Source organism: Mesoplodon mirus, assembly GCF_964341445.2.
Source record: "Mesoplodon mirus genome assembly, chromosome: 2".
NCBI lineage: Eukaryota > Metazoa > Chordata > Mammalia > Artiodactyla > Ziphiidae > Mesoplodon > Mesoplodon mirus.
The window spans coordinates 229,214-373,392 of NC_138977.1; the positions used below are offsets into that span (position 1 = coordinate 229,214).

The 144,179-nt window shown below is 38.0% G+C and overlaps 1 protein-coding gene across 3 annotated transcripts; it reads left to right on the plus strand.

Annotated features, from left to right (window-relative positions):
- The first annotated feature begins 30,662 nt into the window (after positions 1–30,662).
- Positions 30,663–68,806, plus strand: MAP9 (microtubule associated protein 9). 3 transcript variants are annotated; one of them, XM_082638062.1, is made up of 14 exons: positions 30,663–30,770; positions 32,371–32,518; positions 33,266–33,350; positions 34,652–34,969; positions 41,023–41,252; positions 48,518–48,611; positions 50,341–50,576; positions 52,385–52,455; positions 53,473–53,641; positions 54,390–54,479; positions 55,983–56,144; positions 56,265–56,410; positions 56,589–56,721; positions 63,358–68,806. In XM_082638062.1, exons 2-14 carry the CDS (start codon positions 32,444–32,446, stop codon positions 63,478–63,480), a joined length of 1,932 nt encoding a protein of 643 aa, XP_082494188.1. In that variant the 5' UTR covers positions 30,663–30,770; positions 32,371–32,443; the 3' UTR covers positions 63,481–68,806. The 3 variants fall into 3 exon arrangements, with proteins under 3 accessions (XP_082494188.1, XP_082494189.1, XP_082494190.1); XM_082638063.1 differs by having other exon boundaries at positions 50,416–50,576; XM_082638064.1 differs by lacking the exon at positions 63,358–68,806 and adding an exon at positions 59,466–59,511.
- Positions 68,807–144,179: the final 75,373 nt, after the last annotated feature.

The following is a 144,179-nucleotide window of genomic DNA, read 5'->3' on the forward strand; positions in this document are numbered from 1 at the left end:
GATGAGTTGGGAGATTGGGATTGACCTGTATACATGTATATGCATAAAATACATAACTAACAATAACCTGCTGTATAAAAAAATAAATAAAATTAAATTTCAAAATTTTAAAAAAAATTTAAAAATAAAACAGAAAAATGTTCTTCCGGTCACACAGATGTATTTATAGGAATGAATTATGTCCATGCTTATATCTATAAATGCCTGAAAGAGGAATAAAATCTAACTTGAACCATAAAAGAAAAAAAAAAACCTGAACCCACGAGTTATACAAAGGAAAACCCTATCAGGGCACTTGCTCCAGCGGTAAACTCTTCTGAAATTGGTCAGAGGTGGGGAAACATCTCCCGTACAGCCAGCAACCCACCCCCCACGCAAGGAGCGTCCTCATTGCAAAGCTGGGGGACCGTCCCGAGGCATCTGTGAGTAAACGTGAGCTGAGCCCCAGGCCAGCTGCTGCTTAACTCTTCCCACCCTTCCCAGGTAAAACACCTGAATATGTACAAGGGCTTGAAAACCTAGAGGAAGGGCCGTGGAGCCACAGCAGCGACAGCACGCAGGCCAACTTGGTGCCTGCAGGCCAGCCAGTGTGGTCCTCGCCCCGGGCACACTTCCGGAAGCTTTCCATTGGCCTGCCTGAGATACCCCTCTTGTCCCGGCCCCCACTGCTTTTTTCCTTCCTCACCTCTGTCCGGAGAGAAATTCCAGCGGAAGGTATGGGTGACACATCCTCTTCTTTACAGGTGGCAGCCTGGCAACTTCTGCAGAAAGGCCAGCAGAGCCCCACTCACACCGGGCCACCCACAAAGCTGTGGCCCCTCACTCCCTCCCACCAGCACAGCCCCGAGACTGCTGACGGGGCAGAGAAGATGGAGTCAGGCACAGCTTCAGGGGCTATTGCTGCCTGGAGCACTGTTTATATTGACCTCAACGAGGCACACCTGTGGAGGGCCGGCCGGCAGGGTTAGGCTGCCCAGGTCAGCTAATCCACAACCCTCAGGGAATCACATTGTTGAAAATGGACCTCGCTAAGGCAGAATAGAAGCCAAGGAAAAAAAGGACACAATGCCATTTGCAGCACCGTAGATGAGTCTAGATGTAATCACGTGACTTGTAGTAAGTCAGAAAGTGAAAGGCACATATCATATCATATCACTTATAGGTGTTACCTAAAAATGGATACCAGGGCAGATATTTCCACGGAGAAGGGCAATCACAGATTCATTAAAAAACCTTATGGTTCACCAATGGAAAGGTGTGAGGATTGGTTTCATTACGATATCGGGGTTAACAGACATATACAAACACAGGTGACATATATAATCACCAAAGACCTACAGAATACCAAGAGAGGATTACTCAACATTCTGTCATAACGTACATGGGAAAAGGATCCCAGGAAGAACAGACATCTGTATATGTGTCAAAGAACCACATCTTCCACACCTACAACAAACCAAACAATGTAATCAATCTTGCTGTAATAAAAAATAAAAAAATTAAATTAAAAACACGAACAAGAAGTAGTGAGAGAAACTTGAGGGGCTTTCTCCTGGCACATTCCATTCTAAATTCCAATATAGAACAGGACTTCCACTGAGGCTCTGTTGCCCTAGTAACCAGATTTCGTAAGGGAGAACTGCTGCCACCTTGTGGCCGTTTCACACAACAGCAGCTTTAATCCCAGCGCTAATGGTCAGTTGATATTCAAAATCATTGCAGGCCTGTAAATGACACCTGCCCTGAAAACAAATCCTGGGGTCACATATCGACCAAAAAATTCAAAGGACGTCCATATTTCAAAACGACCATTTCCAAAGGCATATTTTACGCACATTAGTGTTCTGCTTCTTTTTCTTTCTTTCCTTTTTTGTTAAAAAAACGGGAATGGAAAAAGGCATCCCTCAGAATGGGCGAAAATCGTTGCAAACGAATCAATGGACAAAGGTTTAATCTCCAATATATATAAACAGCTCATGCAGCTTAATATTTAAAAAAAACAAACAACCCAATACAAAAATGGGCAGAAGATCTAAAGAGACGTTTCTTCAAAGAAGACACAGAGATGGCCAAGACGCACATGAAAAGCTGCTCAACAGCACTAATTATTAGAGAAATGCAAATCAAAACTACAATGAGGTATCACCTCACACCTGTTAGAATCGGCATCATCAGAAAATCTACAAACAACCAATTCTGGGGAGGGTGTGGACAAAAGGAGCCCTCTTCCACTATTGGTGGGAATGTAAATTGATACAGTCACTATGGAGAACAGTATGGAGTTTCCTTAAAAAAAACTAGAAATAGAATTACCATCTGATCCAGCAATCCCACTTCTGGGCATATACCCAGAGAAAACCATAAATCAAAAAGGCACATTCACCACAATGGTCATTGCAGCACTATTTACAAGAGCCAGGTAATGGAAGCAACCTAAATGCCCAAGGACAGATGAATGGATAAAGATGTGGTACATATATAAAATGGAATATTACTCGGCCATAAAAAGGAATGAAACTGGGTCATCTGTAGAGACATCAATGGATCTAGAGACTGTCCTACAGAATGAAGTAAGTCAGAAAGAGGAAACCAAATATTTTATATTAATGCATATATGTGGAACCTAAAAAATGGTACAGATGAACTGGTTTGCAGGGAAGAAATAGAGACACAGAGGTAGAGAACAAAAGTATGGACACCAAGTGTGGGAAGCCATGGGGTGGTGGTGGTGGGATGAGTTGGGAGATTGGGATTGACCTGTATACATGTATATGCATAAAATACATAACTAACAATAACCTGCTGTATAAAAAAATAAATAAAATTAAATTTCAAAACTTTAAAAAAGAAAATTTAAAAATAAAACAGAAAAAAGTTCTTCCCATCACACAGATGTATTTATAGGAATGAATTATTTCCATGCTTATATCTATAAATACCTAAAAGAGGAATAAAATCTAACTTGAACCATAAAAGAAAAAAAAAAACCTGAACCCACGAGTTATACAGAGGAAAACCCTATCAGGGCACTTGCTCCAGCGGTAAACAATTCTGAAATTGGTCAGAGGTGGGGAACCATCTCCCATACAGCCAGCAACCCACCCCCCACGCAAGGAGCGTCCTCATTGCAAAGCTGGGGGACCGTCCCGAGGCATCTGTGAGTAAACGTGAGCTGAGCCCCAGGCCAGCTGCTGCTGAACTCTTCCCACCCTTCCCAGGTAAAACACCTGAATATGTACAAGGGCTTGAAAACCTAGAAGAAGGGCCGTGGAGCCACAGCAGCGACAGCACGCAGGCCAACTTGGTGCCTGCAGGCCAGCCAGGGTGGTCCTGGCCCCGGGCACTCTTCCGGAAGCTTTCCATTGGCCTGCCTGAGATACCCCTCCTGTCCCGGCCCCCACTGCTTTTTTCCTTCCTCACCTCTGTCCGGAGAGAAATTCCAGCGGAAGGTATGGGTGACACATCCTCTTCTTTACAGGTGGCAGCCTGGCAACTTCTGCAGAAAGGCCAGCAGAGCCCCGCTCAAACCGGGCCACCCACAAAGCTGTGGCCCCTCACTCCCTCCCACCAGCACAGCCCCGAGACTGCTGACGGGGCAGAGAAGATGGTGTCAGGCACAGCTTCAGGGGCTATTGCTGCCTGGAGCGCTGTTTATATTGACCTCAACGAGGCACACCTGTGGAGGGCCGGCCGGCAGGGTTAGGCTGCCCAGGTCAGCTAATCCACAACCCTCAGGGAATCACATTGTTGAAAATGGACCTCTCTAAGGCAGAATAGAAGCCAAGGAAAAAAAGGACACAATGCCATTTGCAGCACCGTAGATGAGTCTAGATGTAATCACGTGACTTGTAGTAAGTCAGAAAGTGAAAGGCACATATCATATCATATCACTTATAGGTGTTACCTAAAAATGGATACCAGGGCAGATATTTCCACGGAGAAGGGCAATCACAGATTCATTAAACAAACTTGTGGTTCACCAATGGAAAGGTGTGAGGATTGGTTTCATTACGATATCGGGGTTAACAGACATATACAAACACAGGTGACATATTTAATCACCAATGACCTACAGAATACCAAGAGAGGATTACTCAACATTCTGTCATAACGTACATGGGAAAAGGATCCCAGGAAGAACAGACATCTGTATATGTGTCAAAGAACCACATCTTCCACACCTACAACAAGCCAAACATTGTAATCAATCTTGCTGTAATAAAAAATAAAAAAAATAAATTAAAAACACGAACAAGAAGTAGTGAGACAAACTTGAGGGGCTTTCTCCTGGCACATTCCATTCTAAATTCCAATCTAGAACAGGACTTCCACTGAGGCTCTGTTGCCCTAGTTACCAGATTTCGTAAGGGAGAACTGCTGCCACCTTGTGGCCGTTTCACACAACAGCAGCTTTAATCCCAGCGCTAATGGTCAGTTGATATTCAAAATCATTGCAGGCCTGTAAATGACACCTGCCCTGAAAACAAATCCTGGGGTCACATATCGACCAAAAAATTCAAAGGACGTCCATATTTCAAAACGACCATGTCCAAAGGCATATTTTACGCACATTAGTGTTCTGCTTCTTTTTCTTTCTTTCCTTTTTTGTTAAAAAAACGGGAATGGGAAAAGGCATCCCTCAGAATGGGCGAAAATCGTTGCAAACGAATCAATGGACAAAGGTTTAATCTCCAATATATATAAACAGCTCATGCAGCTTAATATTTAAAAAAAACAAACAACCCAATACAAAAATGGGCAGAAGATCTAAAGAGACGTTTCTTCAAAGAAGACACAGAGATGGCCAAGACGCACTTGAAAAGCTGCTCAACAGCACTAATTATTAGAGAAATGCAAATCAAAACTACAATGAGGTATCACCTCACACCTGTTAGAATCGGCATCATCAGAAAATCTACAAACAACAAATTCTGGGGAGGGTGTAGACAAAAGGAGCCCTCTTCCCCTATTGGTGGGAATGTAAATTGATACAGTCACTATGGAGAACAGTATGGAGTTTCCTTAAAAAAAACTAGAAATAGAATTACCATCTGATCCAGCAATCCCACTTCTGGGCATATACCCAGAGAAAACCATAAATCAAAAAGGCACATTCACCACAATGGTCATTGCAGCACTATTTACAAGAGCCAGGTAATGGAAGTAACCTAAATGCCCACAGACAGATGAATGGATAAAGATGTGGTACATATATAAAATGGAATATTACTCGGCCATAAAGAGGAATGAAACTGGGTCATCTGTAGAGACATCGATGGATCTAGAGACTGTCCTACAGAATGAAGTAAGTCAGAAAGAGGAAACCAAATATTGTATATTAATGCATATATGTGGAACCTAAAAATGGTACAGATGAAATGGTTTGCAGGGAAGAAATAGAGACACAGATGTAGAGAACAAAAGTATGGACACCAAGTGTGGGAAGCCATGGGGTGGTGGTGGTGGGATGAGTTGGGAGATTGGGATTGACCTGTATACATGTATATGCATAAAATACATAACTAACAATAACCTGCTGTATAAAAAAATAAATAAAATTAAATTTCAAATCTTTAAAAAATAAAATTTAAAAATAAAACAGAAAAAAGTTCTTCCCGTCACACAGATGTATTTATAGGAATGAATTATTTCCATGCTTATATCTATAAATGCCTAAAAGAGGAATAAAATCTAACTTGAACCATAAAAGAAAAAAAAAGTCCTGAACCCACGAGTTATACAGAGGAAAACCCTATCAGGGCACTTGCTCCAGCGATAAACATTTCTGAAATTGATCAGAGGTGGGGAACCTTCTCCCATACAGCCGGCAACCCACCCCCCACGCAAGGAGCGTCCTCATTGCAAAGCTGGGGGACCGTCCCAAGGCATCTGGGAGTAAACGTGAGCTGAGCCCCAGGCCAGCTGCTGCTGAACTGTTCCCACCCTTCCCAGGTAAAACACCTGAATATGTACAAGGGCTTGAAAACCTAGAGGAAGGGCCGTGGAGCCACAGCAGCGACAGCACGCAGGCCAACTTGGTGCCTGCAGGCCAGCCAGGGTGGTCCTGGCCTCGGGCACACTTCCGGAAGTTTTCCATTGGCCTGCCTGAGATACCCCTCCTGTCCCGGCCCCCACTGCTTTTTTCCTTCCTCACCTCTGTCCGGAGAGAAATTCAGGCGGAAGGTATGGGTGACACATCCTCTTCTTTACAGGTGGCAGCCTGGCAACTTCTGCAGAAAGGCCAGCAGATCCCCACACACACCGGGCCACCCACAAAGCTGTGGCCCCTCACTCCCTCCCACCAGCACGGCCCCAAGACTGCTGACGGGGCAGAGAATATGGAGTCAGGCACAGCTTCAGGGGCTATTGCTGCCTGGAGCGCTGTTTATATTGACCTCAACGAGGCACACCTGTGGAGGGCCGGCCGGCAGGGTTAGGCTGCCCAGGTCAGCTAATCCACAACCCTCAGGGAATCACATTGTTGAAAATGGACCTCTCTAAGGCAGAATAGAAGCCAAGGAAAAAAAGGACACAATGCCATTTGCAGCACCGTAGATGAGTCTAGATGTAATCACGTGACTTGTAGTAAGTCAGAAAGTGAAAGGCACATATCATATCATATCACTTATAGGTGTTACCTAAAAATGGATACCAGGGCAGATATTTCCACGGAGAAGTGCAATCACAGATTCATTAAACAAACTTATGGTTCACCAATGGAAAGGTGTGAGGATTGGTTTCATTACGATATCGGGGTTAACAGACATATACAAACACAGGTGACATATATAATCACCAAAGACCTACAGAATACCAAGAGAGGATTACTCAACATTCTGTCATAACGTACATGGGAAAAGGATCCCAGGAAGAACAGACATCTGTATATGTGTCAAAGAACCACATCTTCCACACCTACAACAAGCCAAACATTGTAATCAATCTTGCTGTAATAAAAAATAAAAAAATTAAATTAAAAACACGAACAAGAAGTAGTGAGACAAACTTGAGGGGCTTTCTCCTGGCACATTCCATTCTAAATTCCAATCTAGAACAGGACTTCCACTGAGGCTCTGTTGCCCTAGTAACCAGATTTGGTAAGGGAGAACTGCTGCCACCTTGTGGCCGTTTCACACAACAGCAGCTTTAATCCCAGCGCTAATGGTCAGTTGATATTCAAAATCATTGCAGGCCTGTAAATGACACCTGCCCTGAAAACAAATCCTGGGGTCACATATCGACCAAAAAATTCAAAGGACGTCCATATTTCAAAACGACCATGTCCAAAGGCATATTTTACGCACATTAGTGTTCTGCTTCTTTTTCTTTCTTTCCTTTTTTGTTAAAAAAACGGGAATGGAAAAAGGCATCCCTCAGAATGGGCGAAAATCGTTGCAAACGAATAAATGGACAAAGGTTTAATCTCCAATATATATAAACAGCTCATGCAGCTTAATATTTAAAAAAAACAAACAACCCAATACAAAAATGGGCAGAAGATCTAAAGAGACATTTCTTCAAAGAAGACACAGAGATGGCCAAGACGCACTTGAAAAGCTGCTCAACAGCACTAATTATTAGAGAAATGCAAATCAAAACTACAATGAGGTATCACCTCACACCTGTTAGAATCGGCATCATCAGAAAATCTACAAACAACAAATTCTGGGGAGGGTGTGGACAAAAGGAGCCCTCTTCCACTATTGGTGGGAATGTAAATTGATACAGTCACTATGGAGAACAGAATGGAGTTTCCTTAAAAAAAACTAGAAATAGAATTACCATCTGATCCAGCAATCCCACTTCTGGGCATATACCCAGAGAAAACCATAAATCAAAAAGGCACATTCACCACAATGGTCATTGCAGCACTATTTACAAGAGCCAGGTAATGGAAGCAACCTAAATGCCCACAGACAGATGAATGGATAAAGATGTGGTACATATATAAAATGGAATATTACTCGGCCATAAAAAGGAATGAAACCGGGTCATCTGTAGAGACATCGATGGATCTAGAGACTGTCCTACAGAATGAAGTAAGTCAGAAAGAGGAAACCAAATATTGTATATTAATGCATATATGTGGAACCTAAAAAATGGTACAGATGAACTGGTTTGCAGGGAAGAAATAGAGACACAGGCGTAGAGAACAAAAGTATGGACACCAAGTGTGGGAAGCCATGGGGTGGTGGTGGTGGGATGAGTTGGGAGATTGGGATTGACCTGTATACATGTATATGCATAAAATACATAACTAACAACCTGCTGTATAAAAAAATAAATAAAATTAAATTTCAAAACTTTAAAAAAGAAAATTTAAAAATAAAACAGAAAAAAGTTCTTCCCATCACACAGATGTATTTATAGGAATGAATTATTTCCATGCTTATATCTATAAATACCTAAAAGAGGAATAAAATCTAACTTGAACCATAAAAGAAAAAAAAACCTGAACCCACGAGTTATACAGAGGAAAACCCTATCAGGGCACTTGCTCCAGCGGTAAACAATTCTGAAATTGGTCAGAGGTGGGGAACCATCTCCCATACAGCCAGCAACCCACCCCCCACGCAATGAGCGTCCTCATTGCAAAGCTGGGGGACCATCCCGAGGCATCTGTGAGTAAACGTGAGCTGAGCCCCAGGCCAGCTGCTGCTGAACTGTTCCCACCCTTCCCAGGTAAAACACCTGAATATGTACAAGGGCTTGAAAACCTAGAGGAAGGGCCGTGGAGCCACAGCAGCGACAGCACGCAGGCCAACTTGGTGCCTGCAGGCCAGCCAGGGTGGTCCTGGCCCCGGGCACTCTTCCGGAAGCTTTCCATTGGCCTGCCTGAGATACCCCTCCTGTCCCGGCCCCCACTGCTTTTTTCCTTCCTCACCTCTATCCGGAGAGAAATTCCAGCGGAAGGTATGGGTGACACATCCTCTTCTTTACAGGTGGCAGCCTGGCAACTTCTGCAGAAAGGCCAGCAGAGCCCCGCTCAAACCGGGCCACCCACAAAGCTGTGGCCCCTCACTCCCTCCCACTAGCACAGCCCCGAGACTGCTGACGGGGCAGAGAAGATGGAGTCAGGCACAGCTTCAGGGGCTATTGCTGCCTGGAGCGCTGTTTATATTGACCTCAACGAGGCACACCTGTGGAGGGCCGGCCGGCAGGGTTAGGCTGCCCAGGTCAGCTAATCCACAACCCTCAGGGAATCACATTGTTGAAAATGGACCTCTCTAAGGCAGAATAGAAGCCAAGGAAAAAAAGGACACAATGCCATTTGCAGCACCGTAGATGAGTCTAGATGTAATCACGTGACTTGTAGTAAGTCAGAAAGTGAAAGGCACATATCATATCATATCACTTATAGGTGTTACCTAAAAATGGATACCAGGGCAGATATTTCCACGGAGAAGGGCAATCACAGATTCATTAAACAAACTTATGGTTCACCAATGGAAAGGTGTGAGGATTGGTTTCATTACGATATCGGGGTTAACAGACATATACAAACACAGGTGACATATATAATCACCAAAGACCTACAGAATACCAAGAGAGGATTACTCAACATTCTGTCATAACGTACATGGGAAAAGGATCCCAGGAAGAACAGACATCTGTATATGTGTCAAAGAACCACATCTTCCACACCTACAACAAGCCAAACATTGTAATCAATCTTGCTGTAATAAAAAATAAAAAAATTAAATTAAAAACACGAACAAGAAGTAGTGAGACAAACTTGAGGGGCTTTCTCCTGGCACATTCCATTCTAAATTCCAATCTAGAACAGGACTTCCACTGAGGCTCTGTTGCCCTAGTAACCAGATTTGGTAAGGGAGAACTGCTGCCACCTTGTGGCCGTTTCACACAACAGCAGCTTTAATCCCAGCGCTAATGGTCAGTTGATATTCAAAATCATTGCAGGCCTGTAAATGACACCTGCCCTGAAAACAAATCCTGGGGTCACATATCGACCAAAAAATTCAAAGGACGTCCATATTTCAAAACGACCATGTCCAAAGGCATATTTTACGCACATTAGTGTTCTGCTTCTTTTTCTTTCTTTCCTTTTTTGTTAAAAAAACGGGAATGGAAAAAGGCATCCCTCAGAATGGGCGAAAATCGTTGCAAACGAATCAATGGACAAAGGTTTAATCTCCAATATATATAAACAGCTCATGCAGCTTAATATTTAAAAAAAACAAACAACCCAATACAAAAATGGGCAGAAGATCTAAAGAGACGTTTCTTCAAAGAAGACACAGAGATGGCCAAGACACACTTGAAAAGCTGCTCAACAGCACTAATTATTAGAGAAATGCAAATCAAAACTACAATGAGGTATCACCTCACACCTGTTAGAATCGGCATCATCAGAAAATCTACAAACAACAAATTCTGGGGAGGGTGTGGACAAAAGGAGCCCTCTTCCCCTATTGGTGGGAATGTAAATTGATACAGTCACTATGGAGAACAGTATGGAGTTTCCTTAAAAAAAACTAGAAATAGAATTACCATCTGATCCAGCAATCCCACTTCTGGGCATATACCCAGAGAAAACCATAAATCAAAAAGGCACATTCACCACAATGGTCATTGCAGCACTATTTACAAGAGCCAGGTAATGGAAGCAACCTAAATGCCCACAGACAGATGAATGGATAAAGATGTGGTACATATATAAAATGGAATATTACTCGGCCATAAAGAGGAATGAAACTGGGTCATCTGTAGAGACATCGATGGATCTAGAGACTGTCCTACAGAATGAAGTAAGTCAGAAAGAGGAAACCAAATATTGTATATTAATGCATATATGTGGAACCTAAAAAATGGTACAGATGAACTGGTTTGCAGGGAAGAAATAGAGAAACAGACGTAGAGAACAAAGTATGGACACCAAGTGTGGGAAGCCATGGGGTGGTGGTGGTGGGATGAGTTGGGAGATTGGGATTGACCTTTATACATGTATATGCATAAAATACATAAGTAACAATAACCTGCTGTATAAAAAAATAAATAAAATTAAATTTCAAAACTTTAAAAAGTAAAATTTAAAAATAAAACAGAAAAAAGTTCTTCCCGTCACACAGATGTATTTATAGGAATGAATTATTTCCATGCTTATATCTATAAGTACCTAAAAGAGGAATAAAATCTAACTTGAACCATAAAAGAAAAAAAAAACTGAACCCACGAGTTATACAGAGGAAAACCCTATCAGGGCACTTGCTCCAGCGGTAAACAATTCTGAAATTGGTCAGAGGTGGGGAACCATCTCCCATACAGCCAGCAACCCACCCCCCACGCAAGGAGCGTCCTCATTGCAAAGCTGGGGGACCATCCCGAGGCATCTGTGAGTAAATGTGAGCTGAGCCCCAGGCCAGCTGCTGCTGAACTGTTCCCACCCTTCCCAGGTAAAACACCTGAATATGTACAAGGGCTTGAAAACCTAGAGGAAGGGCCGTGGAGCCACAGCAGCGACAGCACGCAGGCCAAGTTGGTGCCTGCAGGCCAGCCAGGGTGGTCCTGGCCCCGGGCACTCTTCCGGAAGCTTTCCATTGGCCTGCCTGAGATACCCCTCCTGTCCCGGCCCCCACTGCTTTTTTCCTTCCTCACCTCTGTCCGGAGAGAAATTCCAGCGGAAGGTATGGGTGACACATCCTCTTCTTTACAGGTGGCAGCCTGGCAACTTCTGCAGAAAGGCCAGCAGAGCCCCGCTCAAACCGGGCCACCCACAAAGCTGTGGCCCCTCAATCCCTCCCACCAGCACAGCCCCGAGACTGCTGACGGGGCAGAGAAGATGGAGTCAGGCACAGCTTCAGGGGCTATTGCTGCCTGGAGCGCTGTTTATATTGACCTCAACGAGACACACCTGTGGAGGGCCGGCCGGCAGGGTTAGGCTTCCCAGGTCAGCTAATCCACAACCCTCAGGGAATCACATTGTTGAAAATGGACCTCTCTAAGGCAGAATAGAAGCCAAGGAAAAAAAGGACACAATGCCATTTGCAGCACCGTAGATGAGTCTAGATGTAATCACGTGACTTGTAGTAAGTCAGAAAGTGAAAGGCACATATCATATCATATCACTTATAGGTGTTACCTAAAAATGGATACCAGGGCAGATATTTCCACGGAGAAGGGCAATCACAGATTCATTAAACAAACTTATGGTTCACCAATGGAAAGGTGTGAGGATTGGTTTCATTACGATATCGGGGTTAACAGACATATACAAACACAGGTGACATATATAATCACCAAAGACCTACAGAATACCAAGAGAGGATTACTCAACATTCTGTCATAACGTACATGGGAAAAGGATCCCAGGAAGAACAGACATCTGTATATGTGTCAAAGAACCACATCTTCCACACCTACAACAAGCCAAACATTGTAATCAATCTTGCTGTAATAAAAAATAAAAAAATTAAATTAAAAACACGAACAAGAAGTAGTGAGACAAACTTGAGGGGCTTTCTCCTGGCACATTCCATTCTAAATTCCAATCTAGAACAGGACTTCCTTTGAGGCTCTGTTGCCCTAGTAACCAGATTTCGTAAGGGAGAACTGCTGCCACCTTGTGGCCGTTTCACACAACAGCAGCTTTAATCCCAGCGCTAATGGTCAGTTGATATTCAAAATCATTGCAGGCCTGTAAATGACACCTGCCCTGAAAACAAATCCTGGGGTCACATATCGACCAAAAAATTCAAAGGACGTCCATATTTCAAAACGACCATGTCCAAAGGCATATTTTATGCACATTAGTGTTCTGCTTCTTTTTCTTTCTTTCCTTTTTTGTTAAAAAAACGGGAATGGAAAAAGGCATCCCTCAGAATGGGCGAAAATCGTTGCAAACGAATCAATGGACAAAGGTTTAATCTCCAATATATATAAACAGCTCATGCAGCTTAATATAAAAAAAAAACAAACAACCCAATACAAAAATGGGCAGAAGATCTAAAGAGACGTTTCTTCAAAGAAGACACAGAGATGGCCAAGACACACATGAAAAGCTGCTCAACAGCACTAATTATTAGAGAAATGCAAATCAAAACTACAATGAGGTATCACCTCACACCTGTTAGAATCGGCATCATCAGAAAATCTAGAAACAACAAAATCTGGGGAGGGTGTGGACAAAAGGGGCCCTCTTCCACTATTGGTGGGAATGTAAATTGATACAGTCACTATGGAGAACAGTATGGAGTTTCCTTAAAAAAACTAGAAATAGAATTACCATCTGATCCAGCAATCCCACTTCTGGGCATATACCCACAGAAAACCAAAAATCAAAAACGCACATTCACCACAATGTTCATTGCAGCACTATTTACAAGAGCCAGGTAATGGAAGCAACCTAAATACCCAAAGATAGATGAATGGATAAAGATGTGGTACATATATAGAATGGAATATTACTCGCCATAAAAAGGAATGAAACTGGGTCATTTGTAGAGACATCGATGGATCTAGAGACTGTCCTACAGAATGATGTAAGTTAGAAAGAGGAAAACAAATATTGTATATTAATGCCTATATGTGGAACCTAAAAAATGGTACAGATGAACTGGTTTGCAGGGAAGAAATAGAGACACAGAGGTAGAGAACAAACGTATGGACACCAAGTGTGTGAAGCCATGGTGTGGTGGTGGTGGAATGAGTTGGGAGATTGGGATTGACCTGTATACATGTATATGCATAAAATACATAACTAATAATAACCTGCTGTATAAAACATAAATAAAATTAAATTTCAAAATTTAAAAAAAAAACAGAAAAAAGTTCTTCCCGTCACACTGATGTATTTATAGGAATGAATAATTTCCATGCTTATATCTATAAATACATAAAAGAGGAATAAAATCTAACATGAACAATAAAAGAAAAAAAAAAACCTGAACCCACGAGTTATACAGAGGAAAACCCTATCAGGGCACTTGCTCCAGCGGTAAACAATTCTGAAATTGGTCAGAGGTGGGTAATCATCTCCCATACAGCCAGCAGCCCACCCCCCATGCAAGGAGCGTCCTCATTGCAAAGCTGGGGTCCGTGCCGAGGCATCTGTGAGTAAACGTGAGCTGAGCCCCAGGCCAGCTGCTGCTGAACTGTTCCCACCTTTCCCAGGTAAAACACCTGAATATGTACAAGGGCTTGAAAGCCTAGAGGAAGGGCCGTGGTGCCACACCAGCGACAGCACGCAGGCCAACTTGGTGCCTGCAGGCCAGCCAGGGTGGTCTTGGCCCTGGGCACTCTTCTGGAAGCTTTCCATTGCCCTGCCTCTGATACCCCTCCTGTCCAGGCCCCCACTGCTTTTTTCCTTCCTCACCTCTGTCCGGAGAGAAATTCCAGCGGAAGGTATGGGTGACACATCCTCTTCTTTACAGGTGGCAGCCTGGCAACTCCTGCAGGAAATCCAGCAGAGCCCCACTCACACTGGGCCACCCACAAAGCCGTGGCCCCTCACTCCCTCCCACCAGCACAGCCCCGAGACTGCTGATGGGGCAGAGAATATGGCATCAGGCATAGCTGCAGTGGCTCTTAATTCCTGGAGCAGTGTTTATATTGCCCTCAAACCAGGCACACCTGGGGAGGTCTGGCAGGCAGTGTCACCTGCCAGTTCAGCCAATCCTCCCCCCTCAGGAGCTCACATTGCAGAAAATGGACCTTGCTTAATGTGCCAGGTCCAAGCAACAGATGTGGGCTCCTGAGAGTAAGCATAGACAAGGGGCTGCAGCTGCCGCTTGTTTTCTAATCATTTTATCTGGCCCATGAGTGGGAGACAATTTCAAGAAGACCCTCTCCTAATGAGAGGTACCCAGGAGTCAGGGAGAGGAGGGGTGATGGGTGGAGACAGAGGCCTGGTGCCCCGGCTGCAGTGGATGTGTCTGGAAGACAAAGCAGAGAGAGGCCACACAGAGTGATACCCACGGTCAAAGACCTGTCAGAGCTGCTGTTTCTTAGTTCAAGTCCTGCTCTGAGGTGCTTTGTGTCAGCTGTGAGCGACAGGTGAGCTGGGGGTTCTCTGCAAGGTGGGCTATATGCACTGTTCCTGTGTGCCCAGCCCTGCTGGGGTACCTGCCTAGGGTAGCTCCATATCCTGGGAAGGGCCTGACTATGAGAGCCCCATGGGCTGCTGGGTAGTTGCCCAGGTGAGCTCCATAACCTGGGAGTGGCCTGACCATGAAAGCCCTGTTGGCTGCTGGAGACCTGTCCAGGTGAGCTCCATATCCTGGGTTTGCCCTGACCGTGAGAGCCCCGTGGGCTGCTGGGGACCTTGTAAAGAATGTCAGGACAGTCAGTGAAGCCACCGAAGGTATACATCCAGTAGTTCCTAATTCCTACACCCTGTTGGTCATTCTACCATCCACCAGGACACGGTACTCTGTATTAGACTTCAATAATGCCTTCTTCTGTATTCCATTAGTCCAAGAGTCACAAGAAATTTTGGCTTGTGAGTGGCAGGACTCAACATATAACAAAAACAATAGTGCTGGGCCGTCCTGCCCCAAGGGTTCAAAAATTCCCACACCACCTTTGGGGAAACGTTAGCTAAAGACCTAAAATTTCTATCTCTGTAAAAGGGAACACTCCTTCAATATGCAGATGACATTCTGATCGCCAGCCCTACTAAGGACGCCTCTGAGCTACCTAGCCAAGAAAGGATAGAAGGTGTCCAATATGAAGGCTCAAAGATCCCAGGCTAAGGTGACCTGCCTGGTCTTCATTCTCACAGATGTTCGGAGAAGCCCATCCCGGGAAAGGGAAGAAGCCATTTGCAGCCTTACCTCTTCTAAAACTAGAAGACAGCTTAGGGGTTCCTGGGGAGGCCGAGGTTTGCTACATCTGGATCCCTAACTACAGTCTAATAGCTGGGCCTCTATATGAAACACTGACATGAAAAGATGATGATCCTTTTGAATAGAATCCAGAAGCAGCCTTTCAAGAATGGAAAGAGCAGTTAATTCAGACCCTTGCCCTGGAACTCCCTAATTTAGCTAAGCCCTTTGACCTTTACATTCCCAGTCAAAGGTGAATCGCCCTTGGAGCCTTAGTGCAAAAACTGGGACCACTTGAAATGGAGCAATACAAGAATGTCCTTCAGGTAGTATAAACTATGGTCACCAAGGGCTTTGCCCACCACCCCATCAGGCCAGGATACTGGGGGTATCTAAAAACCTGGAAATCAGCAGCCCTCAAGGCCAGTTCCCTCCTAAGGGAAAAGGACCCCAACGTGGTGATCCTAACCACCCATCATGCCCTGAAGTTGCAGGGGTCGCTCCGTAGACACACTGACCTCGAGTGAGGAGGCCCTCCAACTCCAACCTCCTGAGAGACAAACGGGGGCAATGGGCCCCCATGACGACTTGTGTGACCATCACTTGACCTGGAGTTTCTCTCAGAAAACAACAAGAGTGTGCCCCGAAAGAGCAGACTACTACTTGCAGGACTTACTGCACCCAGAGGGGAGCTAATAAGCTTGGCGGGGGAACGGTATATCAGGCTTTCACCAGAGAAAAGCCTACAGACACCGTGGTGACGGTGGCCAATAAGACCAGCTGGACTCCTGTCTACTTCAAAAGGCCGTTGACTCAGTGGCCGTCATGGTCCTGGATCACCACCGATGCTGGACTGTCTGGGAGTTGAGCAGGCAGGACTCTGACACCTGTTGTTCTTTGTACATTAATTCAGGGGCCTAATTGAAGAAAGCACAGACTACTGGTCAGATCATCTAGGCTGGCAGAAACCGTCAGCCTAAGGTGGCCGAAAAAATATAGGGCGGGGTAAAACCTGCCCCCCCAGCGTCTTTGCGCATCTCTTTCCTAGACCCTTAAAGGTCATTAGAATCTATAACACTTCCAATGCTGGTGCTCAGGTGGACGAGCAGTGAGGCAGGAGGCCTGGGGACAATCAACGCCACCTGGAGGCTTCTGGGGAGAAGTTCTGCCCCTCCCCCCCACGTATGAGGACTCCCAACTCAGCATGAAGCAGTTACAGAAGAGGGGTCTGCACCCTCAGCACCCCAAGAATGAGGAATGGGACAAAAAGAAGAGGAGGTGTTTGTCTCCGGCAAAGCCCATTAAAAATTCCTGGGAGATAAAAATAGAATCTGGACAATAAAATAAAGTCTAACCATTTTTTCGTTTGTGCTTTGTCTAATTTCACGTGCTCCTAGGGTTCCACATGCAGAGGTCCCACACCCAGCACTTCAGACCCGATTTCCTAGTGCAAAATGGCTGGGTTGACACCTCAGCTCGTGAGGCCCCATGCAGACTCCGCGACATAGAGCCTGAGCTGCAGCCAACCCGGCCCTCGAGAGCTCCGTCCCCTCCCTCCCGCTGACGCTGCTGGGATCCCTACACAGCAGCCCAGCCCACAGCCCGTGGGGGAGTGCATGCTCTCACCTCTCCATTCTCTTTGCAAAATATAAAGTTTCCTTTGCTTCTGAACCAAACTCAGTCTTGATCTGTTGGCTCCAATGACACTGGGCAGGGGGACCCTTGCTGGGGCCCACTCTGGAGGATCAGTAACAGAAATTGAGAACATTGTAACTTCAATGAACAGATGTGTGAGCCAAACTGTAATTAACATAGAACAGTGTATAAGGCTCGGGTAACATAAGATGTTTCTAAGACTTCCATTTGATATTTCCATCACTTTATTATAAGCAAGTTCAGTGAAGACGTTTGTCTTATTTGTCAGGTCAACATTAGAGAAATGAAGTGATTTCTTTCCAAGGGTGTACATCTAATACACTTGGCTGAAACTTCAGTCTTGTTTTGAATGCTTTTCCATTGAGAATTATAACTCTCTTTCAGCTCCCCCATTTCTGAGAAGTATAAAATCTTATAATTTATTATTACCAAAGGGGAAAGATGGGAGGAGGGATAAATTAACAGTTTGGGATTAACACATACACACTGCTATGTATAAAATAGATCATCAACAAGGAACTACTGTATAGCACAGGAAACTATGCTCAATATTTCACAATAACCTATAAGGGGAAATAATCTGAAAAAGAATAGATATTTTTTATCGACATCATCTATCAATGACAGCTAAAATGTAACCTAAGGGAAGCCGATGGTGAGCGCTTCTGACCCTGAAGACTTCAGTCATCTAAAGTTCGGACTCTGTCTACTTCCCAAGGCCCTTAATGAACACACGTGTAGCTGTAGCTTAAAAATTCCCCAGTTTGGGGTTCGGGGAGGCACTGATTTGGAAAAATCCCTGGTGTTCTCCTTACATGCACGGGACCCTTCCTACTGCTAAAACATGCCTGTCACATACAGAGGATGGTACACCGTTTGATCAGGAAGAGTTTGGAAAAGGCACCTCATCTCCTGGTGCTCGGGTTCACCCCTCCAGCATCTTTCCTAACAATCTCCTCACTTGGGGATGTCAGCACCATCAACATCCTGTTGCACACAGTTTGGGATTTGTCCAGAGGATGAAGCGGAAGGATGAGAAACAATGAGAGACAAGTCCTAGGTGCTTGGACAGGCACATGTCACTCTAATTTCCAATCAGGAAGACGAATTCACCAAAGGCTAGGATTGCCCATGGAAACAGAATAGGGCTAGAGGAAATCCCACTGTTTTGTGGCCAGTTTCCAAAAACACTAGTTGAAAAAATTGAACTCAGGGGCACGAAAATTCATGAAACTGCAGAGTTGTAAATATCTATCGTCAAAAAATGTCTTGAGGTAAGTCACACAAAAGGACTTGTAAGCAAGGGAGAATGGAAGGAAACGGATTTGAAGAGGTAGAAACGACTCGCCATTAAAGCACAAGCAAAGGGGTTGAACATTGCCAACGATGCAGCTGGCCAAAGAGGGCGTATGCATTTTTTCTGAATATATTCAAGGAAAGGGCATACACCCTTTTTAGCCAACCAAACAGGTGGGCACTGGAAATCAATATTACGAAATGTATCACTTCCCATTAATCAGAAGAGCCATCGTCATAAAGTGTAGACACCAGAAATTCAGGACAGGGCGAGGAGAAAAGGGAGCCCTGTGAGGCTGATAGTGGAAATGTAAATGGCCAATGGCCACTCTGGAGAAGTGTATTGTGTTTACTAAAACATCTGAAAAATGAGCTACAGAGCATAGGGCACTTGCACTCATGGGCGTATATCTTGGGAAAAACAAAAATCGACAGGACACAGGCACACCAACGTTTACCACCTCTCTGTTACAAAGAGCCTCCACTTGGATATAACCTAAATGTCCCTGGAAGGATAAAATGGATAAAAAAGATGTGGTACTTATGTAGAGTGGAATATTACTCAGCCGGAAATCAATGAAATAAGGCCATTTGCAACAACTCCGGAGGAGTTATGTACGATCATTCTAAGTGACATATGTCAGAAAGAAAAAGACACATTTCATAAGATGTCACTTAAAGGTGGAATCAAAAATGGCTACACATGAAATAAATTACAAAACAGAAACAGAGTAAAATATGTAGAAAACACACATAAGGCTGTTAAAGGGGAAAGGTGGGGAGGGGTGAGGCATTATCCAGGAGGTTGAAATTAGCAAAGATACCATTCCAAGTACCAAATTGGTAATCGACAAGGTCTACACGTACCTCAAAGAACTGCACTCAGCACACTCAAGTCACCGGAAAATACTATATACGACTGGTAAGAATCTGAAAAAGAACTTATTGATGTCTCTCAGTATGTGAATCAAGTGGATGTACAGCAGCAAAAAACAGAGCTTTGAAAATCAGCTGTAACCAGTATAATAATAAATTTTAAAAAAAGACAGACAGAAAAATTCTTACAAATTTTGCTCAAGGGCTATGATGCAACATGGATTGAACACATCTAGACCCACAGCAGGATGAGATATAAGGCTGGAAACTATTCACGCTAAGAGATATTAGTGAGGTTGGGTGAGGAAATGCAGACCTTTTCAAGTAATACTGCCTGGTACCCAATCCATGGGTCCCAAATCTGTAGGCTCAAGGGAATCTTCCTACAGAGAAAACATGCATGGGAAACCCAGAGGACTGTACACTGTGTGATCGGGAAAGGTGTGTAAAATGCACCTCATTTTTGATCTCCTGGTGCTTGGGTTCGCCATTCCAGCCACGTTACTAAAAATCTCCCAACTTGGAGAATCAGCGCCTTTAACCTCCTGTTTCACACAGTTTGCAATTTGTGTGGAGGATGAAAGGGAAGAGGGGGAACCATTGAGAGACTAGCTGTAGGAGTTTTGACAGGCACATGTCACTCTAATTTCCCATCAGGAAGAAAAATTAACCAAAGGCTCAGCCTGCCCCCCCCGGAACCAGAATAGGGCCTGAAGCAATCGTGCAAGTTTGCAGCCAGCTCACAAAAAAGAGAGTTGATAAATGGAGCTCAGGGGCAGTGCAATTCACAAACTTGAAGAGTTATAAATGATAACTAACGTCCAAAAATATGTTGAGGTAAGGCAACAAAGAGGATCTGAATACAAGGCAGAATTGCAGGAAACAGATTTCAAGAAGTAGATTGCAATTGCCTTTAAAGCACATGAAAAGCAGAAGAACTTCGACAATGATGCACTTGGACAAAAAGGGCGTATGCGTTTTTTCCTGAATATATTCAGGAAAAAACGCATATGCACTTTTTGGCCAACCAAGCAAGCGGGTAATGCAAATCCGCAGAACAAAGAAGTCTCACTTCCCACTGGTCAAAAGGGCCATCTGAAAAAATTGTAAAAACAAGAAATGCAGGACAGGCCATGGAGAACAGGGAGCATTGTTATGCTGATGGGCAGGGTATAAATTTCCAAGAGCCACTCTGGAGAAGTGTATGCTGTTTCCTAAAACATCTAAAAAACAGAGCTACAGAACATAGGGCGCTTCCACTCACGGGCATATAACTTGTGAAGACTAAAAATAAAAAAGAAACAGGCACCCCAAAGTTTAGGGCTGCTCTGTTTACAAGAACCTCGACTTCGGTACACTTTAAATATCCCAGGAAAGAAAAAAAAAGGATAAAGAAGTTGTGGTACTTATGTAGAATGTAATGTCACTCAGCCATAAAATCAATGTCATAAGGCCAGTAGCAGCATAATGAGTGGATTTTGGTATGAAGTTTCTAAGTGAAATATGTCACACAGAAAAAGAAACGTATTGTAAGATATCACTTATAGAGGGAATATAAACATGGCTACACATGAACTGAATTACAAAAGAGAAAAGAGTTACACATTTAGGAAACATACTTATGCCTGCTTAAGGGGAAAGGTGATGTAGGGTGATGCGTAAAACCAGAGTTTGAAATTAGCACAGAAACCATTCCAAAGACCAAATATGTAATAGACAAGACCTACTCCTTGCTCAATGAACTGGACACAACACCACCTATTCACCGAAGACGAATATATCTGACAAGTAAGAATCTTAAAACCTATGTATTTATATGTCTCCATAAAGGAATCAAGTGTATGTAGAGCAGCATAAACACAGCAGTGAAAACCAGTGAAATTCTATTATAAAAATAAATTTCAAAAACAAAACACAAAGACAGTGAAAGAGTGAGAATTTCTTACAAAATTCGTTCAGGGGCTGTGATGCAACCTGGATTGACAACATCTACACCCAGAGCTGGATGAGACATAAGGCTGGACACTTGGGGCTGAGAGGATTGGTGAGGTTGGGAGAGCAAATGCAGACCATTTAAAGCAATATTGCGTGATATCCGTTCCAGGGGTCCCAACTCTCCAGGTTTAAGGGAATCTTCGTACAGCTAAAAAATGAACAGGTAAACGAGAGGATGGTACACCATGTGGTCGGAAAAGCTTTCTAAAGTGCACCTCGATTTTCCACTTCTGCTGTTCGTGTTGGCCATTCCAGCCGCTTTACTAACAATCCTAACCCATACACTAACACATAGCCTAACACGTACACTTACACTAACCCGTTGTCATAGTGTAACCTGTACCCTAAATCGAACCCCCCTAACCCTAACTCTAACCCTAACCCTAAACCCTAACCCTAACCCTAGGACTATTCCTAACCCTAACCTTAACCCTAACACTAACCCTAAACCTAGACCCTAACCCTAATCCTAACCCTAACACTAACCCTATACTTAACCCTAAATCCTGACCCTAAGCCTAACCCTAAACCCTAACCCTATCCCTAACCCAAACCCTACGCCTTACCCTGAACCGCACCCTAATCCTAACACGTACACTAACACCAACCCGTGCCCTAACACGTACCCTGACCCTAACACGCTATTGTACCCTCACCTGTACGCTAAAACTTACCTGTTCGCTAAACCTAACCCTAACCCTAATGCTACATCTTACTCTAACCCTAAACCTAACCTTAAACCTAACCCTAACCCTAACCCTACTCCTTACCCTAACACATACACTAATCCTAAAGCGTACACTAACACTAACCCCTACCCTAACACGTACCCTGACACTAGCATGTTTCCATAGCCTCACCAGTACCCTAAACCTTACCATTCGCTAACCATAACCTTAACCCTAAACTTAACCCTAACCCTAACCCTACACCTTACCCTAACCCGTACCCTAATCCTAACCCGTACACTAAGACTAACCCGTGACCTAACACGTACCCTGACCCTAACACATTTCTGTACCCTCACCTGTACCCTAAACCTTACCCTTTAGCTAACACTAACCCTAACCCTAAACCTAATCCTAAACCTAACCCTACACCTTACCGTAACCTGTACCCTAATCCTAACCCATACACTAACACTAACCTGTGCCGTAACACATACCCTGACCCTAACAGTTTTCCGTACCCTCACCTGTACCATAAACCTGAGGAAACCGTGGTAATGAAGCATTGCCAGTGGAATTTTTGCCTTATTCAAAGTGACCGAAGAGTTTCCAAAGTGGATTCAACCCAATGTGTGAAGATTCTGAGATGTAGCATACATCAGGCTCCCCCATGGCCTTCAGAGAGCAGCTCGTAGGATACACATTTTACACATCCTTCACTGTAGGCCATGCTACCGTGCTCACTGTGGTGAGTGCTGGTTTCAAGTGCCTCTTGTTAATATGCCTTTTTGTGCCCTTAAGGGCACCCCCACGTACTTGACTTCCATTAGATCATCCACCTAAGGAGAGGGCTCGGCACGTAGAATTCCCTGCAGTTCCCAGAAAGCAAGCCCTACTCTCTGTGTAAGAGACAGGTCTCCCCAAGTAACACTAAAGACTCGGCCTTTCAAATGATTCCAGCAGTGGTCAACATTCCCAATGAAAGCTGCCCTCGGCAAAACTCCTTTGAGCAATGCCAGGGCTCCACACAGAGTGGGAATTTCTCCTTCTCTAACATTACCTTTTTCTCACCTGCCAGGAAGCAAGTCCCATCAGATGGCATTTCAAAAAGGCTTTCTGCCTCACGAATAAAAGTCCTTCCCCTTGGCAGTTGGAATGCTTTTTCCTGTCATTCTCAGTTAAATTCCACAGGGAGGAGGGTGTTCAGCTTAAGCTATAAAATCAGCAGAGACCAAAGCCCTATACATAAAGCTCTTTCTTGAGCCAAGCACAAAGTCCCTCTCCACTGAGATCGTTGTCTTCTCAACCATCCTCCTTCAGTCTAGGAAATCTCACACATATTTTACCAGTTGGATACCAGCCTTTCATGCAAACTAAAGGAATTTACCTCTACTCACCCTAGGAAAGTAAACTGAGTGCTTCTCATCTTTAGGCTGAAGACGAAGTGTATTTCAGAGCTCTGCAACATTTCACCCACCCATCCTGCTTCCTCTGGTGGGGACTCCATGACAGAGACAGTACACCGTGAGTGAAATCCCGTTTGTCTCCTTGTGACAGGACAACAAAATTTACTGTTCCGGAAAGGTGCCTTTTTACATAGAGGAAACACTGTGTAGCCAACACAGGCTTGCACCTCCTACCTGAAGGCAGCTTTGAACTAAGGAGAGGAGACCATTGTAGTGCCGGCTTGCCGGGCGAATAGTAGCCTGTTCCATTGTGACTGAGGAGTTTCACATTCCGAATCAATACAGTGTGTGAAATTTCTAAAATCGAGAGTGCCTCTGAATCACCCATGACCTAAGGAGAGCAGCTCGCAGGATACACATTTCACAGAGTGTTTGCTTCTACCGGGTACATGAAGATAAATGCATTTTTCAAGTGGCTCTTCACATCTTGCTTGGACTGTCGATTTAACAGAGCTCTCCAGGTACTTGACCTCTACATGGTCATCCCCCAAAAGATAGAGTGCTGATCCTAGACTTTCTCTGCAATAGAGTGTATGCAAGCCGGAATTCTAGCATTATTCCAAAGTGCCCAAAATATTTCAATGGCTGAAATGATACAATGTGTGAAATTTCTGAAATCTCGTTTGCATCAGACTCCCACTTGGCCTTCGGAGTGCAGCTCGTAGGATACTCATTTCACACAGTCATCACTCTAGAGGATTCTACCTTTTATGCTGAGATGAGTGCTTCTTCTTATTTTCCAGGTTTTCCCTTTAACAGTGGTCCCCATGCACTTGCCTTACATTTGATCCTCCACCTAAGGCGATAGCTCTGCACCTAGACTTTCCCTGCAGTATCCAGTAAGCAAGTCCTAGCCTCCATGTACGAGAGACAGGTCTAACCAGGCAAGATTAAACTTGTCCTTGCAAATGCTTCCACCAAACGGTCAACGTTCACAATGAAAGCTACCCTCGGCAAAACTCCTCTGAGAATCCCCAGGATTCCACGAACAGTGCGAATTTCTCCTTTTGTAATATTATCTTTTTCTCAGCCATCTGGAAGAGAAGGCCCTTCATATAGCATTGAAGAAAGATTTTCTCCTTCTGAAAGGAAGGTACTTCTTTGTGGCAGTTTGAAGTTTTTTCCCTACCATTCTAAGTTAAATACCACCGGGAGGAGGGTGTTCAGGTTAGGCCCTAGAAGCAGCAGCGACCAAAGCCCTATGCCTACAGCTCTCCTAGCGTGATCCAAGCATGATAGTCCATCTCCACAGAGGTTGGTGTCTTCTCAACCATCCTTCTTTTGGCTTGAAAACTCACATATATTTTACCAGTAGGACACCAGCCTTTCAAACAAAGTAAAATGCATTTTTCTGTAGTTACCCTAGGAAAATAAGCTGAGTGCTTTTTGTCATTCGGCTGAAATGAAGAGTGTTGTAGAACTCTACAGCCATTCTCACACACTGCTCCCTCTGTGGATGACTCTTTGACAGAGACTCTCTGACAGAGACAGTACACAGTGCCTGTATTTCCCTTCTTCTCAATTTGAAAAGACAAAAAATATTTTCTGGTCGAAATACAGATCTTTTAAGGCAGTGGAAGCACTTTCTAGCTGACTCACCCTTGCTCCTCTTACAGATATAAACTAACGTGGGGAAACCGTCATTGTGTAGGTCTGCCAGAGGAATTGTAGCCTTATTCCAAAGTAAGCAAAGAGTTTCAAAAGGTGAATGAATACAATGTGTGAAGTTTCTGAGATCTAGCATGCATCAGACTTACCCATGGCCTTTGGAGAACAGCTCATAGGATACACATTTCACACAGCCTTCACTCTAGATGATTCTATCATGTACGCTGAGATGAGTGCATTTTTAAAGTGCCTCTTCATAATTTGCCAGGTTGTCCCTTTAACAGGGCTCCCCATGCACTTGACTTTCATTTCATCATCCACCTAAGGAGAGGTATCTGCACCTAGTCTTTCCCTGCAGTACCTAGTAAGCAAGCCCTTCTCTCCGTGTAAGAGAGACAGGTCTAACCAGGTAACACTAAGGATTCGGCCTTTCAAATACTTCCACTAAACTGTCAACGTTCGCAATGAAAGCTGCCATTGGTAAAACTCCCCTGGGCACTGCCTGGTCTCCACGCACACTGCGAATTTTTCCTTCTGTAACATTACCTTTTTCTCACCCACCTGGAACACAAGGCCCTTCACATAGCATTGCAGAAAGGCTTTCTGCTTCAGAAAGGAAACTACTTCTCTTTGGCTGGTTGTACGCTTTTCCCTCTCATTCTCAGTTAAACACCACAGGGAGGAGGGTGTTCATTTTAGGTCATAGAAGCAGCAGATATATAAGTCTTACACCCACAGCTCTTCTCTCATTATCCAAGTGTGAAAGTGCGTCTCCACAGAGGTCAATGTCTTCTCAACCATCCTCTTTGTGGCTAGGTATACTCACATATGTTTTACCAGTAGGACACCAGCCTTTCATACACACTTAAAGGCATTCGTCTCTAGACACACTAGGAAACCAAGCTGAGCCCTTCTCGTCATTCGGCTGAAGACGAAGAGTATTTCAGAGCTCTGCAAACATTCTCACACTCTGCTTCCTCTGGTGGGGACTCTTTGACAGAGACTGTACACTGTGAATGAAATTCCTTTTGTCTCAGTTGGAGATGACAAAAATATTTACTGGTTGGAATATGGGCCTTTTAATAGTGGAAACACTTCCTAGGCAATTCAGGCTTGCACTTCTTACTTGAAGGCAACTATAAACTAAGCTGAGGAAACCATTGTAGTGCAGGCTGTCAGACGAATAGTAACCTGTTTCCAGTGTGACTGAAGAGTTTCACGTGGTGAATCAATACAATGTATGAAATTTCTGATATCTAGCATGCATCTGAATACCCATGGCCTAAAGAGAGCAGCTCGCAGGATACAGATTTCACACAGTAATTGCATGTACCAGCTACCCTAAGATGAGTGCATTTTTCAAGTGACTCCTCTTATCTTGCTTGGCTATCCCTTTAACAGGGCTCCCCATGCACTTGATTTCCATTTGATCATCCACCTAAGGAAAGGTCTCTGCACCTAGACCTTCTCTGCTATATACAGTAAGTACGCCCTACTCTCCGTGGAGGAGAAACAGGTCTAACTCGGTAACACAAAGCCTCTTCCTACGAATTGTTTTCACAAACGGTTTCACTTGCCATTTCATACCGCCCTTGGCAACGCTCAGCTGAAGATCACCAGACCTCTAATTGCAGTGGGTATTCCATCCTTCCTAATATTACTCTTCACTGAAACGTCCGTGCCTGGCCTTGGTACACATGGATGTGAAGAAAGGCCTTGTACATAGGAAAGGAATTGTTTCTGCTAGGAGGGGTGAAAACTTGTGTCTTAACCATTCTTGGTCAAACACCTTATGGAGAAGCATTTCAACTGTAGCCCATATAAGTCTCGAAAAGACCAGTCCTTCCCCAATGCTTTCATCTCTCGGTCACTGGCCTAAGGTCAGTCTCCCAGTCTTTGGTATGTTCTCCCATTCCTCCTAGTAGCTTGCAAAAATCCGTATGTTTTACCCAGTAGGATGCAAGCCTTGCAACAGTCTTAAAGACATTGACTTCTAGTTACCCTAGGGAATTAACCTAAGTCTGTCTCTTCATTTAGCTGAAGATGCAAGAATATTGCCGAGCTCAGGAACAATTCACGAAGTCCTACTTCCTTTGGGGATGATTTTTTTGTTTTGTTTTGTTTTGTTTTTTTACAGAGAAAGTACATCATGCCTGAAATTCCTTTCCTCTCACTTTCAGAAGACACATAGGATTACTGCACAGAACACAAGCCTTTTCAGGCAGTGGAAGTGCTTTCTCTCCCAGTCACATTTGCATCTCTTAGCTGGATGCAGTTGTAAACTAACATGGGGGAAAAAAATCACACTGTAGGTACTTGTTTGAATTACAACTTCTGATTTTGAATTATGAGGAATCATGCTTCTCTTGCTGTATTCATGTATGTCTGCTTAACAGCCCAAAAGAATACATACTGCTATATTTGACTAAAGATGGCCAGTGTAGTTCATCATGTTTGTCTTTCTTCAAGATTCTGATATTCACCTTCTATAAGCTTCTTGCTGTTCTTCTCCCACAAATCGGCCCTGGTATTGATTGGTAAGTGCACTTGAATCTGGGCTCTTTCTCCTATCCTCTGACAACATAGGTATTCAATGTTTAATGCAAGTATAATCTTTATCAATTGACACCCAGAGGGATTTGCTTTTGTAGCATACTTCTCAAGATGTTAGACACGTGCTGTATGTTTTCAACCTGCCTGTGAGTTCAAGATCAATTTTCTCTAACTGCCAGTCAAAAGACATTAACAATTTGCCTGTTCTTGTGAAGGCAGGGAAATTTTGAAGAGTCACTTTTCATTTCCTTCTTGATCTGGAAGTGGAGCTTCTCACTCCCCTCCTTGCCTCTCAGATAGAACAGTGTTAGCCTCCATATTCATAGACCATTTCCTCTGCTTAAAATTCTTTCTTATCTTCTAAATCCATTAATCAACTTGAATTCACTTTCTCTGTGAAAACTCTTTAGAACCTCCAGGAAGAATTTTTCTCTCTTGAGAGCTTCTTACTTTGTATTCCTATAGAGAAATTCTCACAGTGTACAGTCATTATGTGTTTACTCAGCCTTCTAGCTCTCTCTAGTCTACAGGATCCCCAGGCAGGGACGTAGTCTTCTTTACCTTGGAACTCACCAAATCTGACCCAAAATGTTATGGGTATACTTACTTATTGAATGAATGAATGAAGGCAAAGTTTGGAAATGAAAAGAGTAGTAAACTCAAAAAAGGTTGCTAGGCAAATACTTCTGTGATCAAATACATATTAGAAAAGTGAAATATAGAGAAAATGTTACATAGGCTACTGAAATTTTGTCTGTTGGAGTGTTTTCATTTTCTTAGGTGAATATCCATGAGCTTTTATAGGAATGTTTCAAAAATTATTTTTCAGCTTTAAATGCTATTTGTTTATTCTTGATTTCATTCATTCATTCAACAGTTATTTATTGCAAACTATACATCAGAAAACATCATGTTATTAATTCAGGTTTATATAATGTCATTATTAACATATTATTATACTGAAGCTACCTGAAAATATTAATAAAGTGCATGATATTCTGCGGCTTAACATAATAGTGGAAAGACATTGTGCTTTAGGGCTTGTAAGAAATTAACTAGTTCAGGTTAACTGTCTTATTTACTACAGCTATGTATGATATAGCTTTTATATCCTGTATTAATTATTTTGAATGAAGTTAAAAATATAAATCTAGTGGGTTCTGTAAAAAAAGATAGACTCTTTCCTTAAAGGCTCTTTTTATTAATATCTTTTTGAATTTTATTTTCTTAAGCCATATCTAAGTGAAAACTATATTAGCCAAATGGATGAAAAGAATGAACAGAGCATTTTGAATGAATATAAATATTTCAACATAAGCAAATTAGTACTCCACATATAAGGAAAATGTGGACATTGTCCTTTCTTTGTAGACACAGGTACTATGATGGAATCATATTTGTTGATTAATAACTTATATGGGTCAGAAAGTTAACAGTAAGTGGTGAATGAAAAATCTTTGATGCAGACATCCAAAAATGTTTGAAAACATCAAAGTTAAGCAAATGTTGATCAAAATGAGTTTTTCAAACAAGGACAAGTTGAGCATAAACTGAACATGGTATTTAAAAAATTGCACTGCACATATTGTTAAAAGCATAGGTTGTTTTTTACACTAAATTTCGTATTTCTTGTTATGCACATTTGGTTTCTCAACACATTGATTTATTAAACTTATATCTCAATGTGATTTGTTTATGAATAATTGTTGAACAAGTGAAAATAAATTTCAGAGTCAGGGGAAAAATACCGGCAACAAGTTTAATTACTTGTCAATGAATAATAACTGCATTCAGACAATTTAGGATTGAGCTTCTTCTAAATTAAAAAAAAAAAGTAGAAATCCTTGCTATTTTAAAGTCTTTAAAGAAAAGTCTTTGTTTATTTGTTTAAGGATTACCTATGCTAATTAAGTGATGTTGATTTTGGTTACCTTATCAGCACACAGTCCTCTGCCTATTAGATCATTTTGTGGACTGGTTTGATTTTAGCCAGATTATCCACTGAGTACATATACAAAGCGGGGAACTTTACATTAAAGAAACACTCGGAATGGGTTTTCAGCTGTGTCGACAAGGGGTGACTTCTATCCAGGCCCTTTGTGGCTGAGTTGCACAAAGAGAGTATCTAACATTGACAGAATGCAATCCCAGGCACTCTTCCAAATATTCCATCTGCATGATTTCATTCAATACTGACAGCAACGCTCTTAAGTTGGCTATTAATATTATTATCTTTATTTATTTATTTTACAAAAGAGGAAACTGGGGTGTCCAGACGTTAACTTGCAGGACGTCACATGGACAGAGGGAGGTGCACCAGGATTCAAACGCGCAGTTGGACTCCTGAGCCTGCAAACGTCTCTATCTTGCTATTCTGACCCGTCTGTCAGTGCACTAGTCCGTTAGTGCACTACCTCGATTCACAGAACTTCATGTCTCTAACAACTGTGGCAAAACGATGGATGTGCTTTGTGCGGCTGAAGATCTTAACGCCACTGACAAGCGCCAGCTCTCAGCGCGCAGGTGGGAGCTGGACAGGTCCTGTCTCCTAGGTAATGACTGAAGCACAGGCGGCCGATAAAGCGCCCTTCTCCCCAGACCCAGAAGGCTGATGTCATTTCCTTCGTCTGGGCGGTTGCACCAGTGACACGGAGGGCTGTAGGGCGGTGTTAGGTACCCGAGAGACCTGCGGCGCCGTATGTCACTTCCTCCCGGAGACGCTGTTTCCTAGCAACTGCTTCCCACCTCCGTTCTTAGTACCGCCTCCTCGCTCACTGCAGAGTTGGTCTCTGAGAGCAGCCAGGCGCAGGCCCAGGAGACGGGCCAACAGCTGGTTCCTCCGGTCGCGGGGAGACATCCGCAGGAATGCAGTGAGTACAGAACGCGGGACTTGCGGGTTGTGGAGAATCGGGGCGGAGGCGGCGCTCGGCTGTGCACCGACCTGGCTGGTGGCGGGTGCTTGGTCGGCCACGCGGGGCAGAGCGGGCAGGGACAGGGCGCCACCTGGCCGGGTCGGAGCAGTCCCCCGCCCCGCGCTGCTGAGGGCGGCGGGGAGAGTGAGCAGCCTCCTCCTGGAGCACTGGAAACGTCCACAGGACCATTTAACAGAGATTTTAATGCAGTCCATCGCAGAAGCTTCTTTTTGTTTTATCTAATAGTATTTCAACACTTGTGAGAGGGAAGAGTGGCTGGAAAAATATCACTATTTACGATCTTTTTCTTTCCCAGCACTGTATGTAAACTTAAAAAAAAAAAAGGTTATGTTCTTAGTTATGTACACTAAGTCCCCTACCTATGAACCTTCAAGTTGCGAACTTTAAAAGATGCGAACCTGCATCCTCATGTCCAATCACGTACGTTAGTTCATGTGTCTGGTGTACACTGTCACGTGTGTGCGTCCTCTACAAGTGGTTGTGCTTTTGTGTACTTTACAGTACTTTATAGGGCACAGTAGTTCGGTATCTTTATTTCAAGCCCAGGATCCCCGGAAGCAAGAGGGTAGATAGAATTGAAGGCAGCCAGGAAGGAGAACATGTGCCATCAAAGTCAGGCGTGAGTGAAATTGCAGCTCGCCCTCCGTCTCCTATTGCTGACAATCCTTCAGCTCTACCGTCTCCCTCCTCCTCTCCCTCGTCCAGTCAGTAACTCTTCTTGCCTGTTCACTTGATGCCGGCCCCTGTATGCCAGCTGTTGTACTGTACTACTGTTGGGTACCTAGGCTAAATTTCTTGGACTTACGAACAAATTGGACTTACAAACACAATCTTAGAATGGAACTCACTGGTATGTGGGGGACTTCTGTACTTCAGAGGCCCCCAACCCCAGGCCGCAGACCCCTGTTAGGAATGAGGAACTGGACCGCACAGCAGTGGGTGAACGGCGGGCGAGTGAGCGAAGCTTCATCTGCCGACCCCTATCGCTCCCCATCGCTTGCATTACCGCCCGAACAATTCCCCCCCACCCACCATCTGTGGAAAAATTTTCTTCCACGAAACTGGTCCCTGGTGCCAAAAAGGTTGGGGAACGTTGCTGTACTTTATGCTGACAATCGTCTTCTTTGTAGCCTTTTAAATAAGTATGGCTGTTTTGTAGGCTATATTATACTTTTTGAATGGAAGAGAGGTGAAAAAGTTTCTATTTCAATTGGCAACAACCTATTGCACTCATTATTTAAATGAGTGCAATAATTGTAAAACTTATTTAGGATAATAAAATAGTTGTAGAAATATTTTTGGATAACTTCAGTTTGAAGTTTATTTTTCTGAAAACAAGTTTGTTGGTAGAATTTGCTTTTTCTTTACAAGAACTCTGTTTATTACTCTGCTACTTAAAAGTGAAGATATAACTCAATGTTCATATGATGCTTTTCTGGTTTTAGTTTGGCTTTGGGGTCAGGGAGGGAGTACTAAGTGTAGTAATGGAAATTCTCAAGCATGAAAAAAAGTCTGATTTGTTTTTTATATATTTCAGCCACCATCAGAGGTTGAATTATCCCTATCATTTGTTAGCCATTTTATAAAATTAGAGAATTAAAATAAACACTATGTCTGATGAAGTTTTTAGCACAACTTTGGCATATACAAAGAGTCCAAAAGTCACCAAAAGAACTACTTTCCAGGTAAAGTATTTTTATTTTGAATGATTTTACCAGGTAAACACTGTATTAGGAATATTGGACTTGAAAGTGCTTCCATTCAATACAACAGTCCTATGTAAAGCTGGAGTAAATCTATGTTTCTTTTGAAATTTTGTAGATGATTGTATTTGGGCTCCAGTATTACCAACTCTTCTGTGTGGCTTTAAGACTACCAGACTAAACTCAATACTAGGTTCTTACTATATTAAAAAGTTAAATTAGCTTTTATAAGTTGAATAGCAGCTTCTAATTGCCATTTTCATATAAAAATTGTTTTTTCCCCCCCTGGTGTAACATTATAACATTTAGGCTTTCTCTGTCCAGTCACTACAATTTTGAACTCAGCCTCTAAATTTGCAGTATTGATTACATCTGTTAACAGCAATATGCTGAAAAAAAAAGATCATAAAGAATACCAGTTTCTTCCATAATGCCAAATTATAATGAACCCTGTCTAAATTGAGTCCTTCAATTAATTTGCTTGGTGTTGTCTGTCTTCTTTAATTTAACCCAAAGCTCCATGAGGAAAGGAATTGTCTGTGATGTTCTGCATTGAGTCTTAGGGGTTGGGTGCATGGCATAAGGTAGGCTTTCAGTGAATATCTGTTAAATGAATGAAACTTAAGTTTTAAGGCAGTTATTAATCAAGCATTATTTGTTTAAAGAATGAATTCAATATATGAGACCTCCACATTTGGGTAGAAATTGATTTTAATTATTTCATTTCAGGATGAACTAATAAAAGCAATTACAGCTCGCTCAGCCAGACAAAGAAGTTCTGAATACTCAGATGACTTTGACAGTGATGAGATTGGTATGTGTGAACATGGGAAAGTAAACCACTTCTTTTCTTTTTGCTTCTTTAGTTAGGTTTAGCCTAACTCTGCAAAAAAATCACTATGTTGAAATAATACTTATGAACTCACAGGTTTTAGATCTCCAACTTTTCTTTTTTCTTTTTTTTTTTTTTTTTTTTTGCGGTACGTGGGCATTTCACTGTTGTGGCCTCTCTTGTTGTGGAGCACAGGCTCTGGATGCGCGCGCTCAGTGATCATAGCTCACGGACCCAGCTGCTCTGCAGCTGGTGGGATCTTCCCAGACCGGGGCACGAACCCGTGTCCTCTGCATCAGCAGGCGAACTCTCAAACACTGTGGCAGGAGGGAAGCCCTCCAACTTTTTAATGAGTAATTTAATTTTAAAGAAGTTGTATGATTGTCCTTGGTTTTCTTCTGAATGTGTGTATGAAAATAAAATTTAACTGACAGCAGATTTGCTTGTTAGTGGTAAACCACATTGGAGATAACAAGTTCATCTTTAAGGTCAACCCTATAAGGTAATAACTAGGGCCCATAGAACTAAACTTTGTGCACGTTAGGATCACTTTTATAATGCTTTTTTATAAATCAAGGGTTTTTTGGCTGTGAAAGGGAATCAGTTTAAAAAACCCAGTATATCAGTACTGTATGGTTAATTTGGTTTCTTTTGATTATGTAAAATATTAATATTTTACATTTCAGGATAAACATACAAAATTCTAAACTTGAAATTCAGTGTTTTATACTTTCAGTGAATAACTCTCAATGTTCTCTGTAAAAGTAATCAGAACAATAGTTAAATCATTGCTTTATAGTTCAGTTAGCATTCTTTATTATTCTTCTCATAGTAAAATCTAATACTGTGGTATGGATGGAATTGCAGTTCCAAAATTTTTATGAAAAACCATTATTAGCAAATTCTTCCATTTACAAATATTATTGATTTTATGAAGTTTTTGAAAAAAATAGAAAAGATTTAGAGTCCAAAATCTAATTTAAATGTCCATGGCTGATTATTACTTTGAAGAACTTTTGAAGGACTTTTCTCAGGGCAAGCACAGTGCTTGGCTTGACAAACTATTCATACTCAATAAGTAAGTTTTGAATAAATTAATGAAACTGAAATTTTTATTTTACAAATGCCAGTAAAACCTGCCAAAGTTAGCTGTTTTGTAGGGCTGCAAATCTATTCACAGTTGTAAATTCATTTCCAGTCTTTAAGGTAATCTTTTTGATTGATGTAATCTTCAAAACTTTAAAATATACTATTGAAAATATTTTTTCTCTTCTATTTTTCAGTTTCCTTAGGTGAATTTTCTGACACCTCAGTAGATGAAAATTCAGTTAAGAAAAGGATTAATGATTTTCATATATCAGATGATGAAGAAAAGAATTCTCCAAAACTGTCTTTTTTGAAAACCAAGAAATCAATGAATGATGTGAGGAAAGATGAGCCAGTCGTCTCTATCAAAAACGATGAGATGGCACCTGATGGTGGTAAAGGCATGATTGTAAATCCCTTATCTGAATCTCAAAATAAACAACAAGAAACTGAAAAAGAGAAAATTAAAATGGCAACAAAACCTAAAATTCTTCCAATCAAAAGCGCATCTTCAGGTAATTTGTTAGGTTACTGTAATTACATTTCTTGAAAATTTATTTTAAGATAATCAGTCACAAAATACTTTTATATGGTAGCTAAGAGATTCTTTTAAATTTTTATTTATTTATTTATTATTTATATTTGGCTGCGTTGGGTCTTCGTTGCCGCTCACTGGCTTTATCTAGTTGTGGAGAGCGGGGGTTACTCTTCATTGCAGTGCACGGGCTTCTCATTGTGGTGGCTTCTCTTGTTGTGGAGCATGCGGGCTTTAGTAGTTGTGCTGCATGGGTTCAGTAGCTGTGGCTCACGGGTTCTAGAGCACAGGCTCAGTAGTTGTGGTGCATGTGATTAGTTGCTCCGTGGCATGTGGGATCTTCCCAGACCAGGGAACGAACCTGTGTCCCCCACAGTGGCAGGTGGATTCTTAACCACTGCTTATGGTGGCTAGTAGATATTTAAGAAAAAAAATCAGACTTAACTTTTCAATTTTACAGATATAAATAAAAATAATAGAACCATAGAGAAAAACCATAATTCTGATGTCCAGGTGTACATTCAGTATTGTATCTCTGCTACTGCCTGATAGCTGGCCAAAGTACCTTCAGTCATCCACAGCTGTGGCTCCAAAGCTCCTGGGTTCAGCCTTGCTTAGGCCTGTGAGCTCCAATTTTGTTTTTAGCAGTGGAACTACAATGGAATCCTTTCTAATCCATCTCACACTCCACACAGCAGGGTTATAGCAGCATTGGAGCTAGTCCTTAAAACAATCATTTCCATACAGCCATTTGCCAGAATATTTTTGCATTTGTATATTTGAAGGGGGTAGTGGGGGGAGGTGTTGTTGCTGTCATTGTTTAAGTCTCCAGACTTTCCTTAAGAAAAGAGAATCTCCATTTGGTTTCTCTGTTCCCCAGGAAAATCCACTAAAACTCAATTTTCTGTGAGGATGTTCCTGGTGTGATTACAGTAGTTTCTCCACAGTTCTACTGAGCTCTGTGCATAGTGCAGCAGAGATGGAGTGAAGCAGGCACCAACTGCTGTGACATCCCCTGGGCTGTCATGCAGAAACAAGGGCATAGAAGTTTAAGGATTTGGAGTCTTCCAGTCTTTTTCTGTTCTATAGAAAAAAAAAATAGTAGTTGATGCTAACCTTCACAAAAACCTCTTTCCTCCATATCGTCATTAAATATGGTGCTGGTAAGTATTTCATACTTTATGTAACAGCACTGGTAACCTTAGGCAGAGCTATAGTTCAGACACTCCTTTTTCCACCCCCAAAATTCCATCCACTTTCAAATGAGGAGAAGATATGAGCAAGTAGGGATACTAGGGGAAAAGCTACTGCAAGTTAATTATGTGTGACCTCAGCCGTAGGGTAAGCCTCACTGTCTTCATGGGGGGGTATGGGGAGGAAACCTGCTCTCCTTTCCTACAGAATTGTTTTAAGAATCTACTGAAGTATGTCTCAAACTATAAACTTCTACAAAAGTGTAAGCACAAGGCCTAATGAAACAGAATTAACTTGCTAAAATGTACCTTCCCAGTGTACTGAGTAAAATCAAAAATGGGGAGAAGGGAAATGTAATCAAACAGTGAATAATCTATTACATCACCATTTCCCAAAGTATGTTCCACAGTTTGTTCATTGGTGTTGAGGGGAAAACATAGAGTTATAGGAATTTTAAACCAATTTCTTTATGAACTTCTTGGAAGTGTTACTAAAGACATATGCACGGTGAATCTTCAAGAAAGAGTATGCAGTGTTTCCTAGTCTTAGTTGAGTTTAAAAACCTATTTTTATGGATTACGTTTATTCTATTTGTCCTGATTCTAAAAAGCTTTTCATTAGGTTAATAAGAAAATGTGAGCATATTATAGAAGCTAAAAATTAGTCTGATATAGATAGAAGTATATAATTAGAACTTTATGGTAGATAATCAGCAATAATCCACCCATTTAATACCTTTTTTAAAACCTGTGAGAAATTAAAATGAATGGAGATATACTGTATTTTGACCACAAGATAGCTCAGGATTCTAAATGTGCAATACTGTATTTTTAAACAATCATTAACCATTTGCAATTCAGTATATGTACGATAAAAAAAAATTACCAAAACAAGTAATCATTTACATTTGATTGTAAAAGAAAACATTTTGATAATGTATAGATGTATTTTTTTTTTCTGAAAACTTGATGATGCTTCTGGAAGTGGAATTTTGGTATAAAATATATTAAAATCATTATTCCTAGGTTATTCAAGTTGAAGAAAAAAGTTGAGGTTGCTGGTTAGTGCCTGGCATGTAGAATTCATTAAATATTTGAATGTATAAATGAATAAATGAATAATTCATTCATTAAAGAAGGAAAGTGGTTAATGAACTTGGCTTTATCCTCTAAATTTTTAGACTTTTTTTTTCTTACAGAGTTTAGAACTTAATATTTTTAATGTGATGAGATATTGCTGAGTATCACTTAATCCTTTATAAAAATATTAGAACCTGAAATTTTCCTTTGTTCCTGCTTGTCTTCTGTAACTAGTACAATAATCAAACTCTTTCACTTTTATCAGGTAATGGTCACATTGGTAGTGATTGTAGAAAGTAATTTTTACAGGTTATGCTGTTTTTATTTTAACTTTAAAGCAGGAGAACCTTGATTCCATTAGCATTGGAGTCTGGGTGCTCCTGCTTTAATCCCACAAACTAGAGTTTATGACTATGGGCACATGGCCTCTTTGTTCCTCATTTTATTTATCTGTAAAATGGAGACAATAGTTGAACCACCACTAGGGGTTTGAGGCAATTAAATTGAGTTCATGTATTTGAAGTGCTTAGAGCAATCTTGGCATAAATTAAGTACTCTATAAATGCTTTTACTATTCATTTTATTATTCAGCATTTGTTCATAAGCAGATCATTTTATTTATCCCACATATTTATTGTGGGTACGATATGTTTCACTGTTACAAGCACTGTGATAGTAGCTATCACTGCGGCATTACAAAGACCTAGTACCAACCCTCCAATACTGTCTTAGTCCGTTCGGTCTGCTGTAACTGAATACCACAGACTGGGTAGATTATAACCAACAGAAACCTGTTTCTTACAGTTCTGGAGGCTGGAAGTCTGAAATCACAGGGCTCACATGGTTGGATAGGGCCCTCTTCCGGGTTTCAGGCTTCTCATTGTATCTTTTTGTGGTGGAAAGGGCAAAGGAGCTTTGTAGAGCATTGTTTTAAGGGAATTAATCCCATTCATGAAGATTCTACCCTCATGACTTAATCACCTCCCAAAGGCCTCACTTCCTAACACGTCACTTTTGGGGTTAAGATTTCAACATAAGAATTGGGTGGGGACACAAACATTCAGACCATAGCAAAGACTTTACAATTTGGTGGGAAGGTGTATAAAAGGTATAGTAAGAACACAGGAAAGTGGGCATTTAAATTTACCTGAGGGCATTAGGGAAGGCTTCCTAGAGGAGCTGGTGTTAATAGATATAACTGACAAATAATAGTACCTGTAGTCAGGACTGTCAGATACAAATGACCCAATTCAAACATCAGTGGAAAGAGTTTATATCTATGTTGAGCATGGATGTCAGAAGTCCTTGCTTTAGGTGTGATTAAGTGTAGAGAATCGGTATTTCTATATCATCAGGATTCTCTCTTTTTACTTTTGTCCTCCCTCCCTGACCCTCTCATTCTCTCCTCCTGCACTGTCACTGCCCCATTTACTCCATCCCCTGGTCCATTTTTCTGTCATTTGGTTTCTTTGTCTCAGACAGCCCTTCACTTGGCAGCAGAGAATGCCACTAGCGGTCTCTAGATCACATCCTTCTAGGTCCATGGCCTTAAAGGCACATCCACCAACTCCAAGTAGAAAAATCCTTACCTCCTGACTGCCTGCTGTGGTCAGGGGAAATGGAGTTTCTGTGATAAGCTGCACAGGAAGGAGGGGGCTGCATCACGTGCCCATCATTCTCACTGAGGTATGGAGGAGATATTTATTAACCCACCAGAATCACATGGATAGAAAGGAGGAGAGGATACCCAAAAAGAAAACAGGAGTGTTGGACAAACCAGAACAGGAAATGTCTATATAATCATTGATATTCATTGAGCACTTCCCATGTGTCAGACACTGTGTTGTGTGCTTTGTATGTATTATCTTACTCAAGTCCCATGAGCACTTTAGGAAATCTCAGCTAATTCTACCTATAGGAAAACTGGAGTGTGTGACAGTTATCTGATTCGTGTAAGTTTACAATGCTAATAAGTGTCAGAGCAGGATTCAAATATGAAATATCAGAAATAGGCAACCCATACAGAGAGTGGGTAGAATGGTGGTTATGAGGGGCTGGAGGGAGAGAGAAATGGGAGTTGCTAGTCAACAGATGTAAAGTTTCAGTTATGCAAGATGAATAAATTCTAGAGCTCTGCTTTATGGCATTGTGTCTTTAGCTAAAAACACTGTAATGTGCACTTGAAAATTTGTTAAGAGGGTGGACCTCCTATTAAGTGTTCTTACAATAAAAAATGACTCAAAACCAGGCATTACACAATATTCTGCTAAAACTGAGGTTCCAAAGACAGGCAAACATTTGTCAGGAGGAGAAAGAGGAAGTGGACATCCTAGGCAGAGGGAGAGCTTGGCTGGCAAGCTCTGGTGGCAGGAGGGATGTGGCACAGCTGCAGAAGGACAGTGAGCCCAGCATTTCAGGACAGATTACTAAGAGGGTGTGTCAGTGATAAGGCAGCACAGGTAGCCAGGGACAAAACCATGAAACATTTTATATTGTTCAGAGGCAATGAGCTTTTTATTCTGTAAGACTGGCTGATGGGGAGCCACTGAAAAATTTTGTGGAGAGGAGTGGTGACCTGATTTGTGTTTTATAAATATCACTGAGGCAGTAATCTATGCAAGAGTAGATGAGGAACTGAGAGTGGGGATGTAGAAAGTGGGATAAATGAGAGAGAAATTTAGCAAGTAGAATGGATAGGGTATCGTGATTCTTTGGATTTTGTGGGAGGAATCTAGGATGACTCTTGGATCTTGGATTGGACATTTGACCAGAGTTTAGGACACACATAAAATTGGCAATGAAACATTTATAGCAGTTCCAATTACGTATGTTTGTAGAATCTTCTAGCAGGATTTATAACTCCACTTATAGATAAAAAGGATAAAGGTATTCATTAGTTCAGTTTTGAAGTTTCATCAGAAAAATACATTGGTAGAACAATGGAGAGATGGATATGTATAACAGGTAAACTTTAGGGAAAAGTTCATGTAAAATGTTTCTTATCATGTTTTCAGGGCTGGAAGTATACCAGCATTAGACTGTTGTTTTAAACTTAGAAGTAATGAAATAGTAACTGAGATATTTTAATAACTGCTGGAGAGGTTTTATGGACTCAGAGAACAGCAGCTCACAAGTTACCCAGTTGTCTGTTCCTCCTTCCAGGGACATTTAGCTCTTCTATTCCCTGTACTGACATCATCTTTATACTTGTAACAGCGCTTACCTTTGTCTTATAATTTTATTTGTTTAGAATCGTCTCCTTTCCCAACCTCTAAATTCCTTGGACAGGGCCATTGCCAGTGTCTTGATTCTGAGGTCCATTAATGTGAGTGATGTGTATGGGGCCTGACAGCAGATACTCAATAAAGGTTTGATGGATGAACTGCCTCATTTTATAAAGGCTGAAACTCAGGCAGTTTGGTTTTGTTCGTTAAAAAAAAAAAATCTTTTTTTAATACCATGAGAGTTGATGAGTTAACTACTCACAAAAGAGAAGTATATTAGTTACTTCCAGGATGACAGCCATTAAAAAAATTTATTTGGTTATGAACTATCGCCTCCTTGTACTTTCTGGAGTTCTGTGTAGAGAAGGGTGTGGGCTTCTTCTAGACTCTCCAGGATAGAAAGCCAAGGTGCTTGGGCACAGGAGGGAAGTGTGGTGGCACCTGCGGTATAGGAGAAGCCACGGTCATCTAAAAAATGTATTTTTTTAGTGTATTAAATTGTATTTAATGTATTAAAATACTGTATTTTTCTGCAGAAAATAACAACAGCCTTGAAGCAGACAACCACTTTAAGCCTTCACCTCGGCCAAGGAGCATGTTGAGAAAGCACAGCCACAGGGAGGAGAAAGACAGGCTAGGAGAAGACAAAGACACTGCCCTCCATGGAGAGTTAGAGGCACATTCTGCGCCATCGTGCCCCCCAAGGATGAATGGCAGACAAACAGAAGCTGAGGAAAATGTATTCTCTGAAAACCTTGACCCTGAGGTTTGCACTACTGCTAAACTGTGTTTCTAATTCAGGTTTTTGCATCTGATTATGAGAGAAAGAATATTTGTGTGTGCGCATGCATGTGTGTGTGTTTTACACGTTTTCTTCAGCAATTGATAAGGAAATACTTTTGTTTTTAAAAATATATTATATTTTATTGGATCTAAAACTCAATTGTAAGATATAGCAAAAATACAGCATTATTTTATGTACTGCTAAGAAGGAAGAAAACTGCTAAACTGTAACATACGATGCATCCAATTTCAGACAAAGTAAAATGTGAAAAAAACTGTTGCCTTTTTGAATCTATGCAACTCTTTAATTGCAAGAGTTTTTATTTACATATCTTTGAATTATATAATTTATGGCCAGCATCATTTTATTCATTTGGTTTTAATCACTCAACAAATGTATACTGAGTGTTCACGGAACAGTCCTATATTTTTTGGGATATACCAGAAAGGATGTAGATATGATCCTTCAGGACTTCATCAGGAGTTTACTGTGTATTGTTATTAGGGAAGAACACTTGGCCGCCTGTCTTTACATTTCACTATAGTTAGAGAATTTCCACCTCACATTTCAGAAGGGATAAGTATGGGAAGAACATTCCTCCTCCACAATCTGCTTGAGCAGATCAGAGAAAAGGAACTAAACAGTACTGGCTAAGCTTCTTTCTTCTTCTCCTGACTCCTCTGTGCTACTGATGTGAGAAAAGATCTGCTCCCTGGGAGGTGGTACAAAAGCAGACAGAGGAAGTCCTTTGTATCACAACTAAACAGATTAAACTCTCCAATTCAGGTCAGAAGTATGAGCACAGTAGGCTCTGATTCCACTCATCCTGTAGGTTAGCTTTACCAGAAAAGCTGGCAATTTGATATAAATTTGCCTGACTTCAATGTGCTATGTCTTAATTTGTTCTGAAAATCAGGTGAAGAGGGGGTGTTATCAAAATCAAACAATTATTTTATGTTTAATAAATTCATCTGGCCAAGTGGACACTGTGTTAGTTCACTGTAGCTGCTGTAACAAATTGCCACAAACTAGATGACTTAAAATAACAGAAGTTCTCTCAGTTCTGGAGGTCAGAAGTCCAATATCAGGGTGTGGACAGGGCCATATTCCCTCTGAAGGCTCTAGGGAAGAACACTTCTTTGCTTCTTCCAGCTTCTGGTGGTTGTCAGAAATCTTTGGTAGTCCTTGGCTTGTAGCTGCACCACTCCAGTCCTTGCCTCCATCAACCCATGGTCTTCTTCCCTGGGTCTCTGTGTCTCCCCTCATTTTTCTCTAAAAAAAGACACCAGTCATTTGATTTAGGGTCCTCCCTACTCCAGGAGGTTCTCATCTTAACTAATTCCATCTGCAAACACCTTATTTTCAAATAAGATCACGTTCGGAGATTTGGGATAGACATGAATTTTGAGGGAACACTATTCAAACTGATAGTGATACCTAACTTTAATTGCTCTTTGTGATGTATTCTATATCCCTTGATTAAAGAAAAAAGTATTCCTAAAGTTTTTAAAGTAACATTATGTTATGACAGAAAATTTAATTGAAAAATATCTACCCGTAATCCCACCACCTAATAACAACTATATTCATTATTCTTACTCCCCTTTTGGGCTGTTTTCCTATACTTGTTTTTATATTTGTCATCTTAACATTCACAATGTTTTGTATCATGCTTTTTTGTTTAATCTCTTAACATTAGGTCATGAAGTGTTTGCATGTTGCTGGGTGATCTTGAGACTATGTTCACCTTAATGACTATAACATAGCCCATATTGTAGAGATATTATCTTTGTTGGGTATATTAGATACTTCTGTTTTTAATAGTCTAAATTTTCCTTATTCCTCATTATAAAATTTTCCTGACCATGCTCTGAATCTTCTTTAAACCCACATTTTCAGGGATTTCCCATTTATTTTGTGTCCAACCCTTCTCTTTCCTATGTCTATAATCTTTGGCTCTGGAAGAGTCTATTTTCATCCACATTCAACTATGCTGAAGCCTCTCTAACTTTGTATAAGCTTTCACATGACACTGTACCTCTCTCCCTATTGCCTTACCTTCCTGCAAATGTCACAGCTGGGTATCAAAAGGGTGACATTTTCTTTCTCTCTACAACCTCACTTCCCACCTTTCCTTTGTGTGTGCATGTGTGTGTGTGTGTGTGTGTGTGTATGATGATATATATCTATGTTTATATGTTAAATTAACTCATTATTCCTGGGATAAAATCTAGTCAATCATGGTAGACCATTTTTGTGTGGGATTTGATTTTTTAATATTTTGTTAAGATTTCTACATCAATATTTATGGAAGTTGTCTATAATTTTTTCCTTATAATGTTGTTATCAGGTGTGAGTATCATATGAATTGGGGAGTGTCTCTTCCTCCTTTATTTTCGAAAAGTTTGTTTGGTATGAAACCAAAAGTTTAGTGTCATTTTCCCCTTAATTGAGATAATTCACCAGCGAAATTATCTGGGCCTAGAATTTTCTTTGTGGAGAGGTCTTTGACACTAAGTTTGATTTTTTTTTTTTTTTGGCAAATATTTGGTATCCAGATTTTCTCATCAGTTTGGTAATTTATATCTACTTAGAAATTTGTCCACTTTATCTGAGATGTTGAATTTATAAAGTTTTTTGTGATACTCCCATATCCTTTTGATGACAGTAAAATTATCATGACATTCCATCTTTCATTTCTAATATGTAGTTTGTGTTTTCTGTCTTTCTTGTTAAATTTCGATAGGCATTGCTCAGTTTTGTTAAAACTTTCCTAAGAACCAGTGTTGGCTTTGTTAGCTTTCTCTGTTGTTTGTTTCCAATTTCATTGATTTTCACTCTTTATTATTTCTTTCTTTTATTTTCTTTGGATTTAATTTGCTTACCTTTAAGTTAGAAAATGTGTCCATTCATTTTAAGCTTTTCATCCTTTCTGTCAAAACCTTTGAAAACTATAAATTTTCCTCTAATGCACTGATTAGCAGCACTCAATTTTTTTGATGCCATTTATTTTCATTATCATTCCTTTAAATATATTTTCTAATTTCCTTGTGATCTCTTTTTTGACCAAATGGTTATTTTATGGTGAATGATTTTATTTCCACATATTTAGATCTTCTCTAGATATATTCTTGCATAAATTTATAATTTAATTTTATTATGATCAAAGAATATATCTTATATGAATTCACATTTTTAAAAATTGTTGAGATTTTTTTTTTATGGCCCAGACTAAGTGTGTCTTGTGAAAGTTTCATTTGTATTAACAAAGAATGTGTGTTCTTCAGGTGTTAGATATAACGTTTTGTAATTTCAGTTTGGTCAAGATGGTTGGTAGTGTCATTCAGATCTTCTCCATTCTTACCGAATTTTTGTCTAGTTGATTTACCATGTACTAAATAGAGTGTGTTAAAATCTCCAGTTATGTTTGTGAATTTCTCTGTACTTCCTTTTTGTTCTGTCAGCATTCTATGACTGTAATTAGACACATACACATTCATCATTATTAGTTCTTGACCCTATTTAGCATTATGAAATTTTTGTATCTCTGGTAATGCTTCATATCTTGCAGTTTGTTTTGCCTGACATTTCAACATTTCAGTATTTGCATGGTATCACTTTTTCCATCATTTTCTTTCAAACAATTTTTTCCTTTTTCTTTAAATGACTCTTGTAATAGCAGTTTGGTACTACTTTTTTATCAAGTCTGACAATCTGCTTTTTAATTGCGAGCTACTTATGAATTCATTATTCCATTTATGAGTGTTTAGTCCATATACTTTTTAAAAATAAATTTATTTATTTTATTTATTTTATTTTTGGCTGCATTGGGTCTTCGTTGCTGTGCATGGGCTTGCTCTAGTTATGACAAGTGGGGGGCTACCCTCTGTTGTGGTGTGCGGGCTTCTCATTGTGGTGGCTTCTCTTGTTGTGGAGCATGGGCTCTACGTACATAGGCTTCAGTAGTTGTGGCCCTCAGGCTCAGCAGTTGTGGCTCACGGGCTCTAGAGTGCAGGCTCAGTAGTTGTGGCTCATGGGCTTAGTTGCTCCACAGCATGTGGGATCTTCCCAGACCAGGGCTTGGACCCGTGTCCCCTGCATTGGCAGGTGGATTCTTAACCAATGAGCCACCAGGTAAATCCAGTCCATATACATTTAATATAAGTACACTTAGGGCCAATTTGTTGCTGTTTGTTTTCTATTTATTTTATCTATTTTTTAAAAATTGAAGTTGTTGTTCCTCTATAACTTCTTTCTTGACTTTTTATTCAGAGTTAATCACATAGGTTTTAGTTTTCCATTAGTTTTCTCTGTTGCCTTTTGACTATACCTATTCACGTTATATTTTTAGTAGTTGTCTTATGGATTACCAGATGCATCTATAAATGATCAGAATAGAGTTGACACTGTATTGTTTCACATTTAAAATAGAAACCTTGTAACAGTATAGTTCCATATACTCCCTCATCCATCATGCTGTTGATATCATGTATATTACACCTACATATGATATAATTTCCAAAACACAGAGTTATAACTTTTCTTTAAAGAGCCTTTTAAACTTTTTGTCTTAGACTTTTAAAGAACTAAAAGAAGAAAAGAATAAACATTTATAGTTTTCTTAGATATATATACCATTTCTACGGATCTTCATTTCTTCCTATAGATCCAGATTACCTTCTAGTGTTATTTCCCTTCAATCTTAAGAACTTATTTTTGCATTTCTTGGTTTACCAATGATGGATTCTCTCAGTCTTTGCTTATCTAAAACATATTCACTTTATCTTCATTTTTGAAGGATGGCTTAGTTGAATATACACTTCTTGGCTGACAGTTTTCTTCTCCTATCCTCAGCTCTTTATAGGTTTCCATTGTTCCTGGCCTCTATTATTTCTGTTAGGAAATCAGCAAAAATTTATTTCGTTATCCTCATTATACAATGTTTTGTTTTTTCTAGTGGCTTTCAGAATTATTTTCAAGATTTAATCTTTTTTCTTTGAATTACAGCAATTTGACTATGAGGTACCTAGATGTGGTTTTCTTTATATTTATCCTGCTTGGGTTTTGTTGAGATTTCAGGATTTGTAAACTGATCATTTCCATGCAGATGGGAAGTTAAAATTATTTTTTCTGTCTTATTTTCCTTCCTCTTGTTTGTAATTGCATGTACACTGAAATTTTTGATATGTCTCACTGATCTCTAAATTTCTTTCATGCTTATTTAATCTTTTTTCCCTTTGTTTTTTTTTAGATTGAATAAGTTGTATTGTTCTGTATTCAAGTTCACTGCCTTTTTCTACCATTCCTGATCTGCTGTTCAGTCTATCAGTGATTTTTCTTTTAAATTTCAGTAGTGTTCAACTCTAGAATTTCCATTGGTATTTTTTGTATTTTCTGTATCTAATAATAAGATATCCCATCTCTTCAGCCACTATGTATATATTTCCTCCTAAGTGATTGAACATATTTATAATCCCTACTTTAAAGTTCTTGTTTGCTAATTGCAACATCTGGGTCATCTCTGGCTTGGTTACTATAGAGTGTTTTTGTTGTTTTTGTTTTCATGAGTATGTGTCACCATTTTTTTAAAACTTTACTTATTAACTTTTTGATTGACTACTGAACATTATGAATTATATGTTGTAGAGATTCTGGATTCTGTTATGTTCCTCTGAACATGTGTTCTAGCACACAGATATTATGGCTAGACAAATTCCCAGCTCTGTCTCCCTTGCCATGGACATTGACTGAAATCTCTGCTTAGTTTTTGCACTTTCTAGCTACTGTGATTTTACAGGATCCTCTGAGGTCTTTCCCATGCCATGCATAGATGAACCAAGTGTCTGAGATGGATTTATATGCAGATATTTGGGTTCATGCCTTCTGCAGCTCTTCTCCAAATTTATTGGCTGGCCTTCTAATCCTAAACTCTATCTTCTGACCCCTCAAGCCAGTCTAGTAATGCTGCAGCCTTCTACTAAGCTGCACAGTTGGGGGAATTTCCTCAGGAAAAAGGCGACTAACTTGCAAATCTCCTTGGCTAAATCTTCCCTTCTCAGGGTAGACTCCAGTGTTTGAGCCCTTCTGCCATCTGCCCAGATGGTTTCTCTCTATTGCTTTTGACATATAATTTTCTTTGTAAATATTATGGGAAAGAAAATTAAAATTTATTATCTATGCAACAAAATCAAACTTCTTACATTATAATATCATCACCTTTAGACTAGAGTATTATTTTATAAAGAGATGTTTAATTTATGCACACAAATATAATTACTTCATTTCAAATATAATAATTATTTTAATTCAGATATAGGAATTTTGAGGAAAACTAAAGTGTATGAAATCTATGTAGTTTTTTTTTTTTTTTTTGCGTTATGCGGGCCTCTCACTGTTGTGGCCTCTCCCCTTGCGGAGCACAGGCTCCGGATGCACAGGCTCAGTGGCCATGGCTCACGGGCCCAGCTGCTCTGCGGCATGTGGGATCTTCCCGGACCGGGGCACGAACCCGTGTCCCCTGCATTGGTAGGCGGACTCTCAACCACTGTGCCAGCAGGGAAGCCCCTATGTAGTTTTTTATCTAAAATATTTGGAAGTAACTGTCTACTTGGTTTTATAAATTGCTTTCATTTGGTCAACAAGTAATATTTGTTTGAAACTAGGTTTTTACCTACTATTTCCTTTATACTTTCTAATAAAGTATATACTTAGAGAAGGAGATGTCAAATATTTACCTTAAGTATTTCTGAGATTTGATTTTAGAGCAGGAGTTTTGAAAATATAGAGGTTTCAGTCAAAGAACTGGAATAGCTCTTAGTGACCTCTTTTATTATTATTATTTTTATTATTATATATATATTTTGCGGTATGTGGGCTTCTCACTGTTGTTGCCTTTCTCATTGTGGAGCAAAGGCTCTGGACGCACAGGCTTAGTGACCATGGCTCATGGGCCCAGCCGCTCCGTGGCATGTGGGATCCTCCCAGACTGGGGTGTGAACCTGTGTCCCCTGCATTGGCCGGCAGACTCTCAACCACTGCGCCACCAGGGAAGCCCTGACCTCTTTTAATGATCAAGATATAAAGGCTTGAAAGTTAAGCATATTATAACCTCCTTTGACTTACTTTTGGTGTTTAGCAGAAAACTAATAATGCAGATTTCAGAGTTATGAAGTAGTTTTAATAATCCTATTGCCCCCCCCCAAATCTTGAGAACTAAACTTACTAGTAAATACATTTTCTTTAAATAGGATGCATGGTTAACAAGTCTATCATCATCATCCCTTAAAGAAAGTCTCGGAAATTCCTCTTCACCAGTATCTGGGGAAAAAGCCTCCATTACAGGTGATTATATCAAATTATTTTCCCTTATTTTATTTATGAACTCAATGTTGCTTAGAATGCTATTTGTAAAAGAAATAATACTTTACACAGTTATAGGGAAAATATATGTTTGTGTTTGCCTGAGTTTTAATCCCCAAAATCCAATTTATTAACCATGTGAGTGTAGATGCAGAACTTGATCTCTCAATGCCTCAATCCCCCAAGTTATAATAAGACCAATCTCATAAGGCTATTGTGAAAATTAAGTGATACTATGCATTTTAGCCACTAACTCAATTCCTGGCACAAGTACAGTATTCACTAAATGTGAGCTATTATTATGTGGGTGTTGCTGCAATAGTCAGCATAATGGTTAGGTGAACTTTTAGAGTGAGACTAAGCTGGATTTGAATCTAGGTACAATTACATGAGACAGTAACTAACCTTTCTGGCCCTGAATGTTGCTCTTTAAAATGGGATTAATAAGAGTAGGGTGGTTGTGAGAATTAAATTTGTTTTAATATATGTAAAGCATATAGAACAGAACCATCGTTAGCACATAGTAAGTGTGAGGTATGAGTAGTTAACATTGTTTCTTTCCTTAGTCTTATGACATATAACTTAATGAGAGCTAAAGGCATAGCTGTTTTTAAGACTGGGATGTATAACTTACATTTATTAAGTGCTTACTATGTAGTATAATTTTTGTCATATTACGGATGAGAAAAACTGAAGTGCAAAGATATTGGGAAACATATCCAAGGTCAGTGATGGAGCCATAATTTGAATCTTTGGCTCCAAAGTCCTTGTTCTTTTCACTGAGTACTTTGATTAGCAGCTCTAAAGAATCCATTAATGATACTTTGAATCATGAGTAGTCTCCAAATATGAATGTATAACTGGAATTATAAAGTGATATTATATCTAGCTTACCTCAAAATGAGTTCCCCAGAAATGGCTGTAATGAAAGCCTCGTAATTAAGACTTTGACAGTAAAGATACAGGTTGGCCAGTAGGTGGATCCTAGTAGAACTGAAAGTTGGTGATCAACGCAGAAAGCACTGTTTTTCTGTTTACACATTCTAAAAGAACTGTTTACACATTCTAAAGTGTGGTAGAATCAGAATAATAGAAGCAATTCTGTAAAAGCAAAACTGAATCCTCCATGCCAGAGTTTAAGCCTGTCCCTTGAGCACTGAGAGGGTAAGTACTAGGCCTTCCTTTCCTGCCCTTTTGGTATCAGAGGCAACACTGCATCTTAGTGGGAGTAAAACTCTAAAGGATGGCTTTATTCTCTCTGTGTGGTGGCCTCTTCTAGAACTGCATTGATTCTTGGTTCTCTCTACATCTGTACAGTATTATAAGTGTATTGTTAGTAACTGTAGTATCTTAGAAATCTGTGCCTCTTGCTCCAGCTAAGAAACACAGGCTTTTGAATAGAATAGATATTGCCATTTCACTTACTTGGTTTATACACCAACAAGGACTTGTGGCATGTCTATGGTTTAGGGTTGTTTTTCCATTTTCTAAGGTGTGTCAAATGCTTTAGTAGATTTAGTAGCCATTTTTTTCTTTTGTAGCTCACTTGGGAAAAAAGTTTATTCAAGTTGAATATGATAGTTTTCTCTATTTATTATTTTGCAAGAAAGAGATTATAGACAGTTTTAATTTAGCAGAAAGCAAATGAATCTGTTATCCACCTTATTAATTCAGAAGGGAGATTTAGTTCTGTTACTCTGTCACAAAATAGATCAGAATGAAGAATACACTGAAAACCATAATTCCTTGAAATCAATTGAAAATGAAGAGAACTCATTTTTGATAGACTTTGTTACTACACTTGAGAAACCCAAGGAAAGTCAAGTGACTACTGGTGACCTTGAAGAAGAAAAGGAGAAAACTGAACTGATTATGAATGATGACTTAACAGTTGATGATCCACCACTATTTCAACTTCAGAGTATCTTATGCACTGAGTCTGTAAAGGTATTTATATAAAATTGTACTTGCTATACTACAGCTTAAAATTCAAAATAGAACTTTTAAATATTTTATCTTCCATGTTAGGTACATCTGAATTATCTGTGGAAATAAAGGTATTATACTGTCAAGTGATTCTTATTCAATAGAATTTTAACTTCAGGGGAGGTTTGCAGTGAAAATAATAAAACCCAACATTTCATTAAAAGTTATTAGAGTATATGATCATAATATACTTTTAAATGTTTCAGACATACATACCCAGAAGTGGGTAGGTTTCTGTAGGTCTTCATGTTATAAAAATGAAGCTGTCTGGAATAATTTCTAAGGTTTCAAGTTAGTGAAGGATATTCCTTTGGATATCATTTTTAAATATTTTATAAAATTTAATAAAAGTCTTTAAGAAAAGTTTATCAACATCCATACCTATTTAAATGGATGGACAGGATCATTATCAGGAATATTATTATTATTACCTTGAGAAGATTTGTGATATGTAGGATTACTTGTCCCTACACTACATTGCACCAGAGTACTATACTGATAAAATTTATGGGGAGCACTTTAGTCTTTATTTCTCCTAAATTTTCTTTTTCTTTCTTTCTTTTTTTTTTTTTTTTTTTTTTGTGGTACACAGGCCTCTCACAGTTGTGGCCTCTCCTGTTGCGGAGCACAGGCTCTGGACGCACAGGCTCAGTGGCCATGGCTCACGGGCCTAGCTGCTCCGTGGCATGTGGAATCTTCCCGGACCGGGGCACGAACCTGTGTCCCCTGCATCTGCAGGTGGGCTCTCAACCACTGCGCCACCAGGGAAGCCTTATTTCTCCTAAATTTTCTTTATGCAGTTTCTCCTGCAGTTAATTGGTGGCTATGTATACTTATTACTAGGGAAGATAACAGTTAGCTGAGAACTTGTGGTTGAACAGGACTTTTATAATACAGAGTATTAAGTTTATATTAAATTTTATGGAGAAGGTTCATTAAGCCACATTCCAGGTATATTGTCATTAACCAGTTTCCTTAGGAAAAAGTGCTAATGCCAAGCTAGGGATGTGTTTACATCTGCTTTCACTTTAGTGTTAGCACCCATCTGTCCATGTAAAGTAGAAAAGTTATTCCTTAAAAGGAAGAAGGGTACTCTGGAATTTATAGACAGGTCTTAGAAATGTTTAACAGAGGTAATTCTAAATTAGAACAGGTGATTTATATATAACAAGTAAGATTACAACATATTTCTTTCAAATGAATCCTTAGCTTTATTCTTACTCTCTACTGAGTAATCTGAAGTCTGATTAATCATTCCCCTCTAAGGTTTATTTGTTGGATTCTCCCCATGGAATAAAATGCAGACTCCTCACCACTGGAGATCTCATACGATTCTTCCCGGACCTTATACTCCTCAGCTCTCCCTGCCATTCACTGTGCCTCAGCATCTTTCACCTTTTTTGGTTTCTCAAAATTATCAAGCTCTCCATAGAACATCATGTGACCCTTTGTTATTCATCATTTGTCTGAGCTCTGATGTCGAGCCTTCAGGGAGGCCTTCCCTGATCACATTCATTATTGTGGCTCATCAACTCCACTCTGTCACTGTCACTGGACCCTAGTTTATCTCCTTCATGAGTGACATTAGTTTACGTGTTTATTGCCAGTCAACCTCCCTAAAATGTAATATCCTTATTGGTTCCTGGTGACAGAAATACTTGACACATAGTAGATGCTTAAAAGACATTGATTTACTGGAAGATTGGCCTCTAAGTCTAACTGTGATAGATACAGTGAGTAATCCATCTTTGGCTTTTTCTATTTAATAGAAAATAATTCAAGATAGAAATATGAAGAATAAAAAGTCAACAAATAATAGAGCATCCAATGCATCTGGCAGGTAATAAAATTATCATTTTCCCTCAGTTATGGGTTTACATTCCAAGAAAACTAGTTTTAGTTTAACTTCTGTACAGTGAATTTCATTTGGTGTCACTTAATTTTCTTCTTATGAGAACAATGAAGTAGTTTCTTCATAGTAAATCTCCCTAGTTGAATATATTCATTTATAAAAAGGAATTGATCAATGATCCTCTATGTTCTACATTGCTCCTGGGATATAGTTTCTTTCTTTTATTTTTCCTGAGACAGTAGATATACAGTGGTAATAAAGCTGAAGTCCAGTATTCACCTTCTATATTAAATGTCTTTGTCCAACACATGAAAAATTGTACTTTAAACTTAGAGGTTCTATGGACTAAGTTGGTTTATTAAAATGATAAGAACTCATAAATGCTATTCAAAACCTTCTGAATCTTTTAAATTATCATTAGTCAAATAGAACAGGGGTCAGCAAACGTTTTCTGTAAATTTGCCATTTAGTACATATGTCAGGTCTTGTAGGCCATATTGTCTCTCTTGTAACTACTCAGTTCTGTTATTGTAGCAGGGAAGACACTGTTGGTATTATGAAAATAAATGAAAAAGCCAGGGTGCAATAATCTTTATATACCAGAATAGATGGGGGCCAGATTTTCCCACCAACCCTGAAATAGAGGTTACTAGTCTAACTTTATATTTAAGATGGCTTATGTAGCAAAATAACATAAGAAACTATTAAAACCTACTTATTAATACTGTCTTTTCCCATGTAACTTGAGTCCATGTTTGTTAAAAATGTTTTAATTACAAAACCTAAAAAGAAAAATTGCATTGAAGCTATATAACTTAAAGTAATAAAATTTAAATTATGTTGAATAGGGGTCTTTGTGTACTAAGAACACATCATTTTCAAAGTAATTATAATTTATTAAATTATAATGTAATTTTCAAATATAGTATTTGCAAAATCTAATGAATCTCTCTTCTACCAAGTTCAATTGTAATAGTTAATTTTGATTCATTTGGATCTTTTCAGATTAGTGACCTCTGAGTTCTTAAAGAAACCTGGTTCTCTAAGGAGAACTCCGTTGACAGTTCCCACTTCTCACTATTTAGGGACTTTGAGAGTCTTGGACCAAAAGCCTTCACAGAAACAGAACACAGAACCTGACAGAGCAGATAACATAAGGGCAGCTGTTTATCAGGTAAAAAGGAAAATATTTTTTTAAAAAATTAGAAGAATTAATCACTTACATAAGGTTTGTTTATCAGGAAATAAAATGACCCTGTCAGAGATGATGATTTAATGTTTAATTTATTTCCTTTATAATACCTGAGCAATCCAAAGCTTTTTTTCTTTTTATACTAAATTATCTCCTTCCAGGCTTTGTTTAACTGATCATAGTTGTTCTTAAGGAAAGAGAATATGCCATGGCAATTTATAAAAATACAGCAAAAGCAAAATATAGTTGAGGTACACCTATGTTCTATACTTTTTCTCCTTAAAGTTTATATAGTTATGAACAAAAAGGGTTTTATTTTTTTTTTCTTTCCTGAGACTTTCTGCATTTGAGTTAAACTGACATAGAAGAAAGCTGTCTGAATTTTTTTACAATTCCAGAAAAGAAGTCTTTTTTTTTTTTTTTGTCTTATTTGTTGTACAGAATATTGTACACTTTGGAAAATTGTCCATGTGAATTTCAGAGAAAAATGTTAATATATGTAGTCATTATATTACACATATATAAATCATATAAACACATGATTTTCTTAATTCTTGCTCATCTTTACTATTAGAATATTATCAGAAAAAGAATGATACTAGTACATATAAAATCTATGTTTTATGTTTTGCTTTTTAAAAGTTTTAATCATATATTTCAGAAATAAATAAGAATTCTACTTCATTTGCAAAACTTTGAATATCATATTGCCTTTTTCTTTTTCCCACAGGAGTGGTTAGAAAAGAAAAATGTTTATTTACATGAAATGCACAGAGTTAAAAGAATCGAAAGTGAAAACTTAAGGATTCAAAATGAACAGGTATTCTGAATATAGAAGTGAAAAATATTCTGGATTTTTAAGTCAGTAAAATAGTCTGAATGTTTAGTATTTCTAAATCAACTGTTTTTTAAATGGTGAAATAAATTGTATATAAAAGAATTGATTTCTGATTTTATTTCTCTGGTACTTTATACACTTTTAGTTTGATATAAATATAACTGTTTTACATGAAAACATGGATACACAGAGATTTTTATTATTTATATGTGAGCAATAGCTTTGGCACTACTGATTATGAACTTATTTTTTTCTGGGACCATGTACCTATTTCATTATTAAAAATTGACTTTGATATTGCAAGTTAGCCAGGAATATAAAGGATCATCAGACATTAACCTTCAGTTTTCCCCTTTTCTATCTTGAGTTTTGTATGTATCTTCAAGAGCAGCCTCTACCTGAGTATTTGCCCCTATCCTTCCCACTGTCTGGAGCTGGGCTCTCATTTCATTCTCTCCTGTACTTCACCCTCTGCCTCTAACTCCTGCCTACAACATGCTCCAGTTCTTTCCCATCTTCTAAAGTAAAATCCCTGAAAAAAACAACAACAAAAAAAAAAAAACCCTTCATTGTGCTTTTAATGCTACCATGGATAGAAACATATTTCTCCAGTGTACAGCACTGTGTGGAGCAGCCCTGCAGGGGACGTGCCTGGACACTGGCACTGCCTTTGTAGCATTATCTGCCACAGTCAGTGCCAGATACCTCATTTGCTCTTCACAAATCAGTGAGGGAGCTCATACTTTTACTTCTAAATTATGTTATCTCTGTAATAAAGCTTTATATCATTTAATGCTAAGCAATATTATAAGACAAACATAGAATATTATGGGATTAGATTGAAGTAAGTAAAGTAATAACATACTTGCTATATGTTCACCTACATATTTTCTAATCTGGCACATGTTTTCAACACTTGGGATATGTTTATGCAGTAAGAATTTTATGCTCTGATGTCAGTCAAAACTCAGGGTTAAAACACAGATCTGTAGTTTACTGTGTGACTTGGCCAATTTACCTTACTCTGACAGGCCAGAAAGGTCAAGTTAGAGTTAAAATATCAGGAAAGTTACAGGCCAGAAAGGTAAAGTATATAAATTTACCTTTCTGGCCTGTAACTTTCCTGATATTTTTCTTTTAGTGTGATATTGCATTATGAGCACTTTGCAGTACCAATTAGCCTTTTACAGTTTATTTTCATAGCATTTGTTCAGTATACTTCCAAAAAAAATTCCTTCCCATGCATGGTAATAGATCAATATCTGATAAATGTTTAAGAAAGGACATTTTAAAATGCAGTGAATAATTCAGATAACATTTTTATCAATTACCTTCTCTAAATCTATTTTAAATAGATTGCTTTGAAACCTAAATTGATGAATATGAAGGGAATTAAAAAAATGAATGTATGTATATCTATATCTATCTATATTTGTCTATTTATACACATACATATTACTGTCTATGTAATATTTTCCAAAATAGAAAAGAGCTGTTAAGAGAGAAGAAGCCTTAGCATCATTTGAGGCCTGGAAGTCCATGAAAGAAAAGGAAGCAAAGAAGGTAGCTGCAAAAAAGAGGCTTGAGGAAAAAAACAAGAAGAAAACTGAAGAAGAAAGTGCTGTGAGAAAAAGAGAAGCACTACAAGTATACAGTGGTTTTGAATATCTTAATTATTTTTAAATATTTGAAAATTAATGATTAACTGTGTTTTTACTATTTTATTATATTCACATTAAATAAGAATGTAACTCTGAACTTTTTCAGTCTTTTGAAAAATGGAAAGAGAAAAAGATGGAATATCTTAAAGAGAAAAGTAAAAAGGAGAAAGAATATGAAAGAGCAAAGAAACAGAAAGAGGAGGAAACTGTTGCTGAGAAAAGGAAAGATAACTTAACTGCTGTTGAAAAATGGTAATCCAAAATGATGAATGTTTTGATAGATCTTAAATTAGTAACACTTTAGGCTTTTCTAAAATTCATTTACTTGAATGTTACTAATGCACTCAGTCTCATTATTGCAAAGACACATTAGGGAATCTTTATTATATATTCTCCTTTAACTTGCCAGTGTTTTGACTATCCTACATAGGAATGAAAAAAAGGAAGCTTTTTTCAAGGAAAAGGAAAAAGAGAAAATAAATGAGAAAAGAAAAGAAGAACTGAAAAGAGCTGAGAAAAAAGATAAAGATAAACAAGCTCTTGATGAATATGAAAAATGGCTGGTAGGTGTTATTTGTTAATGCACTGGGTCTTTTAAATGTACCTGTTCTGACTTTTCTGTCCCTAATTCCAGTTCTATTTGTCCCATGACTACTGACCATTTCTACATGGAAGCTACCTTGTTGAATTCATTCTCTCCTACATATATCATAATTTATTTGATCTACTCATTTCTATTAATGATTCTACTATTCCTTAAAACACTCAGGCTTAAAACTTTAGTCATAATAATGTTCCTTACCTACATCCCCACATTTAGTCACTTACCAGTCATGCCCATTCGTCCTTTGCAATGATTCTTCTACCTAAAATTATAAAAAAGTGTACTGACAAGTGTACTACTGAAGGTATACCAGGTTAATTTAGGTGGAACTTGGTCCTGACACACAGTAAAATTGTATTTAATGAGAAAGTTATTCCATTTTTTATTTTCTTTTGACCTTTCTGATGACCTCAAGGAGAAGGTCTTATTTAAGTGTTTTTTTAATGAAAGCAATCAAGTATGAATGTTGGGAGAAATGATATGTAGCAGGACTTTATGTTCTTTGTTTCAATGTACTTATGTTTATAGTTACTTTTCAGTGATAGCAAGCAAAATACTGTTTTCTGTTTTAAAATATCAATAGAAATATGTATTTTATTCATTTATTTTTGAATAAGTAAATAAGTAATACATTTCAGATGCATAAGTACTTTATGTGAATAGTTAACACATTCACATGTTCAGCAATCAAAAAGTGCAAAATTTCTCCACAGGGCTTAGGGTCCAGTAGCGTTTCTTATCAAATTTTTTGAATTCATGTCTATCAGCAAGTTAAAAAAAATGTCATCCAGAGTATTTTTTTATTTGCATTTCTCTGGTTAGGATTGAGCTTGAGTATCCTTTCATTTGTGTGAAGATAATTTGTATTTTTTTTCCTGTAAAGTGTCAATTCATAAACTGAACATTTTTTCATTAGTCTTTTTCTTACTGATTTCTAGAAGCTTTTTTAGGTACTAGGGAAATTAGCCTACCATTTCTGATATGAGTTACAATTTTTTTCCCATTGTATTGTTGGTCTCTCAACTTTGCTTATATCATTATTTTAGTAAATTTATTTATTTATTATTTTTTTTGCTGTATTGGGTCTTCACTGCGCACAGGCTTTCTCTAGTTGTGGCAAGCAGGGGTTACTTTTCATTGCGATGTGTGGGCTTCTCATAGCAGTGGCTTCTCTTGTTGTGAAGCATGGGCTCTAGGGTGCATGGGCTTTAGTAGTTGTGGCACGTGGTCTAAGTAGCTCTGGCTCACGGGTTCTAGAGAACAGGTTCAGTAGTTGTGGCACATGGACTTAGTTGCTCCACAACATGTGGGATCTTCCTGGACCAGGGCTCAAACCCGTGTCCTCTGCATTGGCAGGTGGATTCTTAACCACTGTGCCACCAGGGAAGTCTTATATCATTTTATTCCATGAAGAATTTAATTTTATTTTCAGGTTTCAAATCTATCAGTCTTTTTTTATGGCTTCTGATTTTCAGGTGTAGTTGAAAGGACTTTCTCCAAAATTTAGGGTCAAAGCTGCCATTTTTCTTCTAATAACTTTATGATTTTAATATTTAACATTTTAACATTTGCTCTACTTAGAATTTATCCTAGTGTATGATGGGAAATATGATTCCATCTTTATTTTTTCCACATACATCTTTCATAAAACAACACATCTTTTACCCACTGATTTGAGGTACTGTCTTTATTATATGATACATTAGATCATTCCCATATTTTCAGGTCTGCTTGTTTCTTAACTTTCTGTTCCATTGGTCATTCTCACTGTACATATTCTAGTACGACACTGTTTCATCATCAGGACTTTATATATTTTCATATATGTTTGGGTTAATCTCACTTCATAACTCTTCATTCAAAGTATTTCTGAATATTCTTGGGGGGTTTTTTCCACATACATTTTAGAATCAGTAGTAGCTAGAGACACACACAGGACCCAAATCAGGCTATTTAAAGATAGGATAAACAGATGTAACACTTAGGAATAAACCTAGGAAATGTGCAATACCAATATAAAGAAAACTTCTGAAGGACACAAATGAATACCTGAGAAATTAGAACAAAACTGTCCTTGTATAGAAACAATCTTATAATAATGCTATAAAGATGTCAGTTTTCCCTGAAGTAATTTACAAATTTAATGCAATCCTAATAAAAATACAAACAGAATTTATTGTTGTTTATGTGTTGACTTTAGTACTGCTATAACGCTAAATCCATGCAGAGAAACAGTAATAAGGCAATCAAAATTAGTTCAGTCGTTTGAATGAGGATAGTAGTGTTCTATGATGATTTCCTTAGATTAAACTCTTAAATAATGTTTTGTTCTAAGAAAAATAAAAAATCTTCTTATATTAAGGGGACATATGTTAATTCTGCTAGTATCTTTTAGAGTAGTAACTGAATGTAAATGTTTCAGTTTTCAGTTTTATTTTCACATTGTCTTGAAAATGAGATAGAATTTCCTTAGTGACTAAGTCATAGTTAGGTACACAATGTTTTATTACAGTGGTTAGTCACTTTCTCATTCTAATCAATCCTCTGGAAAACAAAAACTCATCAAAGACCTAAGACAAAATAACTTGCTTTGGTATACAATATATCCTTACAATACAGCGCTACCTAAAAAAAAAATCCATGTACAACATGTTACAGCTCTATTCCCCATCTTACCAGTTTCTTATTGAAATTTGTTTGCAGGGAGAATGGAAAAATACCCCTATAAAGAAGAGCTAATTACTTCAATTTTCATGTAAAGTAACATCTCAAAATTTTGATGTAAAACCTAGTTTGGGTAGTGAGCAATTGATGGGTCACTGTTTTAGGTGAAAATTGTAGCCAAAGATCAGGTAAGATGCTTCTTCAAGCTGGTTCCCAGATTAATTCATAGTTACCTTTAATAAGAAAATAAGCAAAAGATTCAGCCCCCAGCAAACAACAGACAGAAGGGCTTTTTAAGTAACCTCTTTTAATTATTACTCAAGATAACATTGATTCATGTAAATTGATATTAAGTTTGATAATTATTTGCCTATTTCCTGCCCTCACTTTTTAGCACCTACCGGCAAACTCAAGGTTGTGTCCAGTTCCTCTCTCTCCCTATGTTAAATGGAATGGACAATGAGGTTTTTTCAGTCAGTTTCTGAGGACACTGTATGGTCACTGCTTTTCTCTCATCTAGCTAGAGGGCCTGCCTCTCTCTAAAGTAATAAGATGATTGACCGTGGTCCAATTACAGCTTTTATTTTCTCAGTTAGGATTCTGAAATGAGGTTCTCTGTTTATTAGAAATAGCAAGGATGAAAACATTCTCATGATGAAGAGCAAAATGTTAAGACGAAAAGAAAAATTCACACCTCTCTTCAATCCTTTTGTTATATGTGAATAATTATATGTTAATGGAACCTTACATTACCATATTCTCCTTGTGACATTATCAATTCCATTTATGTACTGATGAAAGAAGCATAGACACCTAATAATTTACCAAAATACCACTCCTCCCGAGCCATTCAGCCTGCAGAGGCAGGGTTGTCCAAGTGTTCCGTGACACCACTGCTCTTTGGAATACAAGGAAACCACTAAACTTTATAGTTTTAGCAGAAACTTGAAGAAACAGAGAGACAGTCCAAGCTGCAGGATGAAAGGCCAAATGCTATTAACATTTCAAGTATTCCTAGATCATTTTTTAGATTTCATATTAATCCTCAGATACTCAGTCATTTCTTGGAAGGGAGTATAGCAGGGAAATGAAATGGTTCTAAAATTCACCTGGTATCATAAAAATGTGAGATGATGGAAGATAATATTTTCAAAATAATATGAAGCAGGACTGTACCAATCAAACAATGAAATATGAACTTACCATTTCACTCTCCTGTGAATCTGCATTCTTCTACCCTCCTGGATTATTCCCATCAAGTCTCAGGATAAGTAATCTTAATAAAAATAAACTCTCTTAATTCTTCATTTCCCTCCAGCTATGATCCTCATCTCTTTTTTTTTCTTTTTTTTTCTTTTTTTTTTTTTTTGTGGTACATGGGCCTCTCACCGTTGTGGCCTCTCCCATTGTGGAGCACAGGCTCCAGATGAGCAGGCTCAATGACCATGGCTCATGGGCCCAGCCCCTCCACGGCATGTGGGATCTTCCCAGACCGGGGCACGAACCCATGTCCCCTGCATCGGCAGGCAGACTCTCAACCACTGCACCACCAGGGAAGCCCCTCATCTTTTTTAATAGCTGAACTTCTGGAAAGTTTGTTTACACTTCCTTAGTTCTTCATATCCTTTTCTTCCTCAGTAAACCCCCATCTTATCCCTTTTCTGAAACTAAACTTTGAGAGTTATGATTTTGCCAGAGCATCTGGCCTATGGTATGTATTCTTTTCTGCCCTGTTTCCTAGACCTCTGGGCATTCTGCACAGTCGATTTCCCCTTCCACTTGAGCTGTCTCCTCCTCTGCTGCCACGTTCCCCAGTTTACCTCTCAGCATTCTGCCTTTCTTCTCCAAATCACCTGTTGACAACTCTTTTTTTTTTCCAAACCTGTGTTCTAAATGTTACCATGGCCTGCCAGGCCCCGTCTGATCTTACACATATACCTTGTCATTCTCATCTGGAACCCCGCTCCCATCTCCCACCAGGCTTTATTCACACTGGTTCTCTGGCTTCCTCTCCCATCCCAAGTTTTCCCCACTTGTCAGAGTCCTCACACACACTCTTCTGTCTGCATGGGGTGCCCGCCCCTCAGTGCACATCACCAGTGGCTCCTCTTACCCATCACGTCTCAAAGTGACTTTCCCTGAATCCACTTTTCTTTGAAAGTAAGTACTTCCTTTCATTTTTTATCAATCACAACAGCTTGTTTATATGTTTCACAGAATTTCACACAATTTGGAATTATCTGTTGTTTATGTACTTGTTTATTAACCATCTATTTTGAAAGTTCCCTAAGGGACAGGAACAGTAACCTGTGTGTTTGTATTTTATAATCATTTCATGCCTGGCTCCCTGTATACTTCTTGACCCAGAGTAAGATCTCAATGCTTAACATTGAATGAATGAGCACAAATTACAGTATAGTACAAGTAGAATAATAGCCTCAGAACCTGTTACCTATAAGGATGTACTATATAATACAGAACACAAATTAATGGATGTGAGGCAATAACAGTTGGGATTATTTGTGACATTTGGACATAAAATCACTTCAAACAATTACTTTACTGCAATACAAACTTCAAAAGATTTAAACATTAAATATAAAGTGCCAAACAATAGAATACAGCATATTGATAATACAAAATAAAAAACCAGTATATTTGCTGGCTGGAGGGTAATTTCCTACAACTTTGGAGATTAAATCATTATTGTCCAGCAAAGTCGAATATATTCGTACCCTACAAACTGGCAATTTCACCCCTAGGAATATACTTGGAGAGAAAATCTTAGCTTATAAGCACAAGGAATCAAACAGGGATATTTACAGCAGCATTGTCTTTGTGTGGAAAAAACATTAGAACATCATGTCTTCAACACAAAAATAGATCAGTAAACTGTGATATGTTGATATACTGGAATTCTGTGCATCAATGAACTAGAGCTACAGCTCCATATAGATGGATCTTAGAAATATGGTCATAAATAAAAGACAGATGCAAAAGAATATATAGCATGGTACCTTTTAGCATAAACTCAAAAAACCTGCAAAACAAAATTATTTGTTATTTGGTGATGAATACGTGTGTGTGATAAAGGTATTAAGGGATGCACTGCAACTATAAGCACTAAATTCAGTAATGGTTATCTCTGGGTGGTGGAGAGAAAACAGGTGTGGTGAGGGAGTGGGTACAAGGGCTGCACAAGTGTTGGTCATGTTTTATTCCAAAAGGCAGGTAGTGGGTACACAAATTTTGACTATATTACTCTTTAAACAGTTTAGTTCTCTATGGTTGAAATATTAATATTTTGGTAAAAAATTAAGGACTAAAAATAATGTAGATAAAATGCTGCAAGGATAATATTTATTATATGAAAATATGTAAATTGCTAAAAATTGCAAGCACCAATACCCATACAGTTAGAAGAGTCAAATAATAGAGCAAAAATTTCACAAAAGCACTAAAGAAATGAAAATGTGCTCAAGCTCAGTAACAAGCAAAGAAACATGAACCTCAATATTCAAATATTTTTAAACACTGTGAAGTATCCTCTGCTGCCATCACATATTCAACCTTTGCACCCAGTAAATTTATTTCTGAGACTCTGTTCTCAGAAAGTAATCACTAACTTCTAATAATTATTCTCTTTGAATTATAGGATTACAGGTCTTTTTTTCCCTATTTTACATAATTCTTTTAAAATATCACTTTTAATATTTAAAAAATTAAGTGGTACATTAACACCTATTGATAGTATACTCATAAATTAGCAATATTCCCTAGCTGCTATTACTTTATAACCAATTAAGCTAGCAAATGACATTTAAATACCTTATAATGATTATTTTGTTCTTCAGCAAGCAACTTGATTTGAAAATAATGGTCATATTTGTATATAACTTTATATATAAATAGTTTTGTATTTTCTCTTTAGGAAAAAAAAGAAAAGAAGGGAAGAACTGAACGAAAACCAAAGAAACATCATCCCTTTCTTGAAAATGAGGCACTTCCTCCATGGAGCCCTCCAAGCAGAACTGTGTTCTCAAAAGTGTCTTGATAATTCTTATTCTTGCATTATTTAGTTATTTATCAATTCACCAATTTTAGCCAATCTAAATTTAAAACTATTCAGTTATTTATAGTTAGAAGAGTCTATTTTAATTAAATGCTGGTCACTTCTGCTGACAATGAAAAAGATGCTTTAGAGTTTAATCAGTGAAAGCATTGAAAGCATTTTGAACTGTAGATAAACTGCTTCAAATGAAGAGCTAATAATCAGATTGCTTTTATCATTGAAATACATAACCCTTTATCATGTCCTGATAATTCTTATAGTCTGATGATCCATGATCACTTTCCCTAACCTGTTCATGTTATTAGTATGCTTATTCTCCAATATAAAAAGAAAACCATCTAGGTACCATAATCATAGAAATAATTGATTTTGTGAATGATTGCACATCTAGATTCGGGTTTTAAAATGAATGGTCACTGGGGTGTATGCAAAGAAGATGCAAGAAATGGTTAACAAAGACCTAGAAGAATTAAAGAAAAAACAACTGGAAGACTTAAAGAACAAACAGAGATGAACAACACAATAACTGAAATGAAAACTACACTAGAAGGAATCAATAGCAGAATAACTGAGGCAGAAGAACGGATAAGTGATCTGGAAGACAGAATGGTAGAATTCACTGCCATGGAACAGAATAAAGAAAAAAGAATGAAAAGAAATTAAGGCAGCCTAAGAGAATTCTGGGACAACATTAAACACAAAAATGTTCACATTATAAGGGTCCCAAAGGGGAAGAGAGAGAGAAAGGACCCAAGAAAATATTTGAAGAGATTATAGTCGAAAACTTCCATAACATGGGAAAGGAAATAGCCACCCAGGTCCAGGAAGCACAGAGAGTCCCAAGCAGGATAAACCCAAAGAGAAACAGGCTGAGACACATAATAATCAAATTGGCAAAAATTAACGACAAAGAAAAATTATTGAAAGCAGCAAGGGGAAAAGAACAATTAACAAACAAGGGAACTCCCATAAGGTTAACAGCTGATTTCTCAGCAGAAACTCTACAAGCCAGAACAGAGTGGCATAATATACTTAAAGGGATGAAAGGGACGAACCTACAACCAAGATTACTCTACCAGACAAGGATCTCATTCAGTTTTGACAAAGAAATCAAAAGCTTTACAGACAAGCAACAGCTAAGGGAATTCAGTACCACCAAACCAGCTCTACAACAAATGCTAAAGGAACTTCTCTAAGTGAGAAACACAAGAGAAGAAAAGGACCTACAAAAACAAACCCCAAACAATTAAGAAAAAGGTAATTGGAACATACATATTGATAATTACCTTAAACATGAATGGATTAAATGCTTCAACCAAAAGACACAGGCTTGCTGAATGGACACAAAAACAAGACATATATATATGCTGTCTACAAGAGACCCACTTCAGACCTAGGGACACATTCAGTCTGAAAGCGAAGGGATGAAAAAAGATATTCCATGTAATTGGAAATCAAAAGAAAGCTGGAGTAGCAACACTCATATCAGATAAAATAGACTTTAAAATAAAGAATGTTACAAGAGACAAGGAAGGCCACTACATAATGATCAAGAGATCAATCCACCCATCATAGGAGCACCTCAATACATAAGGCAACTGCTAACAGCTATAAAAGAGGAAATCAACAGTAACACAATAAAAGTGGGGGACTTTAACACCTCACTTACACCAATGGACAGATCATCCAAACAGAAAATAAATAAGGAAACACAAGCTTTAAATGACACAATAGACCAGAGAGATTTAATTGATATTTATAGGACATTCCATCCCAAAAAAGCAGATTACACTTTCTTCTCCAGTGCACATGGAACATTCTCCAGGATAGGTCACATCTTGGGTCACAAATCATGCCTCAGTAAATTAAAAAATTGAAATAATATCAAGCATCTTTTTTGACCACAACACTATGAGATTATAAATGAATTACAGGGAAAAACACATAAAAAACACAAACACATGCAGGCTAAACAATACATTACTAAATAACCAAGAGATCACTGAAGAAATCAAAGAGGAAATCAAAAAATACCTAGAGACAAATGATAATGAAAACATGATGATCCAAAACCTATGGGATGCAGCAAAAGCAGTTCTAAGAGGGAAGTTTATATCTATACAAGCCTACCTCAAGAAACAAGAAAAATCTCAAATAAACAATCTAACCTTACACCTAAAGGAACTAGAGAAAGAAGAACAAAGAAAACCCAAAGCTGGAAGAAGGAAAGAAATCATAAAGATCAGAGCAGAAATAAATGAAATAGAAACAAAAAAACAATAGCAAAGATCAATAAAACTAAAAGGTTGTTCTTTGAGAAGATAAATAAAATCGATAAAGCATTAGCCAGATTTATCAAGAAAAAGAGGGAAAGGACTCAAATCAATAAAATAAGAAATGAAAAAGGAGAAAAAACAGACACCGCAGAAATAAAAGCATCTTACAACTAAGCATCTTACAAGCTGTAGTAGTTGTTTGAATACTACAAACAATTCTATGCCAATATAATGGACAACCTGGAAGAAATGGACAAATTCGTAAAAAGTTATAACCTTCCAAGACTGAACCAGGAAGAAATATAAAATATGAACAGACCAATCACAAATAATGAAATTGAAACTGATTAAAAATCTTCCAACAAACAAAAGTCTAGGACCAGAGAACTTCACAGGTGAATTCTATCAAACATTTAGAGAAGAGCTAACATCCACCCTTCTCAAACTCTTCCAAAAAATTGCGGATAAAGGAACACTCCCAAACTCATTCTATGAGGCCACCATCACCCTGGTACCAAAACCAGGTACTTCAAAAAAAAAAAAAAAGAAGAAACTTCAAAAAAAAAAAAAAGAAAGAAAAGAAAATTACAGACCAATATCCCTGATGAATATAGATGCAAAAATCCTCAACAAAATACCAGCAAACAGAATCCAGCAACACATTAAAAGGATCACACACCATGATCAAGTGGGACTTATCCCAGGGATGCAAGGATTCTTCAATATATGAAAAATCAATCAATGTGATACACCATATTAACAAATTGAAGAATAAAAACCATATGATCATCTCAATTGATGCAGAAAAAGCTTTTGACAAAATTCAACACCCATTTATGATAAAAACCCTCCAGAAAGTGGGCATAGATGGAACCTACCTCAAAATAATAAAGGTCATATATGACAAGCCCACAGCAAATATCATTCTCAGTGGTGAAAAACTGAAAGCATTTCCTTTAAGATCAGGACCAAAACAAGGATGTCCACTCTTGCCACTATTATTCAACATAGTTTTGGAAGTCCTAGCTATGGCAAACAGAGGAGAAAAAGAAATAAAAGTAATCCAAATTTCAAAAGAAGTATAACTGTCACTGTTTGCAGATGACATGATACTATACATAGAGAATCCTAAAGATGCCACCAGAAAACTACTAGAGCTAATCAATGAATTTGGTAAAGTTGCAGGATACAAAATTAATGCACAGAAATCTCTTGCATTCCTTTACACTAATGATGAAAGCTCGGAAAGAGAAATTAAGGAAACACTCCCATTTACCACTGCAACAAAAAGAATAAAATACCTAGGAATAAACCTACCTAGGGAGACAAAAGACCTGTATGCAGAAAACAATAAGACAGTGTTGAAAGAAATTAAAGATGATACCAACAGATGGAGAGATATGCCATGTTCTTGGACTGGAAGAATCAATATTGTGAAAACGACTATACTACCCAAAGCAATCTACAGATTCAATGCAATCCCTATCAAATTACCAATGGCATTTTTCACAGAACTAGAACAAAAAATCTTAAAATTTGTATGGAGACACAAAAGACCCCAAAGAGCCAAAGCAGTCTTGAGAGAAAAAAGTGGAGCTGGAGGAATCAGACTCCCTGACTTCAAACTATACTACAAAGCTACAGTAATCAAGACAATATGGTACTGGCACAAATACAGAAATATTGATCAATGGAACAGGATAGAAAGCCCAGAGATAAACCCATGTACCTATGGTCAACTAATCTATGACAAAGGATGGAAGAACATACAATTGAGAAAAGAGTCTCTTCAATAAGTGGTGCTGTGAAAACTGGACAGCTACATGTAAAATAATGAAATTAGAACACTACCCAACACCATAAACAAAAATAAACTCCAAATGGATTAAAGACTTAAATGTAAGACAAGACACTATATAAAACTGTTAGAGGAAAACTTAGGAAAAACACTCTTTGACATAAACCACAGCAAAATCTTGTTTGACTCACCTCCTTGAGTAACAGAAATAAAAATAAACAAATGGGACTTAAGTAAACTTAAAAGCTTTTGCACAACAAAGGAAACTATAAAGAAGACAAAAGACAACCCTCCGAATGGGAGAAAATATTTGCAAATGAAACAATAGACAAAGGATTAATCTCCAAATTATACAAACAGCTCATGCAGCCCAATCTCAAAAAAACAAACAATCCAGTTAAAAAAATGAGTGGAAGACCTAAATAGATATTTCACCAAGGAAGACATACAGATGGCCAAGAGGCACATGAAAAGATGCTCAACATCACTAATTATTAGAGAAATGCAAATCAAAACTATAATGAGGTATCACCTCACCCTGATCAGAATGGTCATTATGAAAATAGCTGGAAACAATAAATACTGGAAAGAGTGTGGTGAAAAGGGAACCCTCCTACACTGTCAGTGAGATTGTAAATTGATACAACCTCTATGGAAAACAGTATGGAGCTTCCTTATAAAACTAAAAGTAGAACTACCATATGACCCAGCAATCCAACTACTGGGCTTATACCTTGAGAAAACCATAATTCAAAATGAGACATGCACCCCAATGTTCATTGCAGCACTATTTACAATAGCCAGGTCATGGAAGCAACCTAAATGCCCATTGACAGACAAATGGATAAAGAAGATGTGATACATATATACAATGGAATATTACTTAACCATAAGAAGGAACGAAATTGGGTCATTTGTAGACACGTGGATGAACCTAGAGACTGTCATACAGAGTGAAGTAAGTCTGAAAGAGAAAAACAAATATCGTTTATTAATGCATATATGTGGAACCTAGAAAAATGGTACAGATGAACCAGTTTGCAGGGCAGAAATTGAGACACAGATATAGAGAATAAACGTATGGACACCAAGGGGGGAAAGCAGTGGCAGGTGAAGGTGGTGGTGTGATGAATTGGGAGATTGGGATTTACATATATACACTGATGTGTATAAAATGGATGACTAATAAGAACCTGCTTCATAAAAAGATAAATAAAATAAAATATAAAATTCAAAAAAATAAATACGAGTCCTTTACATATTTGTCAAAATACCTCAATCTTTAACATTAAAAGGGTAAAATTTATTGTTTGTAAATTAAACATATATAAATATAACTTGAAAAATCTGAAAAAAATATATCTTACCTTATGCCTTAGGGGAGTTCAGTCAGTCTCTCTCATAGTTTTGAATGAACTTTTCTTTGCCTATTTACTTGTCTGGTGCACTTTTTATCTGACACTCCACAAGAAGACAAGCACCATGAGGGCAGTGATTGGTCTGTTTTGTCACTGTTGTGTTTCTAACACCAAGGTACTTAATCACTATTTATTGGATAAATTAATCATGTCTTCTACTGTCAATTAGAATAAGATTTGAATCCTTTCTTTTATTAGCTATGTGACCTTGAACAAGTTGTTACTCCCTCTAATTTTCAGTTTACCTTGGTAAAGTTGGGAAAATAGAAGTACTCTATTTTCATAAGTTTGTTATTTAGTGTATGTAAAACCTTAGCAATATATGAAATTTTTATTGTTCTTATTTTTATCTGGTTGATATGGAATATATTTGAATATTTAAAAGTTTTTTCTTTTATAAATGCAAAATGAATAATAGAGAAAGTCTAGGGAAAAGATAAAGGACAGAGAAGCTTAAAATAGTAATAAAAAAGGAGAAGGATACGTTTCAGGGAAAACAATAAAGAGTGTGTAATAGAACAGACTAAGTGGATTTCCACAGCTTTATCATGTTTATTTCTTTGGGAGAATGGGAGTGTGCCTCCACACAAATTTTTACCATGGCTAGATCTGTAGCTCAATGAGAGGTCCAGCAACACTCCCAGAAGGATGACTTCCTGGGGTTGTGCCTTCTGAGTGATCCAGTCATGTTGATTACAGGATCACCTGCCTGTGACCCATTACAATAAGTAATATCCGCTTAATCCCCCCAACCCAACACACAGCCCTGACACTTGGTTCCCTAGCTCTCAAGGAAATAATATCTCTTATGAGAAAGAGAGAAGACAGGTTTAAATTTATATGTAAATAGTAAAATATTGTCCTGGAGCCAAGGGCAATGTTTAATTGTATTGTTGTCTTAAAAAATAATGTACAATATGAGAGTTGCGAGTTAAGTTTTATTTGGGGCAAAATGAGGACTTCAGCCCAGGAGACAGAATTTCAGATAACTAAGAAACAGCTCCAAGGAGGCGAGGGGGGAGCCAGGATATACAGGAGTTTTTGCAACAAAGGACAGGTAGTTGCAAATATCAAAAGATTATTGTTAATTAAAGAAAACCAGATATCTCAAGTTAAGGAATTTAGTGCTTTTCTATGTATGGGAAGATGCAAGAATCTGGGATCATTGAAATCATTCCTTTGATATGCACCTCAACTATCTGGGACCAGTATCCTGACATATCCTGAGCTTCCTCAGGGTTCACCACAGGGAGTGGCTGCTAGATGGCAGGTATTCTTTTCAGCCCTGAGTTTCCTTGGCTCACTGGCTCACATTGGATGACTGCAATAGTTATTGACTGTGACATCCTTTGTTTATTGATATGGCAGGAAATATTCCATTTCTTAGGTCTCCTCCTCTTGGTCAGGAATTTGACCAATATTTAGAAGACATTTCATGACCAAATTTTGTCCCATGGTGCTGGGAGCCTCATCCCAGATCAGATGAATATTCCTTTTGATATGCCACTACAGGTGTTAATTTTCGGATTAGGCCCTATTGATAATTAAAGATTCTCTAGATCCTCGTTCTTACTAATCTAATTTAATCCAGGAAATGTTTTCCCTAGTTGCATCTTCCCATATCTAGAGTTACAAGATTACAACCGTTGATCGCATACAGAACTACATATTTGATCAACTGCTTCAAGTCGCCTATTCATCATTATTTTTTTTATAACCTAGTAATAATAATTACTAGTAAACCTAGTAAATAACCTAGTAAATCAGGCAAAATACAAATAATATAACTAATAACATTAATAGAGTTATAACTAAATATTTAAGCCAAGAGCTTCCCACGCCAAACCAGTTTTTGAAGAGGTTGTCAAGACTAGGGAATGGGTCACTTAAGGCAGAAATCTGATTTTTCATACGGGTCATTAAATATGTTATATTAGAGGATTCATCAGCTATGAAAACACAGCATTCAGTTTGAATTATGGCACAGGTGCCTCCCTGAAGTACTGTAAAGATGTCAAAGGCCATGTGGTTTTGTCGCACTGCTTTTCACATCATAGAGACCTCAGAATTCAGTAGGCTAATAGCCTGGTAACTATCATTGAGTACTATAAGAGACAATGATCTTATAAAACAGACAGGATATGTCATGCAACTAGTAATACTGACAAAGTCATAGTGCAGCAGAGAGATACAATCATAAACAATTTGGGAACAAAGAACAAATTAAAGCAATGATTAGTATAACTAGTTATAATCCAGTTGCAATAAACCATCAAGTCCACAGGAAACCCAGCTGGAGCAGGCAAATTCTGGCAGGATCAGGTAGAGAGAAAAAGATAAATGTTTTATCTTTGTTTACAAAGGTATACCGTATCAACTTGTTGTAGGTCATAGAATGAGAGAAAAGTTTTTCCTGGAAAACAAAGATTAAGGCTAGTATATTTCCCAAAGTCATAAAGTTATCACATTCATCAGTTCATTTAGTCTCATGTAATTGATTCCTGTTGATTTGGATGAAGTAATCAGGTTTTCTGTCATTTGTTAAATAATTCAGTGGGGTATTATCTAAAGGCCATCAGAAACTTATGTTCGTTTAAAAAGTTCTTTTTATGAGTCTTCTTGAAAATCTTCATTTTGTAAAAGCATCAAGACAGAACTTAAAATAGCATGGTTAAAGATTTGAGTACAATTCAATTAGTAGGAAACTTGGATATTTCTGTGACATATAACATTTTAAAATAACTAGAATTATGACATTATATCAAGACATATGAGATGTTAGGGATTTAATATAAATTTTGGATATGTATATTAATAATATGTATCCTTACACTATAACTTAAGGTTCCTCTCCAATCACTTGACAATGTTTCTGAAGTAATTAAACATACCAAATACACTTAGTTGGTTTAATATTTATCTCATTTGAATATTTATGCCCCTTTGAAGCATCCCAGAGTCAGCTGGAGACTGAAAGAGCTTTAGTTAGATTTTAAGAAGTTTGTTAAAAATACCAAAAAGGTTTTAAAACACAACGGGATCATAGATCACTGTGAAACAGTACTTATTCATTTAACCAAAGTTGCAAAATGATTAAAAGAAAACAACATATATGGCTCACTTAAGGGCACAGAAACTCAAGCAACACAAGTTGCTTTATACATCTGCATGGTGTCTATTTCTTATGTGGAATTGTCTGGAACCAAAAAGTACAGGGTAAATGCAACCTCTCAGCAATATCATTAAGAAATAATGTCCTACGTGTTTTCTGACATCACAATTATAACTTTCAGGATAGAGTCAGGAACACAGGGCTACTAGACATATTATATGAAGGTGTTCACTACACAAATTAGACCCAACACAAATATGGTAAGACCTGGAGAAAGGAGGGAATGTCAGAGAAGGGCATCAACCAAGAAAGTATAAAATTAATGGTGTGGGTGGACACGTTGGACCTTGCAGGAAGATTCAAATTGTAGACTGGAACATAATGATAATTAGAAACAAATAAAACTACCTCATATCCCAATAGTTACATATTTTAAAATATACTTCAGGGGGACTTCCCTCGACAGAAACCATTTTTTAAATTTATTATTTATTTATTTATTTATTTATTTATGACTGCATCGGTCTTCGTTGCTGCACATAGGCTTTCTCTAGTTTTGGCGTGCGGGGACTACTCTTCGTTGCAGTGCGCGGGCTTCTCATTGAGGTGGCTTCTTGTTGTGGAGCACAGGCTCTAGTTATGTGGGCTTCAGTAGTTGTGGTATGAGGGCTCAGTAGTTGTGACTCATGGGCTTTAGAGCACAGGCTCAGTAGTTGTGGTGCACAGGTTTAGTTCCAGCATGATCTGCAGCATGAGGGATCTTCCCGGACCAGGGCTCAAACTCGTGTCCCCTGCATTGGCAGGCAGATTCTTAACCACTGTGCCACCAGGGAAGTCCCCAGAAACCATTTTAAGCTACACAGTGGTCATCAAACAAGCCCACTGGGTATGATGGAGTAAGGCACAAGCAAGAGCACTCTGTGATCATGTCATCACACAGGATCAAAAGAGAATTATGAAATCACAGAAATGAAGAAATATTCTCCTAGTCTAGCTAACAAAACTGACTTGTTTCCTTACAAGTTAATTTTAGCTCCAGTCCAAATAAACCAACCAGTTCTAAGACATACTTTTTCCTCAGTAAAATGTAATTCCATTCTTCACACCTTCTTTACTGAAAACACACATTCTACTTTCCTACTGTACACTGAAATGTTTCCAGAATATTCCTATTAGTTTTAATTGCATGTTTAAATTAGAATCCTCAACTCTTAAGAACCTTAATTTCTAGTGAAATTTAAGAAGTAAGCAGTTATGAACAGTTTTTTACATTAGTATTCTGTAGATTGGTGAACATAAATATCAATGATAATTTCTAAAACATTTGTTTTCTTATAGAGAACATCTCAGGGTGGCACCACACATTTTCATTAATAGTCCTAAATACTTTTAGTCTATTTAGTAACTGATGTTTCAATATCTTATTTTTTTGGAAATTATCTATTCAATAAACTTCTCTTACTTAACCTAGCATAACTCTAGAACTTTGGATTACCAAATATTTGTAAAGATCATTTTAAGTAGACATTTAAAAAATATAATTATTTTTAAAGAGTTTACCCAAAACTTCTTATCTCATTTACATTTAAAGTCTCATCATATCAAGTTATTTTCCTTGCAACAGATATACTAAGGTCTTATTTGCCTTCTGTCACGCCTAGGCACAGTAAAGTATTACACTTCATGTTGATAACTCTAACTACATGTCTATATTCATTAGATGAACAAACTTAAATTTTAATACCAGGTATCAACTTAATATTGACTTTTTCTCAGTTCAGATGACCCTGAAAGTCATTTTGGCTGGTTTCTTTATTTGTAAGCACTTTCTTTTAAATTCAATAGAGCTCTTTATAAATTCAATTTTGATAATATTTTTCAGAGGTAGAGATCTCATGTATAATGCGTTCACAGACATATAATATAAACAGGCAAAGCTAGAGATCTCATGGCTTTACTTAGAAACAGTCATGAAACAGGTATTTCAATATGAAATTACTAGTTTACAAACAGTTGGAATACATTAAAGTTGCTTGCTCAGATGACTAAGACTTTACTGTTTGTAAATTTTCCCGGAGGGAGCACTTTCAGTAGTTGAATTTTAAAATTGCCACCTTTTCCCCCTTGGTTTCCGGTCTTGTCTGATTGAGCTAATTAGGCTCAGTCTGAGGCCCTTGTGGCCTGTATTTACATTCTGGTTCTTATTTTATGAGCTCTATGTTCTAGAACTTAGAGTTTAATTTATCATGCCTTCAAAGGTTTGTATAAGGCATTCAGCAAATACCTTCATTTTGAGTTCACAGGTTAAGCTCAGAGCAAAATTACTATTTTCATTTTTACTAGCCCTTGATTGTTAGTTCCCAGTTTTTACCTATTTGTATGGCTCAGGTAACCCTACTGGCTTCCTTTAGTATGTTTAATATTTTCTGAAGGGCAATATATATGCCTTGTCTTCTAATACATGCAGGGTAAGTACTTCCCAGTGAAACATGCCTATCCCACAATATAACTAAACAAAAGATATGTAATCACCTTATATAAAGCCCATTTAAATATACCCACTTCATACACTTTCATCTCAATTCTGTCAACTTTTATACCTTTAACTTAAACTTTTATTAGGATCCAATCAACAAGCTTTTCTCTTACAGGAGGAGTTCTAAAAGTTTTTCTTCTTTTTGCTCCCTGTCCATTTCATCTATTTTTATATAAAAAGCCCTGGGATCCCCAGAGTAGGTTTGAGCCAAGGAACTCAGACACTTGTGCCTAACTGTTGTCCCAAATAATTGCTGGTCAAGTATGTCAAGTGTAAATTTTTTTTTTCCTAGCCTGTTAACTATATTTTAAAACTGGGGTAAATAGAACAGACTCCTTTGGCTTTTAATGTTGGGGACAATTAGGGGGTCCCTTTTGGCCAATTTAACATTAGGTAGTATAAAATCAAAACCTTCTGTTTAAATCACATAAATGTCCATTTTATTTATCCCATTTAAAATAACCATCTACAGTTTTTTTATTCATTTGAGAAAATTCCTGTAAAATTTCTAGCTTGCTGGAAATAGTATCTAGACTTTCCTTACAGGATTTTTCCCTGTTAACATTAATTATTCTAATGCTTATATTAGCATCCGTAGGACCCATTGAGGGATGGCAAAGACCACAAAAGAAGCTTCCCAAACCAGTTTTTCTTATTTGTTATAAACTAAAGAAGTTCTTAGGTATAGATATATTTCTTTTTTTTTCCACTTTTAATTTGCTTTTTGTTTTTATAGGTACTGATAAAACACCTATTTATAATGAGAGCACTCTAGATTCACCAGTTTGTTAGTTTCTCCAATTTTAAAAGGATCCATCATTTGACCATTAATAAAGTATATATATTTATAGTGATTCAAACCATTAAGATGTAAGAGGTTTCCCCATAAAAGCGTGGATGAGGATGTCACCTAAGTAAAATCCAGAGAGTTTTCTCTCAAATAGCATGGAAGGGGCCAAGTTTTCAAAACACAGGCACACGGAATGTCCTAGGAAGATCAGGTAGAACATTCACATCTTAAAGACACAGGAAGAGAAATGCAAATTTCCCCCTAGAAAGCCTTTGTTAAAGTCAGAATTCTAAGAAGACATTTTTATCAATCAAGCTTTTTTTTTTTAACCTTAATTAATTTAACTGGGTACACAATAAAAGATCTGGGGTGTTAGTGGGAGGTTGGTTTTCTGACGTCCCTTGTTTCTGTGTTTGAGAGATTATCTCTAATTTTAAGTTGAATTTGTTACAGATAAAATTTACTAGTGAAGTTTTGTGGTGAGCCAGTGTGCTGCTTGTGAGCTTAACTCCCTTAGGAGTCACCCCAGAGTCATTTTAGCCCTCTCATCTCAGTTTCTCCCTTCAGTGGTCTAAGACCACCACGGGTGCTCGGATCGCTGAATGGCCAATTTTTATCTGGGACCCCTGGTCGAGGAAGTGTTTTAATTAATGAGTGGGTTCCCCTATGAGACCACTGCACGTTATTAGGCCTCTGCCTCCGCCACTCCCATAAATTTCTGTCACCTGAGAAACCTGTAACTGGCCGGGAGCAGTCTTGTTCCTTTTCTTTGAAGCAAAGCTCTCATGTAATATCTTCACTTTTATCCTGACAAATTCTTCCTTCCTTCCTTCCTCCCTTCCTTCCTTCCCTCTCCCTCTCTCTCCCCCTCCCTCTTTCTCTCTTTCTTTCTTTCTTTCTTCTTTCTTTCTTTCTTTCTTTCTTTCTTTCTTTCTTTCTTTCTTTCTTTCTTTCATTGTTTTAAAATTGGCTGCATTGGGTCTTCATGGCTGCACTCGGGCTTTCTCTAGTTGTGGTGCACAGGCTGCTCATTGCAGTGGCTTCTCTTGTTGTGGAGCACAGGCCCTAGAGTGCTTGGGCTTCAGTGGTTGCAGCAGGTGGGCTCTAGGGTGTGTGGGCTTCAGTATCAGTAGTTGTGGTTTGTGGGATCTAGAGCACAGGCTCAGTAGCTGTGGCACACGGGCTTAGTTGGTCCGTGGCATGTGGGATCTTCCTGGACCAGGGATCAAACCCATTTCTCCTGCATTGGCAGGCGGATTCTTAACCACTGTACTACCAGGGAAGTCCCAAGGGTACATTTATAATTACAAGTTGTGATAAGTGTCATGAAAGAAAATGATAGAAAGAGAATCTCAGGAACTTTAGGTTGAATTATCAGGGGAGGCCTCTGAGGAAGTGCCAGTTAGACAGAGACCTGTGGATGAGAAGAAGCTAGCTGCTCAGGGTATGTGTGTGCATGTGTGTGTGTGTGTGTGTGTATCTGTATCTGTGTCTGTGTAGGGGAGGGGTCGGGCAAGAAAGGCTGTAGGAGAGGAAAGTCTCAGCAGAGGGAAGATCCTGATTGCTTTGTTTTAGGAAGTGAAGGAAGATGTGTGTTCTGGCATGTAGTAAGTGAAGGGGAGAGTGCTATAAGATAATGTTGCAGAGTTAATCAAGGAGCCAATGTGCAGGATCCTAGAGGCCATGACTGAAGGTTGGATTTTATTCTCAGTTCAGTGGGAAGCACTTGTTAAGATGAGCACTCTAGTTGCTCTTTGGAGAATGGACTGCAGAGGGGAAAGAGCTGAAGCAGGCAACTAGTTAGGAGATTCCATTATAGTTCAAAAAAGAGGTAGTGAGGGTCAAGGTGATGGTTTTGGTTATAGAAGTGGATGGATTCCAGATATGTTTTGAAGACAGACAGTAGAGGATTTGTTGGTAGACTGGAGTAGGGATCAGGGAAAGGGAGACTGAAAGGTGAGTCCTAGCTTTCTGGAGTCACTGGGGCAATTTTCTCAGTCTGCATGGGGTTGAGAGAGATTGAGTGGGTTGAGAATCAACTTCCATTTGTGCATGTTAAATTTGACATGTCTTTGGTTCCTTTAATTGGAGTTGTCAAGGAGAAAGTTGGATTTGTGAGTATGGTGTTTCGAAGAGAGGTATGAGTTAAAAATAAGCTCACACAGACCAGTGCTTCTCAACTCTGTGAGACCCAGTCCTGCCTTTATATAGCATATCCTGAAAAATTCTATTAAGCCAGCCTAACTGAGGAAAAGCGTCCGATCAGCCTCTTACCCAATCACTCAACCAAGTCCACTCAGTCTCCTACAACTGAGAAAACCTTGGTATCTTTCAGCCAGGCCTACCCACTCCCGCCATTATCTTGCAACTTGATGGGTATTTCCCTGGTATCTTTCAACCAGCCCCACCCCCACCAGTATCTTTCAACTGGGAGGAGGCGTGTACCTGCTACACCACTAAATAAAACTCAGGATCATCAACCAACACTGGAGATCCGAGAACCAGGAGAGACTTACCCAAATTTGTCTGGACTCTCCCAGGAGGTGGATGGACACAAGTAGCCTCTGCTGGTACCAAGGGTCTGGTTCTTTGTAGAGTTCCTCAGGTGAAGGAAAGAAGTCCACTCTGGGTCCCTTAGTGGTCACCATAACTGTTGACTTAAAAATATATACAATGTGGGAGTTGTGAGTTAAGTTTTCTGGGGGGCAAAATGAGGACTGCAGCACTGGAGACAGCGTTTCAGATAGCTCTGAGAAGCTGCTCTGAGTAGGTGAGGGGGGGAGCTAGGATATATAGGAGTTTTGCAACAAAGGACAGGTAGTCGAGAAAGTCAAAAGATTATTGCTAATTAAAGAAAACCATATATCTCAAGTTAAGGAATTTAGCACTTTTCTATGTATGGGAAGATGCAAGGGTCTGGGTTCATTGAAATCATTCCTTTGATATGCACCTCAGCTATCTGGGGCCAGTATCCTGACACACCCTGTGTTTTCTCAGGGGTCATCCACAGGGAGTGGCTGCAGTCTGATGGCTGCTAGATGGCAGGCATTCTTTTCAGCCCTGAGTTTCCTTAGCTGACTGGCTCATGGTGGAGGGCTGCAATCGTTGATGACTGTGACATCCATTCTTTATTGATATGGCAGGAAATATTCCATTTCTCAGTATTATAAAGAATGTGAAGTATGCAACTAGGGAGCAAGTTTTAGATCACACTTACTCTGGAAATCTTTCCCCCACATAAAGGAGAAAGATAAAATGTCCCCTTCCCACTGTGGAAGCATGGCAGAGAGACTTACAAGAGCTGACCAGAAATATTTAGGAATTTAATAAGAAAGACCAGAACAACTGAGCCACTTTCATAGAAGTACGCTATCTCTGAGGCAACAAGCAGGCAATGGAGGGGAGGGCTATTGAAGAGGGAAACGCCTGTAGAACCAATTTATATACACAGGTTTGTGTGTGCAGGAGCAGCAGTGACAAGGTTTCTAGAAAGAGATGAAGAGATGTACCTAAAATACAAAAGTGAAATTTCTGCCACTGATTCTATGTTAAGGATATGAAACATAATATATTGAGACTCAAGAAGACAGAATTTGTGAACCAGATGGTGAAAGCCCAATAATAGGTAATAAGATACAAATTTGGCCAGGACAGATATGTCATGTAGTCAAATTCAGCTGATGATGTGTCATCCATTTCCAATGATTCTCTATATGTGTGTGTTTGGGAATAGAGGGGCAAGGAGGGAAGATGGAGTGCTGAGGATTAATACCAGAAATACACTGTGTAGTAATTATGGCTGTTATACATATTTTATACTTGTCTACAGTAAACTATATGCAGTTTTATAACCAAGAAGGACCCTATGGGGTCTTCCCAAAACAGACCCCCAGCCAACCCACCCCCCACCACCCTGACCCCATGTCCTCCACCTGCCTCTTGTCTGTAGATAAACTGTAGCCTCCTAGGCCTTCCCTGAGTTCCAAAGAGTAAATTTAATCAGAGAAGTGAGAAAATGCAGAAAGAAAGGAAAACAGTCAAGCAAGACAAAATAATAATACTTTAGCCATTAAACAAAGTGAATGACATTTAATTCCTCCTCAAGGACTATAGATAATATTCTGAGCCATGTCCTTTGAGCTGTTTTGCAGATACTAAAACACCTGCCAGGTGGGCAAAGTTAACTGTACGCTGCCTGCAATCATGTAGACCCCAGATCGGTTGGAAGCAGAAGGTTGATGATTTTTACTCTTGATTACCTCATCACCAACCAATCAGAAGAGTGTCCACGAGCTGATCATACACCCCACAACATATTTCTCTGTCTTTTCAAACCTTCCCCTGAAAGCCTTCAAGGAGCTTGGATCTTTTAAGCACTAGATGCCCTGGACTCCTTGCTTTGCGTCCTGCAATAAATGCTGCACTTCCCTTCACCACAAGCCAGTGTCAGTAGATTGGCTTTACTGTACATGGGCAAGTGGACCCAAGTATGGTTCCATAACAGTTTCATTCAGTTGTGTAGTTTCACTCATATTTAATTTATTGTTTTATTTTCTTTATCCAAGTAAATGAACCTTTCCTGAGATTTGTACATAGTAATATCCAAATCAAGTAGATACCAGATGCCCATTTAGCCAAGAATTACCCCTACAGATTTTTTTTTCTTTGACAAAGCTTATTTCTCCCTTATCCTAGAATTCCAGACTCCTTAAATCTTATTATAGAGGAAAGTAAGACATGGAACCATGGATGGTCCCTGGGGTTATAACTTCCATTCTTGATCTATTTCACTCAGTACACTACCCTTTGGAATCTCACCTGAATCAAAGAATTCATCTCCTATTGCATGTTGATGCCCTACACATATGTGCACGTCTCTCTTTTGATCTCAAGGCCCACAAAAATGCCCATGATTTACTGGATCAATGCCCCCTCTTCCCTGCTTATTCCTCTCTCTGAAACTGAGTTCCCCTAATACCAACTTACTTTGCCGAGTTTATGATTAACCTCTCTATCCAAAACGTTATTCTTTTCTTGTCAATTCTAATCTTCTCTCAAGATTGAAGAGTATCAAGAAAAAGCGGGATTGAAACTGAGCAGGACCCTGTGGGGTCCTTGGGTACAAATCCTTTCAGTGTCCACCTTTTCTTGTATGTAGGAAATAAGATTCATTCAGCCTCCTTAAACTTCCCTGAGTTCCAATGGGCAGATTCAAAGAGTTGCTAATCAGGGAAGTGAGGGGATGCAGAAACAAGAGGAGCAGGTAAGAAACAAGAGTGCAGCAGTGGGGCAGAGTCCTGGTTCCTCCTTAAGGAATACACATAACAATATAATATCTTTGAGTTCTTCTGCAGAAACTAAGGACCCCAACCAGGTAAAAGATGGTAAGTTCAGGCTGAGCACAAGATTCTTGGAGCACTGCCCTCTTATCTCACCACCAACCAATCAAAAGAAAGTCACACACCCTGAAGCCCTCATCCTAAATTTTCCTGTAAAAACTTCTCCCGTAAAGCCATCAGGGAGTTCAGGGGGTGGGGGTGTTTGAGCACAAGTCACCTGGTCTCCTTGCTTGACCCTGCAATAAGCCTTTCTCTGCTCCAAACTTAAATGTTTCAGTTTGTGTGTCAGACACATGAACTTGCATTCAGTAATATCTCCATACCCATTTCCTCACCTACCCTCACAACTCATTCCCAGACCTCAGTCTCTCCCCTCATTTCTTATCTCAGCAAATAACTTGGCAAAACAGCCTCCAAGTCCCACAAAAAAGATCCTTAGAATTCCTCACTGACTGCTCTCTCTTCATCATTTTTTATTCATCTCCAAGTTGAATTGATTCTGTTACCAAAATCTGAATTAAGTTGTGTGGGCCCGGCTGGAGTCATACCTGGCCAAGTCTCTCTGCCCTTGTTGGAGAGGGTTTTTTTCCACTTGGGTTTGATCAGCCATATAATGAAACAAAAGGTGAGATGGACACTGCACAAGATTTATTCAGTGGCCAAAGAATGAGGAAGTGGGAGCTAAGTTGACAGATCAACTTCTTGCCCACCTGAGAAGAGGGATTTAATTTTAAAGAGTAAAGATTAAGGGAGGAGGAGTGAAGCTGATAATGGGGAGGTATGTGCATTAGTCTACCAGGGAAGGGACAGGGCTTTTTTTGAGTGAGTGTTGTGCCTCCCTTCTATCCTTTTATAGTCATTTAGCCCACTCCTGGCCACTGGTACATGTATCATTTAATATGCTAATGTAGTAAATTCAGCATGTAATGAGACTCAGGGTCTGTTGGAGGTCAGATATGTCTCCATCTTGGTTCCAGATGGTTCCATCTGGGTTTTTTTTGTTTGTTTGTAGCTTCCTTTCTTATCTCTGGACCCTTTAACTTAAAGATTTATGTTAACTCCTACTAAAAGTGGGATGGCAGGTTTTGAGCAAAGACCTGGAGCAGCTCTGGCAAAGATCCTACTATCTTTATGGTCTTCAATTTGTCCACTTCTCTTTCTCTTTCTCTATTACTATCACTTGTCTTATCATATGTGCTTCCAATCTCCCGTCCAATCTATTCTCCTTATCTCCTCCGAAAGAAAACTTTCCTTAAATGTAAGTCTGATCATGTTGCCCCATGATTAAAATTATTCAGTGTTTCACCATAATTTTAAGATAAACTCTAAATTCCTTGTCAGGGTAGACAAAACTATGCATAATTTGCATTCATAATTTGAATTATCCATCTCTTTTTACTTTCCTCCTTCTCCCTACATTCCAAAAGTGCCCTAAGAATGCCATACTTCTTATTCTTTTGAACATTTTCTTGTGCCATTTTTTCTGCTTTGAAAGAAATCTCTTCTCCCCATTTTTGATGGTACAATGGCTAATGTCCCATTAGGATTTGGCTTAGACTAGGTAAAGTGCTTCTACTCTGTTTCCACATAACACCAGGAGCTTAGATTTGTCATGGTATTTATCATACTGTGTTGTAATTGTTGCTCTACTTATCTGTTTCCTTCATTAGACAGTGAGTTCTCTACAATCAGGGATTATACATTGTCTTAATCTCCTAGCGTTCAGTAGATTGTCACATTGTAGGTGTTCAAAAATTTTTAGTATCATGTGACAGTGGTCAAGTAGTATAGAGTAATTCTTGACTAGCATGCAAAAGTTTCAGGAAGGGCTCCCTAATCTCATTAATACAAGGACAAATTAGGCATAATTTAACTGAAATATATATTGCATGCATATTCAGTGTATCATAAAATTTAAAAGGCAGACAATATTGTTCTATAAAGCTAATCTATTTTTTCATTGCAGTTTCAATTGAAGAAATAAATAATAAGTGCCTAAGATGTACAAAATATTCTAGAGGTTGTATGGATAAGTAAAACAGGATCTTACAATCTAATTGTCTAAGAGAATTAATACAATCATGGTGACAGCACTGATGTCATACAAAGGAAGCATGCACTGGGTCATGAATCAACCAAGTGATTGTACCAAGATGACCACTAGGGAATTAGGACCCAGACACTGTAATTATTCAGGTAGGTGATAGGTAAGGACATTCATCCTTAAAAGAAAGGACTTCATCCTGTGGAGGTGTGTACATTAGGATAGAATCAGAAAGCAACTGATGCTTGGGGGACAAGTTTGCAGTCAAGATTCTGGGGTTATGGCTAAGACTTAGGTCCAGCTCTGTGTATCAGGGACATTGATGTTAAGCAGAAAATCCAATCAGAACACAAGAGGAGCCTGGGCAGAAGTTTAGAACTGGGGGCAGCTTAACAATGCATCAGACAGGGCAGATGGTGCTAAAATAGGAACCTCATGAGGACTGTAATAAGCTTGGCATGAAGAAAAGTAAGAATTAATAAAAATGATCTCACCTTCTTTATCAACACACACACACATGCACACATACTTACATTAACGTTTAAGAAAATAGAATGAACAATATTTGGAGTTTAAGTGATGGAGAATACTTTTGATAATGTGGTGTGAATCCTCCAATTAGCTGTAGAGCTTAAAAACAAAAACTTTACCTATCTATTTATATTTATATATTATCTATTTATCTGTCTATCTATCAATCTATCTATCTATCTATCTATCTATCTACCTACCTCTCCTATTGGTGCTGCTTCTCTGGAGAACCCTGACTGTTATACCAATGAATATGATTTCCTTCTGTACCTGTTAAAACAGATGCCTGGATTGTTGAATAAGTCTTTACATAAATGACTCCTATGATGTTCTGAGAACCAATTGTTAAGTAAATTAAGTGTTAATTGAAAAAAAAATTGGGAGAAGGAGAGATTGTTTTCCTAACCATTGAATATGGACTTAGAAATAAATAGAATCCTACATAATAGTATATTTACCCACATTTAACAAACACACAAGCACACACACACACCACAGCTCTGCTAGTACCACTACCAAAAGGAACCCACCTATATTTTACCAGTTTGAAAAGTCTCTCCTTAGGGCACCTCCTAGGTTAATGTAGTTATACAGAGCTGTCAGAATACCTGTGTACAAACCCCAGTTTTGTAACTTAATAGATGTGACTTTGGACAAGTTATATAACCTTTTAAAACCTCAATTCCCTAATCTATATAATGGGTGTTATAATAGTAGCTAAATCACCAGTTTTCCTGAAAGATTATATGATGTAATCCACATAAAGTGTAAACTGTTTAGCAGTATATAAGTAGCTAATTAATGCTAGTTCTTGTTATTGTTGCTATAATAAAACATTAATTTTATTCTCTTTCAAAGATACAATAGTGATATTCTTCATATCAGTTAAAAGGATGTAGTGCCCTGAGCTAAACATTGATAGGGTAAAATGCAAAATGTTTACATGAAGTTTGTATACAGATAAGGTAAGAATGTCCTCTTTTGGTCACTGCAGCATAAAGGGAACAGCAAAAAGGTAAATAGAATAAAGGCAATAAATGGAAATGTTGGGAAATAATACTTAAATTGCAGGATGACTGTTTTATTATTGTCTGGAAAAGAAAAGAGAACTCTGCTAATAAGTCACAAACATATCATTAAAACTAAGTGATTATTTAATTATCTTTGGGGAGTGTCTGGAAAGTACTCCTCGAAGTAATCCACAATTCACATTATAAATGAGAGGAGAGCTGTGTCTTAAAACCTCCCTAAAATTGCTCCCCTATAACATATTTTAAAGTTCTATAGGTTTTTAAAAAATCCATAAAACAGAATTTGGAAGCAATCACAAGAGAATTTTCACAAACTCCCTTTACCACCATCTACCACCCATGCCAACATTTTGTGTACCCATACATTTTGCCTTACTTCTTGTTATTGAGATGAAATGTCTGCCTTTCCACCTGTTATCAAGATGGAACATCTCATCAACTGGCCAATTCCTATCTCGTGCACTAGACCCTGTGTTCTCATTCATCTCAACTACTCAGGGACATCACTGCACGTCTCTACCAATTCTCCCCCTCTCGTTATCCTATGTCATCAATCTCTCTACTGTATCATTCTCACCATTATAAATGTGCTTTTATTTCTCTCATCCCTAATATACAAATAAGCAAAACCAAAAAACCTCTTTACCCCAATTTTCCTTCTAGATACTGACACGTTTCTCTGTTCAATTTTATGTCAAAAGGTCTTACTAGACTCACTTTCTCCAAACCCCTCCTCCTATTCTCCTTAACTTACTCCAGTCTAACTTTTGTTCCCAGGACTCCATTTAAATGTCTCTATTTAAGGTCACCAATGATCTCCAAGTTGTTGAATCCTGTGATCAATTCTCAGTTTGCATCTAACAGATGGCAGAGATGATCATTTGCTCCTCCTGGAAACCCTTTCTCCTGTCTGCTTCCAGGCAGCCCTGGGACTCTCTTGAGCTTCCTTCCAATCCAGGAGGTACTTTCTCAGTCTCTTATTCTCAACCACTGGCTAAGGTAATGGCTTAAAGTTCAATCTTGAATCTTCTCCTCTCTATCCACGTGCTTTACATCCAATGATTGATTGGATATATAGCCTGTGTTTTAAGAAGCCCACTTCTTCATGTCTGACCTACTTCCTGAACTCCAGATTCAATATCCAATTGCCAACCTTACAGTCTAATTGACATCTCAAACTCAGCACACACAAAACTGAACTTCTCAAGCCCACCTCATATGCCCAAACCACAGTGTTCTCCATGTCAGTCAAAGACAACTTATTGCTTTTATTTGTGCATTGACTCCTTTGACATTGCTCTTAATACTTATTTTTTCTTACCTTCTACATCTACATCATCAGAAAATTCTAGCTCCAAAATATATTCAATGCTCACACCTATTGTGTTAAAGCAAAAATTGCATGGGACAGAGCTAAACAGAAAAGAAGACTTTATTCAAGACTACTACATTAAGAGAGGGAATCTGCTAAGAGCTCCTGAGAGAGCTCAGTCTGAGTGCAAATCTTCTGAAAAGGCTAGAAAGCATTTAAGAGCTGGAGTGGGAGAGGATGAGATTGTAGGTCACATATATTGTTAACTGGCCTTACCCAAAGGAAAAGTAAACTTTCTCATATCTTCATGACACGTGGTGAAACTGAGCAGGATGCTGTGGAGCTCCTGGGCACAGAAGCCTTTCTGTCCCTCATTTCTTATTTGTAGGGAATAGACTCCAGCCTCCATGGCCTTCCCTAAGTTCCAAAGGGCAGATTCGAACAGTTGTTAATAAGGGAAGAGATGGGATGCAGATACAAGGGAGGAGCAGCCAAGAAACAATAGTGTAGCCTTGGGCAGTGGTCTGGTTCTGCCTCAAGGGATACACATAACAATATCTTTGAGTTTTTCTGCAGAACAAAAACCCCCAACAAATGGAAGATGTTAGCATTCTTCATTCAAGAGAAAGTCACAGTTTGATAACCTCCAGAAGCTCCTCAGGAGAACACCTGAGGCCAGATTAAAGAAATCACAAAAACAAGCTGTTAGACAGCCTCATCCACCAGAGGGAAGACAGCAGAAACAAGAATAAATACAATCCTGCAGCCTGTGGAATGAAAACAACAGTCACAGAAAGATAGACAAACTGAAAAAGCAAAGGACTATGTACCAGATGAAGGAAGAAGATAAAACCACAGAAAAACAACTAAACAAAGTGGAGATAGGCAACCTTCAAGAAAAATAATTCAGAATAATGATAGTGAAGATGATCCAGGACTTCAGAAAAAGAATGGAGGCAAAGATCAAGAAAATGCAAGAAATGGTTAACAAAGACCTACAAGAATTAAAGAACAAACACCTAGAAGACATAAAGGACAAACAAACAGAGATGAACAATACAATGACTGAAATGAAATATACACTAGAAGAAATCAATAGCAGAATAACTGAGGCAGAAGAACGGATAAGTGACCTGGAAGACAGAATGGTGGAATTTAGGGCCATGGAACAGAATAAAGAAAAAAGAATGAAAAGAAATGAAGGACAGCCTAAGAGACCTCTGGGACAACATTAAATGCACCAACATTCACATTATGGGGGTCCCAGAAGGAGAAGAGAGAGAGAAAGGACCCAAGAAAATATTTGAAGAGATTATAGGAGAAAATTCCCTAACATGGGAAAGGAAGTAGCCACCCAAGTCCAGGAAGCACAGAGAGTCCCAGGCAGGATAAACCCAAGGAGAAACAGGACAAGACACATTGTAATCAAAACGACAAAAATTAAAGACAAAGACAAATTATTAAAAGCAACAAGGAAAAAAAGACAAGTAAAATAAAAAAGAACTCCCATAAGGTTAACAGCTGATTTCTCAGCAGACACCTTACAAGCCAGAAGGGGGTGGCACGATACATTTAAAATGACGAAAGGGAAGTACCTACAATCAAGATTATTCTGCCCAGCAAGGATCTCATTCAGATTTGACAAAGAAATCAAAACCTTTACAGATAGGCAAAAGCTAAGAGAATTCAGCACCACCTATCTGCTCTACAACAAATGCTAAAGGAACTTCTCTAAGTGGGAAATACAATAGAAGAAAAAGACGTGCAAAAACAAACCCAAAACAATTAAGAAAATGGTAATAGGAACATACGTATCAATAATTACCTTAAATATGAATGGATTAAATGCTCCAACTGAAAGACACAGGTTTGCTGAATGGATACAAAAACAAGACCCATATATATGCTGTCTACAAGAGACCCACTTCAGACCTAGGGACAAATACAGACTGAAAGTGAGGGGATGGAAAAAGATATTCCATGCAAATGGAAAACAAAAGAAAGTTGGAGTAGCAGTACTCATATCAGATAAAATAGACTTCAAAATAAAGAATGTTACAAGGGACAAGGAAGGACACGAAATAATGATCAAGGGATCAATCCAAGAAGAAGATATAACAATTATAGATATATATGCACCCATCATAGGAGCACCTCAATACATAAGGCAACTGCTAACAGCTATAAAAGAGGAAATCGACAGTAACACAGTAATAGTGGGGGACTTTAACACCTCACTTACACCAATGGACAGGTCATCAAATTAATAAGGAAACACAAGCTTTAAATGACACAATAGAGCAGATAGATTTCATTGATATTTTTATGACATTCATCCAAAACCAGAAGATTACACTTTCTTCTCCAGTGCACATGGAACATTCGCCAGGGTAGAACACATCTTGGGCCACAAACCAAGTCTTGGAAAATTTAAGCAAATTGAAATTGTATCAAGCATCTTTTCTGACAACAGTGTTATGAGACTGGAAATCAATTACAGGAAAAAAGCTGTGAAAAGCACAAATATATGGAGGCTTAACAGTGTGCTACTAAATAACCAAGAGATCACTGAAGAAATCAAAAAATATCTAGAGACAAATGACAATGAAAAAACAACAATCAAAAACCTATGGGATGCAGCAAAAGCAGTTCTAAGAGGGAAGGTTAAACCAATTCAATCTCACCTGAAGAAACAAGAAAAATCTCAAATAAACAATCTAACCCTACACTTAAAACAGCTAGAAGAAGAAAAAAAAAACACCCAAAGTCAGTAGAAGGAAAATATCATAAAGATAAGAGCAGAAATAAGTGAAAAACAAATGAAGAAAACAATAGAAAAGGTCAATAAAACTAAAGCTTGTTCTTTGAGAGATAAACAAAATTGATAAACTTTTAGCCAGACTCATAAAGAAAAAGAGAGAAAGGACTCAAATCAATAAAATTAGAAATGAAAAAGGAGGAGTTACAATGGACACTGTAGAAATAGAAAGCATCATAAGAGACTACTACAGGCAACTTTATATAAATAAAATGACAACCTGGAAGAAATGGACAAATTCTTAGAAAGTATAACCTTCCAAGGCTGAACCAGGAAGAAACAGAAAATATGAACAGAAAAATCACAAGTAATGACATGGTAACTGTGATTAAAAATCTTCCAACAAACAAAAGTCCAAAACCAGATGGCTTCACAGGTGAATTCTATCAAACATTTAGAGAAGAGCTAACACCCATCCTTCTCAAACTTTTCCAAAAAATTGCATAGGAAGGAACACTCCCAAACTCATTCTATGAGGCCACCATCACCCTGATACCAAAACCTGACAGAGATACTAAAAAAAAGAAAGAAAATTACAGACCAGTATCACTGATTAATATGGATGCAAAAATCCTCAACAAGATACTAGCAAACAGAATGCAACAACACCTTAAAAGGATCACACACCATGATCAAGTGGGACTTATCCCAGGGATGCAAGGATTCTTCAATATACGAAAATCAATCCATGTAATACTCCATATTAACAAATTGAGGAAAAAAAACATATGATCATCTCAATAGATGCAGAAAAAACTTTTCACAAAATTCAATGCCCAATTATGATAAAAACTCTCCAGAAAGTGGGCATAGAGCAAATCTACCTCAACATAATAAAGGCCATATACGACAAACTCACAGCAAACAGCATTCTCAGTGGTGAAAGACTGAAAGCATTTTCTCTAAGATCAGGAACAAAACAAGGATGTCCACTCTCGTACCTATAATTCAACATAGTTTTGGAAGTCCTAGCTATGGTAATCAGAGGAGAAAAAGAAGTAAAATGAATCCAAACTGGAAAAGAAGAAGTAAAAGTGTCACTGTTTGCAGATGATATGATACTATACATAGAGAATCCGAAAGATGCCACCAGAAAACTACTAGAGCTCACGAATTTGGTAAAGTTGCAGGATACAAAATTAATGCACAGAATTGTCTTGCATTCCTATACACTAACAACAGAAGATCAGAAAGAGAAATTAAGGAAACACTCCCATTCAGCATTGCAACAAAAAGAGTAAAATACCTAGGAATAAACCTGTCTAAGGAAACAAAAGACCTGTATGCAGAAAACTATAAGACACTGATGAAAGAAATTAAAGATGACACAAACAGATGGAAAGATATACCATGTTCTTGGACTGGAAGAATCAGTATTGTGAAAATGACTATACTACCCAAAGCAATCTACAGAGTCAGTGCAATCCCTATCAAATTACCAGTGACTTTCTTTACAGAACTAGAACAAAAAGTCTTAAAATGTGTATGGAGACACAAAAGACCCCGAATAGCCAAAGTGATCTTGAGGGAAAAAAAACAGAGCTGGAGGAACAAGACTCCCTGACTTCAGACTATACTACAAAACTACAGTAATCAAGCAATATGGTACTGGCACAAAAACAGAAATACAGTTCAGTGGAACAGGATAGAAAGCCCAGAGATAAACCCATGCACCTATGCTCAACTAATCCATGACAAATGGGGCAAAGATATATAATGGAGAAAAGACAGCATCTTCAATAAGTGGTGCTGGGAAAACTGGACAGCTACATGTAAAGGAATGAAATTAGGACACTCCCTAACACCATACACAAAAATAAACTCAAAATGGATTAAAGCCCTAAATGTAAGACCGGACACTATAAATCTCTTAGAGGAAAACATAGGAAGAACACTGTTTGACAAAAATCACAGCAAGATCTTTTTTGACCCACCTCCTAGAGTAATGGAAATAAAAACAAAAATAAACAAATGGGACCTAATGAAACTTAAAAGCTTTTGCACAGCAAAGGAAACTATAAACAAGATGAAAATACAGCCTTTTGAATGAGAGAAAATATTTACAAATGAATCAACAGACAAAGGATTAATCTCCAGAATATATAAACTGCTCATGCAGCTCAATATTAAAAAAAACAAACAATCCAATCAAAAAATGGGCAGAAGACCTAGATAGATATTTTTCCAAAGAAGACATACAGATGGTCAAGAAACATGTGAAAAGCTGCTCAACATCACTAATTATTAGAGAAATGCAAATCAAAACTACAGTGAGGTATAACCTCACACAGTTTAGAATAGCCATAATCAGAAAATCTACAAACAACAAATGCTGGAGAGGGTGTGGAGTAAAGGGAACCCTCTTGCACTGTTGCTGGGAATGTAAATTGACACAACCACTATGGGGAACAGTATGGAGATTCCTTAAAAAAACTAAAAATAGAATTACCATATGACCCAGCAATCACACTACTGGGCATATACCCAGAGAAAACCATAAATCAAAAAGGCACATTCACCACAATGTTCATTGCAACACTGTTTACAATAGCCAGGTCATGAAAGAAAGCTAAATGTTCATCAAGAGAGGAATGGATAAAGAAGTAGTGGTACATATATACAATGGAATATTACTCAGCCATAAAAAGGAAAAAAGGGTCATTTGTAGAGACGTGGATGGACCTAGAGACTGTTATACAGAGTGAAGTAAGTCAGAAAGAGAAAAACAAATATATTAACACATATGTGGAATCTAGAAAAATGGTATAGATGAACCAGTTTGCAAGGCAGAAATAGAGACACAGATGTAGAGAACAAACGTATGGACACCAAGGGAGGAAAACCGGGTTCGGGTGGTGTGGGGTGGTGGTGTGATGAATTGGGAGATTGGGATTGACATATATATAGTAATATGTATAAAATAGATAATTAATAAGGACCTGCTGTATAAAAAATATAATAAAATAAACTTAAAATAATATACCTGGGGATTCCCTTGTGGCGCAGTGGTTAAGAATTTGCCTGCCAATGCTGGGGACACGAGTTTGAGCTTTGCTCCTGGAAGATCCTGCATGTCACAGAGCAACTAAGCCTGTGAGCTACAACTACTGAACCTGCACTCTAGAGCTCGTGAGCCACAACTACTGAAGCCTACATGCCTAGAGCCCATGCTCCACAACAAGAGAAACCACCACAGTGGAAGTCCGCACACCACAATGAAGAGTAACCCCTCCTTGCCGCAACTAGAGAAAGCCCACACATGGCAATGAAGACCCAATGCAGCCAAAAATAAAAAATAATAATAATAAAATAAATTAATTAAAAAAATAGCTAGAGGTAAATGAAAACAAAAGAAAACCACAGAAACTCATCGGGAGACCACCTGAGGCCAGATTAAAGAACTGCTGGCCTTGCGCACACCCTAATCCTTATCAGCAACCCTGCCCTTGAACTATAGGTCTATAAAACTCCTCACCAAATCCCCTTCAGGTTGGGGCACAGTTTTTGAGGCACGAGCTTCCTGTTTTTCCCCTTTGCCTGGCAAAGCAATAAAACGATTATTTTCTACTTCACTCAAAACCGTGTCTCTGAAATTTTGAAATTTTATTTGGCACCAGTACACAGCAGCTGAGTTTCAGAAAGACATTCCTGGGTTGTAAAACTAATAAGAAGTTCTTATTTTAAAAGATGTATATTTCAAAGGGGCAAAGAAAGCATTTACAAGTTTTTCAAGGTAAATGCTCTCAGAAAAAGGAGATGAGAGACTGGAGTCAGAAAGAAGCCTATTTAAAGTTTGGTACAGCAGAGGGAATCCTTAAGGATGTCTTTGGGCAACTGCTATAACCCTAGTGAAATCCACCATCACCTCTCACCTGGTCAATTGCAATAACCAACCTATTCATCTCTCTGCTTCTCCCCTTACACCTTGTAAGTCTGTTCTTAAAAGAAGCAGCCAGGAGTCTTTTAAAATGTAAGTCAGTTTGAAACCAAGCGAGGCCCTGTGGGGCTCCCAGTTATGGAGGCTTTTTTTTTTGCACACACCCCCTCCCCTCACCCTGATTCTTGTAGGCAAAACTCCAGCCTCCATGACTTTCCCTGAATTCCAAAGGGCAGATTCAAACAGTTGGTAATCAAGGGAGGAGCAGCCAAGAAACAACCTAAAGCATGATTAAAGGGACCAGAGAAGCTCATCAAGATTAGTAGACTGACTACCTGAGATGAGATTAAGGGAGTGTAAGCCTTGCACACACCCTAATCTTGTTAGAGTTCCCACCCTTCAACCACTGTTGTAAAACCCATCATGAAATCCTCCCAGATCGGGACACATAGCTTTTTGTGGCAGAAGCTGATGTGTCCCCCTTTGCCTGGCAAAGTAATGAAGTAATCCTTTTCTACTTCACCCAAAACTCTTATCTCTGAGACTCGATTTGGCACCAGTGCAGAGAGCTGAGATTTTGGCATAAAGTATACGTCACTCAGTCTAATGCAACCCTCCAGTGGTTCAGAGCAGGAATGCACCTCAGCATCCAAGGGGCAATAAGGAAGCAGGTCGGGTGATATTAAAATGTAAGTTGGAAAATGAATGGATAAAGAAAATGTGACACATATATACAATGGAATATTACTCAGACATAAAAAGAAACGAAATTGAGTTATTTGTAATGAGGTAGATGGACTTAGAGTCTGTCATACAGAGTGAAGTAAGTCAGAAAGAGAAAAACAAATACTATATGCTAAAACATATATATAGAATCTAAAAAAAAAAAAACAAGGTCATGAAGAACTTATGGGCAAGATGGGAATAAAGATGCTGACCTACTAGAGAATGGACTTGAGGATACAGGGAGGGGGAAGGGTAAGCTGGGACAAAGTGAGAGAGTGACATGGACATATATACACTACCAAATGTAAAATAGATACCTAGTGGGAAGCAGCCACATCGCACAGGGAGATCAGCTCGGTGACCACCTAGAGGGGTGAGATAGAGAGGGTAGGAGAGAGCGAGACGCAAGAGGGAAGAGATATGGAACACATGTATATGTATAACTGATTCACTTTGTTATAAAGCAGAAACTAACACACCATTGTAAAGCAATTATACTCCAATAAAGATGTTAAAAAAAAAAAGTAAGTTGGAGAGTGCCATGAAATAAAGCTACTGACTACATGGAAACAAGCTCTGAATGCCTAGGTGAAATATTTGTAATTTTATTGTAGAATATAATTCAAGGGAGGACCCAGGTTGAGTTATAAATTGAGTATACTGAAGCCTAGATAAAGAGAGAATTTATTAATCTAACAAATTAGTATCAAAGTTAGTATTAAACACACAAATTTAAGTTCAAAAAGATAAGATACAGAATAACATGCAGAACATGTTAACATTTGGTAGGGACAAAATATTTATACATGGATATATATTTACATATCCATAGGAATATTTATATATTTACATCTTCATAGGAATGCACAAATACAGTGGTTATTTCTGGGAAGGGGAAGTGAGTGATGGGGACACAGATAAAAGAAAGGCATAATTTTCATTCTATATGCCATTTTGTATCTCTGGAATTTTCTACCATGAACTTGTATTAGCTATTGTAAAGTATAAATTATTTTATAAAGTACCAGCAACATGAGCAAAAACAAAGAGGTTTGAAAGAACAGATGTGTCTGAGGAGACATTTGGTAAGGCTGATCGAGTAGAGGAATGGTGGGATGTGTGGCTGGACAAATGTGTGAAGATTCCTTTGTGTTTTCCTCAGGATTTGTTTAAAATTACATCTCTGCCAGCTGACAAGACTGGGCCACAGAAAGTGGTTCATATTTTAATGAATGAAAACAAAAAGCAAGAAACTGCAATCCATGAAGCTGCTCCTGCATGACACTGAGTGTTCTATACTCCTCTCTGAGCCTAATTTCTTGCCACTAAAAAAAGGGAGTTGGGCCAGGATATTTTTTAAGATCCCTTCCTGTTCTTATAGTCTATGATTTTGATGCACAATTCTCTTCCTTTCGGCTAAATACAAGAGCTCTGATTATTTCACATCACTGAAGCGATGATAAAGAATCAATTCTCTTTTGTCAGAAGATTTCCTCAAAACTAAAACTTTTCATCCTGACTCTCACATACTTATTATCTTCAAAATATAGTAAGAATCTTCTGAAGAGAGTGTTTTCAATGGTAATTTATTATGATAATAGTGATATGAGGCTATGAAGAATGTAAACATTTTACTTGGGTTCTGTTTACTAAAATTCATAAGTAGGTAAGTAGTTACTAAGGACAAGTACTACCTTGAGAAAGTACAGTTTCCAATCTGAACAGCATATATCCAAGACTCACCTTCCTATGGCTACAACACTTTCATTGCCCCCACCAAATGCTGCCTCTCCCAATGTAGATCATCTTTTCCTCAGTCCTGATGAATAAGTCATAGAAGTTCTAAGACTTTCCTTACTTGGGCTGTTAGATTAACTCTACAGTCTCTTCTTCCTTTCTTTTCTCCCCAGACTAAGGTATGTGTCCACAGTGTAAATACAAGTAGGATTGGATATCCATGAAGATAAATGTGTTCACTAAATGCTGTTCTTTTGCATTGTTTGCAAAAGACAGGATGTTTTTGGAGTCTAATCTCATACTCTCAAATTTTGGTTGTTGAATCTTAGACTATTCAGTTAGCCTTTTTCTGACTTTTTCAATTAGTCTCAGCTTTCTCATATCTTTGAAGAAGGGAGGTTAATATCTGTGTAGGAATTTGACAGTGCCTCTATCTCCAAATTATTTCCATGTCCAATAGTAAAACTTAACCCAAACTACATCAATCTGATACAAACAGGGCCACTGAAGACAGAGACCACTAAGCAATAAAGGTGTGGGTAATGCTAATAAGTGATTATGACCATGTTCTAAAACATAGAAGCTAAAATGTTCTGAAGAGACGAGTAAAAATTTCTATAACCAATAAATAAATTATGCAGTAGATTTCTTGAGCTAGTTTTTCTTTCTAAAAATATATATCTCATAGGGAATGTACTACCTGTTCATTCTGATTAGTATAGTATGCCTTCACTCTGAGCCTTAATTTATTCACATGTTTCAGTTCTTTAAGCAAACAATGTCAAGACCTCTTAGAAGAGTCCTTGTTCATACAACCAACATTATCAGACATGCATCAGCAACTCAGCAGTGAACTAGATCCATACTTGTTCTACCCAGAAAAAGAGCCACCCTACCACTAAATGCCAGGCACTGGAACTAAAGACAGGCTCCCATATACTTCACCCAGGACTGGTGTTATGAGGGACCAGGATTCTAAACCTCAGAGCAACACAACATCAATATCCGGCTTTAGCAATGAATGATAAAATGGAAAAGAAAAATAAGGAGAAACTCTTCAAAGTACATTGATCCAGGACTCCCAGTTTTAGAAAGCTATCTTACCAGTGGCCTGCAAATGCATTAGTGAACCTAGCAAAGATTAGCTGAACCTGGCACAGGTCAGGAGGCCCATAGATTCTTTATGAATAATACCTGGTTTTAAACTACTAAATGTTGCAGTTGTATGTTATGAAGCAATAGGTAGTGATACAGTTCTTCCTGTTCTAAGGCTATTCCTTACCTTCCCCTTCCTTATTGGCAGAGCCTACCTCCCATATATTTGCCTTTTACATGTCATGCATATGACACATGCTGGCCCATGGGGCCTGAAGGGAAGGCTTCTGCAAACTTCTCACAAGAATCCTCTCCCTTCCTCCATCTTTTGAACTTTTCTGGGAGGATATGAGGCTTGCTGCTGCTAAAACTGCTCTGTAACCATTAATATCCATAGGGAGGATTTAATCAATATGCCTATGTAATGAAGCCTCCATAAAACCCCAAAAGAAAAAGGTTCAGAGAGCTTCTGGGTTGGTGAACATGTGGAGACTCAGAGGGAGTGGTGTGCCTGCATTCTCTGTGCCCTTTTCCCATTACTGTGCCCTATGCATCTCTTCCACCTGGCTGTTCCTGAGCTATATCTTCTTAAAATGAACTGGTCATCTAGTAAGAAAATGTTTCCTGAGTTTTGTGAGTCACTCTAGCAAATTAATCAAATCCAAAGAGGGAGTCATTGGAAGCTCCAATTTATAGCCAGTGGATCAGAAGCACAGGTGACAACCTGCAGAAGTGGGGGAGGGCAATCTTGTGAGACTGAGCCCTTAACCTGTGGGACCCAGGTAACATTCTATCTCCTTTTTTTTTTGGCTGTGTTAGGTCTTCATTGCTGCATGCTGGCCAGTGGGGGATACCCTTTGTTGTGGTGCTTGGGCTTCTCATTGTGGTGGCTTCTCTTATTGCAAAGCATGGGCTCTAGGGCACACAGGCTTCAGTAGTTGTGGCATGCAGGCTCAATAGTTGTGGCTCACAGGCTCTAGAGCGCAGGCTCAGTAGCTGTGGTGCACGGGCTTAGTCACTCCGCAGCATGTGGGCTCTTCCTGGACCAGGGCTCGAACCCATGTCCCCTGAATTGGCAGGCGGATGCTTAAACACTGCACCACCAGGGAAGTCCTGATAGCATTCTGTCTACTTGAAGGTAGTATCAAAATTGAGTTGAATTGTAGGATGCCCAGCTGGCGTCAGAGAATTCCTTGGTGGTGTGGGAAAATTCCCCCACCAGTGGAATTGGGTGCAGAATCTTACTATCTAAAATATAACTTTTCTTGTTTCTGATCATTATTTATAGTTGCTTCTCTCTGAAAACAAAGGATATCCTTCATTTTTAATGCAACACTGTTTATAGTTTTTGATCTTTAATGTTGGCATTGTTAATGTGAATAAACAAAGTTACTACAATAACAGACCAAAGTGGAAAAAAGACTGAACTAGTAACCAGGAGAATGGAGTGTTTTTGTTTTTTTTTGTTAGCTCTTCCATTTGCAAACAGTGTGGCCTTGACACATCTTTGAGATTTCTGCTCCTCAATTTATTCATTTGCAAATTGAGGTGATTGATTAGATTATTTTAAGACATCTTTCAGATAGAGTCTATGACTTAAAAAATATTTTAAGTGAATCTTCATAAAACAATACATTAATAACTGGTTGAAAAAATCTCATAACACATTGGTCATTAACTGTTTTTGTAGATCTCCTTGTCCTTATTATTGTAGAACACTTGGAGCAACTGTTCTAAGCACTGAAGTCTCTCTACTGGAATTGAGCACTTGGGGGAAAAGTGCAGGTTCAGGCTAGTACAGCTCATTGCATTACTTTTTTTTTTTTTTTTTTTTTTTTTTTTTTTGCTGTACGCAGGCCTCTCACTGTTGTGGCCTCTCCCGTTGCGGATCACAGGCTCCGGACACACAGGCTCAGCAGCCATGGCTCACGGGCCCAGCCGCTCCGCGGCATGTGGGACCTTCCTGGATTGGGGCACGAACCCGTGTCCCCTGCATCCGCAGGCGGACTCTCAACCACTGCGCCACCAGGGAAGCCCTGCATTACTTCTTTACTTGCTCTTAGAAGAGAAAAACTTAGGCCTTGGCAGGGACAACAACCATAAAAATGTCATTTAGCTGAACATTTTGTGTGAGATATTTGTCTTTTCCAGTCCAGAAAAAGAAATGAAGCATCAACATTCAGAGGAAGTACAAATTTATTGCAAGGATTTACAAAAACTTCTACTTAAAATGGAAAGGGTACCATTAATATTGTCAAGACTTTCATAGAATAACTGTCAATATTTAAATTTCTACCATACTCTAGTACATTTTATATAGTACATGACAATTTATTTACATCTACTGTGTAATATATGTAGTCCACGCATGCGTGTTTTCCCATTTTTTCTGTCTTAGAAAGAAGTCCACAAATTTTTTTCTTTTTCTTTTTTCTTTTTTTTTTTTTTAGCAATTATACATATAAAATATTTACATGGACTGGAGAGAAATTCTAGTGACCCTGTTTCTGCTCTTTTTATCAGCATTCAGTGTGAAAGACCGTGTACTTGTCAGTCCCACAGCTAGATTTCGTCTTTATTTTATTGCTGATACAATACCACTTAAAGAGGATGTTTGGCATCCACATACTTTTTAGGCCCCTCCCTAGTCCCCAGGGAGGAGGATAGTTTTGCCCAAAAGCCAATCAAGACAATTCCATCATACTTGCCAATGATTTCCTTAAGCATGGGTGTCCTGGCCAGAGGAGTTTAAAGGGAAGTATTGGTGGGGTTTCTGGGGCAGTGTTTCTGTTCCTGCCTTTGTACACTGAATGCCTGATGTTGGGAGCTTCTACAACCATGTCAAGAGTATGAGGGAAAAGCCAAGAGGATCACAGAATTTTGAGCTACAGTGCTGACTCTGTTGAGTTGTTGAGGTAACTAACCTACCTTAGAACCAGGTACTTCCAGACCTTTTGTTATATGGAATAACATGTGTTTCTATTGATTAAACCACTTTGGGTAAGCTTCTCTGTAATTTGCAAGTGAAAGCACCCATATTATTTCCATGCACTCCTTTCATTGTCCTATGTGGTCCAGTCAGGAGTTGGGAAAGAACTGTCAGTACAGATTCTGTATTCCCCCAAAATGGGCCTGAGATTGTATCCATCAAATAACAATGTTAGAGTATACTATCATCTCATATTAGTTCTTTTTAGTCTCATATTAGTCCAGTGAATTTGAGGTTCTTGATGTCTCATCACAGAAAGAATTCAGTGAGAGACAAACTGATAGGTAAGAAGTGGATTTATTTAGAGAGAAACACAATTCACAGACAGAGTGTGGGCCATCTCAGAAGGCGAGAGGCCTCAAAATATGGTGTGGTTTGTTTTCATGGGCTGGGTAATTTCATAGACTAATGAGTGGGAGGATTATTCCAAGTATTTTGGGGAAGGGGAGAAGATTTCCAGCAATTGGGCCACTGCCTAGGTTTTGGCCTTTTATGGTTAACCTCTAAACTGTCATGGCGCTGGTGGGTGTGTCATTTAGATGCTAATGTATTACAATGAGTATTTAATGAGGCTCAAGGTCCACTGGAAGTGGAATATTCCGCCATCTTGGACCTAGTTGGTTCAAACAAGTTTTTGTCATGTCTTATGGCTATGTCATTCTTTTAAAGGTTGTGCCCTGCCCCCTTCCCTCCTGTTTCAGGATGATCATCCAGATTCATCTTTTGGGTGACTATCCAGATAAACAAAGCAAAACAGAGATCATTGGCTTAAATTATTAACCATTAGGGAATATTTGTCTCGACTCCACATTTTGCAAATTGGGTTTATAATGGGTAGTTTACAGGACACAGCAGGCTTCTCAGCTTGAATCTCAATTCACCCTCCCTCACTGCAGGAGTAAGACATTTCTGGGCATGCCCAGTGGGTAAACAGGTTGGGCTCTTCAGAGGACTCTTGGTGTAAAGGTTTGAGGCCTACTGGAGGAGAAAGGGGATGCACAAGTTTTGCTTAAGAGTGACAAATGGAATATTGCCTGCCATATCTGTAAACAAAGGATGTCACAGTCATCAGTGATTGCAGCCACCAGCCGAAGGTGAGCTGGTGAGCTCCGAGGGACCACAGGAAAGAAACAAAGAATACCTGTCATCTAGCAGCTATCAGACTGCAGTCACCCCCTGATTGTGAGTGAGTGAGCCCTGAGGAAACTCAGGATGTGAAGACTCAGGATACTGGACCCAGATAGCTGAGGTACATAGCAAAGGAGTGTTCTCAGTGATCCCAGACTCTTGCATCTTTGTATACATATAAAAGCACTGATTTCCTTAATTTGAGATATCTGGTTTTCTTTAATTAACAATAATCTTTTGATGTTCAGACTACCTACCTTTTGCAAAACTCCTATATATCCTGGCTCCCTCCTTCATCCCCTTGAAGCAGTTCTCTCAGGGTTATTTGAGATGCTGCCTCCCAGGCATGAAGTCCTAAAAAATTTCTGCCAAATGAAACATCACTCTCAACTTTTAGGTTGTGAATAATTTTTTATTCGACAAGAGCAGCTTCATATTATCAGAGAGGAAGAGTGACTTGGAGAAATCTGCCCCCCCTTCCAATTAATAGGTTGAGGTCTTAACACTCAGCCCCTCTGAATGTTGTTGTGTTTGGCAACAGGGCCTCTAAAAAGGTAATTAAAGTTGAGAGAGGGCTTCCCTGGTGGCACAGTGGTTTAGAATCCACCTGCCAGTACAGCGGACACGGGTTCGAGCCCTGGCCCAGGAAGATCCCACATGCTGTGGATCAACTAAGCCTGTGGGCTACAACTACTGAGCCTGTGCTCTAGAGCCCACGTGCCACAGCTACTGAGCCTGCGTGCCACAACTACTGAAGACTACTTGCCTAGAGCCCATGCTTTGCAATAAGAGAAGCCACTGCAATGAGGAGCCTGCACACTGCAACAAAGAGTAGCCCCCGCTCGCTGCAACCAGAGAACGCCCGCATGCAGCAACAAAGACCGAACACAGCCAAAAAACAAACAAACAAAAAGAAAAAAGTTGTAGGGAGAAAAATCTTTTCCTCCACCAACTTATGATCTGGTGTGTGTGTGTGTGTGTGTGTGTGTGTGTGTATTGACTGGTATATGCAAATTAATTGACAATATACAGATTAACAGAAACAAAGACAATGTTTATTCACATGTATACAAAAGCACTCATAGGTGAGTAACTGTACAAGACAGAGAGGCCTCAGAAGAAACCAACCCTGACAGCACCTTGATCTTGGACTTCTGGCCTCCAGAACTGTGAGAAAATTAATTTCTGTTGTTAAGCCACCCAGTCTGTGGTATTTTATTATTGCAGCCTTAGAAAACGAATATACACAATTTTGCTTTGTTTTGTTTTTTCTTTCTGATTCTTACGAATTACATCAGAAAGTAACAAACTCTGCATGCAAGGATAAAATAAAGGAAGTGTTTACTCATAAGTCTCTGTGAAATTTGGGGTGTTCAAAGAGGCATTTTCTAAGGTCAAGTGAAAAGGTGGCAAGAAAGAACTAACCCACTTTAATACAGGACTGTCAGTACTGTAAGGCTCTGCTGGAGTACAACTTGGTGGGAAGGGGTTATTAATAGCCAGAGGCACCATCTCCAGCAACAGATCCATCTTCCAGAGGCCATGCTTTTAGATAATGCATCAGAGCCTTCAGCGGGTGAAACTATAGTAAAGCACAACAAGGCAGAGCTCAGGAGACACTGAATGCTAAGAGGACTTGCTTGTGGCCATATATGAAGCCCCTCTAGAAACACCTGGAAGTAATTTGGAGAAACACTAATGGCGGGAGATGGGATAGACAGATATGGGTTAATAATCTACCATAGCTGGATGGTATCAATCAGCACCAGATAATTCTTTCTATTTTCTCTTCTTCCCTTTCTCTTCCCTTCCCTTCCTCTCTTTCTTTCTTATTTGTTTGTTTGTTTGTTTCTTTCTCTTTCTTTCTTTCTGTCTCTCTTTCTCTCTTTCTTTTTTCTTTCTTTCTTTCTCTCTCTCTCTGCCTCTCTTTCTCTCTTTCTTGCTTCCCAGACCAGGGCTCAAACCCATGTCCCCTGCATTGGCAGGCAGATTCTTAACCACTGTGCCACCAGGGAAGTCTCCAGAAGCCATTTTAAACAACACAGTGGTCATCAAACAAGGCCACTGGGTATGATGGAGTAAGGCACAAGCAAGAGCACTCTGTGATAATGTCATCACATAGGATCAAAAGAGAATTATGAAATCACAAAATGAAGAAATATTCTCCTAGTCTAGCTAACAAAACTGACTTGTCTCCTTACAAGTTAATTTTAGCTCCAGTCCAAATAAACCAACCAGTTCTAAGACATTCTTTCTTTTCCCTCAATAAAATGTAACTCCATTCCTCATACCTTTTTCTACTGAAAATACACATTCTACTTTCCTACTGTACATTGAAATGTTTCCATATTATTCCTATTAGTTTTAATTACATGTTTAAATTAGAATCCTCAACTCTTAAAACCTTAATTTTTACTGAATGTTAAGAAGTAAGCAATTATGAACTGCCTTTTACATTAGCATTCTGTAGATTGGTGAACATAAATATTAGTGATAATTTCTAAAAACATTTGTTTTCTTATAGAGAACATCTCAGGGTGGCACCAAACATTTTCACTAATAGTCCTAGATGCCTTTAGTTTCTCTATTTAGGAATTGATATCTCAGTATCTTATTGTTTTTTGGAAATTTATCTAGCTATTTAAAAACCTTTCATCATTTAAAATTAGTACAACTCTAGAACTTTTAAGTCACCAAATACCTGGAAAGATCATTTCTAAAATATAATTATTTTTAAAGAGTTTACCCAAAAGTTCTTATCTCATTTACATTTAAAGTCTCATCATATGAATTTATTTTCCTTGCAACAGGTATAGTAAGTTCTTATTTGACTTCTATCAAGCCTCGGTACTGTAAAGTATTACACTTCATGTTGATAACTCTAACAGCATGTCTATATTCATTAGATCAACCAGCTCAAACTTTAATACCAAGTATCAACTTAATATTGTTTATTTCTCAGTTCACGTGAATCTGAAAGTCATTTTGACTGGTTTCTTTATTTGTAAGTGATTTCTTTTATATTAAATAGAGCTATTTATAAATTCAATTTTGATAACAATTTCCAGAGGTAGAGATATCTCATATGTATAATGTGTACACAGACATTAAATATAAACAGGCACAACTAGAGATCTCATGTCTTCACTTAAAAACTTAGCTATGAATCAGGTACCACAACATAAACTTATTAGTTTACAAAGAACAGTTGGAATGCATTAAAGTTCCTTATTTAGATGACTCAGGCTTTACTATTTGTAAAGTTTGCCTGAGGGAGCATTCCCAGTGGTTTAAATTTTAAAACTTCCATTTTTCCCCTTGGTTTCAGGTCTTGCCTGATTGAGCTAATTAGGCCCAATGTCAGGTCCCTGTAGCCTTATTTACATTTTGGTTTGTAGAGATCTGTATGAGAAAGACAGTTGTTTTTAGTTCCCCAAAGAACATGTCTGTCACCTAAATGATACTAAAAGATTTTATCAGTGACACGATTTCTTACTAAACTGAAATTTATTTTATGAGTTCTATGTTCTAGAACTTTAGAGTTTAATTTATCATGCCTTCAAAGATTTGTATAAGACATTCAGCAAAGACCTTCATTTTGAGTTCACAAGTTAAGCTCAGAGCAAAATCACTATTTTTATTTTTATTAACCCTTGAATGTTAGTTCCCAGTTTTTAGTTATTAGTATGGCTCAGGTAACACTATTAGTTTCCTTTGGTATGTTTAATATTTTCTGAGGGGCAATATATATGCCTTGTCTTCTAATACCATGGAGGGGAAGCATTCCCTAGTGAAACATGCCTATCCCACAATATAATTTAAAAAAGGGATGTAACCATCTTATATAAAGCCCATTTAAATATACCAATTTTACACACTTTCATCTCAATTCTGTCAAATTTTATACCTTTAACTTTAGCTTTTATTAGGATCCAATCAGCAAGCTTTTATCTTACAGGAGGAGTCCTAAAAGTTTTTCTTGTTCCCTGTCCATTTTATCTATTTTTATATAAAATGCTCTGGGATCCCCAGAGTAGGGTTGAGCCAAGAACTCAGACCATTTTGCCTAACAGTTGCCCCAAATAATTGCTGGTCAGGTATCACAGTGTACATTTTTTTTTTCAGCCTCTTAAATATATTTTAAAACTGGGTAAACAGAATGGACTTGTTTGGCTTTTAATATTGAGAACCAGTAGGGAGTCCCTTTTGGTCCATTTAACCTTAGGTAGTGTAGTAATATAAAAACCTCGTATTTTAATCATATAAATGTCCATTTTATTTATCCCATTTTAAATAACCATCTACAAATTTTTTTATTCATTTGAGATAATTCCTTTCAAAATTTCTACCTTGTTGGAAATAGTAGCTAGACTTTCCTTACAGGTTTTTCCTGTTAACACTAATTATTCTAATGCTTTATTAGCATCTCTAAGACCCATTGAGGGAACACAAAGACTCCAAATGAAGCTTCCCAGACCAGTTTTCCTGTTTTAAATTAAAGACATCCTTAGGTTAATCATTAGATATATTTTTTCCACCTTTAATTTGACTTTTGTTTTTATAGTTACCAATAAAACAGCTGTTTATGAGAGCACTCTAGATTCACCAATTTGTTAGTTTCCCCAATTTTAAAAGGATCCATCATTTGGCCATTAATAAAATATATGTGTTAATAGTGATTCAAACCACTAAGACGCAAGTGTTTTCCCCATAAGAGAGTGGGGGAGGATGCCCCATAAGTAAAATCCAGAGTTTACTCTCAAAAATAGTATGACAGAGGTCAAGTTTTCAAAACATATACATGAATATTCACACGGAATGTCCTACAAATATCAGGTAGAACACTTACATCTCAAAAGACACAGAGAAATGCATGTTTCCCTTAGAAGGCCTTTGTTTAAAGTTGGAATTCTGGAAGGATGTTTTTACCAAGCAGGCTTTTTAACCTCAATTTAACTTAGCTACATATGCCATAAAGGAGCCTCATCGTTTTTAGGGTGAAATTTCCAAGTAAGTAAATACTTGTGAGTTTTGTACGTATATTAACTTGGTTGCGGTATTAGTTGGAGGCTGGCAATGTCATTCTTTTTTTTTTGAAACCTTTATTTCCATTATGTTTATCAAAATAAAATTGCTGGTGACGATTGTGTGGTGGACCAGGGTGCTGCTTGAGAGCTTAACTACTCTAGGTTTTGCCCCAGAGTTGTTTCAGGCCCCTCTTATGTGTTTTGGGCTCTCCCAGTGGTGTATAAGTCTACCACAGATGCTCAGTTCACGGAATGGCCAGTTAGTTGTTATGTGTACCCGGTTGAGCAGGTTGTTAATTAAATGAGTGGGTTTCTCTACAGGGACAGCTGCACAGCATGCGGTCTCACCTCCACCACTCCTGCAAGTTTCTCAGTTGCCTGAGAAAGCCGTTGCCAGCCAGGAGGATAGAGTCCCTTCTTTGGAGCTCAGAAGGTCTCATAAGATTTTAGTTTTTTATTTCGACAAACTCTATTAAGGTAGCCAATTCAAGGAAAAATGACAGTGCAGTCTTCCCCCTAACAACTCAGTCCCATCTTACTCAGTGTTTAACTGAGCAAAGTCTTCCCAGTCTCTAAACTGAGGATAACTACTCAGTATCCTAACTGAATCTCTCTTCCTAGTGCCTTTTACACTGAGGATAACCCACTTGAGCAAAATCTTCCCAGGCCTTTGACTGGATTACCCAGGTACCTCTTCTTGAAACCAAGTTTCAAGGACAACACTTAGGATCATCAACCAATAATGTGAGATCTTAGAACGAGGAGAGACTCACCAAATTCATCTGGACTGGCCGAGGAGGCGGGTGGGCACAAAAGGCGTCTGCTGACACCAAAGCTCCAGATCCTTGTAGAGTTCAGGAGAAGGAGAGGAAGCTGCTCTGGTCCCTTCTTCAGTCGCCATAACTGTGGACTTAAAAAATTATTCACAACCTAAAAGTTGAGAGTTATGTTTTATTTGGCAGGAATTTTTAGGACTTTAAGCCTGGGAGGCAGCATCTCAAGTAACCCTGAGAGAACTTCTCCAAGGAGGCGAGGTGGAGAGCCAGGTTATATAGACATTTTGTAACAAAGAGCAGGTAGTCCGGAACATCGAAAGGTTATTGTTAACTAAGGAAAAGCAAGTATCCGAAGTTAAGGAATTTTGTGCTTTTCTATGTATGGGAAGATGCAAGAGTCTGGGTTCACTGAAATCATTCCTTTGATCTGCACCTCAGCTATCTGGGGCCAGTATCTTGTGTTTTCACATCCTGAGTTTCCTCAGGGCTTGTCATAGGGAGTGGTTGCAACCTGATGGCTGCTGATGGCAGGTGTTCTTTCCTTCCTGAGTTTCCAGGGCTCACTGGCTCACATTGGAGGGCTGCAAGTGCTGATGACTGTGGCAGCCTTTGTTTACTGATATGGCAGGAAATATTCCATTTATCAATAGGAAAGAAGCAGGTTCTTGTATTTGCATTTGAATAAACCAGGCAAAAGTATAGATGCATCAGAGATCACACTTTGTGGTCAATGCATTATTCTGTCTCCAGAAAAGAATTTTAATTGATTAGATCCTTCTCCATTAAATCCAACTGGATTGTATATTAAATAATAATTTATCCTTCCCAGATTTGTGTTGATTTAATAAGGGACTACAAACCTTTATCTTTATTAAGGACCTGAGCATCCTATGAAAAGTAACTGGTTAACTAATGCAGAAAAGTGTCAAGCAAACTTCATTGATTTAGTAGAAATCTGCCTTTTAGAAAATAATAGCCATGAAAATGATTTAACAGAAGGAAAAGAAAAATGCTAATTCAATAGTTTTGAACAATAACCTTGATTTATCTAAAGAATGTTCCTTGAATAAAAAAAATTATAATACAGTATTACATTTTAAAATTAGCATTTTTCCCTAAGGACTTCAAATCATGTATTGAGGTGTTATTTTATATATTCTAGCTCAGCATACCCATGTGTCAATATCATCACTGTTTTATTTTATAAAGAATCAGAATTCTTCTCTTGCTGTTTACAAAGAAGCTACATCAATGTCTTGAGACCTAAAAGATGACAGTAGTGTATTTGCAACCCACAACCAAACCATTTTAGAGATTTCAGCTGTGAAATAGAAATGACTTTTAAATAGCATACAGGTAATTAGTGGAAAGAAGGGAGTGGAAACAACTTGATAAAGTTTGCTTCTTGATTAAAGGCATACAGCCTATGTGCAACTTCATATCTGTCTCCTGCACTGGCTTCTCACCTGGAGGCTCCTTCTCCATGGCTTGCCCACCCCTTCATCTCACTCAGGTGTCAGTTCCTCAGGCAGACCTTGCCCAGCACCTTATTTAAGAGAGTACCCTCATCCTTCATGACTCTGTTTCTTGTTACAGCACCTATTCCACCTGAATTTAATAATACAGGTTTATATTTCCTTAGAAAAATATTTGAGAAGAATTAATTTTAGAAAGAAAGTGTGTGGTTTTTACTGTATATTTGTAACACCCTAATACCCCTGGTCTGAGCCACCATCTCATAATGAAATTCATTAATATCAATTTCTAGTAGGATAAATAAAGACTGTAGATAGCTTCATGTCAGTTCAAGGGAGCTATTGTCATGAGATAAGTTATAAAAATTTGTATCTTTGGCTTTCAGGCCTCTTGGAGTTTAGAATTGTAAATAGGGGATTTGGAGAAATATATATGTTTCTATATATAGAGAAACAAACATATATTTATTAAACAAATTTTATATATATATATATATATATATATATATATATATATATATATATATATATATATATATACACATTGTCTTCCTCTCCCACAAAATGTAAGTTCCGTATTGGGGCAGCCAGGGCATGTCTGTAGATACACAATAAATATTTTATGACTAAATTAACAAAACCACTTTCCATATGATGATTGCTTTGGACCACAATCAGTAGACAATAGTTTAGACTTTCCAAAATCTTTCAAGTGGATGTGAGAGTTGTTGATCTGAGTAGCACTGGAATCTGACATAGCAGAGGCAGTGTCAGATAGTGGATAAAATTATGAACTCTGAGACCAAACCAAACTAGCTTCCTAGGATGACATTGTCCTATCATATTCTGTCTTCATCTGTAAAAAGAGTTTCAATGTCTTCATCTGTAAAAATAGAGAAGATAAAGTATTGTGGATAAATGAGTGTGCCAAAGAGTTAGGAAGGAATGGGGAAAGGATTTCCAGAGTTATCAGGAATCTCAATCCTTTTCTAAGTGAAGGAAGAACTCTGCTAGTTATCCTTCTCTAAATTTTAAGTGATTCCTTCCTTTTTAAAAAAATTATTTATTTATCTGGCTGTGCAGAGTCTTCATTGAAGTACTCAGGATCTTTAGTTGCAGCACGTGGGCTCTTTAGTTGTGGTATGTAGGCTCTTGTAGTTACAGCATTAAGGATCTAGTTCCCTGACCACGGATTGAACCTGGGCCCCCTGCATTGAGAGGGTGGTGTCTTAAGCATGGGACCACTGGGGAAGTCCCTAAGTGATTCCTTCTTTCCTTTTTGTCCCTCGCCAATCAATTCTGCCCCAGTGATAGATATGATGTTCTAGCAGACTGTCCTCTTTGTTGTTAAGGTAAAAACTAGTTATATTACTTGAGGAAAAAATGTTGGAAATTTTAAATTTTTTAAGGTTTGCAAAAAATCTGTATGCCAGTAATCAAGATAGTGTGGACTTAGCAGGAGAATAGATATATAGATCAATGCAACAGAATAGAGAACCCAGAAATAGACGCTCACAACTACTCCCACCTCATTTTTGACAAAGGTACAAAACCATTCAGTGAAGTAAGAGCAGTTTTTTCAATAAATGTTGCTGGAGCCATTATACATCTGAAGACAAAAATATGAACCTCAACCTAAACTTCATACTTTATACAAAAATCCACTAAGAATCAATCATGAGCTTAAATATAAACCATAAAACTTTTAGAAAAAAATATATAGGAGAAAATCTTTGAGACTTTAGGGCTAGGCAAAGAGTCCTTAGACTTGTCACGAAAAACATGATCTATGAAAAGAAAAACTGATAAAGTTGATCTCATCAAATTTTTTTTTAGAAAGACCAAGTTTTGCTCTGTGAAAGACCCTGTTAAGAGGATGAGAAGACAATTTACAGACCTGGAGAAAATATTTGCAAACCCCATATCCAAGAAAGACCTTGTATCTATCTATCTATCTATCTATCTATCTATCTATTAAAACCTCTTAAAGTATATTCTTGAATTATATTTATATTGAATATATTAAAACTCTCAGAACTCAAGTATAAAACAGACAGTCCAATTAAAAAAACAAAAGACATAAATAGACATCCAACTGAAAAGAATATATAAAAATGATAATAGTCACATGAAAGGATATTCAACATCATTAACCATTAGGTAAATGCAAACTTAAAGCCACAATTATTAGATATCCCTACACATTTATCACAATAGCTAAAATTAAAAACAGTGATAATATCAAATGCTGGTGAGAATGCAAAGATACTAGATCATTCATATATTGCAGGTGGGAATATAAGTAATACAACCATTCTGGGAAAGAGTTTTGTGGCACTTAGGCAACGCCCCAACAGTTGTACTCGTGAACATTTATCCCAGAGAAATAAAAAAAAAACATATATTCATACAAAAATATGTACACACATATTTATAGCAGATTTATTTATACTAGCCACAAGCTGTAAAAAAAACTAGATGTCCTTCAATAGGTGAATGATTAAACACATCCATACCATGGAAAATTACTCAACAATAAAAAGGAACAAATTAGTGATACATACAACTACATGAATTCCTCTAAAGAGAATTATGCTGAGTGGAGAAAACAAATCACTGTCAAAAGTTCATATACTATGTGATTCTATTTATAAAACATTCTTGAAATGACATTATAAATATGGAAAACATATTGTGGTTGCCAGGGATTAGGAAGACGGCAAGAGCACAGCTGGAGGGGTGTGTGACCATGGTGGAATATTTGTGCTGATGGGATTGTTATGTATCTTGACTATGGATGGGCTTCAAGGCCCACTACCCCACAATACAGCACCTTGACAGATTGAATACTGTATCTTAGCTGAAGGTGTTTGAGAAAATGGCAAAACCAGAAAGGTTATTCTGACCTCCCCCTGCCCTTCTTCCCTAAAATCAGGAGATAAATCTCCCATGTGAGAGGTATCCTTCTGGACCGGAGGTAAAGGAGATACTCTTATCACCAGAGACAGGGAACTAGGGCTTGAGAAATCTATGCAAATAGACCTTGTTGAACTAATCCTTGTCTTCCTAGTTATTTCTTCATTATTTACTACTCCCAGCCCAAACCCCTTTGCCTCTTCACAAATTTATTGTTTTTGGTCTAAAAGGTGTAAAGGTCATTTCTTCAGGTCTTCATTCTCTAATGAAGGCTCCCATGTACATGCAAAAATTTAGTTTGCATGCTTTTCTCCTGTTAATCTGTCTTTGTCTGTTAAATTTTCAGACCCAGCCAGGAATGCAAAGCGGCTCATGGAAAACTTTTTCCTCCTCTGCACTGTGATGGTGGTTAAATGACTCTATACCTGTGACAAAATTGAATAGAATTAAGCTCATGGGTGCACACACACACACACACACAAGTGCATGTAAAACTGATGAAATCTGAATAAGTTTGGTAGGTTGTATCAATTTCCTGACAGTGATTCTACACCACAATTATGCAGGACACTTCCTTTGGGGAAAACTGAAAGTTACTCAGATTTTTCTGTATCATTTCTTACAGCTGCCTGTAAATTTACAGTTAGCTCAAATAAAACAATAATCTAAAAAATGGCTGCTCATGAACACTTTTTTCTCTTAGGATGAACCAGTAAGTGGGATATATTTTTTCTGATTCTAATAATTTAATATTTTTTTATCCTTTTGTAGTCTGGAATTTTTCCCTCAATAGATGAAAAATGATTCGTATAAAAGGGTTAGCAAGCAATTGGAATTCATTAATTAGAAAATTAATATTATGAATATGAATCAGCTTGAAATGGAAATATTTACCCTTTGTGTCTGGAAAATTTATCTTTCTACTTTAGTCAGCAGTTGGATTTAAAATTCATGCATTCATAACCAGATAAAAGTCAAAATGTTCAGAATCTTGGCAAACATGATCATTATTTCACAGAAACATTTGGTTTTGATTTTCCTATAAAGCCAAAAGGCAATGATAATTGTACTCACAACTAATGACTCAAATTCCTGTTTAATAAAAAGGTAGATATGCCTGTCATAGATAAATATAATTTTTAATAAATGTTTTATTTTATAATTGTTTTAGATACTCCACATCCAATTTCCCATGTTTTCCACATCTTACATTATTATGGTACATTTGTCACAATTAATCAACTAATACTGATACATTATTATTCATTATTATTAACTAAAGTCTATACTTTATTCAGATTTCCTTATTTTTTGTCAGTGTCCCTTTTCTGTCCCAGCATCCCATTCAGGACACCACATTACTACATTCTGTTATCATGTCTCCTTGGCTTCTCTTGGCTGTGATGGTTTTTCAGGTTTTGCTTGGTTTTGGTGACCTTGTTTTGGACAGTCCTGAGGAGTACTGGTCAGATATTTTGTATGATGACCTCTAAGTGGTATTTGTCTGATTTTTTTTCACAGTTAGACTGGGGTTAGGGGTTTGGAGGAGGAAGACCAGAGGTAAAGTGACATTCTCATCACAGTATGTCAAGGATATTATATGATTTTGACATCTGGAAATTTAACATGAGGGAATCTACCAAAAACTCTGGAGAAACAACCAGGAAGAGTGGGCTCTGGTTCAGTTCTAACAGAAGCAGCTGGATGACTGTGACCCATGAGCTTGCCTTCTCTATGTTCTTGTTCACCCATCTGAAGACTACATTTTCTTCCATTCCTAAAGTTCTGCTATTCACACCAGCCAAGGGCATTGGGACTATTCTGTGGGGTAGAGCTCATTAATTCCTTTGGAATCTGGGCCATCTCTGTGAACAAACATTTGTGATTCATGCAATGCTGGTAAGAACAGTCTAAAGACCTGCATCCTAAGTCATGCTGCCTGAGCCATAGGGCAGATCACCTGCTTTTTGCTACTGGAAAACTTTATCAGTACCGAATCAGGAATTTAGTTCAAAAAATGAAATACATCCCTCCTCCATACCTCCTCTGCCTTGCCACCCCTCCTGCTTCTTTATCACCACCATTACAAATCCAGGCCTGAGTTAAGTCAACTTTCAGTTAGAAAGTTTAAGAATTTTTATAATACTTAATTGATACATATGTAAACCTCTTATATCTGTTTCCTTTTACACACAGAAGTTAAAATCAGATTTTTCAGAAGCATCACAGCTAAAAATTTTAGTATTTCTTTTTTTTTCTATTTTTAAAAATCCCTCCTCTCATGATTTGCTATAGTTTCCCAAAAGCACTAAAATGGTAGCAGGACAAGAGAAAAGAACTTGGCTGGTCCACAAATTGGGTCATGTGTCTTTGACAAACTGAGAATTTAACTGTGGTGATCTGTGTCCTGTGTCCTCACCTCTTTCCCCTCAAACTTGTGGGACTTAGGAGGCTTTGTCCTTGGTGTGTGGTCATTGATAGCAAGTCACCAGGAGAAATCTAAGCAAGGCATATATCCCAGATCCCTGCAATGTTCAAAAGTTTGAAAAATACGGATGGTTCCTTTTAAGAGATAGGTAAATACATCAATTTTCCTCTAGTGGAAAACTGCTATACTAAAGCAGAAAGAAAATTCTCCCTGACATTTGGAAAATATCAGTGTCCACAGATGGGAAGAATAGTCTATTGGCAGTAGAATTAAACTTCTACATTTTAAATAGTCAAACACCAATCCCAGAGTGTACACTATGCAGGTATGCATTGTTTGCTAACTGTTATTCTAAAATAGAATATTTTTTATATTTCCATTAAAATTTTATTTCTCAACTTTTTGTATAATATTAAAAATAAAATATCCAGAATTAACCATTGACCTTGAGGAGAGACTTTAATGTTTGGGAGAAAGGAAGCTGAGTCATGGCAGGAAAATTTCTGCCTTGACAGCTTAGCCCTTTTTTATTTTCCTTTTTTTTTTAAACAAATTTGCTTATTATCTCAAACTGTTCGTGTTCCCCAGAATTCCACATGTACCCCTATTACTTTATCACTGAACCTGAAATCTCTGAAAATCAAATGGAAACCTAAATGTTCAGCTGCAACTTCAGTACATTTACACACTGTTCACCCCTAAGATCTCCAGCCCTCTACAAATCACAAACTATGACTCAGTAATACAGTGTCTAAAATGAAAATTCACTTCCAAGTACCTGCACTCCAGAGACTCATTTCTGTATTCTTCCTCGTTGGCCAAAGCCCAGAAATATCAAGATTGGAGAAATTTTTGAATATTTGTTCATAACAAAACTTTATCCTCAACACTTTTCAGTATCTCCATTTTTCCCTAAAAATGTGCATTAGAAAAAGATTACTAACAATTATTTTCATAGTAAAAATAAAATAACAATTAAGGAGTATCTGTGTTTTGAGTGCTGCCACATGTAGGGAGAAACTTCCTATGTACCATGTTTCTCCTATTTTTCATCTTCCTTGTCCAACAATAAAAATTCCTTGTCCTCAAGACCAGGAAATGCCTTTTAGTTAAAAAGAATATGGAAGAAGTTGGTGATTTAACTAGAATTTCTTTAGAGGGATGACAAGTAGTTACTTAGGGAAATGTATGGGAGACTGAGGAAAATCTAGGTATGTATTTAGGAAGTACTAACTTAGATGTTAATAAACTGGTTTTACTCACACTTCTGACATCAAATATGTGGGTTTTCCACAGCAAGCAATTATTTAATTCTCTGCAGGTACCAATTGGATGCCTTATAATTTAATTCGATTCTTACACTACCCAGAGTTAGAACAAACCCCAAAGGGTAAGGACTCAGTCCCACAAGACTGTCCCCCACTTCATCTGCCAGTCCCAAGTCCCAGATTGTCACTTATATTTCTGACCAACCGGCTGTAAATTGGGGACTCCCATAACACCCTACTTGGGTTTGATAATATGCTGTAACAACTCACAGATTCTTATTACTTAAACTTTACTTATGTTTATCAGTTTATTATTAATAATATTATTAGTATTATTATTATAAAGGATACAAATGCGCACCCAGATGAAGAGGTACATAGGGCAAGGTCCAGAAGGATCCTGAAGATAAGAACTTCTGTCACTGTGGAGTTGGGTGCACCACCCTCCTGTCATGTGAATGTTTTCACCAACTTAGAAGCTCTCCAAACCCAGTCCTTTTGGGTTGTTATGGAGGTTTTATTGCATACACATGACTAATTAAATCATTGGCCATTGGTGATTAACTGAAAGATTCAACCCTCCTTGGTCTTTCTGGCAAGGAATCCTATCCTGAAGCTATCTGGGGGCTCCCACTATCAGTCCTCAGTATACAAAAATATATTCTTAACACAATGGAGATTCCATGGGTCTTAGAAACTCTTGTATAGAAACCAGAGGCCAGGACAAAACATTTATTAAAAAAAAGATGCTCCCATCATCACCCTTATTATTTAGAAAATTACAAGGGTTTTAGGAGCTCTGTGCCAGGAACCAGAGACAAAGACCAAATATATATTTACTTCTTATTATATTACATTTTCATACATGTTATGATAGAAAACCATATGTATTAAGGGAAACCATGTGTGAAATATCCCAGTTGTCATAAAGTGTCTGACAGAAGATGAATAAGTTTTAAGTAGGCAGCTGTCAGCATGGTGAGCCCTCCTTCTTCAACCACAGTCTACTGTTCTCTTTGCCCTTCCAGAATTTCTGAATGGGGAGGGGGGTCTTGTTGTCCATGTGTCCCCAGGAACCAAGCTAAGTCTGATAATTCATGCAGGGGGAAGAAGAAACCCCCTAACTCCTTATGCCTCCATTTGGCATGTAAGCTTTAGAGGTCAGCATGGAATAAAGAGAGATTCAAGATAGTAAAAATAGGTTCTAAGTTAGTAAGACTAAAATTTTGAAATTTGAATAGTTGCCCCAAAATTATCCACTTAATTACTCTTCTCTGAGTTTTTTTTTTTACCTTCTTCCTCTGCCTTCCTCTTGTCTTCCCACCTTTTCTCTGACATACAATCCTTTCTCCATGCAGATAATTATTTTGAGTGTTCACTCAACTCAATTATGCCAAATAAAGAAGCAAGCATCTCAGACTTTGGTTATCTTCAGAGCATTTTGGGGTTCTTTTGTTTTGTTTTGTTTGTTTTGGTCACAAGTAGTGACATGGGGGATCTTAGTTCCCCGACCAGGGATGGAACCATGCCCCCTGCAGTGGAAGCACAGAGTCTTAACCACTGGACCATCAGAGAATTCCCCAAAGCATTCTGTTATTGAGTTTAGAAGAGGTATTCATTTTATATTGCTGCACAACAAATGAGCACAAATTTCGTGGCTTAAAGCAGCACACATCAATTATCTCATAGTTTTTCATAGTTAGGAGGCTGGTAACAGTTTGAGTCCTTTACTTAGGGTCTCACAATCAAGGTGTTGGCCAGGATGTGTTCTCGTCTGGAGGCTCTGTGAGGGAAATATCTGCTTCAAAGTTCATTCAGGTTATTGGCAGAATTCATTCCCTTTCCAAGACTGAGGGCCCAAGATGCTTGCTAGGTATGAACTGGTGATGTAATGTAAGAGGCTGCCCTTAGCTCCAGAGACCAGGCATGGTTCCTAGAAGCTGTCCATAGTGCCTTGCTATGTGGTTTTACCAACAAGGCCACTTACTTGACCAAACTAATAAGGAGAATTCCTAGCAAGAGTCTTATATACTGTAATATAATTAATCACAGAAGTGACATTTCATCACTTTTGCCATATGTTATTGGTTATGAGAAAGTCTGAGGTCCCACCACCCACAAGAGGAGGGGATTACACAGAGTAACAAAAACTAGGAGGTAGCCATCATGGGGAGGCATCTTATTTCACAGTAGAGGTTGGGAACACTAAAGAATTATATATAATTTGTACATATATATATATATATATATATATATATAATAAAGTAAGTTTTATATATATATATATATATATATATATATATATATATATATATATATATATATAAAACTTACGTGCCTTACTTGAAATTGATCTCCAGAATGGCTACAGGTTAACAGTAAACTTAAAGGTAACCTAGCATGTTGATACATGCCACGTTATATAGTGCTCAGGGCTGACCTTTTATTAAAAATTGTGATTCCTTTTAAAGAAGCACACATAGGAGTGTACAATGGACTCCTTGCTACTCTTATGTACTGCCCATTAGCTATCTTATGCACAAAAACATTCAATACCAGTGTTTCATCCACTGCACTCTCATATCAATCTGAATCCAGAGACTAGGATATAAAGTGCCTATATTTAACAAAATACATTTCTTACTAGGAAAGATACACCATGTCTACTGAAAAGTTAAACTCCAGAGGATTCCAAAAGAATTCTTGCAAGCTGTACTCATAATTCTACCCATTTTTCATAATCTTTACCCAGAGACGGTAAAGCCAAACAGAAAATATGTACTGAAATTCAAATAAATAAATTATATCCTCTGCAGAAATATATAACATTTTTTCACCAAAGATGTTACATTTTAAACTTCTTTCTTTTTCACACGTATCTGTACTAGCACAAAAGAATTCAGTCTACATATTAATGTTTTCAAAGACCATGTATAAAGTATTTCAAAATTAATAGCTGGCAAATGATATACATCAACACACACTGATCACATGTCCCTACAATGCTCAAATCCCAGAGAGTAGGTTCAGAAAATGAAATTTTAATTTAAAGGAGGATGCAAAGATTTAATCAAGATTATCATGGGTTCTTTTGCATAAATTATCTTCTCTTTACATATCTGGGGGTGGGGATGTGCAATTATACCGCCTAAATGCTGCTCTGATTTTCTCCTCTTCTCCATCTAGTGATCTCATCTGGGCCACTTTTACTGTCCATCTCTCTTTATCCAGTTTTTCCACCCATAGTCTACATTTTGTAATGTAATTTTTCTAATTAAAAACCTTCAATGGCTCTTCATTACTTGCAAGGGAAAACCCAGATTACTTAGCAAAACATGCAGACTCTTCCATTATCTGGCCTCACCTGCCTTTCCAGGATTAGCCTTTGCTACTCTCTGTCTCACCACACAGAACTATGCTCATTAATCTCTAAATGCATACGTTTTTGCAAGATCCTTTCCATTTATATAAATAGTATTTCTATACAATGTTCACAAACCCAGTTCTCTTCTCCTCATTCTCTTGATGATCTCCTGTGCATCTGTCAAGACCAGACTGGAAAATCTACTGTCTTGTTGATATAATATACCTTACCCAGCTTTCCGAGGGATTACAAAAAGGCTTTATTCTTATTGCAATTTAAAAAGAAAGACATAATTGAACTATTGTGTAATTATTTGTTCCCTAACTAGACTGTGAACTGCTCAAAGTCTGGGATTATATCTTATATTTTTTATTCTAAGCACTTTCCATGGTGGTGCTCTATGATGTAAAGGCTCTCTAATTGTTTATTAAATTAATGTTTTGTTTTATACATATTTGAAATCTGTTTTTTTGAACCACTATTCATTTTAATTATTAAATTAATACATGTATCTCTATTTATTTAGTCAACTCTGTTGTTTTTTCCTATTAAGAAAATACAGAGATGTGTCAATAAACACTTTAAACTTCTTCAAATATAAATTCATCAAGCATTTATTGGACTCTCACTATACTTAACATGCATTTATTGTACCTCTAGTACACTTAGGACACTGCTTAAACACTAGGAATGATCTCATAATCTAAAAATAAAGAGATTAATATAAACCAGAAAAACTACCCTGTATTTAGTGGTATGCTAGAGATATTTATAAAATGCATGGGAACATAGAAGAATAAGTAATTAATTATGATTAAAGAATTCAGAGAATAATCACTGGAGTGTTGGCATTCAGGTTGAGTCTTAAAAAATATGTCAAAAAATTTGAAATATGGGGGTGGAAGATCCTAGAGAATGCCATGTACAAAGATGTATAAACATGGAAGAAGCAGGAGACAGTTACAAGACAGAGTTTAGAGTGAAAGGGATACAGGTGGGAAAGTCAACCAACATAAGTCTGTAAAGATAGGTTGTGAGTTTGGTTATGTAAGAGGAAAGCACAGAAGGGAGTGGGAATTATATTAAGTCGCCAGTAGGAAAGTTTCACAGTCTACTCCATTTGACTTCCATTTGTTATCTATTCCTGTTTTTATGCCCATGTTAAACTTCCAAACAACAAAAAGAATAACATCATGCTTCTACTTAAAATGATGCAATTCTTCCTGTACAAACCAAGATGAGCTTAACTACTGTCCCCAAAATAAAATCAAAGTCCCAAAAGACACAGTATTCATATCTACAGTACGTTATTTCCTATTTTAACTAGTCACAGTCCTGAATATTTTATAACCTAGAGACTGAATTATTAATTTAACTACTATCAACACTCCCTATGTAAGATACTTAGTTAAACGAAGAGGGAAAACGCATACATAATAAAGAAAGGAAGAAACCATGTATAGCTGCTAGAGTCCTCATCTCTGTAACTGGTCATAGATCGTAGATGATATTAACTGCATCCCTGGGACCTAAGAGCTCTAAACTAGTAGAACCCAAGGTTGCATTGATGGTAAGTAATCACACATTTTGTGAATGTGTCATTAAGTGTTGGACAGTGTTTATCAGCCTTAACACTATTGACATTTCGGAATGGAGTAGTATCAGTTATAGGGGGCTGTCCTGTGCACTATAGGATGTTTAGCAGCATCCTTGCCCTCTATCTCTAGATGCTAGTAGCACACTCACAGCCATGAAGATAAAAAATGTCTCCAGACATTGCCAGATATTTCTGACTGGTATGAGAGGTTAGGGAGGAGACAAAATCCTGCCCAACGAAGAAAACTACAGAGAATGATAAAAATCACTGTTTTACACTTCTTGTTTCCTGAAACTTTATGTACTGCTGTTGTCTCAAAACATACGTCAAAATTTTATTTACAGCTCAGCATCCTTGCAGGGTTTGCCATCCAGGTAGGGATGTGACTAAACCATTATTAGGTTATTCCTCCATTTCATCATGCCAGCTGATGTGGTATGTGAGAACTCTTGTGACTCTCATGAGTGCTGGCTTTTTCCTCACCTATTTTACTGTAAAATTAGTTCTTTGCTGAGTGTTGTGTCAGATACCATAACGCTTTCAGTAACTCCACAGATGGTAATACTGATGGAAGCACTGCAGGTAGGAAATGTAAATTTATACCCAGAATAAGTGTCTGTTTGAGAACAAATTCTCACTTCTTCCTCTATGTGATCAATCCACCACCGAATATTTTCTTGGTTTTCTGATGAATGGTGCTAGCTAACGGGAGGGCTCAACAATGATCTGTACTCTTGACAGGTTTGACACTCAGCTGGCCACTTACTAGCCAGATGAGCTATCATGTCTCCCTCATGACTCAGACTTGGTGAAAAGACAGATCAAATGCTCTCTGCTCTTGGTTGCACTCTAGTTGATTATGGTAGGAGGAAGAGCAGCCAAAGCAGGAAGTGAGGGAGAAGTGCTAGAGTTCTGACAATCCTATTTCATTGACTCTTTCCAAGGCCCAATCTTTATTTTACTTGTTTCCCAAGTCTTTGTGTTTGTTTTCACTAATTTGAGATTGTAAAAAGAATTCAGGATTTGCAATTTGTTTGGATATATGGCTGTCTGACTTTCAGAAGTCCAAGATCACAGTTAAAAAAGCTTCATTATTGCTGCAAGATAAGTAGCTTGAGATATAGTAGCCCACAACTCTAAATAACTCAGATGTTTTTTGACTAGTTAATAGATAAACCAAACAGGTTATCCTCATACAATGGAATACTATGTATCAATGAAAAGGAAAAAACTATTGATATATGCAATAATATGGATGCATCTTATATCTCAAAAAAACAGCATACTGAGAGGAAAGAATCCAGAAACAAAATTGGACACTCTGTATGACTTCATCAAAATGAAATTCTAGAATTGACAAAACTAATCTGCATTTAGCAGAAACAGATCAGTGGTCTCTAAAGCTGGGAATGGGACAAATGAAAGCAAAGGAACAGGAGGAATTTCTTTGGGATGATAGGAAGGGATATCATGAGTAGGGTGGTAGTTACATATGGTGTATGTATTTTTCAAAATACTTCAGTTTCTACACTAAACATAGTGTATTTTTAATGTAAATTTGCCTCAACTGTGTTCGTTTATAAAGAAAAAAACAGAAATACAGAAGGAAGAGCAAGTTTCAGCGATGAAGGCAATGAACTCAGGTTTCTCAAGCAAACTACTAGGCAGTTGAAAAAAATTGACTTCAGGTTCTCAGACACATATTTAGCAGAGGTTTGAGTTCAGGATCTTGAGTATTTATTTATTTATTTATTTATTTTTTTGCGGTACGCAGGCCTCTCAATGCCGTGGCCTCTCCTGTTGCAGAGCACAGGCTCCGGACGCGCAGGCTCAGCAGCCATGTCTCACGGGCCCAGCCGCTTCACGGCATGTGGGATCCTCCCGGACCGGGGCATGAACCCGTGTCCCCTGCATCGGCAGGGATCTTGAGTATTTAAAGCAGTGATTCCTAACCACAGCTACCTGTTAGAGACGTTAGAGGAGATGCTGGGCCCACTAATGCCTGGCCTTTCCCAGACATTAGTTAGTTTGGAGAGAAGTGCAGAATGTAGCATTTTTAAAAAAGCAGACAGGTATTTCTCATGTGCCATCAGGCTTAGATACTGTTGCTATGAAGGGTTATTGAAATTATGGCATTAGATCAGAACATTTTTAGACAGCTCATAAAAGGAGAAAAGAGGAGGAGTAAAGATCATAGTCTACAGGATAGCAATATTTAAGTCTAAAAATTTAAAAAGAAATGAATCTTTAGTAGAAGTCTTAGGATGGTAAGCTTATCAACAAAGACATTAAAATGATAATAAAATAATACTATGAAAAAGTTTATGCAAACAAATTTGGCAACTTAAAAAAAAAACAGACAAATTTTTGGAAAATACAACTTACCAAGTCAACATAGGAACAACTAGATCTATATCTATTACAGAAATTAATTTATTTAAACAAAACCCTCTGAAAAGGAAACTGCTGGCCCATATGGTTTCACTGGTGAATTATATAAAAATATTCAAGGAGGAAATAGCACTAATCTTGCACAAAGGATTTAGACCAGGTGGAATAAATGCCCAGCTCATTTTATGAGGCCAATATAACATAAATACTAAAATCTGGCAGACATTATTAAAAAACAGAAGAATATTGCAGATCAATAGGCCTCATGCAAATAGACGAAAAAGTACTTTTTAAAAATTAGGAAATCAAATCCAAAAATCCATAACTAATGATAAATTGTCCCTTGAGCACAGGGATTGACCATCACAGAAGAACCATATAGGATGTGGGAGGAGCATCTTCAGAGTAAAAATGGACATTTAGAAAACAAGCAAACAAACAAAAATAACTAATGCCTACTACAAATAGTGCAATTTCTGATTATTTCTAATATAATTATGCATATTTTTGCTAAGGGTGATTAACCCAGAATTTAGGGGTATTATTTTTTCTTGAGTAAATGAATGTACCTCCCTGAATATCAATGGAAAAGTGCCTAAGACAGAAGGAAGAATATGTTTCATTAAAAAGACCCCTAAACCATTAGAGAGTGGTAGGAATAAGATTTTTAACCTTCATTCCATAACACTCCTTAGTTAGCATATTAAACTTTCAAAAATGAGTTCTAAGCTCTAACAGTCTTGTTTATTCTCTACTATTAATGTGCACTTAATATACTCATTATAAATCTGATCATTGTGACCTAATTACTACACAATACCTTGCTTCTAAAGCGGGACATATTTAGATAATTTCTATCATCCCTGTAGGATGTAATCATCATAAAAACCAGTGGAAGATATTACTTGTCTCTACTTTAAAAACATACCATATTCATGATATCTAAATAGAGCAATATATAGCCAATTAAGCCTACTCTAAGAATGTGCGAAGCTTCAAGAAATATGCTCTTTTATGTCATTTCAATTACATTTGAAAACTTATGTCTTGTAATCTGGCATCCACTTTCCTATTTATTCTTTGCATTCTTGGCTGGTACTATAGAAATTTAAATTAAAACCATTATTTTCTTGCTGAGCTATGATCAGGTTTAATCATGCAACAAAATTACCTGGAAGAGACTTCATTTTGTACTAATCTTCAATATTATCCACAATTTGGAAGGAAAAGTGGAAAAATAAGATCATTTGAGATGCTGGACAGGGTACTTGGCTTGTCAAGACTTACTGTTTTAAGATGTTCTAAGGAGAGGAAGATAGAACCACTGTAGGTTATGCTATCTTATATCATAGCTCAGAGGAAGTAGCTCTTTCTATCTCAGTGACAATAATCAAGCTAGATGGTATTCAGAAGTGCTACTCACTTGTCAAGAGATGATGGGGTTCTGTGTGGGGAGATCAGTGAAAGGAGGGAGAAGAAAGGGAAAAAAGACATACAAGGAGAAAATGATGTAAAGATTGATAAAGAAATAGAAATGACCAGATACTTTCTAGGATCTAGTGCTAGAAAACAACTGTCATGGTAGGCGAGATCACATGATAGTGAAAAGTAACTTCTGAATTGCTGTGTCTTGATGCCCCACACAAACTGCATGCTCCTTGCCTATCATGATCAGCTAAGGAACTCTGCTCACTGTAATCACACAGGGTTCCAGGCTGGTGAAGAAGCTACCATCTAGAACAGTACCAGTTCTGTACCAGATAGCAAGTGCACACCAGATCTTTGTTTACCCTATGAAATTGCACATATCATTTCTCTCAATTCTATTGGCTAAACCAAGAAAAATGGCCCCACCTATTTTCAAGGTGGTGTGGAAGCACTATCCTGACAATGTGCCTTTTGGGGAATCATAAATATTTGGTCAAGTAACAAGCGTATATGATACTATATTGCCCTGCCAGAGAGGGAAGCATATACCCAACAGAGCACTGTGTTCAATTTACTACACAGTATCCAATCTCCTTTATTTCCTATCAACAATATTGTTTTTCTTCAGACGGTAACCTCCTGAACATTTAAAAATGACATTTTCCATTTTCCTTTGTATATAGAGGTAGTTTTTGACACAGTTCTGGCTAACAATACATGGTGGGGATTCTAGGAAGACTGTAAAACAGGTACAGACTTAGCCAGCTCACGCTTTTCTTCCTTGCTTCTGGGAAATGGATATGATTCCAGAGGAATGGGGAAAAGAGATATCTTGCAACTATGAGGACAAGAGCAAGCCTAGGATGCTAATGAGACTGGGATCTTAATGGATTACCACATTTCAAACTCCCAGATGTGTAAAAGAGAAAAAAAAACAACAACCCTCTATTTTGTTCAGCCACTTTAAACGTGATTTTATTTTATATATATTGCTGAATCTATTCGTATGTGATCCAGAATTTGAAACCAGTAGTATGGTGAAACAAGTAATACATTCTAAAGTACAGATTTGACTTTGTTTAAAGAGACATTGCAGTAGTAGGAGTTAAGATTCTACCCACTTGTATTTCCCTGAATCTCATTAAGCACTAGGGCAATAAAACAGCAACAGCAACAACAAAAGAAGTAATAAGGATGCCTAATGCCATGTCTTTTTTTCATTCCTCTTCCTTCATTCATTGATTTCTATACTTATTCATTAAGTAAATATTTATTGAGTTACCAACAGATGCTAAACAGTGTTATGCAGTGAAGCTGCAAAGCGAGATAGAACCCAGTAGACCATTTTCTCTCTCTAGAGTCTCATGTCACCATTTCCATACCAACTCTTATATGAGGATTAGCAGAGAAACAGTGTGAGTCTCTTCATTATTCTTATGGAACTTGATGCTCTTTATTTAAATATCAATAAGTTAAAAAAATCTAATGTAGAGTTTTATCCTCCTAATGTTTTATTGAAAAAGAATGTTATGAATGGATTTTGGTTTTATAATACATACCATTTAACCCCACTAACTAAACTTAAAAAGGATTCTCTGTACCCACTTAACAATTTTTTTTTTAAAGATAACATCGCTTTGCTCTTTCCTTTTGTATTTTTTAAAATATTTCTTTAGGCTGCACTGGGTCTTAGTTGCAGCACGTGGGATCTTTAGTTGCGGCATGCATGTGGGATCTAGTTCTCTGACCAGGGCCCCACTGCGTCAGATTAGACCTTATGTCATAAATATTTGAGTTGAAACTTTACCCTTCACTTTTATTTCTTTCGATAGAAGTTTCCTTCACCCCTAACTCTTTCAATTATTTGCTCTTTCCTTGTAAAACTCATACATTTCTATGAGCCACTTTAAATCTTTTGTAGATGAAGGTTTAGTGTAAAGAACAAATTTGTCTAGTGTGTCCCTTGGAGAATAAAGGTGAGTGTAGCTCTTTTTATGGATCATAATATTTAAGTTGTTTTTAATAGCCAGCATATTAAAAACAACTTAAAAATTTCATATACAATTCCATAGTTAAAATGAACTCTAAGATCTTAAGAACTAAGAGTATATCATGGGGCTTCCCTGGTGGCGCAGTGGTTGAGAGTCTGCCTGCTGATGCAGGGGACACGGGTTTGTGCCCCAGTCTGGGAGGATCCCACATGCCATGGAGCTGTTGTGCCCGTGAGCCATGGCCACTGGGCCTGCACGTCTGGAGCCTGTGCTCTGCAGCAAGAGAGGCCACAGCAGTGAGAGGCCCACGTACTGCAAAAAAAAAAAAAAAAAAAAAAAAAAAAGTATATCATGTTCTAAAGAAGATGTGGTGTATATAATATATATATATATATATATATATATATATATATATATATATATATATATAATGGAATATTACTCAGCCATCAAAAAGAATGAAATCATGCCATTTGTTGCAACATGGATGGACCTAGAGATATCATACTAAGTGAAACAAGTCAGAAAGAGAAAGATAAATACCATATGATATCATTTATATGTGGAATCTAAAATATGATGAAAATCAATGTATCTATGAAACAAAAACAGACTCAGATAGAGAGAACAGACTTGTGGTTGCCAAGGTTGGGGGTTAGGGGAGGGAAGGATTGGGAGTTTGGGATTAGCAGAGGCAAACTATTATATATAGGATGGATAAACAACAGGGTACTACTGTATGGCACAGGGAGCTATAGTCAGTATCCTGTGACAAACCATAAAGGAAAAGAATATGAAAAAGAATATATATATGTATATTTATATGCATAACTTTCACTTTGCTGTACAGAAGAAATTAACAATTATAAATCAACTATACTTCAATAAAACTTAAAAAAGAGTATATCATGGTCTATCAAATATTTTGAAAAAATGGAAGGGTAGATATTAACTTTTATCAGATACTTATTCATCTGTCAATGGACACTTAAGTTACTTCCATGTCCTGGCTATTGTAAGTAGAGTTGCAGTGAACATTGTGGTACATAATTCTTTTTGAATTATAGTTTTTTCAGGGTATATGCCCAGTAGTAGGATTGCTGGGTCATATAGTAGTTCTATTTTTAGTTTTTTTGTTGGTTGTTTTGAATTTTTGAATTTTATTTTATTTATTTTTTATACAGCAGGTTCTTATTAGTCATCAATTTTATACACATCAGTGTATACGCATCAATCCCAATCACCCAATTCATCACACACACCCACCCAACCCCTGCCGCTTTCCTCCCTTGGTGTCCATACATTTGTTCTCTACATCTATCTCTCAATTTCTGCCCTGCAGACTGGTTCATCTGTACCATTTTTCTGGTTCCACATATATGCGTTAATATACGATATTTGTTTTTCTCTTTCTGACTTGCTTCACTATGTATGACAGTCTCCAGATCCATCCATGTCTCAACAAATGACCCAATTTCGTTCTTTTTTATGGCTGAGTGATATTCCATTGAATATATATACCACATCTTCTTTATCCATTCATTTGTTGATGGACACTTTGATTGCTTCCATGACATGGCTATTGTAAATAGTGCTGCAATGATCATTGGGGTGCATGTATCTTTTTTTAATTATGGTTTTCTCTGGGTATATGCCCAGTAGTGGGATTGCTGGATCATATAGTAATTCTATTTTTAGTTTTTTAAGGAACCTCCATACTGTTCTCCATAGTGGCTGTATCAATTTTCATTCCCACCAGCAGTGCAAGAGGGTTCCCTTTTCTCCACATCCTCTCCAGCATTTGTTGTTTGTAGATTTTCTGATGATGCTCATTCTAACTGGTGTGAGGTGATACCTCATTGTAGTTTTGATTTGCATTTCTCTAACAAGTAGTGATGTTGAGCAGCTTTTCATATGCTTCTTGGCCATCTGTATGCCCTCTTTGTAGAAATGTCTGTTTAGGTCTTCTGCCCATTTTTGGATTGGATTGTTTGTGTTTTTAATATTGAGCTGCATGAGCTGTTTATATATTTTGGAGATTAATCCTTTGTTCATTGATTCATTTGCAAATATTTTCTCCCATTCTGAGGGTTGTCTTTTCATCTTGTTTATGGCTTCCTTTGCTGTACAAAAGCTTTTAAGTTTCACTGAATCCCATTTGTTTATTTTTGTTTTTATTTCCATTCTCTAGGAGGTGGGTCAAAAATGTCTTGCTGTGATTTATGTCATAGAGTGTTCTGCTTATGTTTTCCTCTAAGAGTTTTATAGTGTCTGGCCTTACATTTTGGTCTTTAATCCATTTTGAGTTTATTTTTGCATACGGTGTTAGGAAGTGTTCTAATTTCATTCTTTTACATGTAGCTGTCCAGTTTTCCCAGCACCACTTATTAAAGAGGCTGTCTTTTCTCCATTGTATATTCTTGCCTCTTTTATCAAAAATAAGGTTACCATATGTGCATGGGTTTATCTCTGGGCTTTCTATCTTGTTCCATTGATCTATATTTCTGTTTTTGTGCCAGTACCATACTGTCTTGATTACTGTAGCTTTGTAGTATAGTCTGAAGTCTGGGAGCCTGATTCCTCCAGCTCTATGTTTCTTTCTCAAGATAGCTTTGACTATTCGGGGTTTTTTGTGTTTCCATACAAATTGTGAAAATTTTTGTTCTAGTTGTGTGAAAAATGCCATTGGTAGTTTAATAGGGATTCCATTGAATCTGTAGATTGCTTTGGGTAATATAGTCTCTTCTTCACTCAGACTGGTTGGGCTTAAAGTAGCCACTGATTAGGGGGCTCTGGCTCACTCAGGCCAGGGGTGATGGAGGGGTACGGAATGCGGGGTGAGCCTGCAGTGGAGAGGCCAATGTGACGTTGCAACAGCCTGAGGTGGGCCGTGTGTTCTCCAGGGGAAGTTGTGCCTGGATAATGGGACTTGGCAGGGGCAGGTTGCACAGGCCCCCAGGATGGGAGGTGTAGATAGTGACCTGTGCTTGCACACAGGCTCCTTGGTAGCTGCAGCAGCAGCCTTAGTGTTTCATGCTCATCTCTGGTGCCCGTGCTGATAGCCATGGCTCGCACCCATCTCTGGAGCTCGTTTAGGCGGCGCTTTGTTTCCCCTCTCCTCACACACCCTGAAACAATAGTCTCTTGCCTCTTAGGCAGTTCCAGACTTTTTCCCAGACTCCCTCCTGGCTAGCTGTGGTACACTAGCCCCCTTCAGGTTGTGTTCATGCAGCCAACCCCAGTCCTCTCCCTGGGATCTGACCTCTGAAGCCAGAGCCTCAGCTCCCAGTCCCCACCTACCTCAGCAGGTGAGCAGACAAACCTCTCAGGTTGGTGAGTGCTGGTTGCCACCGATCTTCTGTGCGGGAATCTGTGTGCTTTGTCCTCTGCACCACTGTTGCTGCGCTCTCCTCCATGGCTCTGAAGCTTCCCCCCCACCACGCCCTGTCTCCACCAGTGAAGGGGCTTCTTAGTGTGTGGAAACTTTTCCTCCTTCACAACTCTCTCCCTGTGGTGCAGGTCCCATCCCTATTCTTTTTTTTTTTTTTTTTTTTTTTTTTTGCGATACGTGGGCCTCTCACTGTTGTGGCCTCTCCCGTTGCGGAGCACAGGCTCTGGACGTGCAGGCTCAGCGGCCATGGCTCACGGGCCCAGCCGCTCCGCAGCATGTGGGATCCTCCCAGACCAGGGCACAAACCCGTATCCCCTGCATTGGCAGGCGGACTCCCAACCACTGCACCACCAGGGAAGCCCCCATCTCTATTCTTTTGTCTCTGTTTTGTCTTTTGCCCTCCTCAGGTACGTGGGGAGTTTCTTGTCTTTTGCGAACTGTGAGGTCTTCTGCCAGCATTCAGTAAGTGTTCTGTAGGAGTTGTTCCACATGTAGATGTATTTCTGATGTATTTGTGAGGAGGAAGGTGATCTCCACGTCTTTCTCCTCTGCCATCTTGAAGGTCTTCCTGTCCCAGAAGGCCAAAATTAACTTTAAGAGTCATTTCAGTATTTGTAGTTTGTGAATGTATTTGTACTGGGTATTACATAGATAAGAAATAGACAAGGAATAGGAACTGGGCACAACCATGCAGGGGGAACAGATTGCTATATAATCAAGTTCTGTAAGAGGAAGGGAAGTAGTGGTAGATATCTGGTGGGAAACCAAGGTTATCGACTATAAAGTATAAAACAATACTATAGAAATCAAGAGCAAAATAATCTTCATTCTTTAATATATATTGTTAACGAGCTGCTTTAGCTTTCCTTCTACCTACAAATATGGGATCTCTCACAACATGAATATGGTCCTGACTGCCACAATGCAAGTTTTGTTTTATTTTTAATTTGACATGTCTTTACTGCCAAGAATGGATGAGGACAAATTCTCTCACTACTTCCCTCTATTTGAACTCCTTTGAAGATCTCATTTATATAGAACATTGTGATATCAGTTAGTTTTAACATGGAACAACTACATTTGTATAAGTAAATGCAAATAAATTTTGTGTCAGTATTAGGTTATAAAGTGATCCTGATATGCTTTTTTATTATTTTAATTTTATAATACAAAAAAAGTAAAAATTCTCATAGAATACTCTTAGACCAACTAGAATATTTTCAGAAACTCTCAAACTCAATTTGATAAATAAGTTATGGTGAGAGACATATGGAATAGCACTCTAGGACAGTTGTGGCAGAAGCAGAGATCAAAGACTAATAAGACTGACTAAACAGAATGCTCATTTACTGGAGGAGAGATGAGTGAGGGTACACAGAAAGGTCTGGAGAGAAAAAAACAAGTCAAACAGGACTTCTCCCCTCTGACCACACATTTCTAAATGATTTTTTTTTATATTTGCAAAACAAAATCTTGAATGGGTTATTATTTACAGAAGCATTGGAAGATGAAATTCTGCTCAAGAATAAATGATTTTCTATGCTCTTTATAGTGACTCAGAAATAACTCCCCTAGCACTTGACTTAAACAGCTCATGGGTAGTTCCAGGGTAGATAACTGGAAGAGGTACAGGGAGAATAAGTTCTCTGCTTTCAGCCTTCCTAACTTTGTGAGTGATGGCTGAGTGGCCACTGCTGACTGTGCTAGCATAGCAGACCATCAGCCAGAGAGTTGTGCCTCTTTTCTCTGAAAGAAGACTAGGAGGATTGAAGTGCTTTGGGTTCAACATGAGAAGTTTAAAAAAAAAATCTGAGTATAAAGAACTGATTTTGGTTGCTTTAGGTCTCCTTAGTTGGATTATGTGTTTTACAAAGTCTACAAAGGAACAGAGAATGATCTGTGTGAGCTGAAAGGGCTAATAATCAGCCCAAATGTCTCCTTTGCAACTATAGGTGATTTTCAGTGGGGAAATCTGGACACTCGAATTATAACTGTTCAAACAGACTTTATTAGTGAGAGTATTAAAGGTCTCTAGAACCTTACATTTATGTAACCATATATTTATGAAGATAGTATTTTACCTTGGCTTTTATATTGACACCAAGAACGCAGGGTGGTAACATGTGGTCAGCCTGGCACAGAATGTCAGTAGTGCTTCAGGAACATTTTTCATATCCTTGACAAAATATTGTATTTTCTATAAGCAGTGGCCCCTCCCTTTCAAATCTGAAATAATGGCTTGTCAATGAAACTTCATAAATTTATGAGTATGCATGCAAAAGCAAATGGGGGGGAAGACTCAACATTCCCTTTGTGAGTGGGAAATAAGTCATGAGCATTTATGAAATGACTGTGTAAGAGTAGTTAATCATTTGGGAAATGTGGGTTGAGGTTACTTAGCTAAGACCTATTATTAGAGCTAGTGCCATACCCCTGTGGCTTCATTCACCCCAAAATATATCTAATACAGCCCAATGTGGTCAAGAGTGTACTTACTGCTGCTTCCCCCACTAATGAATTTAAAATGACTTGCAGCCCGGATATCTTTTGATTCTGATATGTGGCTCTAATGGGAATGCACGCAGGTTAATCACTACTCACCTGACTGAAAATACAATGCTATAAAGCCAAATGGTGAAACCAGCCTCACATATTCTGACTGCTGCTACCTGGGGTAATTAGTGATGGTTCCAGGTTTTGCAAGAGGTGGCTCTGTTATGTTTCTATGTGCAAGGAAAGGAGGTCTGCTCACAATGGCACGCTTGGGGAGAGCAAGTCCTCTGAATGTCTTGAGATTTACTTCTTAGTCTTTAAAAATACATTAAGATTGGCATTTTCCAAGTTAAGTGGCCTAGGAAGATTTTATTGCTTTGGTCAGTTAAAATTAAGAATATAAATTATTGAGCCTATACTTTAACGTTCTCTTGCTTTAAATAGTTGACAGGCATATTGAGAGCTGAAAATCTCACTTATTAATAATGAACCAGTGCTTCAAAATTACATTAGATATGAAACACAGATTTTCTATAGGGTTACGTAACTTTAAAAGTTAGCACTACTATTGATTTATCCACAATATCAAAGGTAAAACATAAAATAAATCATTTTCTATTTTTTTCTTTATATGGTGATAATGAATAAAATCTATTAGCACTAATGACTTTCTGCCCTTTATATATTCCACCACAGAAACAGGTGTACAGATATACATACAGAAGCCAGAACACCATTTATTTTTGCTAAGAAGATGTATGCTTCTTTGAAAATGGTGTATTCCTGAGCATTTACCCATAAAACAAATTATTGTGAGTTAATCAGTTATATTTTGAAAGATGAGTTTTTTTTTTTAATAAAGAGATAAATCTGCTTAGGCTGAAAGGGGGGAAAAACAGGCAGTAGATGAGCAAGTTGGTAAAATCACAATTGAGACTGGTCAATTGTGCTTTGGAGTCAGATCTATCTGATTTACACACCAGCTGTGCAACTTTGGAGAACTTAACATCTCCATCTCAACATCTTCATCTTTAAAGCTAGGTAATAATTCTAACTTTACAAGTTTTTATAAAGATTAAATAAATCTTATAAATAATGTAGCTCAGAATTTTACACACAGTATATTTTTAATAATTGGTACCCACTAGAGTTACTCCATCAAAATTAATTTTAAAAATATTTATGAGATCTATTTTGTGTTCAGTATTTAGGGATAAACTGGTGAGCAAAAGCAAACATAGTCTGTATTAAAAACAAAAAACAAGCACAGTGCTAACCCTGTTGGATCTTCCCAGTCTAACAGGGAACATAGTCAGTCAAATAATCCCATAAATAAATTTAATATAATTATGACTGTGAAAAGCATATGACACTGTCAAAGCATGTAATGAGGGAGATGAATTAGTTAAAGAACAGGGGTGATTTCCTTGAGAAAATGATGATTCAACTGAAATATGAAGGAAAAGAGGAAGAAAATAATTGAAGAGAGAAGTGAAGGATTTTCCACGTAGCATTTATGAAGCATTGTTCTTTAGAGGAACTGAAAAGAAGCTGTTGTTACAGAACCACTTCAAGTGAGGGAGGAAGGAGTTGAGGCGAGGCTCTCCTAGGAAGGGCTGTTTCCATTCACAGGAGTCTTGGAAGGTTTTAAACAGAGGGCAACATGAATAAACCTGAACTTGAAAAGATGCCCCTGGCTGCAGTTATAAGAATGGATTAGAAAGGAGCAATAGTGAATATGTATAAACCAACTAGGAAGACAACTTAGTAGTTTGGGCAAGAGGCAGTGGTCATTTGGACTAAGGTAGCAGGGGAAATGGAGAGAAGTAGATGAATTTGAGAAAAATTTATGAGTTAAAATTTATATGGCTTGGAGTTGAGTTGTATACGGGCTTTATTGCTAAAGACGTATAATACTACAACCCATCTCTTGCCCACTCACTCTCTTTCTTTTCTAGATGTCTATTTCATACCTTCTCCTTTATTTTCAACCCCCTATACTTATCTCCCCATACTCATTCTTAGCTGATAACCTAGTTCCTGAGTCACTAAGGAAATGGAAGCAATCAGAAGACAAGTCCTGAACTCCTTAAACTGCACCTACCTACTCACATAACAGCATCTGCACCAGCATCTTGTCTCCTTGCTTTTAGCCTGGTTATATTACCCAAGCTCTGCCTCAAGCTAGCTTGTCCACATGTCCACCTTATTCCATCTACTCTCAACTTCTTCAGTAATTCTCCTCTTATTGTACTCCATCATCTCTCTCTTTCTGTCTCTCTGGCTCTCTCTCCTGGATCATTATCATTAGTATTTTGTTTTGTTTTTTAACATCTTTATTGGAGTATAATTGCTTTACAATGGTGTGTTAATTTCTGCTTTATAACAAAGTGAATCAGTTATACACATACATATGTTCCCATATCTCTTCCCTCTTGCGTCTTGCTCCCTCCCACCCTCCCTATCCCACCCCTCTAGGTGGTCACAGAGCACCAAGCGGATCTCCCTGTGCTATGCGGCTGCTTCCCACTAGCTACCTATTTTACATTTGGTAGTGTATATATGTCCATGCCACTCTCTCACTTTGTCACAGCTTACCCTTCCCCCTCCCCATATCCTCAAGCCCATTCTCTAGTAGGTCTGTGTCTTTATTCCTGTCTTGCCCCTAGGTTCTTCATGACTTTTTTTTTCTTAGATTCCATATATATGCGTTAGCATATAGTATTTGTTTTTCTCTTTCTGACTTACTTCACTCTGTATGACAGACTCTAGGTCCATCCATTAGTGTTCAAAGATGCCCTTTTGTCTCATAGTTTTAGAAAAAAATCTTGACTCTATTTTTCCCCATAGCTAATGTTCCAATTTTTTGGAGAGGGAGTACAGTGACCTTGGTTTTAAAGAAAATTCCTCAAAAGAGTTACTTGTACTTTTTTCTCCAATCCCTACTAGTCTTTCTTTAAACCCACCAAACAGACCTGTACCATTCCACCAAAAGTATAAAAAATTATAGCCAACACAGTTTAGTCATGCACATTTATGTAGGATGGGCCTAGGACACACAAGAAAAGACTTAGTCACACTATATCATCATGTTAACTAATCATTATTACAAACTAGCAATCTAAACCTTTTGTGAAAATTCACATCAATTAACCTTCTAGCTGAGATACTGGGGGTTGTGGGGGGTGATGTTATGGACAAGCATTAGCATGAACATTTACAGCCTTTTGTGTCTCTTTCTCTTGACTTACTTCAGCCTCTTACTTCAGCTATCTCAAAAATTTAAGAATTAATTATTATTATTATTATTATTATTTTTGCAGTATGCGGTCCTCTCACTGTTGTGGCCTCTCCCGCTGCAGAGCACAGGCTCCAGATGCACAGGCCCAGCGACCTTGGCTCACGGGTGCAGCCACTCCACGGCATGTGGGATCCTCCCGGACCGGGGCATGAACCCGTGTCCCCTGCATCTGCAGGCGGACTCTCAACCACTGCACCACCAGGGAAGCCCCTTAATTTTTCAACTATATTGCATTTATAGTTTTTTCTGTGAAATAATCATACAGGTTCTTGTCTTTATAGGATCATTGCAAATATGAAAAGTAAAAAAAAAAAAAAAAAAAAAAGATGCCATTAATGATCACAAGAACAGCAGAATTTAGAACATATCCAGGCAGAGAGAGAGAAAGAAAGAGAGTGAGAGAAATCTTAGAACTCATTTCCTGAAACAATTTGTCTCAAGTGGAATGTGTCTCATAGTGAAACAAATGAAGGCAGAAAACACTACAGTACAAGAAGTGAAATGAACAAAGATTTATTTTAACTGGAGATTTGAGATCAGAGTTACAAATGTCACAAAAATAAATGGTCTGGATGAATGTATTTTATCTGAGAAAATAATGAATTTAATAAAATAAATAAACTGTAAGACATCTTATATTTCTGTTATTATAGACTTCCTCAGCATTTCCATTTAAATTCTACATTAGGTATTCAAATTCTCACTTATACATCTGGCATAAATCAAAACTCATGAATTTGTTAAAGGATTTTTGGTGTTGCTCTTCAAGCAAATTAGTTTATTCATAATATCTTACAACTTGTTTCTGGTGGTTTAAAATATTGTTATTTTTGTATTGAGTAATAATAAGGATCTCAGCATGAAGAAGCTGAAGATGTTTGCATATCATTCAAAAATACATTAATATAGCAAAAAATACATTAATATATCAGTAGCATGAAGGATGGGAGAGAAAGATTGAGAATATACTATTTTGAGATCTTCATGCTACATGTGAAGTGGTATAATGTTTAAAGGGGTACTGATTAATTAGGAAAGCATATTGTAATAAAGACAAAGGGAACAAATAGAACAAGTAGTGAGATGACTCTAAGCTGTCCCAGGCACCAGCCTTTGTGTCAACCCAACTGAGGGCCCAGACATTATGAAACAGAGACGGGCCACACTTTGTGCACTCTGTTCAAATATTCTGACCAAAAAAAAAAAAAAAAATAGTGATATAGAATAATAACAAATTTTTGTTTAAAACATTATGTTTGGGGGTATTTTATTATGTAGTGATAAATAATGCAAACAGTCAGGAATTATTAAATTGCAAGAAACAAAAAATTCTACCCAAATTAGCCCAAATAAAAATATATTTATGATAAGTATACAGGGATGTCTCAAACACTTAATTTATTTTTTCATTTAACAAATATTTATTGAGCACTTACTACCTGCACTTACTGAAGATATTATAGTGCTTGGTAATTTACATGCATTATTTCATTTGATCTAAATATTTTACAGATGAAGAAACTGAGGTCTGAAGCTAAGTTATATGTCAAAGACTCATAGCTGCTAATAAGCAGTTGAGCTGGGATCCAGATTTAGGTCAGATTGTAGCTCTTATAATCATAAAGATCTTCTCTTTTCACATAAACACTTGATTTTAAGAAACAGTTCTGCCTCACATGCCATCAAAAGTGTTTAGGCAGTAACTCACCTGTCCTTCTGTCTGGTGCCACATGGTCTGTCGTGTATACATAGTTCAGGTCAATAGACTAACATGTCAGCCATGACTTTGTCACTGACTCCTTTGTGGAGAGTCAGTATGAAAAGACAGTAAAGAGACAGGTGATTTCTGGTGAAAATGAAGGAAAGAGTGATTCAAGGATTCTAGTTCAGCATAGCCATTATGAACAGAGGCTTAAGGGTCAGACAAACTGATTCAAACCCCAGCTACTCTATTTTCTAACTGTGAGGCAAATTTCTTAATCTGGCTAAGTCTCAATATTCATATATATATTTGGGATAATAAAAATTCACAGATATATATTAACATTCAAATGAAATAATGTAAATATGTCCCTGGTTCTCAATTAAGCTATTATTATTTTTGGGCCTTTGGATAACAGGGTGGTCAGTGGATTTATTCACTGAGACATAACCATAGAAAAAAGAATGCATTTTGGAGGGTGAAAGTCAAATTTGGTACATGTTGAGTTTGAAATACTTGTGGGACATTCCAATGAAGATTAACCATAGATAGTTGGACACACAGTTATGTAGGGAGCAAAGAACAATGAACTCAAATAAGGTAATGGCCAGTTTCTAGAGGTACTTGAATTCCAAACTGAGACTTCTGAATCAGTAGAAAACATGGGAAGTTTCTGAGCAGGAGAATGAATCCTGCTGCTAAAAGAAAAAGTTCTGTACACAAAAAATCCTTCCTTATGTGACTCTCTAATAATAAAATATTAAAATGTTGAATATTACAATATTTTAAAAAATCACATAAATTAAAACTTTTAATTGCTCTAATCACTTTATGTGTAAATACTTTTTAATATCACTAAGCAGTGGAGAATGATATATCCCCTAATGTCAATATCATCTGGAAAATAATGATTTTTTTTAGAGAACTCCATGTTAAAGCTTTGTATTATTCAGGGAATGTGTGGAGACAGATCTAATTTGTAACCTGACACTAGAGTTCAGCAAGTAAGGACAATGAAGTGTCAAGTGCATCCTGATGATTATGCAAATCACAAGTACATTCCCTCTAATGGCTGCCACTGTGCTTTACTCTCCTCCCACAGGGTGTCCACCTCCAACTCTAACCTGCTGATCTCAAGTGCCTTTCAGTGTTGGGAAGGGAGTGCTGCTTATCATTGGTATTGAGAACATTGTTCATGGTAATGCTAGGCACAACTGAAAATATTTTTTAGCCTGACAAAGCATATATTGGTAACCTTGCGAAGGACTTCATATAAGCCTTGCAACGATTTGCTGAGATGAGAAGCACAGAAAGGCATGTAACAGGCAGATGGTTGTCTTATTGCATAATATCTGAATAAGAACAATCCAGACTTAGTAACTTCTTAATATCATCATTTTAAGAAAGGAAAGTAAAAAAGTAGCAGACTCATGATGAAGGTATTGGTAAAGCTAAGAACTTTGGGCTGCAAATACATTGGCATAATATCAGTTCCCCAAAAGGAACTCAGTTCCTCTCATTAGTGGATCTGTATTAAAAGTGTAGCCAATTATTATGATTATATTTTGTTAATAAACAGTTTGGAAATTTTGCTTTTTTTCTATTTTTAGGTAAGTACTTGCATAATATCCTTGAATTAACCTCTTTGCTCACAAAGCCTAAAACATTTAGTATCTGGCCCTTTACAGAAAATGTTTGTTGATTAATCATAATTTATTCTTTGAAGTGGGGAAGAGTGTCTTTCCCGAACCACATATCTCCAGAAGGTCAAAATTGACTGCTGGTAAGAGGGGTGGAGTAGGGAGTATAACTGTTGGAATGAAACCCACTACATTAACCTAAAGTATGAACCAGGATGACATATATTAAAAAAAACTTACTCCTAATTTGGAATGGCTGGAAGATTGTGAAGAAATGGATAGAAGATGTTGTTTAAAGGTATTTAGTCATCAGATTATCAAGTCATGTATATCATATTAAATAAATTTTTTCATTGCCTGTAATTTTGGTGTCATATCCAAGAAATTGTTGCCTAGGCCAATGTTATGAAGGTTTCCCCCTGTGTTTTATGCTACGATTTTACACTTGTGAAAGGTCAGTTGCTCTTATTTGCATGGGTTTTTTTCTGGCCTCTATATTCTGTTCCATTGGTCCATCTGTCTGTCTTTTGTCAATACCATACTGTTTTAATTTACTGTAGTTTTGTAATATATTTTGAAATCAGGAAGTGTGATATGTCTTCAGCTTTGTTCTTTTTTCTTAAGATTGTTTTGGCTATTTGGGGTCTATTGTGTTTCTATATGAATTTTAGAATTGCTTTTTCTATTTCGGTGAAAAGTGCTATTGTGATTTTTTTTCTTAAAATTTTTATTGGAGTATAGTTGATTTACAATGTTAGTTTCAGGTGTACAGCAAACTGAATCAGTTATACATATAATCACTGTGTGTGTGTTTTTTTTTTTTAAGATTCTTTTCCCATATAGGCCATTATAGAATATTGAGTAGAGTTCCCTGTGCTATATAGCAGGTTCTTATTAGCTATCTATTTTATATATAGTATATATGTCAGTCCCAACCTGCAAATTTATCTCTTCCCCACTTATAACCTGGTAAACATAAATTTGTTTTCTACATCAATGACTTTATTCTGTTTTGTAAATAAGTTCATTTGCATGCTCTTTTTTTCTTTTTAAGATTCCACATATAAATGATGTCATATGATATTTGTCTTTCTGTGTCAGACTTACTTCACTCAATATGACAATCTCTAGGTCCATCAATGTTGCTGTAAATGTCATTATTTTGTTCCTTTTATGGTTGATAAATATTCCACTGTATATATGTACCACATCTTCTTTACCCATTCCTCTGTTGATGGACATTTAGCTTGCTTCCATCTCCTGGCTACTGTAAATAGTGTTGCAATGAATATTGAGGTGCTGTATCTTTTTAAATTATGGTTATATCTGGGTATATGCCTAGGAATGAGATTGCTGGGTCATATGGTAGTTCTATTTTTAGTTTTTTAAGGAACCTCCATATTTTTCTCCAGAGTGGCTGTACCAATTTACATTCCCACCAAGAGTGTAGGAGGGTCCCCTTTTCTCCACACCCTCTTTAGCCTTTATTATTTGTAGATATTTTGATGATAGTCATTCTGACTGGTGTGAAATGATACCTCATTTTAGTTTTGACTTGCATTTCACTAATAATTACTGATGTTCAGCATCTTTTCATGTGCTTTTTTGGCCATCTGTATGTCTTCTTTGGAGAAATGTCTATTTAGATATTCTGCTCATTTTTTGATTGGGTTATTTGTTTTCTTGATATTGAGCTGCATGAGCTCTTTGTATATTTTGGAGATTAATCCCTTGTTGGTTGCCTCATTTGGAAATATTTTCTCCCATTTTGAGGGTTGTCTTTTTGTTTTGTTTATGGTTTCCTTTGCTGTGCAAAAGCTTTTAAGTTTCATTGGATCCCATTTGTTTATTTTTGTTTTTATTTTCATTACTCTAGGAGGTGGGTCAAAAAAGATCTAACTGTGATTTATGTCAAAGAGTGTTCTGCCTATGTTTTCCTCTAAGAGTTTTACAGTGTCCAACCTTACATTTAGGTCTTTAATCCATTTTGAGTTTAGTTTTGTGTATGGTGTTAAGAAGTGTTCTAATTTCATTTGTTTACATGTAGCTGTCCAGTTTTCCCCAGACCACTTATTCAAGAGACTGTCTTTTATCCATTGTATGTTCTTGCCTCCTTTGTCATACATTAAGTGATCATAGGTGCATGGGTTTATCTCTGGGCTTTCTATCCTGTTCCATTGATCTATATGTCTGTTTTTGTGCCAGTACCATACTGTTTTGATTACTGTAGCTTTGTAATACAGTCTGAAGTCAGGGAGCCTGATTCCTCCAGCTCCGTTTTTCTTTCTCAAGATTGCTTTGTCTATTTGGGGTCTTTTGTGTCTCCATACAAATATTAAACTTTTTTTTGTTCTAAATCCGTAAAAAATGCCATTGGTAATTTGATAGGTATTGCATTGAATCTGTAGATTGCTTTAGGTAGTATAGTCATTTTCATAATGTTGATTCTTACAATCCAAGGACATGGTATATATCTCCATCTGTTTGTGTCATCTTTCATTTCTTTCATCAGCATCTTGCAGTTTTCTGAGTACAGGTTTTTGCCTCCTTAGGTAGCTTTATTCCTAGGTATTTTTTTTCTTTTTGTTGTGATGGTAAATGGGATTGTTTCCTTAATTTCTCTTTCTGAGATTTTCTTGTTAATTTATAGGAGTGAAAGAGATTTCTGTGTATTAATTTTGTATCCTGCAACTTTGTCAAAGTCATTGGTGAGCTCTAGTAGTTTCCTGGTAGCATTTTTAGGATTTTCTATGTTTAGTATCATGCCATTTGCAAACAGTGACAGTTTTACTTCTTCTTTTCCAATTTGGATTATGTTTATTTATTTTTCTTCTCTGATTGCCATGGCTAGGACTTCCAAAACTATGTTGAATAAAAGTGGTAGAGTGGACATCCTTGTCTTGTTCCTGATCTTAGGGGAAATGCTTTCAGTTTTTCACCATTGAGAATGATGTTTGCTGTGGGTTTGTTGTAAATCACCTTTATTATGTCAAGGTAGTTTTCTCTATGTTCACTTTTTCTTTTTCTTAATTTTATATTATTTATATTTTTTATACAGCAGGTTCTTATTAGTAATCAGTTTTATACCCATTAGTGTATACATGTCAATCCCAATTGCCCAATTCATCACACTCCTACCCCCACACCCCCACCGCTTTCTCCCCTTGGTGTCTATACATTTGTTCTCTACATCTGTGTCTCAATTTCTGCTCTGCAAAGCGGTTCATCTGTACTATGCCCACTTTCTGGGGAGTTTTTTTTTTTATTATCATAAATGGGTGTGGAATGCTGTCAAAAGCTTTTTCTGCATCTATTGAGGTGATCATATGATTTTTATTCTTCAATTTGTTAACATGGTGCATTCTATTGATTGATTTGTGTATGTTGAGGAATCCCTGCATTACTGGGAGAAATCCCACTTGATGATGGTATATGATCCTTTTAATGTGTTGTTGGATTCTGCTTGTTAATATGTTTTTGAGGATTTTTGCATCTATGTTCATCAGTGATAAGGTGTGTAATTTTCTTTTTTTGTGATATCTTTATCTGGTTTTGGTATCAGGGTGATGGCAGCCAAGTAGAATGAGCTTGGGAGTGTTCCTTCCTCTGAAAATTTTTGGAAGTGTTTGAGAAGGATAGCTGTTAGCTCTTCTCTAAATATTTGATAGAATTTGCCTGTGAAGCCATCTGATCCTGGACTTTTGTTTGTTGGAATATTTTTAATCACAGTTTCAATTTCATTACTTGTGATTGGTCTGTTCATATTTTCTATTTCTTCCTGGTTTAGTCTTGGAAGGTTTCTAAGAATTTGTCCATTTCTTCCAGGTTTTACCTTTTATTGGCATATAGTCGCTTGTTACAGTCTCTTGTGATCCTTTGTATTTCTGTGATGTCAGTTGTAACTTCTCCTTTTTCATTTCTAATTTTATTGATTTGACATCTCTCCATTTTTTCTTAATGAATCTGGCTAAAGGTTTATCAATTTTCTATATCTTCTCAAAGAACCACCTTTTAGTTTCATTGATCTTTGCTATTGTTTTCGTCATCTCTATTTCATGTATTTCTGCTCTGATCTTTATGATTTATTTCCTTCTACTAAGTTTGGGTTTTGTTTGTTCTTTCTCTAGGTGCTTTAGGTGTAAGATTAGGTTGTTTATTTGGGATTTTCTTGTTTCTTGAGGTAAGATTATATTGCTATAAACTTCTCTCTTAGAACTGCTTTTACTGCATCCTATAGGTTTTGGGTCATCATGATTCTGTTGTCATCTTTTTCTAGGTATTTTTTGATTTCCTCTTTGAATTCTTCAGTGATCTATTGGTGATTTAGTAGTCTATTGTTTAACCTTCATGTGCTTGTGTTTCTTTACAGTTCTTTCCCCTGTGATTGATTTCTAATCTCATAGTATTTTGGTTGGAAAAGACACTTGATATGATTTCAATTTTCTTAAATTTACCAAGGCTTGATTTGTGACCCAAGATGTGATCTATCCTGGAGAATGTTCTGTGTGCACATGAAAAGAAAGTGTATTCTGCTGCTTTCAGATGTAATGTCTTATAAATATCAATTAAGTCCATCTTGTTTAATGTATCATTTAAGGCTTGTGTTTCCTTATTAATTTTCTGTCTGGGTGATCTATCCATTGGTGACAGTGGAGTGTTAAAGTTCGCCACTATTATTGTGTTACTGTCAATTTCCCCTTTTATGGCTGTTAGCATTTGCCTTATGTATTGAGGTGCTTTTATATTGGGTGCATAAATATTTACAATTGTTATATCTCTTCTTGGATTGATCTCTTGATCATTATGTAGTGTCTTCCCTTGTCTCTTGTAACAGTCTTTATTTTAAAGTCTGTTTTATCTGATATGAGTATTGCTACTCCAGCTGTCTTTTGATTTCCATTTGCATGGAATATTTTTTTGCATCACCTTACTTCCAGTCTGTATGCATCCGTAGGTCTGAAGCTTGTCTCTTGTAGACAATGTTTATATGGATCTTGTTTTTGTATCCATTCAGCCAGTCTATGTATTTTTTTATTAGTTTCTGCTTTATAACAAAGTGAATCAGTCATACATATACATCTGTTCCCACTTCCCTTCCCTCATGCATCTCCCTCCCTCCCACCCTCCCCATCCCACCCCTCCAGACGGTCACAAAGCACCGAGCTGATCTCCCTGTGCTATGCGGCTGCTTCCCACTATCTATCTACCTTACGTTTGGTAGTGTATATATGTCCATGCCACTCTTTCGCTTTGTCACAGCTTACCCTTCCCCCTCCCCATATCCTCAAGTCCATTCTCTAGTAGGTCTGTGTCTTTATGCCCGTTTTACCCCTAGGTTCTTCATGACATTTTTTTTTTAATTCCGTATATATGTGTTAGCATACGGTATTTGTCTTTCTCTTTCTGACTTACTTCACTCTGTATGACAGACTCTAGGTCTATCCACCTCATTACAAATAGCACAGTTTCGTTTCTTTTTATGGCTGAGTAATATTCCATTGTATATATGTGCCACATCTTCTTTATCCATTCATCTGATGATGGACACTTAGGTTGTTTCCATCTCCGGGCTATTGTGAATAGAGCTGCAATGAACATTTTGGTACATGTCTCTTTTTGAATTATGGTTTTCACAGGGTATATGCCTAGTAGTGGGATTGCTGGGTCATATGGTAGTTCTATTTTTAGTTTTTTAAGGAACCTCCATACTGTTCTCCATAGTGGCTGTACCAATTCACATTCCCACCAGCAGTGCAAGAGGGTTCCCTTTTCTCCACACCCTCTCCAGCATTTATTGTTTCTAGACTTCTTGATGATGGCCATTCTGACTGGTGTGAGATGATATCTCATTGTAGTTTTGATTTGCATTTCTCTAATGATTAATGATGTTGAGCATTCTTTCATGTGTTTGTTGGCAGTCTGTATATCTTCTTTGGAGAAATGCCTATTTAAGTCTTCTGCCCATTTTTGGATTGGGTTGTTTGTTTTTTTGCTATTGAGCTGCATGAGCTGTTTATAAATTTTGGAGATTAATCCTTTATCAGTTGCTTCATTTGCAAATACTTTCTCCCATTCTGAGGGTTGTCTTTTGGTCTTCTTTATGGTTTCCTTTGCTGTGCAAAAGCTTTGAAGTTTCATTAGGTCCCATTTGTTTATCTTTGTTTTTATTTCCATTTCTCTAGGAGGTGGGTCCAAAAGGATCTTGCTGTGATTGATGTCATAGAGTGTTCTGCCTATGTTTTCCTCTAAGAGTTTGATAGTTTCTGGCCTTACATTTAAGTCTTTTATCCATTTTGAGCTTATTTTTGTGTATGGTGTTAGGGAATGATCTAATGTCAAACTTTTACATGTCCCTGTCCAGTTTTCCCAGCACCACTTATTGAAGAGGCTGTCCTTTCTCCACTGTACATTCCTGCCTCCTTTATCAAAGATAAGTTGGCCATATGTGCGTTTGTTTATCTCTGGGCTTTCTATCCTGATCCACTGATCTATCTTTCTGTTTTTATGCCAGTACCACACTGTCTTAATTACTGTAGCTTTGTAGTATAGTCTGAAGTCAGGGAGCCTGATTCCTCCAGCTCCGTTTTTCGTTCTCAAGATTGCTTTGGCTATTCGGGGTCTTTTGTTTTTCCAAACAAATTTTGAAATTTTTTGTTCTAGTTCTGTGAAAAATGCCAGTGGTAGTTTGATAGGGATTGCATTGAATCTGTAGATTGCTTTGGGTAGTAGAGTCATTTTCACAATATTGATTCTTCCAATCCAGGAGCATGGTATATCTCTCCATCTATTTGTATCATCTTTAATTTCTTTCATCAGTGTCTTATAATTTTCTGCATACAGGTCTTTTGTTTCCTTAGGTAGGTTTATTCCTAGATATTTTATTCTTTTTGTTGCAATGGTAAATGGGAGTGTTTTCTTGATTTCATTTTCAGATTT

Coding starts and splice junctions, on each gene's coding strand:
- MAP9 (XM_082638062.1), top strand. CDS start 32,444: ATGTCTGATGAAGTTTTTAGCACAACTTTGGCATATACAAAGAGTCCA. Junction 41,253..48,517: donor CTGAAAACCTTGACCCTGAG/GTTTGCACTACT, acceptor TTCTTTAAATAG/GATGCATGGTTAACAAGTCT. Junction 50,577..52,384: donor TATGCACTGAGTCTGTAAAG/GTATTTATATAA, acceptor TCTATTTAATAG/AAAATAATTCAAGATAGAAA.